The sequence below is a fragment of the Homo sapiens genome, chromosome 6 (assembly GCF_000001405.40).
Source record: "Homo sapiens chromosome 6, GRCh38.p14 Primary Assembly".
Classification (NCBI taxonomy): Eukaryota; Metazoa; Chordata; class Mammalia; order Primates; family Hominidae; genus Homo; species Homo sapiens.
The window spans coordinates 2819788-2938414 of NC_000006.12; the positions used below are offsets into that span (position 1 = coordinate 2819788).

The 118627-nt window shown below is 44.0% G+C and overlaps 2 protein-coding genes, 1 long non-coding RNA gene, 1 other non-coding gene and 1 pseudogene across 14 annotated transcripts, besides 29 other annotated features; 1 reads left to right on the forward strand and 4 right to left on the reverse strand.

The window, feature by feature from the left end:
* Window positions 1–12544: 12544 nt before the first annotated feature.
* SERPINB1 (serpin family B member 1) lies at window positions 12545–22076 on the reverse strand. 7 transcript variants are annotated; one of them, NR_073111.2, is made up of 8 exons: window positions 22025–22076; window positions 20632–20807; window positions 19548–19679; window positions 18762–18899; window positions 18095–18212; window positions 16321–16463; window positions 16069–16236; window positions 12545–14225 (listed from the first exon to the last, which is right to left on the reverse strand). NR_073111.2 is itself a non-coding variant. In XM_011514333.2 (8 exons), the coding sequence occupies exons 3-8, from the start codon at window positions 20797–20799 to the stop codon at window positions 13821–13823; spliced, it is 1140 nt and encodes a 379-aa protein (XP_011512635.1). In that variant the 5' UTR covers window positions 20800–20807; window positions 21429–21688; window positions 22025–22076; the 3' UTR covers window positions 12545–13820. The 7 variants fall into 7 exon arrangements, 5 of the variants coding, with proteins under 5 accessions (XP_011512635.1, XP_047274225.1, NP_109591.1 ...); XM_011514333.2 differs by lacking the exon at window positions 19548–19679 and adding an exon at window positions 21429–21688; XM_047418269.1 differs by lacking the exon at window positions 19548–19679 and adding an exon at window positions 21429–21688 and having other exon boundaries at window positions 20562–20807.
* Window positions 21971–22020: a silencer, noted in NCBI's record as "silent region_16832". NCBI's record gives its function as "represses an Ori minimal core promoter by ATAC-STARR-seq in GM12878 lymphoblastoid cells {active_cell/tissue: GM12878}" and the evidence as "EXISTENCE:reporter gene assay evidence [ECO:0000049][PMID:35858748]".
* Window positions 29048–29342: an enhancer, noted in NCBI's record as "tiled region #12426; K562 Activating DNase matched - State 5:Enh, and HepG2 Activating non-DNase unmatched - State 23:Low". NCBI's record gives its function as "activates a minimal TATA promoter and a strong SV40 promoter by Sharpr-MPRA in K562 cells, with weaker activity in HepG2 cells {active_cell/tissue: K562 | HepG2}" and the evidence as "EXISTENCE:reporter gene assay evidence [ECO:0000049][PMID:27701403]".
* Window positions 29048–29363: a biological region, named in NCBI's record as "Sharpr-MPRA regulatory region 12426".
* Window positions 29121–29363: a silencer, noted in NCBI's record as "fragment chr6:2849142-2849384 (GRCh37/hg19 assembly coordinates)". NCBI's record gives its function as "represses an EF-1alpha promoter that drives an FKBP-Casp9 reporter gene in an ReSE screen in HepG2 liver carcinoma cells {active_cell/tissue: HepG2}" and the evidence as "EXISTENCE:reporter gene assay evidence [ECO:0000049][PMID:32094911]".
* Window positions 32555–32744: an enhancer, noted in NCBI's record as "active region_23873". NCBI's record gives its function as "activates an Ori minimal core promoter by ATAC-STARR-seq in GM12878 lymphoblastoid cells {active_cell/tissue: GM12878}" and the evidence as "EXISTENCE:reporter gene assay evidence [ECO:0000049][PMID:35858748]".
* Window positions 34040–34780: an enhancer, noted in NCBI's record as "nonconserved acetylation island sequence 71". NCBI's record gives its function as "activates a minimal heat-shock promoter by reporter assays in Jurkat T cells {active_cell/tissue: Jurkat}" and the evidence as "EXISTENCE:reporter gene assay evidence [ECO:0000049][PMID:17135569]".
* Window positions 34244–34320, reverse strand: MIR4645 (microRNA 4645). Its single transcript, NR_039788.1, has one exon. It is a non-coding gene; the product is annotated as a microRNA 4645 (primary transcript).
* Window positions 34870–56723, reverse strand: SERPINB9P1 (serpin family B member 9 pseudogene 1; annotated as a pseudogene). Its single transcript, NR_033851.1, has 2 exons — window positions 56506–56723; window positions 34870–35903 (listed from the first exon to the last, which is right to left on the reverse strand). The product of NR_033851.1 is annotated as a serpin family B member 9 pseudogene 1 (transcript).
* Window positions 35357–35416: an enhancer, noted in NCBI's record as "active region_23874". NCBI's record gives its function as "activates an Ori minimal core promoter by ATAC-STARR-seq in GM12878 lymphoblastoid cells {active_cell/tissue: GM12878}" and the evidence as "EXISTENCE:reporter gene assay evidence [ECO:0000049][PMID:35858748]".
* Window positions 35477–35606: an enhancer, noted in NCBI's record as "active region_23875". NCBI's record gives its function as "activates an Ori minimal core promoter by ATAC-STARR-seq in GM12878 lymphoblastoid cells {active_cell/tissue: GM12878}" and the evidence as "EXISTENCE:reporter gene assay evidence [ECO:0000049][PMID:35858748]".
* Window positions 38792–39371: an enhancer, noted in NCBI's record as "active region_23876". NCBI's record gives its function as "activates an Ori minimal core promoter by ATAC-STARR-seq in GM12878 lymphoblastoid cells {active_cell/tissue: GM12878}" and the evidence as "EXISTENCE:reporter gene assay evidence [ECO:0000049][PMID:35858748]".
* Window positions 42918–43247: an enhancer, noted in NCBI's record as "active region_23877". NCBI's record gives its function as "activates an Ori minimal core promoter by ATAC-STARR-seq in GM12878 lymphoblastoid cells {active_cell/tissue: GM12878}" and the evidence as "EXISTENCE:reporter gene assay evidence [ECO:0000049][PMID:35858748]".
* Window positions 46900–47009: an enhancer, noted in NCBI's record as "active region_23878". NCBI's record gives its function as "activates an Ori minimal core promoter by ATAC-STARR-seq in GM12878 lymphoblastoid cells {active_cell/tissue: GM12878}" and the evidence as "EXISTENCE:reporter gene assay evidence [ECO:0000049][PMID:35858748]".
* Window positions 47030–47179: an enhancer, noted in NCBI's record as "active region_23879". NCBI's record gives its function as "activates an Ori minimal core promoter by ATAC-STARR-seq in GM12878 lymphoblastoid cells {active_cell/tissue: GM12878}" and the evidence as "EXISTENCE:reporter gene assay evidence [ECO:0000049][PMID:35858748]".
* Window positions 49931–50505: an enhancer, noted in NCBI's record as "H3K27ac-H3K4me1 hESC enhancer chr6:2869952-2870526 (GRCh37/hg19 assembly coordinates)". NCBI's record gives its function as "activates a minimal SCP1, AML or CMV promoter by ChIP-STARR-seq in naive H9 embryonic stem cells {active_cell/tissue: H9 hESC(naive)}" and the evidence as "EXISTENCE:reporter gene assay evidence [ECO:0000049][PMID:30033119]".
* Window positions 55277–56218: an enhancer, noted in NCBI's record as "H3K27ac-H3K4me1 hESC enhancer chr6:2875298-2876239 (GRCh37/hg19 assembly coordinates)". NCBI's record gives its function as "activates a minimal SCP1, AML or CMV promoter by ChIP-STARR-seq in naive H9 embryonic stem cells {active_cell/tissue: H9 hESC(naive)}" and the evidence as "EXISTENCE:reporter gene assay evidence [ECO:0000049][PMID:30033119]".
* Window positions 55356–55405: a silencer, noted in NCBI's record as "silent region_16833". NCBI's record gives its function as "represses an Ori minimal core promoter by ATAC-STARR-seq in GM12878 lymphoblastoid cells {active_cell/tissue: GM12878}" and the evidence as "EXISTENCE:reporter gene assay evidence [ECO:0000049][PMID:35858748]".
* A 7477-nt stretch (window positions 56724–64200) lies between the features above and the next one.
* Window positions 64201–80889, forward strand: SERPINB9-AS1 (SERPINB9 antisense RNA 1). Its single transcript, NR_110841.1, has 5 exons — window positions 64201–64294; window positions 64924–65053; window positions 79242–79332; window positions 80129–80269; window positions 80696–80889. It is a non-coding gene; the product is annotated as an SERPINB9 antisense RNA 1 (long non-coding RNA).
* On the reverse strand, window positions 67483–83522 carry SERPINB9 (serpin family B member 9). 4 transcript variants are annotated; one of them, NM_004155.6, is made up of 7 exons: window positions 83414–83522; window positions 80657–80834; window positions 76266–76403; window positions 75604–75721; window positions 73624–73766; window positions 72046–72201; window positions 67483–70783 (listed from the first exon to the last, which is right to left on the reverse strand). In NM_004155.6, the coding sequence occupies exons 2-7, from the start codon at window positions 80822–80824 to the stop codon at window positions 70376–70378; spliced, it is 1131 nt and encodes a 376-aa protein (NP_004146.1). In that variant the 5' UTR covers window positions 80825–80834; window positions 83414–83522; the 3' UTR covers window positions 67483–70375. The 4 variants fall into 4 exon arrangements, with proteins under 4 accessions (NP_004146.1, XP_005249241.1, XP_011512980.1 ...); XM_005249184.6 differs by lacking the exon at window positions 83414–83522 and adding an exon at window positions 82433–83383; XM_011514678.3 differs by lacking the exon at window positions 83414–83522 and adding an exon at window positions 78139–78261 and having other exon boundaries at window positions 80657–80750.
* Window positions 67745–67945: a silencer, noted in NCBI's record as "peak5624 fragment used in MPRA reporter construct". NCBI's record gives its function as "represses an SCP1 promoter by STARR-seq MPRAs in K562 erythroleukemia cells {active_cell/tissue: K562}" and the evidence as "EXISTENCE:reporter gene assay evidence [ECO:0000049][PMID:32103011]".
* Window positions 78849–78898: a silencer, noted in NCBI's record as "silent region_16834". NCBI's record gives its function as "represses an Ori minimal core promoter by ATAC-STARR-seq in GM12878 lymphoblastoid cells {active_cell/tissue: GM12878}" and the evidence as "EXISTENCE:reporter gene assay evidence [ECO:0000049][PMID:35858748]".
* Window positions 82986–83487: an enhancer, noted in NCBI's record as "H3K27ac hESC enhancer chr6:2903007-2903508 (GRCh37/hg19 assembly coordinates)". NCBI's record gives its function as "activates a minimal SCP1, AML or CMV promoter by ChIP-STARR-seq in primed H9 embryonic stem cells {active_cell/tissue: H9 hESC(primed)}" and the evidence as "EXISTENCE:reporter gene assay evidence [ECO:0000049][PMID:30033119]".
* Window positions 83198–83247: a silencer, noted in NCBI's record as "silent region_16835". NCBI's record gives its function as "represses an Ori minimal core promoter by ATAC-STARR-seq in GM12878 lymphoblastoid cells {active_cell/tissue: GM12878}" and the evidence as "EXISTENCE:reporter gene assay evidence [ECO:0000049][PMID:35858748]".
* Window positions 83488–83567: a silencer, noted in NCBI's record as "silent region_16836". NCBI's record gives its function as "represses an Ori minimal core promoter by ATAC-STARR-seq in GM12878 lymphoblastoid cells {active_cell/tissue: GM12878}" and the evidence as "EXISTENCE:reporter gene assay evidence [ECO:0000049][PMID:35858748]".
* Window positions 83668–83717: a silencer, noted in NCBI's record as "silent region_16837". NCBI's record gives its function as "represses an Ori minimal core promoter by ATAC-STARR-seq in GM12878 lymphoblastoid cells {active_cell/tissue: GM12878}" and the evidence as "EXISTENCE:reporter gene assay evidence [ECO:0000049][PMID:35858748]".
* Window positions 87976–88809: an enhancer, noted in NCBI's record as "H3K27ac-H3K4me1 hESC enhancer chr6:2907997-2908830 (GRCh37/hg19 assembly coordinates)". NCBI's record gives its function as "activates a minimal SCP1, AML or CMV promoter by ChIP-STARR-seq in primed H9 embryonic stem cells {active_cell/tissue: H9 hESC(primed)}" and the evidence as "EXISTENCE:reporter gene assay evidence [ECO:0000049][PMID:30033119]".
* Window positions 87976–89643: a biological region, named in NCBI's record as "hESC enhancers GRCh37_chr6:2907997-2908830 and GRCh37_chr6:2908831-2909664".
* Window positions 88668–88962: a silencer, noted in NCBI's record as "tiled region #12972; HepG2 Repressive non-DNase unmatched - State 20:ReprD, and K562 Repressive DNase matched - State 8:EnhW". NCBI's record gives its function as "represses a minimal TATA promoter and a strong SV40 promoter by Sharpr-MPRA in HepG2 and K562 cells {active_cell/tissue: HepG2 | K562}" and the evidence as "EXISTENCE:reporter gene assay evidence [ECO:0000049][PMID:27701403]".
* Window positions 88810–89643: an enhancer, noted in NCBI's record as "NANOG-H3K27ac hESC enhancer chr6:2908831-2909664 (GRCh37/hg19 assembly coordinates)". NCBI's record gives its function as "activates a minimal SCP1, AML or CMV promoter by ChIP-STARR-seq in primed H9 embryonic stem cells {active_cell/tissue: H9 hESC(primed)}" and the evidence as "EXISTENCE:reporter gene assay evidence [ECO:0000049][PMID:30033119]".
* Window positions 96595–97137: an enhancer, noted in NCBI's record as "OCT4-NANOG-H3K4me1 hESC enhancer chr6:2916616-2917158 (GRCh37/hg19 assembly coordinates)". NCBI's record gives its function as "activates a minimal SCP1, AML or CMV promoter by ChIP-STARR-seq in naive H9 embryonic stem cells {active_cell/tissue: H9 hESC(naive)}" and the evidence as "EXISTENCE:reporter gene assay evidence [ECO:0000049][PMID:30033119]".
* Window positions 101812–102313: an enhancer, noted in NCBI's record as "OCT4-NANOG hESC enhancer chr6:2921833-2922334 (GRCh37/hg19 assembly coordinates)". NCBI's record gives its function as "activates a minimal SCP1, AML or CMV promoter by ChIP-STARR-seq in naive H9 embryonic stem cells {active_cell/tissue: H9 hESC(naive)}" and the evidence as "EXISTENCE:reporter gene assay evidence [ECO:0000049][PMID:30033119]".
* Window positions 108343–109001: an enhancer, noted in NCBI's record as "OCT4-NANOG-H3K27ac hESC enhancer chr6:2928364-2929022 (GRCh37/hg19 assembly coordinates)". NCBI's record gives its function as "activates a minimal SCP1, AML or CMV promoter by ChIP-STARR-seq in naive H9 embryonic stem cells {active_cell/tissue: H9 hESC(naive)}" and the evidence as "EXISTENCE:reporter gene assay evidence [ECO:0000049][PMID:30033119]".
* Window positions 109002–109661: an enhancer, noted in NCBI's record as "H3K27ac hESC enhancer chr6:2929023-2929682 (GRCh37/hg19 assembly coordinates)". NCBI's record gives its function as "activates a minimal SCP1, AML or CMV promoter by ChIP-STARR-seq in naive H9 embryonic stem cells {active_cell/tissue: H9 hESC(naive)}" and the evidence as "EXISTENCE:reporter gene assay evidence [ECO:0000049][PMID:30033119]".

Genomic DNA, 118627 nt, shown 5'->3' on the forward strand with positions numbered 1-118627 from the left:
GATGTTTATTGCAGCACTATTCATAATAGCAACGATATGGATTCAACCCAGGTGCCCATCAACAGTGGATTAGATAATGAAAATATGGTATACACACACCCCAAACCTAAGTATCATGCAATACATTCATGGAACAAACCTGCAGATGCACCCCTGAATCCAAAATAAAATTATTTTTTAAAGGATGAAAATAGATAAGTAAATACAAATTAAAAAAAGAAAAGAGCACAGGCTTTGGGGCCAGACAGTCTATGTTGAACCCTGGCCCTTTGTGACTGTTGGCAACGTGCCTAACATCGTGTGTCTCAGTGTCACCGTCCGTAAAATGAGGACGCAGGTCATACCCAATTCATCAGATTGTTGAGAGGATTAAATACGCTCCTAGAACTTAGAAAAGTTCCTGTCACTTCAGCACTTTGTAGTATGAGATATTATCTTCCTTTTAGAGTTCAATCTATGTCAATGTCATTGTTGATCATGTCAACGCAAAGCCTCCTCAGGGTGACAGATTGGAATTTGGAAGGGCTGTGCTCAAAACTAAAGCCAAAGGAAACAGGGAGTGGGTAGGTTTGGGGGAACACAGGCACCTTTCATTTTCTTTAGGGTTTTTACTTTCCTCCCATGATCCACTTGATTGCTGGCTTGGTGATTCTTAGCAAAATAAATTAAGCAATTGTTTGGCTTTTATTCACTGGGGTTTTCTATGTCAGTGCTGATTTTGACATATAATAAAAGTAAGCTTTTATTTTTTCTAAAAAGTAACAAGCAAAGAGGCCTTCCTGAGAGTTTGACGGATCATCATGACAAAACTGTGGTTCAACTGTTCAGGAAGAGAATGGTTTCCTGCTTAACTGGTGCTGGATTGCTCATATCTAGAAGGGTTTGTTAACATCCAAGAGAAAACAGCAGGCTAGGGAAAGAAAAACCAAAGATGGCTAGAATTTGCTACAAACTCGTATCCACCTAAAAGCCAAATATAGAACTTTAGTCCTAAAGGATTTACTTTCTTCACAAGGGTAGTTGGTCATTCAAAATAGATTGATCATGGACGCCACACACATGTATACACAAAATATAACTAAGAAAATTAAGACAGTATATAGATAAAATTCCTCTACGCTCTTTAGAAGGGGTCTGTGGCCTCTGAGGTGCTGGAAGAATTGGATTTCTTGATCTGGGTGCTGAATACATGGGTGTGTTGATTTTTTTTTTCATTTGTTTGTAAAGAGTTTTCTAAGTTTTGTGAAGTCAAATAAAGGCATTCCCTTACTAGAAAAATGGATGCTTGCAATGATTAAATAAAACAAACATCATCAAAGAGCAAAGAGGGCCCGGTGCAGTGGCTCACGCCTGTAATGCCAGCACTTTGGGAGGCCAAGGTGGGTGGATCACGAGGTCAGGAGATCGAGAACATCCTGGCTAACACAGTATAATCCCATCTCTACTAAAAATACAAAAAATTAGCCGGACATGGTGGCGTGCGCCTGTAGTCCCAGCTACTTGGGAGGCTGAGGCGGGAGAATCGATTGAACCCATGAGGCAGAGATTGCAGTGAGCCAAGGTCAAGCCACTGCACTCCAGCCTTGATGACGGGGCAAGACTCCATCTCAAAAAAAAAAAAAAAAAAAAAGCAACAAAGAGTGTTGTAGTAATGTGTGGAACCCAGTTCCAGGCTTAACTGACCTCCCCAGGGCAAAGTAAGTCACTTCCCACTTTGTGCTGCAAAATGCAGTGGATGTCCCTGCCTCCAGCTTATGGTATTTGTCTCCCCAGATAGATGGCCACCTTCCAAAGGAACCATCTTTTCTTACTCCTATGTTAATCTTCAGCATCTAGGGCAATGAGAGGTGGACAGAGGACTTACCATCTTGGTCCTGGTAAGGCAGCTTCCTGGAATCACAGGACCACAGGGACAAAGGCATCTGAGGGGTCGTTGACACAACCTTCTGTCCCCGATGGCAGGACACAGTGATCGCTTCTCCTGGCACATGTCTCAGGGATACCATGCCTTTCTTATATATTGTGCAATTATTTTATATGGGTAGTAGACAAAATTTATGAAATCAAATCTTTAAATTTCTACTTTATGGCTAAATTTCTACTTTCTGGATCTTTTGTCTTGTTTGAGAAGTCCTTTCCCCACTCACATATTTAAAATATATTCTCCAGTATCCTGTTCCAGTACTTTTGTGGCTTTATCTTCTAAATTTATCACTTTGATCTATCTGAAATTTGTTCAGGGTACAAAGTAGAGAACTACTTCTTCCCGAAGAACAGCCTCAATACCCACTTAGTCCCATCCTTTCCCCAGATTTGAGGTGGCTCATTAATCACACAATGAACTCTCACAGATTCTCACAGATTTTATTACCCGATGGTTTTTTACTCTATTGGTTTGTCTATTTCTGAGCCAGAGCCACAGTTTTTAACTGTAGGACTAATTCTTTCTCATTTCCCCCTCTTTCAAAAATACTTTTCCTATTTTTACTCATTTACTCTTCCAGAAAAGCCTTAGAATTAGTTTGTCAAATTAGGATTGGAATTACATCAGAACTATGGATTAATTTGGGGAGATTGGTGTCTTTGCCATGTTAAGTCTGTCTTCTAATAATGTGGTGCTGTAGTCATTGTCTTCCGTCTCTTTCGCTAAAGTTTCGTAGTTTTCTTCCTACTCTTGCACCTCTATTAATCTCTAGATTTTTTTTCTGATATGGTAAATGGGATTTTTTCCAATTTCTACTTTACCACTACTGTTATATAGCAAAGCTACTAATTTTTGAATAGTTACCTTGAATCTTGCTATCCTATTGGTCTCCTTTATTCGTTATAGCAGTTTATTAATTGATTCCCTAATTTTCTAGATATTTTCTTTGTCTTTTTCTAATATTTGTACTTTAGTTCTCTTTCTTGACTCATTTCACTGTCTGCTATATCTAGAAAAATTTATTGGTGTTGGTGATAACAGGTAACCTTAACAACAGGTCTTGACTTTAATGGAGATACCTATAATATTTTACCACTAAGCATGATGTTATGGGTTTCCAGCAAAAGTTCCTTATCAAGTTAGGGTGTTAAGTGTTTCCAAATGCTTTTTTACCATTTGTCATATGATTATAATTTTTTTCTCATTATATTGTTTTTCTTCTTACTAGATCGTCTAATGCTGAATTGTATTTGCTTTCACGGCATAGAGCCAACTCAATTATGTCCATTAAAATTATGCAGATAATTAAATTACAGTATATATCTAAATGCTGTGATCTAAATATTTGTGTTCCCCTAAAATTCATGTGGTGAAATCTAACTCCCAAGCTGATGACATTAGAAGGTGGAACCTTCGGGAGGTGATTAGGTCGTAAAGGTAGAGCCCTTATAAATGGAATTAGCACCCTTATAAAAGGAACCCCAGAGAGCTGCCTCCCCGCTTCTTCCACATGAGGACACAGCAAGAAAGGGCCATCTAGGAACCAGTAAGCAGGCCCTTGCCAGACATCAAATCTTCCTGTACCTTGATCTTGGACTTTGTGGCCTCCAGCACTGTAAGCAATAAATTTCTGTTGTTTATGAGCCACCTGGTCTATGGTGATTTGATACAGCCACCGAAACAGACTAAGACACAATGAAATACTATCTGGTGTTAAAAAAGAATGAACTGACACATGTAACAACATGGATAAATCTCAAAAGCATGCCAAGGGAAAGAAGTCAAGCACAAAAAGTGCTTAGTATACGGTTCCATTTCTATAAAATTACGGAACAAAGAAATCTACAGTGACATTTAAAAATGAGTGTACTCCTGGAGTGACAGGGTGTTCTATATGTTGACTTGGGTGCTGCATTCACAAGGATATACACTTATCAAAGTTCATTGAGCTTTATGCTTAAAGTGGGTGATGATATGTAAACTATGACTCAAGGCTGATTAATAAGAAAAAAAATCTATGCTAGTGCCACAATCTTGCAGCCAGAGTTGGGCTATGTACTCTTTAAGCCACTTCAACTTGGCTTTCGTCCCCACCACTCCAAATACATTTTCCTTGCTGAGGTCCCCAGTGACCTCCATGTTGCTAACTCACCTCGCCTGACTTCTCAGTAGAATGTGATACAGTTTATTCCCTGAGCTCTCCCATCTCCTTCCTGGGCCACTTCTCATTGGCCTCCTTGGTCATCCTCATCCTGTTCCTGGCCCTGAATGGTGGATCTGAATGGTGGATATCTCTGGTTCTCTTTTAGGGGCCCTCCCCTCTTCACATCCTACACGTTCTCATCCATGCAATATTTTTTTTTTTTTTTTGAGACAGATACTTGCTCTGCTGCCCAGACTGGAGTGCAGTGGCGCAATCTCGGCTCACTGCAAGCTCCACCTCCCGAGTTCACACCATTCTCCCGCCTCAGCATCCCGAGTAGCTGGGACTACAGGCGCCCGCCACCACGCCCGGCTAATTTTGTTTTTGTATTTTTAGTAGAAACAGGGTTTCACCGTGTTAGCCAGGATGATCTCGATCTCCTGACCTCGTGATCCGCCCGCCTCGGCCTCCCAAAGTGCTGGGATTACAAGTGTGAGCCACCGCGCCCAGCCTCATCCATGCAATCTTATAGCTCTGTGGTGTGGGTAACCAGGTTGGCATCTCTTCCCAGACCTCACTTCTGAGCTGCAGATCCACATACCCAACCACCAACGTGGCATCTCCTTCTGGAAGACCCACGTGTTCACGACTACACTCCCAAGTTCCACCAGAACTGTCAGCCTTCTGGGCTTCTCATCTCAGGGGTAGCATGTGCATTTGCCCAACTGCTAGAAAGCTGAAGGAAAACTTTAATAGAAAATTCACTTTCTTTCACCCTCCACAACTTATCGACTGCAAAATGCTGCTGTCCAGTAGGTCTCACGTCCATCTCTTCATGTCCACCTCCTCTGGCTCCTGGTGGAAGCCACTGTCATGACCCCTGAGTGACCCCACAGCTCCCACTCCTGACTACCTTGCAATTATTCTTCAAGTGGCAGGCGGAGTCAGTGTTTTAATGTGAATTTGTTTATGTCACCATTGGCCATAAGATGCTTCAGCAGCCATGAGGCTTTTTGACATTAAAATACATATTTTTTAATATATATATTTTATATATTATAGGCGGGTGGATCACTTGAGGTCAGGAGTTCGAGACCAACCTGACCAACATGGTGAAATCCCGTCTCTATTAAAAATACAGGCCGGGCGTGGTGGCTCACACCTATAATACCAGCACTTTGGGAGACCGAGGCGGGTGGATCATGAGGTCAGGAGATCGAGACCATCCTGGCTAACATGGTGAAATCCCGTCTCTACTAAAAGTACAAAAAATTAGCTGGGCACAGTGGTAGGTGCCTGCAGTCCCAGCTACTGGGGAGGCTGAGGCAGGAGAATGGCATGAACCCGGTAGGCGGAGCTTGCAGTGAGCAGAGATCGCGCCACTGCACTCTAGCCTGGGCAATAGAGCGAAACTCTGTCTCAAAAATATATATATATATATATACAAAAATTAGCTGGGCGTGGTGGTGGTGCATGCCTGTAATCCCAGCTACTCAGGAGGCAGAGGTAGGAGAATCACTTGAACCCAGGAAGCGGAGGTTGTGGTGAGCCAAGTTTGGGCTATTGCACTCCAGCCTGGGCCACAGAGCGAGACTCCGTCTCAAAAAAAAAAAAAAAACAAAAAAACAAAAATTATCTGGGCGTGGTGGCACATGCCTGTAATCCCAGCTACTCGGGAGCCTGAGGCAGGAGAATTGCTTGAACTCGGGAGGCGGAGGTTGCAGTGAGCCGAGATGGTGCCATTGCACTCCAACCTGGGCAACAGAGAGAGACTCCATCTCAAAAAGAAAATCAGCTTTGTTACACAACACATATAAGATGTCACACTATAAGTTATCCTTGGGCAGAGTGATTTGGGGTTTAATTCATTCACTCCACACCACTCTTCCACAACCTGGGTATTCAGCTGTGGTCACAGCAGCTGCTGACTGGTTTTTCAGATCAGAAGTCTCCCCAGCATTACAATTCTGCCATTTTAAATATATGTAATTAGAACTCTGAAAGTTCAGCTGAAGAAATGCTTTTTTACTTTATAATCTGTAGATGTTTCTGAAGCATCACCTTCTCCAAGGTTGAAATATAACAGATCCTCCCTTAGTCCTGAATTTTTTTTTTTAAGTCAAATGTATCCTTTAGTTTATTTCTTATCCCTAACCAGATGTACAAGCTTTTGTAATGATCTTGGCTCTTGGCAGTGACAATGGAGGGAGACAAGGCTGCTGAATTTGTGCCATGGAAAGATGATAAATCAGCAGGTTCTACTGAAATGTGTCATTTACCTATGTCCAAGCAATTCCCAGTCTACCTGGTGAAGAACAAGTTTATAGAAGATTCCTAAATTATCAAAGTTTCCATTTCCATTGGCAGAGTTTCACAGTGAAAAGTGAAAGGATAACATTAATATTGAAGCACCCAAACCTCTTAGGAGAGCTTAGAATGTATTCAACCCTCTGACAAAATCCTATGGTGAAATTCAGGGACTTCTGCTCATGACGAATCAGGTTGATTTTTGCCCTTCAGAGCAGTGAGACCAAGTCTCCATTCTGCTCTGAGATCATCTATAGAATGAGGATAATAGCACCCTTTTCAGGAGGTTGGTGTTAATAATACTTAACAAAAATACAAATATCAGATTCCAAGTGCCAGGCTGGCCCCGTGTTATTCCTCACTAAATATTAGCGAGTTCTTCCTGCCCTAAGCTGGAAGAAGAGCTATGGTGGGATGAGAATTCTAGGTTACAATATACTGATTATTTTTCAAGTAAGGAAGAATTTAGAATACAAGGACATAGGCCGGGTGCAGTAGCTCACACCTGTAATCCCAGCACTTTGTGAGGCTGAAGTACGTGGATCACTTGAGCCCAGGAGTTTGAGACCAGCCTGGGCAACACAGGATTACAGGCAGGAAAGCCTGTAATCTGGGCACTTTGGAAGGCTGAGGCAGGTGGATCACCTGAGGTCAGGAGTTCGAGACCAGCCTGGCCACTATGGTGAAACCCTGTCTCTACTAAAAACACAAAAATTAGCCAGGTGTGGTGGCAGGCGCCTATAATCCCAGCTGCCCTGGAGTCTGAGGCAGGAGAATTGCTTGAACCCAGGAGATGGAGGTTGCAGTGAGCCGAGATTGCACCACTGCACTCCAGCCTGGGAGACAGAGTGAGACTCCATCTCAAGTAAATAAATAAATAAAATAAAATAATGTAATAAATGAAATAAAAATAAATAAATAAAAGCACCCAGATTTTATAACACTCAACCAGATCGCCCTGCTCTCACACCTTAGAATTGGCCCCCACTTCCTTTCGGTCACCTAAGGCAGTGTTTCTGAAATATTAAAAACTCGGAAGATATTTGGAAGCCAGTTCTCCAAAGTTGTGACTACATAGAGCTCTCTCTGGCTGCCTTCACTACTTTTTTTTTTAATCGGCAGCTTGGGAGATCACAGAGTGAAGTGGGAAAAGCTCTAGAATCGGAATGCTGCCAATGGAAACTCTCAGAGCCTAGCTAGATGTTACAGCTTCTTAGGGTATTGGCCTACGTAAACTACCCCTGAGGCTCACCATTTCACTCCTCAGTGCTATGTTTTGCAGAACTAAAGTTCTTAATTTTCATTTGGTCCAATTTAGCATCAAAAAAGTCCATATGCCTCGGACTAAATGTAACAAAACATGTGTGTGTGTCTTCTTAAGAAATCTCTCTCCACAAGTTCATGAAGATAGATGCTTCTATTATCTCCTGAAAGCTTTATTGTTTTTCGTTCACAGTTAAGTCTACAGTCCATCTGGTATCAATGTTCCTGTAGGTTGTAAGGCAGGAATCAACTTTAAATTTTTTTTATATGGGTTCCTAAATGTCCCAGACAAATTATTGAAAAATTTCCCTATTAATTCTCGACCCCGAAATGCTGCAATTGTCATAAGTATAATGACGATAGGATTTATTATCCAAGTGGATTAAATTTTGAGAGTAAAAGATAAAAGATACAAAAGTACTAATTACATTAGGACCAGAGGTGTAAACAGGCTGTTTGGGGTACACTGGGACGACAGTCCTACTCGTCATGAAGCTGGGTTCATCGTGGGAGGCTATTTCTAGCCTCTCTGTTCTAGTCCGTTTCTGGTCATCCTTGCACCAAAACTGCTTTATCTTATTTTCTGCAGCTTTAGAATAAGTCTTGATTCAATTAAGTCCATCCTCTTGCTAATTCTTCTTCCAGATTGTCTTGGGTGTTTTTGGCTTTTACATATTTATATAACCATTAGAACAACTTGGCCAGGTGCGGTGGCCCACGCCTGTAATCCCAGCACTTTGGGAGGCTGAGGTGGGCGGATCACGAGGTCAGGTGTTCGAGACCAGCCTGACCAACATGGTGAAACCCCATCTCTACTAAAAATACAAAAATTAGCCAGGCGTAGTGGCGTGCACTTGTAATCCCAGCTACTTGGGAGGCTGAGGCAGGAGAATCACTTGAACCCAGGAGGCGGAGGTTGCAGTGAGCAGAGATCATGCCACTGCACTCCAGCCCTGGTGACAGAGCGAGACTCTGTCTCCAAAAAAAAAAAAAAAGAAAAAAAAAAAGAACCACTTGCCATATTTCACCGAAAAGAAGACCAAACCAAACAAAAATAATTATTGCATTTTTTATTGGGATTGCATTGATTCTATAGACCAATTGGCTTTTTTTTTTTTTTTTTTTTTGACAGAGTCTTGCTCTGTCACCCAGGCTAGAGTGGTGCAGTAGTGTGACCATAGCTCACTGCAGCCTGAAACTCCTAGGCTCAAGTGATCCTCCTGCCTCAGCCTCCAAAGGACTGGGGATGGGCACGTGTCACCATGCCTGGCTAATTTTTTTGTTTTTATTTTTAGTAGAGACGAAGTCTTCTGCCCAGGCTGATCTAGATCTCCTGGGCTCAAGTGATCCTCCCCCCTCAGCCTCCCAAAGTGCTGGGGTTACAGGCGTGAACCACCATGCCCAGCCCAATTGACATATTTAAAGTATTGCATCATAACTACGGCATAGCTCTTCATTTTTTCAGATCTCTTTCATTTACTCTCAATAACATTTATAGTTTTCTGTATAGAATCCTGAACAACTTGTTGGATTCATTCCTAGGCACTAAAGTATTTTTTGATGTCCTTATAAATGGTATTAAAAGTTTTTAAACTGCATATGTTACCTAGAAATACAAATTAGCTTTACAAATTAAACTTATAACCAGCAACCTTACTTAACTTACTTAAATTCTAATAATTTAAATTTTCTATAAAAATAATCTGAAATATTGTGAGGTTTGTTCTTTCAAATCATTATATATTTTATTTATTTTTTTCTTGAGTTAGTATATCAGCTAGGATCTTCATTAAATTATTAAGTGGTGATAGCACATCCTTGTCTTGTTCTCAAATTGCAGACCAATTTCTCCTTTAATTTCTTTCTATTTTTGTTGTTTCATTTTGAGGGCATGTTGTTGGATATATACAAGTTTAGAATTGTTATATTTTCCCAGTGAGTTGAAACTTTTTGTTGTTGTTATGAAGTGTCTGTCCTTATCTCTGGAATAGGAATAGGAAATATGTAATTGTAATTGTACTTTATTCTCTTCCCAGACAATGCAAGGACTTTAGAACTTTTAACTCCATTTCCTTCCCCAACTTCTATGTTATCATTTATTTTAATTCTGGATATATATGAGACTCTGTAGACATTATCCCTAATGCCGTTATAGCTACGCTTACTTTTATGGTTAGTATTTGCATGATATATCTTTTTCTATTTTTTTCTTTTCAAATTCTCCCTAGTCTTATGTTTTATATCTATTTCCTCTAACTAGCATATAGTATTTTTTTTAATTCAGCTTGACCATCTTTGTCGTTTAACTGGAACGGGGACATTTATTCAATGTACATTGTATTTAGAGTCTAATATACATACCATCTTGCTAGTTGTCATGCCTACTCTATGTATCACTTTCTCATCTTTCTATTCTTCTTTCAGACTGATGATGGTATTCTTTGTCATTCTTTATCAACCTCTAATGTAATTGTAATTTTACTTTATTCCCTTCCCAGACAATGCAAGGACCTTAGAACTTTTGACTCCATTTCCCTCCCCAACTTCTGCTATCATTTATTTTAATTCTGGATATATTTGAAACTTTGTAGACATCATTTCTGTTTTATATGGTCAATATTCATTTAAACTTATTATATTTACCAATTTTTCTTGCTCTTTTTTTGTTGTTGTTACAACTCTGACATTTCCTGTGCATAAAGAATCTCCTTTACACTTTTTCTCAGGGGAAGTCTGCTGATGGTGAACTTTCTCAGTTTTTGTCTGAAAATATCTTGAAGGATGTTCTTCCTGGGCATACAATAATTCTAGGTTGGCCAGGTATTTAGATTTTGTTTTTTCCAACATATTGAGAGAATCATCCTATGGTTTTCTGGCTTTTATTATTTCTGTTGACATATGTGTTGACATTGTAATCGCTGCCTCTTTAAAGGTACTTTGGCCTTTTCTTCGGTTGCTTTCATTTTATGATTTTTCCCTTAGTCTTTGGATGAGTGCAGTTTAACTAGGATATGTCTGGAGATGGATTTCTTTGTATTTTCCTACTTGGGGTTTGAGTAGCGTTTCCAAACTCTGTGAATTGACATTCTTTATCTGTTTTAGTATAAACATTTGAATGTTAGATTTTAAAATATGATTCTGATGCCAGGTGTGGTGGCTCATGCCTGTAATCCCAGCACTTTGGGTGGCCAAAGTGGGAGGATCACTTGAGGCCAGGATTAGACACCAGCCTGAGCAAGATGGCGAGATCCTGTCACTGGAAAAAATAAATTAAAAATTAGTCAGGTGTGGTGACACACTCCTGTGGTCCCAGCTACTTGGGAGGCTGAAGTGAGAGGATCACTTGAGCCCAGGAGTTCAAGGTTGCAGTGAGCCAGGATTGTGCCACTGCACCCCAGCCCGAGAAACAAAGTGAGATCCTGTCTCTAAAAATTAATAATTAATAATAAGTAAATAAATATAATATGATTCTTCTCTATAATTTCTCTTCTCCCATTAAGCATCTTCTTATTGACTACCTTGAGTCTCTTATTGTCCCTTTTGCATTTTCCATTCTTTTGCCTTTTATCATATTAGTCTTCCTGGGAGAAACTATGAATAATTTCTTTGAACTTTAAAATTCACAAATTCTCTCTTTAGCCATCTAATTTTTTGTTAAATCTTATCTACTGAGTTCATTTATTATTGTATTTTTGAGCGCTGGAATTTCTGTCTTATTTTGATTCAAATATGCAGTGTCTCTTTTAAGTTTCCAATTATCTGCTGAAATGTTAAACCTTGTCTTTAATCATCTTGATCATAGAAAACAGTGCTCTTTTCTAGTTTGTGTGTGACAATTCTAATATTTGGAGCCCCTGTACTGGTGTTTCTATTGTCTATCTTTTGTGCTGGTTTTAGTTTACATTGTCACGGCTCCTCAACTGTCCAATTACCTTTGATTATGTGCCGGATATCATATTATAAAAGCTGATGATAAACATGATTTGAGGTTTACGGGTAATTTTCCCCAAAATATGATTTTTGTTTGCTTCTGCAATGTGCCCCTGGGTAGCAGCAAACCAGGATGAAAATAATCTACTTCTAGGGATTGGAAAGTTCTGGGCTGTCCAATGACTTATAGCAGGGCTGCATTCTGAGCTGACTCTGTCATACTCATAGGGCATAGCTCTTAGGATGCCAAACAAAAGCAGAGGCAGTATCATGGCGCCCCCACTCTTGACAGGCTCAAACTCTGTCTACCACTTCTCATTCCCCTCTTCTGGACTGGCAGATGGCCCTGGGGCAGAAGTGGCCCCAATTTCCAGATTCACTTTTCTGAATTTCCAATTTGTTCTGGATCTTGGCCCAATAATTCTTTATGTTCAGATTAGCCCTCCCTTGCCTTTGGGCTGATGCTCGTTTTATTTGTTTGATTTTTAACTGACTTCAGAGGCCTGAGGTAACTATTTCACCATTACATAAATTAGATGCTCTCCACATAAAATACGCATTGGATTCTAGTCTCTGCCCTGGAACTCACCAATTGTTTTGACCTTCAACAATTTACTTATAGTCTATAGGCCTGTTCCCTCATATATAATTTGAGCGGGCTCACTTGGGCCCCTACAATTCAGTTTCTACACAATTAACATGATTTACTCCAAATCAGAGTGGATTTTAGGATGAGGAACCAAAAGAGAAGACTTACAGAAGGCAGAGTTTTTCCTGAGAGTGAGAAAACCTGGAATATGGTAAGTATTTTAAGAAAGCGGGAGAAAAGAAAGTTTGTTGGCAAAAGAGTTGCTAAAATTTTGTTGTTAACATGTGGAATTCCTCTCTACCAACAATGTTGTAAGGCCAATAATCCCCACTTGCAGTCTTAACTTGTCTAGGGATAGGGGGCAATAAGAAGAGGCCTGAGACCAGTCTAGCTTGCAGAATCCTAGGACGTTTTATTAATTCATGATGCCCACTATCCTTGTGGGAGCAAGAATATGCGGCGTTTCAAGCTCCATTCAAAGAACTACATTTGACAAAGTTTTATATCAGTCCAAGAGCCCCCACCCCATCTCCCCACACAGCCTTGGAAGTCAAGAGCCTTAATCAGAAAACACATGAGAAGGCCAGGCATGGTAGCTCATGCCTGTAATCCCAGCACTTTGGGAGGCTGAGGTGCGCGGATCACCTGAGGTCAGGAGTTCGGGACCAGCCTGGCCAACATGGAAAAACCCCATCTCTACTAAAAATACAAAAATTAGCCAGGCCTAGTGGTGCATGCCTATAATCCCAGCTACTCAGGAGGCTGAAGCAAGAGAATCACTTGAACCCAGGAGGCAGAGGTTGCGGTGAGCTGAGATCGTGCCACTGCACTCCAGCCTGGGTAACAGAGCAAGACTCTGTCTCAAAAAAAAAAAAAAGAAAGAAAGAAAGAAAAAGAAAAAGAGAAAAGAAAACACATGAGAAGGTGGCTAACAGTAAAACCTTTGTTCAGCAGTTTATCTTACTACATGGTTATTTTTGTAGACTCTTGGTATCTTTTATCCTAAGACACCCACTTCTTGATTTCATGCAGCGCCACATGAACTATATATTATACATAAAGAAGAACAAAAAAGGGAATGCAGGTTATAACCATTGGCCCTTTAATTGAAGAGTCTAAAAACTAGAGGTCTGTAACAGAATACTAATCCTGCAGAACAAGGGACAGAAAAGTCAGGCGAGGCAAGCTTGTCTTCGTAACCTGGGCTCTCAATTGGGGTGCTCTCTTACATTTCAATTGAATATCTGTTTTTAAACCTCCCTTCAACAGTCAGGGTGTCTGTCTATTTTGTGGCTTCCAAAATTCTAACTGCAAAATAAATGACCATCTTATCATGTTTTCCCATGGCTATCAGGAGGATATAGCAATTTTATAGATTACTACATGGTCAAGAATCTACGCATCGGATGTATTCTTTTCTTCTTCTTTACTTGATGCATTCAAAAGCAACCACTGGATTTTTTTCAATGTAAAAAAGAAAAATAGATACCCATGCCAAAATTCATGGGTGTAAACAGCCAACAGAGCCAAACTTACAAAGAAAATGAAAGACTTGTTTCTGAACAGTGGTTTTATTGGTAAAGATATAAGACATATTGGCTCTATTAAAAACTCAGGTAATAAAGCACTAAGCTTGATTTTTGTATTGCTACAGTCTCTTTCTTCTAAGGGGAAGAAAATCTCCCCAAGAATAGGATGCTACCTGAGGAATTATGCCGAATAAAGAAAAGGAATGGATGGTCGGCAGTGAAATTTTCTTCGGGCATCAACATGCAGAAAGTTGCGATGCCTGCTGTGGCAGCTGCCGCCTCTGTTCCCTCTTCATTCACTTCCACAAATGACTTGTGGACAATTTTTGATATAAAAATATCTCTGGCTCCTGACATGCCAGACAGATCAGCCTTGCTACTGTTAAAGAGATCCTGCACACCTAGGCGGGCGAGGTCGGAGTTGAGAGTGTAACTCTCTTCCAGTTTGAACCTGGGCAAGCTGACATTAACTTCAATGAAATCGAGATTCTCAGGTTTAGTCCACTCATGCAACTTTTCCAAAGTCAACTGTTCCTCAATCTGCAATTAAAAATGAGGCGAAAGAGGAAGTGATATCAATTTTACATAAGTAAGGCAATAAAGTATTATTGAATCAATGGACCCATAATATCAGTTGCTAGTTAGTTTCCTTCATGTTTTGTGCCAAAACAGATTCCATTTGGAGCATTTTATTTCATTATGGCAATTGGTGAAATAGGGCAGAGGTGGTGTTCCAAGTCATCAAAGGTTCAAGGGATTTGTACATTGGGTCCATCATCCACTCACCCACCCATCCACCCATCCATCCACCCATTTGTCCACTCATCCATCCATCCATCCATCCATCCATCCATCCATCCATCCACCCAGCTACCCAGCAACACAGCCACCCATCCATCCATCCATTTATTCACCTATCTACCCACCCACCCATCCAACCATCTATCCACCTATTCATCATCCATCTACCCATCCACCCATCCATCCATCCATTCACCTATCCACCCACCCACCCATCCAACAATCTATCCACCTATCTATCATCCATCCACCCATTTACTCATCCACCCATCCACCCATCCATCTACCCATTCATCCATCCATCCATTCATCCAGGGTTTACTAAACCCCTACCACAATGGATTACAGTGATAGGTCATGACAGCTGCTATTACTTCCAGGTTGAGTAGTGCTAGAAGAAATTTAAAATATTTCTTCTATTTAGTCTGAATCCCACTGAAGCTGAAGTAATATCTAATAACTTTAGCTCCTAGGTAAAAATTTTAAAGGCAGATTATGCACTGGAGCTAGTTCCTCATCTGAAATGTGATGTGGACATTACTTATATCTACCTTATAGATTGTTGAGAGCATTAAATGAAATGATGTATATAAAGTGCTTGGCCCATAGTGCTACATAAATGTCAGCTATTATCATTACTATTGTTATAGCTATTGGACTGGAATAGAACCATCACTCTACTTCTTCTAATGGTGCTGATAATTCCTTTTAAGAGGCTAGAGATTTTCACTTTACAATCAGAAAAAAAACTAATGCAAAAATACAACCAAAAGAAAGGCCACATTGATTGTTATACAATGTATTAAAAGTCTGTACATGCAAATGATTAACATTAGACCCCCTTCCTGATAGCAAGGATGATGAATAGGTGGATAGGGAGGAGACGGAGAGCACAGAGCAGGCTAGAGTCCCTACATATAATGGAAACCTCATGCAAAGATCATACTAGTAAATAGGCCTAACATGTCACATGAGGCTTTTTCTGTCTTGTACCCATTGAAAATTTAATTCACTATCTATATGAATTGTGATGAGAACAAACAGTGTAATAATAGAATTTTATAGTACGTGATGAAGATATATGCTACACTATTTGGGGCTTTTCAATCTTTTTCCTCAGTAAAACAATCCTCATCTTACTGTAATTTCCTCTAAAGCTAATTCAAGAGCCTTTCCATGAGCTGCCACTAACCAGTATTATATTTAGTATAGATCTTTAATGACCCCATCACAAGTGTCCACTGAAAGTAGCTGGCCATCTTTCTTGAAAAATGAAACGTTAGCCGGGCACAGTGGCTCACAGCTATAGTCCCAGCTACTCAGAAGGCTGAGGCAGGAGGATTGCTGGAAGCCAGGAGGTCAAGACCAGCCTAAACAACATAGTGAGACCTTGTCTCTATAAGTAAATTTAAAAAAAAATTAACTCTGGGCTTTAGTGTAGTAAGTGTTGATGGGCTACATTTACAAAGGAATGACAAACTACTGGAAAATGCACCATCAGTGAACACTTAACAAGCACCTACCTACCATGCGACACACACATGCAAGAGGAACCACAAAGCATGAAGCCCAGGAGCCATACCTTCTTCAGGCCCGTGGACTCGTCCTCAATGTCATCCGGCAGCAGGATGACCATGCTGAGCTCCTCGCCTTGGTAAGGCAGTTCCAGCACACGGCACTTAAGGTCCTCGATGTAGCCATATGCAAATTTTTTCTTCTGATACATCATTTTCACAGTTTTTCTGTCTTTCTGAACAGTTTTAAAAAATCACTGAAATTATTCTCTGCATTCTTTTAGAGCAATGCATGACTCTGTACAGTTACCTCACCTCACCTTATTCAATCTGAATGGTGCATTCGTCGTGGCTTCTTTCATGAATTTATCCTTCCAGTTTCCCTTGAAATAGATGGCATTTACTAGCACAAGTTTGGTCATGTTATCAACCATGCCCGAAGCCAACAGTTCCGGAATTTTTCCTAAAAAAAAATCAAGTTAGCGTAAAAAAAATCCAAATCGGAATTCCAAATTTGAACTGACAATATATTAGCACGGAAATGCAATTCAAATATATAATTTCTACTTAATTTTCATTTAACAAGATATTAACTTAGGAAAGCCCTACTCACTAACATGTCTCTACTTTAAGTATAACAACCTGTGGGGCAGACAGACCAGGATGACACACAAACTTCCCACAAGGACCTGACATTTTAAACAAGTCAAATGTGCCGAAAGACAAAAGACAGGAAAATTCTCCTTTTCTGGACTGTATGATAAACAATGAGCCTTATTTTGTAACAACCATTCTTTTTTAGAAAAAAAAAATTCTTAATGAAGATATCTTTAGTCATCAGTAAATCACTTCTTCAAATCGCTGAGTAGATGCCTACTCTCACAAAAAAAGGTTTAAACAATATCCAAAAGGCAGAACAAGACCAAGCATGGTGGCGCACACCTGCAGTCCCAGTGCTTTGGGAGGTGGAGATGAGAAGATTCCTTGAGCCCAGGAGGTCAAGGCTGCAGTGAGCCACGATCGCACCACTGCACTCAAGCCTGGGCGACAGAGCAAGACTCTGTCTCTTAAAAACAAAAAACAAACAAACAAACAAAAAAACCAGCAGAACATACTCCATGGAAATAAAGGTCACCTTCGTGACCATAAGTATGGCTGGGAACAATTCCCATAATGGAAGACAGGTCTTCTGGAGTGGGTTGACTAATACAGGGCTATGTAAGAAGAGAGATGTAGCAAAGAAATAAATTGCACCCTAAAAGCAAGTCAGTCCCCACCTACCACAACTTTTTTACTGGACAAGATGTTGGCAAAAAATTTACAACCACAGTAGTTTGTGAATATTGATTTCAGGTATTTCCATGAAATTCCAGGACATTTCTTTCCATATGAGTATTAGGTAATTTTTGGCAGGCTGAATTCTCCTCAAAATTTTAATTCCTTTTTTGCTGTATTCAGTGTTGGTTTTAACTTTATTTTTTATTTTTTATTATTTTTATTATTTTTTTTACGACGGAGTCTCGCTCTGTTGCCTAGGCTGGAGTACAGTGGCATGATCTCGGCTCACTGTAACCTTTACCTCCTGTGTTCGAGAGATTCTCCTGCCTCAGCCTCCAGAGTAGCTGGGATTACAGGTGTGTGCTACCACACCTGGCTAAATTTTTTGTATTTTTAGTAGAGACAGGGTTTCATCATGTTGGCCAAGCTGGTCTTGAACTCCTGACCTCAAATGATCCGCCCGCCTTGGGCTCCCAAAGTGCTGGGATTACAGGCATGAGCCACCGCGCCTGCCAATGTTGGTTTTAACTTTGAAATGCAACTTTAAAAGTTTTGGGGAGCTGATGAGAAAAAAGGATTTAGCTGCTTGAGTTAAATCATGTTTAAGTTTCCACTCTGGTGAACTTCGAACATGTGAGAGCTGTCCAGCAACGTGCAGTGCAGACTTCACGCACCGGCAGCGTCCTCTGACTGTAACCACGATGTGCGCCAGGACTGTGGGAGCTGGGGAGGGAATAACTGCAGGTAGGGAAGGCGGACTGAGGAAACGAATGACATGACCAGCGCATAATGATTCCATTCTGCCCAGGCTCTCACCTTCTGTCTGTCCTTTGACCCACTGGTTTATGGTCTTCCTTGCATCTTCAGAGGCATGCTGAAAATCCACACTGGCCAGGTCAGCACCATATGTTTTCTGAGTCGAAACCAAGAACTCCTATTAAAAAAAAGGAAAAGGAAATATATATATAACTCCTACTACATATAGAAATTGTTTTCTAAAATCCCAAAAAGCAACAGAAATTGTCCTAAAAGGCTACAATTCCATGTAACACAAAATTTCTAACTCTTATAGTTTTTCTTATAGTAGTAAAAATCATTTAACATTAAATTTACGATCTTAGCCACTTTTAACTGTGCATTCCAGTAGTGGTAAGCCTAACCCTTATACTGTTGTTGTTATATAGAAATTACCACTCTTTTCTGAACTTTGACTAAGATTTCACAAACACTGATTGTACTCTTGCTTCAGTAAAACCTCCAAGAGCTATCTTTTCACTAAAAAGACTGTAACACAAAATCACCATGTCAATTAAAGTTTGCATTCTGTCGTGTTTGCCTTCCATATTGTTTTTGCCATGTTTGCCTTCTGTATTGTTTTTCTGAAAGTTTACAAATATTAAAACTGACCTCCATGACTTGATTGTGCTGGAAAATATCTGCACTGTCTAGTGGGGTTTTAGAATGTGAAGGGCAAAGTACTTACAGGAAGGAAATTGTAAGTTTTCTCTCCATATAATCTATTAGCAAGTTTCAGAATATAAGACGCTCCACGTTTGTTGATATCAGCATTCAGACTCTGGAATCTTGAATGAACCTCTTCAACCGTGTTGAAATGGAAAGTCTAAAATAAAGAAAATCTTCTTTCTACAACCATTTATTTTGAAACTATAAAGTGATTCCTTGGTGTTTCCTTCTATCACATTAAATTAATGTGTTTTTATTACTAATTATTGATGATCCCAAACCCAATACTTTATTAATTTGTCATTGCAGAACAAACAATAGGAAATCCAAAATTTATGGCTTCGTGAGACAGAATGTTTACAACTTTACACATTGCTTTTACATCACTCTTTGTTACACTTGCAGTTCCACAAATGTGGGTGGTTAAGATACTAAATATTTATATATAAGTCTGCCTTTTCCAAAGAAAATAATAAATGGTATGTTCATATTTATATTCTGTATCAAATATAATTTTACTGAAAGTTCTCAGAAATAAGCAGTAAAAATAGGATTCATCCTCTATTCAGAACCACAAAGATAGTACAGACTGAAGCTTTTAAAATTTTATTACCCTATTAACATCAGTAACTCACTTATTTTAAAATAACTTCCTTAAACTTAACATTCTGGCAAAAGTTTAATTCCCCATGTATCAGTTACAAATCAAGAGGCCCTTTGTGGTTTTATGAGACCTAGGCTGGTTCCTTTATGATTAAGACACAAAGAACAAAATTGCATAGGGTACGAAGTCCACATTACTCACCGAGATATGGAATGTTTGCACTGTGCCTATGCTCCATCTGCTTTAATGGAAATGGGGGAGGAGTCCTTAAAACTATTCTTTGCTGAGGTTTTAAAGTCCCTGGAAAACCTCAAGCTAGGAACTGATATAACCCTGCAAGAAGCAACTAACAATTAGTAACAGAGGTTTTTTTTTTTTAATGGATTTAAAAAAAACATTTAAAATGCTTTCATATCTAAAGTGATGAGTAATAGAAGTTTCGCAGCCCCTTGAACTTGAATCCCAGGCTGCACCTTGCCAAGGAACAGGTGCAGTGTAATTTGCGGCAGGTATGTTAGAAGAGCCTCCACTTTTACCACTCCTTTCTGCTGAGCTTAGAGAGAGAGAGCTAGAGTTCTCTTCTCAGAATTAAAGAGTACCAAGCACAGAAGTCCTCTCCATGTCCATTATGGACAAGAAGGAAGGCTGGGCATGAGAGTGACCTGTCACATCGCCAAGGGCTGGGTCCCGCCCCTGAAGCTGCGGGTCTCCCCCTCACCTCCCCTGCAGGGCGTGCTATGCCACAGCCCACTGAGCCATGCGCAGCACCCTGGGACTACAGAACCACAGGGTCACTTTTTCTCTTTTCCTTGCAAAAAAGCAATGCCACTATCTCCACTATAATGCATTCCCTATGTCTTATTCCTCTCATTATGCTTGAAAGTAGTGTTATATAACAGGCAATATTTATGAGTTGCATATCATCATATGCAAAGCAAAAACTGGAAGATGCTAGCTCAGGAGGATGTAGTATGCCTTTCAGGAAAGCTGTCAGATTCATCCACTGGAACAGAAGCCTCGCCCTGCAGGGATTTTTGTCAGCTTTGCTCACTGCTGTCTCCTCAGCAATACGAAAAACAGTTCCTGGTACGTGGTAGGTACTTAGGAAAAACCTGATGATGAATGGAAGCCTGCATACAAGTGTGACTTTTCTGAAAGTCTGATCTCATAAAAATACAGTTCTGAAAACACAAGGTAAGAGCTCAAAGGCACAACCTTTCCATGCAGACTGTCCATTCGTAGGGAGATGGGAGGAAAGCAGACCCTTTTTTTTGTTTCTGCTGACCTTGGACAGCTGTGCTGCCGTGTTACCTCTGGTCCCCAGAAAAACCATGGCCATAGCAGATGAAATGCTGAAGGGAGAGATGAAGATGTTTCCAGCCGGATTGTTCTCACTCAACGCCAGGAACAGGTCCAAGGCGAAGCGGGTGTTTGCTGAGCTCAGCTGCTCCATGGTGAAAACTGCAACACAGAACAGGGTCCTCATGGTGCCCACTGCCCACGCCAGCAGATTAGGCAGCACTATTTCTCCAGAAGCTTCCTCAATTTCTGCCAACCGCCCTGAGGCATCCTGGATCTTGTACTTTCTCCCCGCTTTTTTATTCCAGCAGGGCAAGAACACTTTCCCAGGCCCACAAATGTGGGACCATTCTGGCCAAGGACTCAGCAGTTATAGGGGATTTTAGGGCACCCAGGGTGCCCTAAAGGGCTCTGACCTTGCAGACAGGTGAGTCTGGGGGTGGGGCGGGGGTAAGGCAGGCCCCAGCTACCCCAGCTTTAGTGGGGTGGGAGGGCCCACCCAGCCCTGGGTCTTCCCAACCTATGTGTGGGAGCGCACGTGCTTCTGAGCCTTTGATTCAAGTCTCTGATTCATTGGGCAATGAATCCATTGCCTACCTTCACCTGAACTAAGAGCCTTCTATCAGAGACTCAGCTACCTACTATGCATTAAAACTCCAGCAAAGGTATCACTGTAATTATTATAATAATATAATTCTTCCTTATTTTTGAGGTTCAAAAGGTATGAGGTCCAGTGCCCACAGTCTCAGAGCCGGTGTAGGATGTGCCAGTTTGGAAACCCACCACAGTCCAGGGTCTGGCCGTGCAGCGTCCCATCCGCCACCCACTAGCCCATCTCGATCTCCACTCTCAGAGCCCTGATTTCCCCCGAGGACAGGCAAAGAAGAACCGTGCTGGCTGCTCGGCATGTAAGCACAAAGCTGATTTCTCCTTGTTGTGAAATCGTCTCTAGAATCGCACGGGGTTCCTCCTCTCTCTCCCTGCAGCTGCAGATAGGAGCCGCGGCCTGGCCCTGGGCTGCCTGGAAACCGTCACAAACAGCTCTGGGAGGAAGGGAATTCAGGGAGAAGGGACAACATTCTGATCTCAGGTTTCAGTCTTGCCTTCCGCCTGCATCTGTCGTCCTCCCTCCCTCCCTCCCTCGCGGGCTGGCCCGGCCTGTACCCAGGCGGGGGCGGGGGATCAGAGGTCGTCTGTCTCCGTCGGGGCGCCCGGAAGGGATGGGGGCGCGAAGCTGGCGGGGAGGGCGAGCGCAGGGAGCTGCGGGTCTGAGGGGCCTGAGCCTGGGGGGTGGGGGGTGCCGGGCTGGAAGCTGAGCGAGGGAGCCTGGCCTCTCCCCGCGCCCGCCCCCGCGCCACCGCTCCGAGGCCCGGCCTTACCCGACAGGCCGCCGAGGCACGCTCCGGGCTCCGAGCTGGGTGCGAGGTCAGGAAGGAGGCACCGAGGGCCGCTGCTCTTATAGCAGGCGGAAGCGTCACCCGGGCCAGCAGCCGCGGGCGGGGCGGCGGCCCTTCCCGGTGACTGCGTAGGAGTCCGAGCTCCCGAGGTCGCCTAAGTGCAAGCAGAAGTGAGCGTGGCTTCCGGGCAGCGCCCTCCTCAGGGGCGCGGCTTCTTTCTCAGTTCAAAGCCTTTCCCCGAATCTCTGGCAAGGACCTGAAAAGCTTTTTCTTACTAAGGTGTGAATGACTGAGACGACATATTGTGACACCTCTTAGAGGGCAAATGACTCCCTTTGAGTCCCATCTATATTGGGAGCTTTCTTTGAGAGAAGGAAGCAAATTTGGGGATCTTGCACAGGGAAAAAGAGGGGCCCCCAGAATCAGATGAAACAGAACCAGTTCCAAACACCTGCTCTCTGTTTCCAAGATGACAGCTTGCTGCTGCGTCCTCAATGGTGGAAAGTGGAAGGGCAAAAGGGGCCAAATCTCATGTGAAGTCTCTCGTATAAGGGGCCAATCCCATTCATGAGGAAGGTGCCCTCATAATCCAGTCACCTCCTAAAGGCACCACCTGTTAGTATTGCATTGAGGATTGTTTCAGCATGAATTTTGCAGGGAACACAGACATTCAAAGCATAGCATTCTGCCCCTGCCCTCCAAATTCATACCCCTCTCACATGCAAAATGCATGCATTGTATCCCAGTGGCCTCCAAAGTTCCAGTATCAACTTTAAAATGTAAGTCCAAAGTCTCACCTAAATATCTTCTAAATTAGAAAGGCATAAGATTCAAAGTACAATTCATCCTAAGTGAAATTCCCCTCCAGCTATGAGCCCGTGAAATCAAATAGGTTACAGGCCTTCAAAATACAGTGATGAGACAGGCATAGGACGTACATTCCCATTCCCAAAGGGAGAAGCAGGCAAGAAGAAAGGAGTATCTGGTCCCAAGTAAGTCCAAACCCAACAAGGCAAACAGCATTAAATCTTGGGGCTTCAGAATAATCTTCTTTGATGCTGTGTCCCCCATTCCGAGCACAGGGGGGTGGAGACTGGGTCCCCTAGTGTCCAGGGGATCCACTCCCATGGATTTGCCAGGTGCAACCCATGCAGCAGCTCTCACAGGTTGAGGTCTAGGCTCTCCCAGGATAGACTTGCATGCTGGTGGCTGGACAGTTCTGGGTTCTCAGGGACAGCCCTGTTCCCACAGCTCCACTAGATATTACTCTATTTGGGGCTCTCTGCAGTGGCCCCAATCCCACTGCTCCACTAAACATTGCCCTAGTGAGGGTTTTCTGCAGCAGCCTCACCTCAGTGACAATTCTCAGACTGGGCCCCCAGGGTCCCCAACACATCCTTCAAAATCTAGGTGGAGGTGGCTGTGTCTCCACAGTTCATGCACTCTGTGCACCTGCAGAGTTAGCATCACGTGGACTCTGCCAAGGCTTACAGGAAGGGTGGCCTGACAAGGGCCTGCATAAGCCACACGTGGGATGGTGGCCAAAGAGTGCTGCACCAGAATGTGGGGGGTGGGGGGGCAGAGACTTGAGGCAGCCCTAGGCAGCAAGCCCCAAGGTTCCATGGTGTCCTGAGTCCTCCCTTAAAACTATTCTGCCCTCAGGGTCCTGGCACTCTGGGACAGGGATGAGAATCCAGAACCAGTAACCTCAGAAATGCCTTTGGGTTCATTCTTCCATTGTCTTGATAAATAGCATCTGGCTTCCTTCTACACATACTCATCTCATTATCAAATGTGAACCTGGCAGCACTCTTGGTGTTCCCTCCCAAACATGCCTTTTCATTCTTTACATGGCCAGGCTGAGAATTTTCCAAAACTTTAAGCTCTGCTTCCCTCTTGATTATAAACTTCGTTTTTAATTCATTCTCTCTGCTCACATTTTACTACAAGCAGTCAAGAGAAGCCATGCTGCACTCTCAACGCTTTGCTCAGAGATTTCTTCCATCAAATATCCTAGTTTATTGCCTTTAAGTTCTGCCATTCAGAAAACACTAGGACATAGACACAATTCAGCCAAGTTCATTGCCACTGTGTAACAAGGATGACCTTTCCTCCAGTTTCCTTTTAAGATCTCATCAAAAGTGTCTTTACCATCTATACTTCTAACCGCATTCTGATCAAGACCAGACCACTTAATTAATCTCTAAGATGATTTAGGCTCTCCCTACAGCTCTCCTTGTCTTCTGAGCCCTCACCCTTAATTTCCCTTAAAGCTCTGTTTATGTCTATACAGGCTTTTTCCAGCATGCATCTCCAAATTCTTCCAGCCTCTACCCATTACTCAGTTTCAAAGCTGTTTCCACATATTTAGGTATTAGTTATAGCAACATCCCATTCTCAGTATCAATTTCTGTCATAGTCCATTTGTGCTGCTATAAATACCTGTGATTGGGCAATTTATTAAAAACAGAAATGTATTGCTCACAGTTCTGGAGGCTGGGAAGTCCAAGAATAAGGCATCCACATATTTGGTGCCTGGTGTGGGCTGCTCTCTGCTTCCAAAATGGCACCTTGTTGCTGCATCCAAGGGGGAAATATACTGTATCTTCACGTGGCGGTGGGAGGGATGGAAAGGGATGAACGCACTCCCTCAAGGGCCCAAATCCCACCCATGACGGTTCTGCCCTCATGACTTAAGCACTTCTTAAGGCTCTACCTCTTAATACTATCACATTGGTGATAAAGTTTCAACATATGAATTTTGGGGAGACACATTCAGCCCATAAAACATCTGTTCTGTCAGGTGAGGACACAGCATTTGTCCCTTCTGCCTTTCCCACCAAATGAGAACACCGCAAGAAAATGCCCTCATCAGACACTGAGTCTGCACCTGCAGATCTCGAACTTCCCAGCCTTGGACTTCCCAGCCTCCAGAACTGTAAGAAATAGGTGTCTAGTGTTTACAAGATGTTTTGATAAAGCAGCAGGAAAAGACTAAGACAGGGGCTCTTCTTGAGAAGCCGGCCTTGTTCTTATCCCTCTTGTCTAGGAGAAATGTGTGGACACGGCCACATTACTGCCCCCGAGTCTTCCTAGCCCATCTCATCCAACAATAATATGGAGAAGTGTCAGTCTCCTAAGCGTTTTTCCTTATTCTCCTCCACCTTGAATTATTCCTGAATTATTCCTCCTGCCTCCAGCTCCTGAAAGTAGAACTTAGACTTTTTCTGGCTCTTCAAACGAGCTGCTACTGATCACCCAGAACTCTCAGAAGCATCTTGAGAATTTTTTTCTTCACTCTTCAAGTCATTTTGAATTAGCTTGTTTTCTTGTTCAGTTTAAGAAACTGCTATTAAGTGAATTGTGACACTTTTAATAAACTTGCAGCATGGTGAAATTAAAAGTCTCACAATAGCGTTTTGTAAATATGTTAAATATAATTCTTGTGGGTAAATTATTTCCATGTTGTGCTCGCTGGGTAATATATTTTATTTTAGGTACTAATATATTTTATTTTATTTTATTATTTTATTTAGGTAAAATAAAATAATATATTTTCTTTTAGGTAATTTATTTTAGGTGATTTATTTTAGGTAATATATTTTATTTTATCCTCAAAAGATAAAATGTATAGTAATCCACTAGCAGTTCAGCAACTGGAAATATTTTAAACTCAAAAAAAGCAATTTTTGTGTGCCATAGCCTGTATTTAGTATAGCAAAGGAGAAATATGAAAATAATTATTACATTTGTTTTTAATAAATAATTTTTTGAGCCTGGGCAACATAGGGAGACCCTATCTCTAAAAAACTTTAAAAATTAGCTGGGTGTGGTGGTACACACCTGTGGTCCCAGCTACTTGGGAGGTTGAGGTGAGAGGATCACTTGAACCCAGGAGTTGCATGAGGCTGCAGTGAGCTATGATCGCGCCACTGCACTCCAACCTGAGTGACAAAGTGAGAACCTGTCTCAAAAATAAAAAACAAAAAACACCAAAAAACTAATTTGTAACTTATAAACACAACTAGAAAAATAACACAAAATCATTTTACAGATAATGTTTTCTTATAATAGTCTGAGAATTTTGGGTGAGACTAATTTCATGACAGTGAATAATTTTGGCCCCTGGACAGTGGTTGCAGATAACAAGACGCTTCCAGGAAAGTCTAAAATCATTTACATTTTCCTATCTTAGGCAGCTTACGTGATTGAAATGAGAGAAACAGATAAAATAATCTCTCAGGGTTTCTTCTTTTTTCTTTTCTTTTCTTTTTTTTTTTCTTTTTGAGACGGAGTCTTTTTGTGTTACCCAGACTGGAGTGCAGTGGCACGATCTTGACTCTGCTCACTGCAACCTCCGCCTCCCAGGTTCAAGCGATTCTCCTGCCTCAGCCTCCTGAGTAGTTAGGACTACAGGTGTGCATCACCATGCCCAGCTAATTTTTTGTATTTTTAGTAGAGACAGGGTTTCACGATGTTGGCCAAGCTGGTCTCGAACTCCTGACCTCAAGCAATCTGCCCGCCTCAGCCTCCCAAAGTGCTGGGATTACAAGCAAGCCACCGCGCCTGGCCAGGGTTTCTTTTAGTCCTTTCATTTTCTGCCAAATAATGGAAGAAACCTAGCATTAAAATTTCAGCTGTGTAACACAGCTTCATCCTCCAGAGGGCAGAATTCCATCATTTATAAAATACAAATCACTGGCTTCCGCTGAGACATAAATGCCAGGACATCACGTAATTTCTCCTTTTCAGTCCAGCTTGGTCCTCCTCACTGGGGTACCTAGAATGTCTATAATTTAATTTTCTCTTGCAAATATCCATGTAAGCAGTCCACTGGGGAGTTCCTCTGACCTCGCATCCTTCTTTCCCCCTCATTTCACCAGCTTCCTTTCAGTGTCTCACCTTAGAAGGCTCATTTTCTTTCAGGTCTTTGTCCCTGATATTGCCTCTTTCTAGATGACTCACCCCTTCTTCTAATTCTGGTCTCGGCTCAATGCCACCTCTTCCCTGAGACCTTCCCTGGCTTCTGTTCTCATCCCGAGTTACTTTCTGTTTGCTTTGTAGCCTCAGTCACCATCAGAAACTGGTTGCCTATCTCCTTCAATAGAACATAACATCAGGAGAATAAGGCTTTGACCCAGTTGTTCACTGCTGCGTCCCCAGTATCTAAAACACCTGGCATATAGTAGTTGTTTAGGAAATTTTGCTGAATAAGTGAATGAAGATTATAGCTCAGAACAAACCAAGCCATGTGGACAGATGATACAACATTGCTCAGTTCAGTTTCTTGATGAATGATAAGGAGAATAAAAAGCTCTCTAAACTGCATGGATAGAATAACTATAATTTGAATGAAAATGGAGCCCCAACAAGAGGAATTCAGGTCCCAGTATAAACAGCAAGATACAGGAAGCAAAGTACATGACAGAAACGATCTGCATGGCATAATCATGGTGCAAAAAAGTTTGCCTGGGAATTCAGAACGAAGAATGAGGCGTTCACCGAAGCCTCCGATTATTACTCTGAGGACAAGATAAACAAGAGTAAGCTTATATTGTAATAAAGGATTGGCCGGGCACGGTGGCCCACGCCTATAATCCCAACACTTTGGGAGGCTGAGGCGGGTGGATCACCTGAGGTCAGGAGTTCGAGACCAGCCTGGCCAACATGGAGAAACCCCGTCTCTACTAAAAATACAAAATTAGCCAGGCGTGGTGGTGTGCACCTGTAATCCCAGCTACTCAGGAGGCTGAGGCTCGAGAGTCGCTTGAACCCGGGAGGCGGAGGTTGCGGTGAGCCAAGATCGCGCCACTGCACTCCAGCCTAGGCAACAAGAATGAAACTCCGTCTCAAAAAAAAAAAAAAAAGGATTGTTAGCTGGCTATAAAAATGACCTAAAATTGCCAGGTGCGGTGGCTCATGCCTGTAATCCCAGCACTTTGGGATGGCGAGGCGGGTGGTTCATCTGAGGTCAGGAGTTCGAGACCAGGCTGGCCAACATGGTAAAACCCTGTCTCTACTAAAAATACAAAAATTACCTGGGCGTGGTGGCATATGCTTGTAATCCCAGCTAGTTGGGAGGCTGAGGCAGGAGAATCGCTGGAACCCGGGAGGTGGAGTTTGTAGAGAGCTGAGACTGCGCCACTGCACTCCAGCCTGGGCAACAGAGTGAGACTCTGTCTCAAAAAAAAAGAAAAAAAGAAATGACCTAAAACTGTGGCTCACTTGGGAGGGAGGTCTCTCAAGGTATGCCACAGGGCTCTGCCTGTGTGTGGTCCTGTCTCACCCTCTCACAAACAACTTTGATGGAAGCATAGAGGGCCACAAAGAAGAAATTTTCGAATAGCACAAGCCTATTGCCGTGGATGACAGAATCAAGATTTGAAAGAACTCCACTAGGTGAAATGTCATCCCAGACCAGTATGAAGAAACGTAATAATGACGATATAGATGCTTTAAATTTAGATTTAAAAAAAATCAATTCTGCCAATGCCAGAAGTGGGAGGCCTATTTTAGTAGCACTTCACATGAAGAAAAATCTGAAATTTTAACTGACCACAAAGTCAATATTCACCAATATGGCGAGGAAGGTTTTAGCACTGGTAGAAGCATAAGCAGCCACATCCAGTAAGGGGGTAGGGGCCATGCCCCACACTCTGGCCTGACCTGTTTAGAGATGGCTTTCAGATGTGGGTGCCACCCATAGTCAGAGGGAGATGAGGGTGATATTCTGTGGCAGAATTTCGGAAGGAGTTGGATTTTCTTCATTCAGAGGATAAGACTCCGAAATGAGAGAAAACCATCAGGTAGATCTGGACAATACAATACGGAAATTGGAAGGAAGCTTTTGTGGCAAGAGGACCTGGGTCTGAATCCCAGTGCAGCCTCTTACTGGGTGGGTCCTTGAGGTGAATTTCTCATATCGTCACAGACCCAGCCGCATCATCTATGATTGGAGATAGAAATGGCAATCTCCTAAGGTTTTTGGGTAGATTAAATGAAATGTCTATAAAGGTTAGGATCAATCGAGATACAGTCCAGAAGGTGGTTAAGAGCATTTGCCTCCCCTGTAGTACACGTGCAGTAACTGGTTGTTGGAGCTCAGGCTGCCTAAGTGTGTTTCAGGTATGGCAACAGGAAGCTGAATGCAAATGAGAGCACGTCCCAGGAGCCACAACCTCTAGCCCCACCCACTAGCGACGCACAGCACAATTCGCGACAGACACTTACCAACCAGTAAGACTGGATGAGAGACAGACCAGAATGCTTGTTCCAACACACCTGGGTGAGGAACACCTAGTCAACCTTCCACAAGTGTAGGTGCCGTCGCATGGAGCACTGTGTCATGGACAGCAGGCTGCTTCTGCATGGCTCTGGGGACTAATGTGGATGTGTCGGAAGCAGTGTGATGTCCAGAACTTTCTCATACACAGACGGGAAGCCCTCCATGGAAACGCGATGCTCGTTTTTGTCACCGAAGCCAACTTGATAATCTACTCAGGGATAGTGAAGAGGAAATTTCTACTTTGGACCAAAGAATGCATGAGTTAACATCAAAGTTCTAAATGTTGTTCTTAATTCTAAATTGTCTATGAATTCAGCAAGTTGGGCTACATTTTTGTAAGGAACCCGCAACAGCCCAGCACTCTGGACAGGTTCAAGGGACAAAGCAGTGGCAGAGGCATCTGCTTTTTAAAACACCTGGGGCCAGGCGCAGTGGCTCACGCCTGTAATCCCAGCACTTTGGGAGGCCGAGGCAGGTGGATCATCTGAGGTCAGCAGTTCGAGACCAGGTTGGCCAACATGGTGAGACCGCCCCCACCCCGTCTCTACTAAAAATACAAAAAGTTAGCCGGACGTGGTGGTGCACGCCTATAATCCCAGCTACTCGGGAGCAGGAGAATCGCTTGAACCCAGGAGGCAGAGGTTGCAGTGAGCTGAGATCATGCCCCTGCACTCCAGCCTGGGCAATAGAGTAAGGCTCTGTCTCAAAAAAATTAATTAATTAATTAATTAAAAAAAAAAATATATATATATGTATATGCACCTGGGAGCCTTGATGTAGGACTCTGTGTAACAGCTGCATTGTAGGGGATGGCTCAGACCTGAGCTCCACACCAGGGTTCTCAGCTCCCACCCCAAGTGTTGACCTGGGGATCTGCCAGGGGACAGCCTTTGGGACCCTTTCCCCGACTCTTCTGACATTTCCTTTACAGGAAAAGCAGAGCAGAATATGTAACTCATTTCATTTCCTTAAGTACTCTCTCCTCAGTATATGTTTTTTAATAGTTTTTAATTTTTATTTTACTTTTTTGAGACCAAGTCTTGCTCTGTTGCCCAGGCTGGAATGCAGTGGCGTGATCTCAGCTCACTGCAACCTCCGTCTCCCAGGTTCTAGCAATTCTCCTGCCTCAGCCTCCCAAGTAGCTGGGATAATTTTTTGTATTTTTTAGTAGAGACAGGGTTTCGCCATGTTGCCCAGGCTGGTCTCGAACTCCGGACCTCAGATGATCCACCCACCTCGGCCTCCCAAAGTGCTGGGATTAGAGGTATGAGCCACCGCGCCCAGCCTGTTTATGATATTATGAATTTCAAGGCTACTTAGAGTTTCAGTAAGTTATAGCTAAAATGTAAAAATTTAAGTCCTCTTTTTTTTTCTTTCTAGAGACAGAGTCTTTTTCTGTCACCCAGGCTGGAATGCAGTGGTGCCATCATAGCTCACTATAGCCTGGACCTCCTGGGCTCAAGTGATCCTTCTGCCTCAGCCTCCTGAGTAGCTGAGACTACAGGTGTACATGCCACTGTGCCTGGTTAATTTTTTTTTTTTTTTTTTTTTTTTGTAGAGACAGTGTCTTGCTATGTTGCCCCAGCTGGTCTCAAATTCCTGTGCTCACGTGATCCTCCCACTTCGGCCTTCCAAAGCACTAGGATTACAGGCATGTGTCAGCCACTGTTTCAGGTCCCTATACTCATTTTAAAAGAGAGAGAGAGAGGGACAAATAAAAGTTAGCCATGTAAGCAGGAATGAACTCAGTGCCCAATCCCTCTCCCCTCTGCAGAGGTCGGGTGGGGCTGAACGTTCTAGCCCTTTAAATATGGACTTGATCTCTCTGGCATGGCCAGCCCCTCTCTTGAAGCTCTCTAAAGGCCCACTTTGAGGCACCTCACTGGCATAAGCTCAGGCATGGTCAGAAGGAGCGCTTTACAAATAAACAGACATCCTTATCACTCAGGAAATTCCAGGAATTTTTGAAGCTCTGTGCCAGGAACCAAGGACTAAGACCAAATATATTTTTATTTTTATTTATTATTTATTTATTTATTTATTTTTTGAGATGGAGTTTCGCTCTTGTTGCCCAGGCTGGAGTGCAATGGTGAGATCTCTGCTCACTGCAACCTCCACCTCCCAGGTTCAAGGGATTCTTGTGCCTCAGCCTCCTGAGTAGCTGAGATTACAGGCACCCACCACCACGTCCGGCTAAGTTGTTGTTTTTTGTTTTTGTTCTTGTTTTTTTGAGAGATGGAGTCTTGATCTGTCACCCAGGCTGGAGTGGAGTGGCGGTATCTCGGCTCACTGCAACCTCCACCTCCCGGGTTTGAGCGATTCTCCTGCCTCAGCTTCCCAAGTAGCTGGGACCACAGACGTTTGCCACCACTCCCAGTTAATTTTTGTATTTTTTTAGTAGAGTTGGGGTTTCACTATATGTTGGCCAGCCTGGTCTCAAACTCCTGACCTCAGGTGATCTGCCCACCTCGGCCTCCCAAAGTGTTGGGATTATAGGCGTGAGCCACCGTGCCTGGCCAATTTTTTGTATTTTTTTGTAGAGACGGGGTTTCACCATGTTGGCCAGGCTGGTCTTGAATTCCTGGCCTCAGGTTATCCGCCTGCCTGAGCCTCCCAAAGTGCTGGATTACAGGCATGACCCACCAAACCCAGCCCAAATATATTTGCATATATATATATTTTAATATCCCACGCCTACACTCTGGGATAACTCAGCTCTTACAGGCAGTAATCATGGGTCAGACCTGCCATTATCCAGTTCAGCCCATTTCATTTGACAGACACCTGGTGAATAGAGACATGCAGGGACTCTTGTCCACATTTGCCCAGTTGGCTGATAGCACAGTGTACAAAGTCTGTCTGCAGCAGGTCATAATTTCACAGCTCTGCCACATGCATGTATATCACTGTACCAAGCGTGTTCACATGGTATGGTGCTGACACATGTTGACGGAATGTGGTACAGACCCTCTGTGTGAAGTGTGTTCACACAGTGCGGTGCTGACCCTCTGTATGAAGCGTGTTCACACGGTGCGGTGCTGACTCTCTGTATGAAGCGTGTTCACCTGGTGCAGGACAGACTCTCTGCATGAAGCATGTTCACACAGTGCGGTGCTGACCCGACCCTCTGTATGAAGCATGTTCACACGGTGCAGTGCTGACTCTCTGTATGACACATGTTCACACAGTGAGGTGCTGACCCTCTGTATGAAGCATGTTCACGTAGTGCAGTGCTGACTCTGTATGAAGTGTGTTCACACAATGAGGTGCTGACCTCATGTATGAAGCATGTTCACACAATGCGGTGCTGACCCTCTGTATGAAGCGTGTTCACACGGTGCGGTGCTGACTCTCTGTATGACACATGTTCACACAATGCGGTGCTGACCTTCTGTATGAAGCGTGTTCACACAGTGCAGTGCTGACCTTCTGTATGACACATGTTCACAGAGTGAGGTGCTGATCTTCTGTATGAAGCATGTTCACATGGTGCAGTACTGACTCTCTGTTTGAAGTGTGTTCACATGGTGCAGTGCTGACCTGTATGAAGGATGTTCACGCGGTGCGGTGCTGACTCTCTGTATAACACATGTTCACGCAGTGAGGTGCTGATCTTCTGTATGAAGCATGTTCACACAGTGCAGTGCTGACTCTCTGTATGAAGTGTGTTCACACGGTGCATTGCTGACCTTCTGTATGAAGTGTGTTCACACAGTGAGGTGCTGATCTTCTGTATGAAGCATGTTCACACGGTGCAGTACTGACTCTCTGTATGAAGTGTGTTCACACGGTGCGGTGCTGACTCTCTGTATGAAGCGTGTTCACACAGTGCGGTGCTGACTCTCTGTATGAAGCATGTTCACACGGTGCGGTGCTGACTCTCTGTATGAAGTGTGTTCACCTGGTGCAGTACAGGCTCTCTGCATGAAGCATGTTCACACAGTGCGGTGCTGACCCTCTGTATGAAGCGTGTTCACACAGTGCATGTGAAACCAGAACCGACAGTCGAACCCAAGCAGAAGTCTTGACCAAGCACTTCCCTCCTGGGAATGCACCATGATATCACCACACCGAAGTCCAGGCTGGCAAATAGGGACATTTAAGTGACATTTAAGCTCGTGGTGGCCCTATGAGGAGTCATTGCTGACTGAGATGGGATTTTAAGGTGTTGCCTGCCTGTGTGTTCTCAGACCCTCTCCTGAAGCCCCACCCCTTCCCCTGATCCTCTCCTGGGACCCCCCTCCCCTATCCCTGACCCTCTCCTGGAGCCCCCCTCCCCCCTCCCTGTCCCTCTCCTGAAGTCCCCTCCCCTGACCCTGTCCTGGGACCCCCTCGCCTTTCCCTGACCCTCACCTGAAGTCCCCTCCCCTTTCCCTGACCCTCTCCTGGAGCCCCCTCCCCTCTCCCTGTCCCTCTCCTGAAGTCCCCTCCCCTGACCCTCACCTGGGACCCCCCTCCCCTTTCCCTGACCCTCTCCTGGGACCCCCTCCCCTTTCCCTGACCCTCTCCTGGAGCCCCCTCCCCTCTCCCTGTCCCTCTCCTGAAGTCCCCTCCCCTGACCCTCTCCTGGGACCCCCTCCCCTTTACCTGACCCTCTCCTGAAATGCCCTGCCTGCACCATTGTCTTATATTTTTCTCATGGTTAGACTGGGGTTATGGTTTTTTCTGGGAAAGGCCACAGAGGTAAAGTGACATCTCATTGTGTCATATTCAGGGTCCATGCCATCAACATGACTCATCAGTGCTGACGCGGTGATGACCTGGGGGACGCAGTGTTTCTCAGGTTCCCCCACTGAGCCTCTGCAACTCCAGTAGTGACAAACCGCTCCACCCCCCGCCATCCATTTTCTTAATTGTTCAATTGCTAGTATCACATTTCATCAAGAGACGCATAGCAGAGTCCAACCAAGACTCCATGATAGAGAAACCAGGCAAGAACTACTGTCTCGTCGCAACTTGAGGAGACAATATTTCTTGCCTGGTTTCCCTATCATGGAAACTGAGTCCCCCACAGTTTCGTTTCCTCAATCGAGCTAATTACTGAGGTTGCTTAGCAGCCTCCGGAGTGAGCACAGCGGAAACTATCATTAGGGAACTTTGAACGTTTCTGTGAAATGCCAACAGGAAATGTTTCGGCATTTTCAAAATATTTAGAAAATTCCCTGTTCAGTTACAAAAGTGAATCTGAATCTTACCCTGCAGAAGTTAAACTGCTCCCTCTTCTGGATAAAATTACCTTTGTAATTTCTTTTTACAACCTACAGCCTATTGTGCTTGGGTTTCCAAATGGTTTAAAGTTCCCTTGTCCCTTACTTTGTGTCAAGGGGGTGTTTGTGCCTTAAAGGGAAGATCCTGTGCCTTAAAGGAAACCAGAACTGATAGTCGAACCCAAGCAGAAGTCTTGACCAAGCACTTCCCTCCTGGGAGTGCACCATGATATCACCACACCGAAGGCCAGGCTGGCAAACAGGGATGTACACGCAGGGGAGACGAGAACTTCTCCCGTGAGAAACAGCACAGTCCAGCCATATGAACCCACAGCTCAGGAAGTATTGCTCACTTTTACTGTTCTCTCTTAGGGAAGGGCATTCTCAAAACGTTTCCGCACAAGCAGACCATCCCTTTTATTTTCCCCGTCTGTCTCCTTTCCTTCTGCTTTCAAAATGTCTCAAGAGTATTTACAAGAGTTGAGCAACACAGGCATCTTTATCTGGGGTCTTTATCCACAGAGCAGAGGACAGGAAGTCATCACTACAGAGACGAAGCGATGTATGGTTTGACCCAGTGGAGGACTTTGTTAAGGTGGAGGTGTGAGTGTGGAGTGTAAACGTGGGACATCCAGGGCAGTGGAGGGTAACCACTGGAGAGGAAGTCTGGGGACAGTTTGGGAGCAGCCAAATATAAAATAAGCATTTCTGTTCTAAATCCAAATGAACATTCTACGCTGCTGTCATCTCCAGTATACCTCAGAGATCCTAAAGTTTCCTGAAGTTGTTTGGAAGTCACGGCCGATGTAAAGTGAAAGCGCACACATATCTGTAAGCTCTGAGCTCAGGATTTCACGTGAGGTCCTTTGTTCGGGAGGCAGGGGGGTTCTCCCTGTTGCTGGCTGAGGTCACTGCATTCATAGTGTGACAGGAGACAGCACAATACAGCAAAGCAGCTGGAGGGATTGCCTTGTAGAGTGGAAGACCTTCCGCAGAACAGAACGCTCTCTGTCCTGTTCTGCTGGAGAATGAAAAGGGATGGGTGGCCTGCGTGAAACCTCTTTATGGGGCTTGTGCGTTCTGACACTGTGACCGCCGAGGCCACAGCTGCCTTTGTTTCTTCCTCTCTGACCTCCATGAAGGGCTAGCGCACAAACTTGGACAGGGACGGCTCTATCTCTTGGGTGATATTCTGGAAAAGTCAGTCTTGACTTAGTCAAAGGCATCGGTAATTCCCCAACAGCTGAGAGCAGACTCCATGCTGCGGTTTTCTTGTAACTTGAATCGAGGAGACTTCCACATCTTTGCTATCCATTGCGCCTGGCTTTGTCCACTCGCTGACTTCTTCATATATAAGCTCATTTTCCACCTGGAAGAAAAGAGGAGAGAGCCTTAGGGCCCCAGCATTGGGTCCGCACCGAGGCCTACACTGCTCCCCCCATTCCCACCTAGGACCATGGCATCCCAGTCCTCTCTCCCTGTGGGAGGCTTTCACAGAGGTTCACATGGGCCCAGGCCACTATGATTTTCTGAGTCTCCTTGTTTAATAAAGAAAATGAAGTGCCAAATATTGTGGTATGTTTTAAAATTTTGTATTTAACAAGTGATCTTTCAAAAATGCAATGCAATCTAATTGCGCTATTCCGAAGTTAAGCATAGGATTTAGAAAACATTCTTATGGCATTTCTTTCATGGAACATGAGCTTAACTTTTATCATTAAAGTAATTTCTGTCCGTCTTTTCAGTGTATCTGTCTCTGTGACTCTAAGTATAGTAAGATTACTAGGAAATAATTTCAACATTTTAACTTTGAGGCCCTATGTGAGGCCCAAGATAAGCCCCACGCACCCCCATTCCCAGCCACAGGCTCTGCTGCCTGGCACCTCAAGGTCTGGACCCTGTACAGGGCTCCCACATGTCGACACAAGCTCCCATGTGTCACCTGTGCCTAGTAGAGAGGTGTATATTGCAACAAAAACTACAAATCAAAACAGGGCTGCAGCTCAAGAATCTTCAAGTTTCCTGTACCCCACCACTGGTTTAAGACAAGGATCAAGTTCATTTCAAGTAACTTATTAGTTACTAGTTAGTAATTGGTGGTAATTTCTTTTTTTTCTTTTTTTTTTAGATGGAGTCTCACCCTGTTGCCCAGGCTGGAGTGCAGTGGCACGATCTTGGCTCACTGCAAGCTCCACCTCCCGAGTTCAAGCCATTCTCCTGCCTCAGCCTCCCCAAGTATCTGGGACTACAGGTGCCTGCCACCATGCCTGGCTAATTTTTGTATTTCTAGTAGAGACAGGGTTTCAGCATGTTGGCCAGGCTGGTCTCGAACTCCTGACCTAAGGTGATCCACCCACCTTGGCCTCCCAAAGTGCTGAGATTACAGGCGTGAGCCACTGTACCCAGCCGATAATTTCATAGATTATCAGCTACCCTGCACATATTCATGTATTGCTTGTCAGTTGACAGGAAAGAGTCTTATCTTATTGGCCAAGAATTTAGCCGGCATCTTTGATCCCATCAGCAGTTTTGCACTTGATATTTGAGGAGTTTCAAAATGCTAGGAGGCTTTGATATTTTCTTTCACCTCAAAACGAAAATGAAACATGGTCCAAAAAGTTTGCGCTAAGACCAAATGGCCAGTGCAATTTGTACAAAGAGTTAACACTGTCCTTTTGGATTTTCAGAAAAAGAGCAAGTAACCTTTATGGAGACTGAAACCATAGCCATTTCCATGGAAGGTTGGGGCAAGAAGCCCTATTTTCAATTTGCTCACACAGAGGCTCTTCATGGGAAGGCCAGACTGCCATGGATGAAACATACAGCGGGGATGTATCCGAACACCGTCTCCTGGCCTGTGAAACAGACCAAGAAGTCCCCTTGGAGTTAGAGGGGCCTCTGTGAGCCCTGAGAGATGCTGCAGCCCAAGGAAGACATGGGAGGAGGCACTAAGCAGTGTCCCAGGAAGTCACATAAAGAAAACATCATTGGCTGCGCTGCTGCAAATCTGTGTCTGGGAGTTTGGGCCAGGGTGAGAGGGTCGCAGGCTCTGGGCGAGGTTTAGGAAGCAGGAAAGAGGAGTGGACCCGCTGGAAGCCAGAGGACAAGGTGGACGGGGTACAAGGAAAGGGGTCCGCCAAGGGCAGCCTGGGAGGACCCTCCTTGATCATGAAAAAAATGAGCAAACGGACACAAATGTCTTTTCAAAAAAGATGCCAAAGGTTGGCCTCAGCAAAGTCCCCTGAAGCATCCCCTTCTTGCTTTCCCTGAGAAGCTAGATTCTGCGTGTGGGGTGGGGCATCCGGACTTGGTGGCTTTCCTTCTGAGCTTTCCCCACCTGAGTCATCTGCAAAGGGCAAGGCTGCAGGCGGGAGAGGCCGGTGTGATGTGACCGCCAGCCACGGTCCCCACACCCCTCTCTGAGGGCTGTCCCCTCCACCTCATGCCATGACAGGAAACTTTATGACCTGTTCACTAAAAAATCACTTAAGGATTGGAAAGCACCTGTCTATAAATAAAGGCAAGGGGGCTGCCATTTTAAAATTGGGGGTGAGACTGGTCGTGTGCTCTCGAGTGGGCGGGGACTTACAGTAACTCAGAGGCAGGGCAGTTCAGGAGCTGTACATGAGCAGAGGCCCGGGTGCTTGGAGGCCGGCCAGCGTTGGTGGGCCTTCCTGAGGACAGGGTATTTGAGACATACAACAACAGACATAAGCAAGGTTATGATAAAGCTGCAAACCGTTTTCCTGTTTTCATGGGGGCGTAAAGCTAAAGCAGCACTGAATTAACTCTCGAAGTGGGAGGAGAGATCACTGTTGAGGCGGGAGAGGGGATATGGAAAAGTCTGCGTTAGGACTCAGCTGTGTCTGCCGCCAAGGCAAGGGTAACTAATAGATAACAGGCCTTAAGAATTGCTATCTTTGCTCCTCTTCCTGTCTCCCCCTCTCCCTCCCCCTCCCCCTTCCACCCTGTTTCTCCCTTCCTCTCACCCCCTCTCTGCTTCCTGTACTTTTTTTTTTTTTTTTTTTGAGCCAGAGGCTTGCTTTGTTTCCCAGCCTGGAGTGCAGTGGCGGGATCTGGGCTCACTGCGACCTCTGCCTCCCGGGTTCAAGCAATTCTCCTGCCTCAGCCTCCCGAGTAGCTGGGATTACAGGCACACGCAACCATGCCTGGCTAATTTTTGTAATGTTAGTAGAGATGGGGTTTCACCATATTGGTCAGGCTGGTCTTGATCTCTTGACCTTGTGATCTGCCCACCCCAGCCTCCCAAAGTGCTGGGATTACAGGCATAAGCCACCATGCCTGGTCTCTTCTTTCTTTCATCTGGCTTCTAGAAAAAGAAAGTTCTGCCTCAAGGCCTGGGAAAAATAGTTTGGTTTCATTTTGTTTTTCTCCAGCTGACAGTGGTTCTCTGAGTGAATGCCCCTTTCTCATGGCCCCACCTCTGTTTGACCCACCCTACCTCTTCCCCACACCCAAACCAGCCTCCTTCTGCTGCCAGATCATCCTCGGAGCCAGAGATCCCCGCTGGTTTGGACAATAAACATTTGTTGTGCACTTTCTATTACAGTGCCAAATATCAGGTTAGGTTCTGGGGAGATGAGAAAGGATTAAGCAGTGTCCCAGCCTCCAAGGAGATCATGTGACTCCACTGATCATAAATGATGGCCCTGGAAAAAGTTCCAACTCCTCTTCAGTATGGCTCCAGCTGAATGGCTCTGTCCCCTGCCCCTTCTCTGTCTGGGCTGGTCCCTCTGGTAACTGTCTTATGGGTCTTCTCCCTCCACACCGTCGCTCATGCAGGCCCTTCAGTGTAGTACAGCCTCACAGATGCTCAGCTCAGCAGCCCTTTGCTTGAGCTTTTGGGTTTAACCTCCATCCTCTTCCTGTTGTCTGTATCTCTGCGTCATCAAACATCTAAATTTAAGTCTCCTATCTGTGTGATCTTAGACAAGTGTCTAGTGTCAAGTGTCTAGTGGACAAAGGTTTCTAAACCTTTGTCCTCCATTCCTCATTTGTGAAAGGAAGGTAATGGCTTCCGCTTTGTCCATGGCTTAGAGTTGTTCTAAAAATCAAATAACATGATAAATAAATTTAAAAAAAAACAAGTAAGATAACAAGGGCTGGTCCAGATGTGGAGGAAGGGAACACCTGCACACTGTTGCTGGGAATTTAAATTAGTACAAGCATTCAGGGAAACAGTATGGAAGTCCCGCAAAAAATTAAAAATAGAATTACCGTATGATCCAGCAATTTCACTACTGGGTATATCTCCAAAGGAAATGAAATCCTTACCTTGAAGTGGTATCTACACTCCCATGTTCATTGGAGCACTATTCACAATGGCCAAGATATGAAAACAAGCCAAGTGTCTGTCCATGAATGAATGGCTACAGAAAGTGTGGTATACATATATCTGGTGGAATATTATCCAATCTTAAAAAAAAATTGTCATTTTCGACATGGATGAACTTAGAAAACATTATGCTAAGTGAAATAAACCAGGCCCAGGCACAGAAAGACAAATACTGAATGATTTCATTGATATCTGGAATCTAAACTAGAACTCATGAAAGCAGAGAGTAGAAAGCGGCTTGCCTGGGGCTGGGGAACACGGGAATGGGGAGACGTTGGTCAAAGTGGGAGGTGACAGCGTGCTGGCAGTTCTCAGAGCCCTCTCTTGCTCTCGGCACCTCCTCTGCCTGGGATCCCACTTTGGTGGCATTTGAGGAGCCCTTCGGCCCCCCCACTGCACTGTGGGAGCCCCTTTCTGGGCTGGCCAAGGCTGGAGCCCACTCCCTCAGCTTGCAGGGAGGTGTGGAGGGAGAGGCACGAGCGGGAACCGGGGCTGCGTGCAGCGCTTGCTGGCCAGCTGGAGTTCCGGGTGGACGTGGGCTTGGCGGGCCGCGCACTCGGAGCAGCCGGCCCTGCTGGCCCCGGGCAATGGGGGACTTAGCACCCGGGCCAGCGGCTGCGGAGGGTGTACTGGGTCCCGCAGCAGTGCCAGCCCACCGGCGCTGCGCTCGATTTCTCGCCGGGCCTTAGCTGCCTTCCCGCGGGGCAGGGCTCGGGACCTGCAGCCCGCCATGCCTGAGCCTCCCACCCACTCCATGGGCTCCTGTACGGCCCGAGCCTCCCCGACAAGCACCACCCCCTGCTCCACAGCGCCCAGTCCCATCGACCACCCAAGGGCTGAGGAATGCGAGCGCACGGTGCGGGACTGGCAGGCAGCTCCACCTGCACCCCCAGTGTGGGGTCCACTGGGTGAAGCCAACTGGGCTCCTGAGTCTGGTGGGGATGTGGAGAGTCTTTATATCTAGCTCAGGGATTGTAAACACACCAATCAGCACCCTGTGTCTAGCTCAAGGTTTGTGAGTGCACCAATCGACACTCTGCATCTAGCTGCTCTGGTGGGGCCTTGGAGAACCTTTATGTCTAGCTCAGGGATTGTAAATACACCAATCAGCACCCTGTGTTTAGCTCAAGGTTTGTGAATGCACCAATCAACACTCTGTATCTAGCTGCTCTGGTGGGGATGTGGAGAACCTTTATGTCTAGCTCAGGGATTGTAAATACACCAGTCGGCACTCTGTATCTAGCTCAAGGTTTGTAAACACACCAATTAGCACCCTGTGTTTAACTCAAGGTTTGTGAATGCACCAATTGACACTCTGTATCTAGCTGCTCTGGTGGGGCCTTGGAGAACCTGTGTGTCCAAACTCTGTATCTAACTAATCTGATGGGGACGTGGAGAACCTTTGTATCTAGCTCAGGGATTGTAAACGCACCAATCAGCGCCCTGACAAAACAGGCCACTAGGCTCTACCAATCAGCAGGATGTGGGTGGGGCCAGATAAGAGAATGAAAGCAGGCTGCCCGAGCCAGCATTGACAACCTGCTCAGATCTCCTTCCAGACTGTGGCAGCTTTTTCTTCTTCTTCTTCTTCTTCTTCTTTCTCTTTTCTTTTCTTTTCTTTTCTTCCCCCTTCTCCTTCTCTTCTTCTCTCTTTCCTCTCCCTTCCTCCCCCTCCCTTCCTCTTTTCTCTCGCTTTGCAATAAATCTTACTGTTGCTCGTTTTGGGTCTACACTGCTTTTGTGAGCTGTAACAGTCACGGTGAAGATCTGCAACTTCACTCCTAAGCACAGTGAAACCATGAGGCCACCAGGAGTGAATTAACAACTCCAGATGCGTTGCCTTAAGAACTGTAACATTCACTACGAAGGTCTGCAGCTTGCCTCCTGAGCCAGCAAGACCGTGAACCCACCAGAAAAAAAAAACTCCAAATACATCTGAACATCAATAAAGGACAGACTCCAGATGTGCCACCTTAAGTGCTATAACACATCATGAGGGTCTGCGGTTTTGTTCTTGAAGTCAGTGAGACCAAAACCCCACCAATTCCCGGTCACAAAAGGGTATAAAGTTTGAATTATGGGTTGAGCATTCTGGCTCACACCTGTAATCTCAGTACTTTGAGTGGCTGAAGTGGAAAGATAAGTTGAACACAGGTGGGGGAGGTAGCAGTGAGCTGAGATCACACCACTGCATTTCAGCCTGCGTGACAGACTACCTCAAAAAGTTTAAGGTACTCAAAGTTAACACATTTTGGAAATCTAAGGTACAGCATGGCTATGAAAGTTCATGAGAATGTATGCTTGAGATGTGCTAAGAGTAGATCCTGAATGTTCTCATCACATACACAAATGATAAGTAAATGTGGAGGATATGTTAATTTGCTTGACTATGGTGATCATTTCACAATGTATCTGTATTTATGGTTTAAATGTTTGTTCCCTCCCAAACTCATGTTGAAATTTAATTACCACTGTAACAGTATTAAGAGGTGAGACCTTTAAGAGGTGATCAGATCATGAGGGCTCTGCCCATATGAATGGATTAATGCATTTATCTGGGGAGTGGATTCCTTATAAAAGGACAATTTGGGCCTTCTTTTGTCTCTCATCCTCTCTTGCCTTCCACCTTCCACCATGGGACGAGGCAGCAAGAAGGCCTTCACCAGATGCCAGACCCTCAATCTTGGATTCCCTGCCTCCAGAACTGTGAGGAAATAAATTTCTGTTCTTTATAAATTACCTAGTCTGTGGTATTCTGTTATAGCAGCACAAAATGGACTAAGACATATATCAAAACATCACATTGTACATTGCAAATGTATACAATTTTTGTTTGTCAACTATACCTCAAGAAAGCTAGAAAAAATCAAATAGTCAAATGGATCTAAAGTGTTTCTAAGTAGCAAAAGTGCTTTACACATCTATTTTGTTACCATGTTCTATGTCATATTGAAGGTGGGCTTGCCTTTCCACCTTTGGAGTGGATCATAAAGTCCTTGAAGAATGGTCTTCCCACAGTATTCAGCACACAGGAGTACCCAAGACATTTGTGTAGAGTTCCTCTGAATTAAAGCTGATGTCAACAACACTTCAGATGTCACCAGAGGGTAGGCAGGGCTGCAGAGTCACCCACCTTCAAGGATGATGCTCCAGTCATACCCAATGTGAAAGGTGTCCCCTGGAGCCATGCAAACAAATGAGGTGGCCCCAAGAACAGGATCCTAACATCTCAGGAAGTCAGTCGGCCTTGCTTGGCCACAACTTGAGTTGCACTTAATTTTTAAACTACCATTAATCCCCCAAAACAGGTGGTGAGAAGGTATTTTATATATGAGTGTAACGGCTTTGTTCTCATTCTAAAAGAAAGCAGATGTTATTCAAATCAGATGACCACAACCAGATGACGGAAAGGGGAAGGCAAAATGTTTTAACTTATTAAAAATATAAACTTGACTCAGAATACTCACATGATTCAGCTAAAGAGAAAATCATCTCTGGTGTTTAGGCACTCATTTGCATTTAAAAACCCAAAAGGAATCATTGTGACGAATTGTTGATATTAATATTTGTATTAACTGTCTAGGGCTGCCATACATAACAAAGTACTTTAGGCTGGGCAGCTTAAACAACAGAAAGGTATTTATTGTCTCATTTCTGAGGGCTGAAAGTCTAAGATCAAGGTGTCAGTAAGGTGGGTTCCTTCTTGGGACTCAGAGGGAGAATATGTTCCAGGCCTCCCTCCTTAACTTGCAGATGGCCCTCCTCTCTCTATAGCTCTTTAGTGTTTTCCCTCTGTATGTGTCCGTGTCCAAATTAACCCTTTTATAAGGACGCCAGTCATATTGGGTGACCTAATGACCTCATTTTGCCTTAATTACCCCTGTAAAAACCCTGTCTCCAAATACAGTCACATTCCAAGATACTGGAGGTTAGGAATTTAACATATGAATTGAGGGGAGTGAAGAACAACCCAATCCAGCCCATGACAGTGTCCTAGTGTTTCAAGACAGTTTCTGCACAGATAGACATGGAGACATCGTTCTATCCTTACCTTGCTGATTTTAAGACTCCCTACCCCACACACAAGTTGCTGCTGTTGTTTATTTAATAAAACTGTGTAGATCACTTTCCTTTGAAACACTGATGCACAGCTGTGGAAGGTGGGGTATCTGGGATTACATGCCGACATCCAACCTCGCTGGACCTATCCGGCCCCAGGCATTGCACCAAGGACTGAGATACACTCGTGGATTTAATCATCCAAACACATCTCCTAGGAGGAAGGCCATACATGATCCCCCCAGGCTGAGGCTTCTTAAGGCTCCCCAAGGGGAGGTGGACTTGACACACTGAATACAGGATCACTCCCAGTTGCCCAAAGAGTTTACAGGGCAGAATTACCTTTTCATCTTTATATCCCCAGGGCCTGGGCCAAAGTCAACATTCCTACATGTTTGTTAAACTAAGCTGAACTGGAAGAAACTGCTCCAAATACCAGTGGATTCTTTGGCCGCCATGCCCTGAGCTATGTAAGGCATATGCCTCCTCCATCATTTAGTAAGAGATAACTAAAGAAATGTTTGGGCTGGGTGCAGTGGCTCACACCTGTAATCCCAACACTTTGGGAGGCCGAGGCGGGTGAATCACTTGAGGACAGGAGTTTGAGACCAGCCTGGCCAACATGGTGAAACCCCGTCTCTACTAAAAATACACAAAAAAATTAACTGGGCGTGGTGGTGCATGACTGTAATCCCAGTTACTCGGGAGGCTGAGGCAGGAGAATTGCTTGATCCCAGAAGCCGGAGGTTGCAGTGAGCCCACTCTGTCTCAAAAAAAAAAAAAAAAAAAAAAAAGAAAAGAAATCATTTGCTGATGACTATTGTTCTAAAGTTTTTTGTTTTTTGTCTCCCAGAATAATTAAAAATTGATTGCTTTTCCTTACCTAATAATTTTCTTATCTACCACATACCAATTTATATGTAGTAGAAATAGTTGTGGAAATAAATTTCTGTCCTTTATAAAGTACAATGCTGTTAACAACAGAAAACATAAAAATTAAAGACCCCACCCTCTGTCGCTTTCACCACCTAAGCAATTGTGTGTGTTGCAGGGACACCGCTGCAGCCTCTGCAAAGGACGGCCCCTCTGGCTTGGCCTGATACAATTTCTGGCAAGATTCTTTAAAGTTTTGGGGGAAAGACCCATCCTTCTTATGCCTTCATAGGAATGAGAATTGTATTCATTGCCACAATCTTTCTTGTTTCTCCATAGTCAACAACTTTTCTGAGAAATGAAAACCCTAAAAATTGTCCTGATGAGAGAGTCAGCTACCAACAATCCCAGAGTGTTGAGAAGAGAGGGCAACAGCAGCAACGGACCAGGCATAACCAAATGGAGACGGGGCAGCCTGTTGTGGGGAGGGTCAGTCGTAAAATAATCGGCCCATTTGTCCATTGTATTCCATGACCAGATTTTAAGCTCCTTGAAGATGGGATTCTGTCGTGATTTTGTGACCCCCCTCCCTTCACCTTGCAACACGTAGGATAGAACTCACTGAGCATTTGTCTCTGAAGAAGAAAGGAATCTTTCTTTCCCTCCCTCCCTTCCACTCGCTCTCCCTCCTTCCTCCCTCCCTCCCCGCTTCCCTTCCCCTCCCCTCCCCTGCACTCCCCTCCTCTCTGCTTCTCTTTCTTTCTCAGGATCTCACTCTGTCACCCAGGATGCAGTGCAGTGGTGTAACCTCAGTTGACTGCAGCCTCGACCTCCTGGGCTCAAGCAAACCTCCTACTTCAGCCTCCTGAGTAGCTGGGATTACAGGCGTGTGCCATCACGCCCGGCTAATTTTATTTATTTTTTGTAGAGACAAGGTCTCACTAGGTTGCCCAGGATGGTCTCAAACTCCTGGCCTCAAGTGATCCTCCCACATTGGCTTCCCAAATTTCTGGGATTACAGGTGTGAGCCACCAGTCCGGGCCAGAAAGGAAACTTTTTATCTGAGGAATATGAACCCCTTTAAGTCATCAGGTCCAGACAGGCATTGAAATGTGACAGTAGTCACATCTCACTCACTGCTTGAGCTATGTATGTATGTAATCTGCCTGCTATGTGGACTCTTGACCCAATGCCACCACCAATAGCTATAAATTAACCTAACGACGGCATATGCTGGACAACATAACTTATACCCTATAGTTCAACTATAGCCAATCACTAATCAATGTTATTTCTGTAAACCAATGAGAATTCTTAACCAACAATGTTGGTAATTGCCTCCTCTCCTGATTCATCCTTTGTTCTCTGGGCACTTCCCAAGACAACTTGGAAGTGTTTCCCAAGCAGCTGTTCTCAACCCTGACCCAAATAAACTCTCATATTAATTTTGCCTCAGCTTCTTCCTGTCAGTCGACAACTCCTAACTAGCTATTTTCATCCCTTTTCAAGCTTCCTAAGAGGTTACTTTCATTTAGGTTCGTGATATAATAAAAAATATATCTGGTGTTTATCCCCAGTTCCCGGCACAGAGCTCCTAAAACCCTTGGAATTTCCTGAGTAATGCGAGTGTGTTTTGCTATTCAAAATGAGCCGCTTTAGCTACACCTGAGCTTATGCTGATGAGGCGGCTCTTGGTGATCCCCTGGGGAGGGAAGAAGGGCTGGGAATTGAGTTCAGCCACCAATGGCCAGTGAATTAATCAATAACACCTATGTAATGGAACCTCCATAAAAATCAAAAAGACCAGGTTGAGGGAGCATGTGGGTTAATGAACAGACAGGTGCTGAGAGGGTGGAGTGTCTAGAGAGGGAATGGAAGCTCTCTGCACGCACCCCCGACCCCCCTTAACTTGCTCTCTGCATCTCTTCCACTGGTTGTTTCTGCCTTTATAATAAACTGGTGATAATAATAAAGTGCTTTCTTGAGTTCTGTGAGTCATTCTAGTAAATTATTAAGCCTGAGGGAGGTTATGGGAATCCCCAAATTTGTACTTGGCCGGGCAGCAGTGTGAAGAGCCTGGGCACCCCATTTGTGACAGGTGTCTGAAGAGGGGGTAGTCTTGGGGGCTGAGCCCTCTAACTGGACGTTAAGTACTGTCAGAATTGAATTGAATTGTTGGACACCCAGTTGGTGTCAAAGAACTGATTGGTGTGAGGAAAAAAACCTCTTAAAGGTCTTTACTCCCACTTACTGGTAGTGTTGCTAAGTTCATAATGCCTTTTTCTTATCACTCATGGCTTCATTAGGCTTGACTTACTGGTCTTACTTGCCTAGATTGGTCTTGAACTCCTGGGCTCAAGCCATCTTCCTGCCTTGGCCTCCCAAAGTGCTGGGATTGCGGGTGTAAGCTACCATGCCCAGCCTCAGTGTTTTTAATACACACAATAAAACTTATTACCTTAAAAATTAAACTTCTCATGTTAGTCTAAAACAAGTTCCAAATGAGTTAATGCAAAAACACAAAATTATAAAAGCTCTAAGGAAAAAGACAAGTGAATATTTATATAATCTGAGTGTCAAGAAGACTTTCTATGCAAGACTCTGGAGGAAGAAAACAAAAAAAATACTAAAGTGGACTATTTAAATAAAAAAAGTTCTTTACTTAAAATATTAATAACACTAATATGTAAATTAAAAGCACGGGAATTATCTTGCGATATGTATATAACATTAAGAAAAATCTATTGGTAGAGAGTGCTTAAAAACTGCAAGACAAAAAAATGAATATCCCAAGGACAAAAGTAGGCAAATAAAAATAGGCTAATTCTAAAAGAAGTATGGGTGACTAATAAATGAAAATTTAAATAATGACGTGCAATTTTCCTCCCATCAAATTATCAAAGTGATATCTGTAATGGTAAAAATATAAATAGCTGGAATGTCTGTTTTTACATGATTGAATAATACATTATGGTTAAGTTACCTAATGGATCACAAGGTAGCCATTATAAATGATGCCAGAGAGATGTATTGACATTTAACAAAGCCCAGGCGATTTTCTGTTGCATGAAATATGCATAGGCACGAGAGCTCTGATTTAGCAGCTAAAAACATGAAGATCCAGAAATACTTTATTTCATGCATCTTTTCTTCTCCCAACCCTATTCTGGCTGAAATCGACTAAAATGAATACCACTGGCAACCTTGTTCGTGGGATATTGTACAAGAATGAGCTCTTAAATCAATGTGTCAGAAAATGAAGGAGACACAATGCTGAGGTGGTGTTCTGGATTAAAAGAATTTTAAGCAACATCACAATGAAATTTGATGCATAACCCTTGAATGGATTCTTGCTCAAATAAACAAGCTATAAAAGTATCTCCAAGACCGCTGGAAAATTTGAATATGGATTCAGTATGACAAACTAATTGTTCATTTTAATAAGTATGAGGTATTACGGTTACATAGGAAAATGCCCTTTTAAAAAATAAAAAATGCACATTTAGGGGTATATAAAAACGTATTTAGGGGTAAAAAGTAATGTATATAATTCACTGATTTTTTAAAATGTCCAATCCAATATTAAGTTCATCTGCCAAATGTTTCATTTTAAATGTTTCAGAATTTTTTTTTTTGAGATGGAGTCTCGCTCTGTCGCCCAGGCTGCAATGCAGTTGCGCAACCTCGGCTTACTGCAAGCTCCGCGTCCTGGGTTCACGCCATTCTCCTACCTCAGCCTCCCAGTAATTTTTAAGTTTCTATTTTTCTGTTGAGGTTTTCTATCTGTTCACTCGCTATGCCATCTACTCCTTAAATCCTTTAACATATTTCTAAGAGTTGCATTGCAGTCTTTGTTAATTTTAACATTTGTCTCACTTTCGTGTGTTTTTATTGACTTTTTCCTGGTTATGGGTCATACTTACACTACGTAGGTTTAATAACTTTTTAAAATATGCTAGACATTTCAGCATGTAGTTGAGAGTCCAGAGATCTCAGGCCTCAGGACTAGGGCTAGTATAGCCCTAGAAGATTATTCTAAACTATTATCTAATAAAAACCAAGCTTCCACAAGATCCAAACCAACCCACCAGTTGTTTCGTATACATTGTCCAGTTTACGGTTAATAACAATGGGAGGATAACTCTTGATACTTGTTACTCCACCTCGGCTGGAATTAGAAGTAACAAGTTAGGCTCTCAGCTTTGTTACCACCCGTGACATGAGGGGTTGGGCTAGGTAAGTGCATGCATCAGAATCACTCACCCGGAAATGCCCATTCTCAAAATTCCTGAAGTCTCAGATGGGGCTTGAAAATTCAGAGGTCTCACGAATCCTAACAATTCTAATATTGCCCATACAGAAAACCACTTAGAGCCAGATTTGATTCAACCCCAGAAGGTAACTAAAACCACCTGAGAAAGTTTTAAACACCAATGCTTAGGCTCCGATCTAAAATAATTAAGCTTCAGTGGAAAGTAATGTCTGAAATTTGTGGATTCTTGATCACACCTAAATTAAGCAAAAAAAGCCACAAAAACCTCACAGTGAGCGTTACAGTTCTTAAGAAAGACATAAAGACACCCAGAGCTTATTCCTTTTGACATTCAGATAGGCACAATTTTTTCTGCTAGCTAGTTCATGGCCTCATCAGCTTCAAGAGTTAACCCACAAACTTTCATGTGAAGTATTACAGCTCCTAAAAACACAGAGCCCAAGAATCAAAAAACAAAACGCACCACAGTTTAGCCTGAAGAACGTAAAAAAAAAAAATCAAAAACCCCAACACAGAAAACAAACTCAGCAGTTTGTGCTACTAGGTCAGGCAGCCTGCTTTTATTCCCTTATCTGGCCCCACCCACCTCCTGCTAATGGTCCATTTTACAGAGAGCTGATTGGTCCATTTTACAGAGAGCTGATAGGTCCATTTTACAGAAAGCTGATTAGTCCGTTTTGACAGGGTGCTGACTGGCGCATTTACAACCCTGAGCTAGACACAGTGCTGATTGGTGCATTTACAATCCTTTAGCTAGACATAAAAGTTCTCCAAGTCCTCACTCGATTAACTAGATACAGAGCACTGATTGGTGTGTTTACAAACCTTGAGCTAGACACGGAGTGTTGATTGGTCTGTTTACAAACCTTGAGCTAGACACAGAGTGCTGATTGGTGTATTTACAATCCTTTAGCTAGACATAAAGGTTCTGCAAGTCCCCACTAGATTAGCTAGACACAGAGCACAGATTGGTGCGTTTACAAAGCTTGAGCTAGACACAGGCTGCTGATTGGTGTGTTTACAAACTTTGAGCTAGACACAGAGTGCTGACTGGTATATTTATAATCCTTTAGCTAGACATAAAAGTTCTCCAAGTACCCACTGGACTCAGGAGCCTAGGTGGTTTTGTTTAGTGGATTCCGCTGCTTTGGCTGAGCTGCCTGCCAGTCCGGCACCAGGCACCTGCACTTCTCAGCCCTTGGGCAGTGGATGCTACCAGGCGCCGCGGAGCAGTGGGCGGCGCCCAGCAGGGAGGCTTGGGCGCATGCGGGAGCCCACCACCGGGGTCGGGGGGCTGGGGCATAGCGGGCTGCAGGTCCTGAGCCCTGCCCTGTGGGGAGGCCCAACGAGAATTCTAGCGCGGCGCGCTCGGACCAGCAGTGCTGGGGGGGCCAGCAGTGCTGGGGGACCCAGCACGCCCTCCGCAGCTGCTGGCCCGGGTACGAAGCCCCTTACTGGTCGCTCTAAGTGCAGGGCCTGCTGAGCCCGCCCACGCCTGCGCCCACCTGGAACTCATGCTGGCCTGTGAGTGTGGCGCGCAGTCCCGGTTCCCACCTGCGCCTCTCCCTCTACACCTCTCCTCTCCCTCCACACTTCCCGGTAAGAGGGAGCCGGCTCTGGCCTGGCCACCTCAGAGAGTGGCTCACACAGTGCAGCGGCGGGCTGAAGGGTTCCTCAAGCGCGGTCAGAGTGGATGCCGTGTCCTGAGGAGGTGCCCAGAGCGAGCGAGGGCTGCTAGCACGTTGTCACCTCTCAGTGGGATTTTTGTTTGTTTTTTAATACAAGAGCAGTCTTTAAAATTGTCCCATTCATGCTCACTACTGTATCTGGGAGGCCAAAGAGAACTGACCTCATGTGTATACATAATTTTCTTTTTATTGATTTAATTATATTGACTATTAAAACTACATGCAAGACAAAAATGCAAACACTGCAATGAGTACACTGAAAAAAGAGAAAATATCAAGGTCTAAAAAGAATTAATAGCTCCCCCAGCGATTTTTTTAATGTAGCTAAAGTTGAGAACCCCTGGATTGGGTAGTCTCTAGTATCCATTCAGCTCTGACTTCCTACAATTCCATGACACACAGGATGGAATTTGCAAAGGGAAAGGAGGGACAGGGAAGTTGCTCATCTGGGGGAGGGAAAGCAAGTTGATGGGACAAGGAAGGTTTGTCAAGTAGAATCCCCAGTTCCAAAAGACAGGACACAGGAGCATCCCAGCAGAGATGGCATCCAAGAGAGGACTCTCAAAACTGCATCATTTTCAAATTAGGCAGAAGGTCCTCAGAGTCCTGAAGTTGTCACCTACAGTGTATGATTGCCCATAGTTAGAATTATTTCTCAGGTCAGGCACACTTTCTCCATCTACAATATGAGTTTCCAGTGTAAAAGTTGGATTCATTACCTTGAACGTACTCTTATGCAATCACGGAAATTTTTTGAGCTAGAAAATTCTCCAGAGATACAGCCAACATTTTCTTGCTACTAGACAAATATATTTTATATATATTTGTTTATATATATATAACAGTTTATAAAGCACTTTCACATGCATATTTTGCTGGATTACAAACACCTCATGTGTGATAGGCCAAGCTGATATTTTCTCTCTTTTATAAGGCTCTGAGAAGTTACGTGGCTTAGGAAAGATTCCACAGTGAATCAGAGGCAGTACGTGGACTTTAAAGCTCATAGGGCTGGGCGCGGTGGCTCACGTCTATAATCCCAACACTTTGGGAGGCCAAGGCAGGTGGATCACAAGGTTGGGAGTTCGAGACCAGCCTGGCCAACATGGTGAAACCCCATCTCTACGACAAATACAAAAATTAGCCAGGCATGCTGGCGCGTGCCTTTAATCCCAGCTACTTGGGAGGCTGAGGCGGGGGAATTGCTTGAACCCAGGAGGTGGGGGTTGCAGTGAGCTGAGATCACGCCACCGCAATCCAGCCTGTGCGACAGAGCAAGACTCCATCTTGGGAAAAAAAATAATAATAAAGCAAAAAATAAAAAAAGCTCATCAACTCACTCGAAGCCTACTGCCTTCCCACAAGGCAATGAAACCTTTGAGTTTATATAAAAAAAATGAGCCATGTAAGAAATTATCACAGGTGTGCAAAGTCCTAACACATTTTTCACTTCCTTTCCTATTCCAGCAGCACTGGCATAGTCGCTCCATAACCTGTGGAAGAAAATATCTAATCTGTATCAGTCAGGAGAAGCTGGATACTCTGTGGTAACAAAAAATCCCCCAAGTCTCAGTGGTTGCAGATAACAAGGTGTCATTTGTGCTTCAGGCTACAAGTCCATCATGAATAAGCAGGGACACTTGGGGACCCAAGCAAGTAGAGTAGCTATCACCTCGTATGTTGCTGATGTCATGCCAGAGGGACAAAAAGAATTCTAGAGGACCTCAAACTTTCCATTAAATACTTCAGTGTGTGTCACTTCTACACACAACTTGTTGGCCAGAACTGGTCACAAAGCCCCAAAAGGGAGCCAAAAAGAACCATCCTACTGTATTAGTCCATTCTTACGCTGCTAATAAAGACATACCTGTTCTCATGCTGGGTAATTTATAAAGAAAAGAGATTTAATTGACTCACAGTTTCATATGACTGGGGAAGCCTCAGGAAACTTACAATAATGACCGAAGGGGAAGCAAACACATTCTTCTTCACATGGCAGCAGGAAGAGAATGAGAGAAGTGCAGAGCAAAAAGGGGAAAAGCCCCTCACAAAACCATCACATCTCATGAGAACTTACAATCATGAGAACCGCATGGGGAACCACACTATGATTCAATCACCTCCCAGGAGGTCCCTCCCCTAACACGTGGGAATTAAAGTTTGGATTACAATTCAAGATGAGATTTGGGTGGGGACATGGACCCAGACCAATGTGGACCCAGATCACATGGACCCAGATCACTTACCATGTGCTGGAAGGGAGGAAATCCAGAAATTTCTGGCAAACAACTCTAATGGCTACAAACAATTCCTCCTCCTTATGCAGTGGAGGTCTCCTTGCTTGGGCCATTTGGGCAGCCACATTTCCTTCCACTCCCAGGAAGAGCATGGCCAGAGCAGAGGAGACACTTGGGACAGACAAAAGCACATTGCATGAAGGGTTTTCTTCGTATGGCTCCTTTAAAAGATGATGGCTGGAGCCATTTGCTTCAGAGAGGGCGCTCATGGTGGAGGGTCTGGCAACAGAGCACGGGGAGGAGTGTTTGACAGTTTGTCATCCTCCAGGAGAACAAGCAGCTCCTCAGATGGAGCCAGCAGAATGTTGGAGGGGTTGGGGGAGGAGGAGTAGCTCTTGGCTGTTGTACAGCCCAGGGAATTCGGGGGAGGAAGGGGTGACTGAGAAGCAGACTCCTCTCTTCTTCACTCACAGGCAGGGCAGAGGGACCACTAGACAAGGTTGGGTGACAGGGAGGCAGGAGGCTATGCTTGCCAGGGGGACAGCAATGCAACTGACAGCTTCCAGAGGCCATCTGATGTCAGGGAGGAAAAGTGAGGTCAGTTAGAGCCAAAATCGCTGCTCCTTTTTCTCCCCACTCACTTGCAGCCATGCTTCTCCCCGCCCTGCCCAGCACTCAGCACCTTCCCTTACGCTGCCTCCGCTGTCCAAAGACACCTCATCACATGCTCCAGAACCATCGCCTCTGCCCCAAACACCTGCATTAACTAACGCATTAATTAACTACTTTTTTCTTCGTCCTCCTACTTCTTTTCTTCACCACCTTCCCGGAAAATTTCATAATCCACTCTCTGTAGCATTAACTGTGCATTAAGAAGACAGCAATCTGATTCAACTAATTTTCAATAATCACAAACTAGGCCAGGCGCAGTGGCTCATGCCTATAATCCCAGCACTTTGGGAGGCCAAGGTGAGCGGATCGCTTAAGCTCGGGAGTCTGAGACCAGCCTGGGCAATGTGATAAACCCTGTCTCCACCAAAAATACAAAAATCTAGCCAGGCATGGTGGTGCGTGCCTGAAGTGCCAGCTACTCGGGAGGCTGAGGTGGGAGGATCGCCTGAGCCTGGGAGGCAGAGGCTGTAGTGAGCCAAGATTGTGCCACTGCACTCCACCTGGTGTGACAGAGTAAGACCCGTCTCAATTTTTAAAAATTAAAAGAAAAGAAAAGAAAAAAATAAAAAATAATAATAACAAACCTAACATTTATGTTGAGCCCTTACTATGGTCCGTGTACTGTTGCCTAAGTACAGTATGTCACAACCCTAATTCTAAATACAACCCTTTGGGGTATCCTCCCAGATGAGGAAATCAGGTGTGGGGAGCTGTAGTCATTTAACTAAGAAGGTTTAATTTGTAAGTGGCAGAATGAGGGCCAAACACAAGCCCTCTGGCTACAGAACTCACACACCTAACTGCTATGCCACCTCTCAGCCATGCTGATGTCAGGTAGACGTTAGGTAGCATGACAACTATCATCAAAACACTCCCAGGGGATCTTGATTTCTGGAATTCCAGGCCACTCGGTGGGGACATTCTAGAGCAGAGGTGTGCTCATGCCCTGGCAGAGCATTCTCAGACCAGGGTCTCTGGCAAACCCCAGCGGGCCTCTTTCCATGCCCAGGCCCTTCTTCTCTTTGCCTTAGGTAAGCCCAGAATTTCTCCTCATCCTTGTCTGTCCAGGACCTGTGTTCCTCCCAGCCCTGGCCTCCATCCTGGTCCTCCTGGATGGCTTTGATGAGCTGATGCCTGGCTGAGGGCTCCGCTTCCCCAGGCTTTGGCCAGAGAGACACAGGCTCTCCCCTGGGGACCCAACTCTGGGCTGTCATCTTCAGCTTGTGTCTTGGGATGCTCCAACTCAGGAAAGGGTGCCTCCTAGGAGATGGGAGGGGGTCACAGAGGGGAGCCCTAGAGTAAAAGTATCCTGGGCACTGGCCAGTTAGAAGAAACGTTGGTGATAACACGGCCAGTGAGGCCATACTGGTGCATATTTGTGAAAGGCTGGCCCATCAGTCAGTCTTCCCCCAAGGTGACATATCTTCAGTATCAAAGTCACTGCTCATGCCAGGACATCACATCGTGGCTCTCATGGCCTCCCCATCCCAGCCCTCCCAGCTTCTACTCGGGGGTTCTCTCTGGCGACTGGGCTCAATAAACAGGAATCGAGCCACGCCCCTAAGACAATGGACACCGATGAGCCGTCCCCGCTGGTTCACCTGTATTTACACACCCAGTTTCACATCCAGTTAGACACTCTGTATCGTTATTGTCTAATCTTAGGCACACACTGTATTCCTAGACCCATTGGTCTTTCCCTGCCCTCCCCCAAAGGCAAAATGCATTTAGGGTCCCAGAGATCCCTGGGGAGACACGCAGCGGAGGTGACCTAAACCCAAAGCAATGGTCTACGGAGGTGACCTAAACCCAAAGCAATGGTCTGGCCCCCTCTCCCTCCTAAGCCTTCCAGCTAAGGGTTCTGCTCTTCCGGGGTCAGGGCAGGCCCCGGGCCGGTGCGCTAATCCGGCTAGGAGGCTTCGGGCGAGGCAGGCTGGAGACGCCAGGGCAGCCCCAGGGCAGCGGCTCCTGTCCCCAAGTCCTCGGGCCCTCCTCCAGCCTCCCTTCGGCGCAGGACCCTGGGGGAGCTCGTCCCCACCGCCAAGCCGCTCGCCCTTCCCCGTTCGCCGCCCGGAGGTTCGGGAAGGAGACACACCCGGGCCAGGCGCGGTTGCTCGCGCCTGCAATACCAGCACTTTGGGAGGCGGAGGCGGGCGGATCACCTGAGGTCGGGAGTGCGACCAGCCTGGCCAACATGGCGAAACCGTGTCTCTCCCAAAAATACAAAAATTAGCTGGGCGTGGTGGCACGAGTCTGCAATCCCAGCTACTCCGGAGGCTGAGGCAGGAGAATCGCTTGAACCCGGGAGAGGCTGCAGTGAGCCGAGATCCCGCCATTGCACTCCGGCCTGGGCGACTAGAGCGGCTCAAATAAATAAATAAATAAATAGAAGTCACCCCTGTCCGAACCTGGCTGAACTCCAGGCGTTCCCCACCCGCAATGCTGCGGGGTGCTGCCCCAGGATGCACCCCTCCTAGGAGACGTCCCGCTTCGGAGATCCCAGCTACCCGCTCCCTCCCCCAGGCCGCCTCCCCAGAAGCCTCCGAGCAGTTGGGGCGCATTCGTGTTTGAAAAACACAAGAGGAAGCGCCTGCAGCGCTCGGTTTCCCCCGCGGGGCAGCGCGGGCGCGGGGTGCGCGTGGGCGGGCGGCCGGGGTGGGCAGGGGACCGTGGGCGGCGGGCGCCGCAGGGGGCCCCCCACCCCCCCATCCCCCCCTTACCCCCCCAACTCGCTCTGAGCCCGGGGGGTGCCGGCCTAGGCTACAGGTGGGGAGGACTCCCGGTGGCCTGGTGGAAAAGCTGCCCTCTCTCACCCAGGCACGCCACGGACACCAGCACCGCAAGGGCTCTTTTGTGAAAAATGTCTCCGCCAGCACGCTCTCAAAAGCTTCTCTCTGAATCCGCTCATCTGAGGAGTCCAGAGGATCTGGGCCATTCTTTTCCAGTCTGCACAAGGGGAGGGAGGTCAGCTGCACCCTCCCTGTGAAGGACGCCGCCCCCTTTCCTTCCCGCAGCCCTCGCCAGAACTCTCTCGGGCTGCCTGGCAAGCGACAGCTGTACAGTGAGCCTCGAGTGACCTTCAGAGGCCAGGCGCCCACAGCATCCAACCTGACACACTGCTGACCAATGAACTTGGTTCTGCCCCAGTCAGAGCACCAGAGTTCAATGTTTTATTGACAGAACCACTAGAAGCTGCCTTTTCCCAGCCTTTACAAAACTCAGGACTCGGCCTCTCAGCATATTTCTCAATGAACAGCTGACTGTGCCCTGGAATGTCAGGTCAATCGCCTTGGCTTTGTTCTTTCTGTTATGACACATCCATTGTATGGGTGTTTGTGGCGAAACTGAAACAGAAAGATTCTCACTTTAACATCCTGTTGTGAGGATTTCAGGATCATGGCACACGGGAGGTAGGACTAGATTGCCACTCTGACCAGAGCAGCATGCAGAGGCTCCCACTGTGAATTTTAGCTCCAGATCCACTGCAAGAACAAACCCGCAATCCTGAGAGGGCCCACAGACCCTCCGAAGGAAGCAGACTGCTCCTGCAGGACCCGGGAGACACCCCAAATACTGAGTGCCCCAACTGTGGAAGTGGGAAAGGGAGACCCTCCTCTCCCCAACACACACTCCCACTGGAGAAGCTGAAGGTCTGTTTGCGGAGAAGTTTCCGACTTTACCTGGAGCAGAGTCAAGTTGGAGAGCCCAGCGAAAAACAGGGGGAGAGGAAGCAGCAGTAAGGCCCTGGGAGCTTGCTGGGTCCCCTAGCAGCCCATTCCTGTCTGGCACCACAGGGATCCTTTGGGAGGGTGGCCTGAGGAGCAGGGGGTAAAACTCCACAGGGAGAAGGAATTCTGTAGCTGAACTTTGTAACAATTTGAACCCCGCGAGAAGCCTCCTGGCCAGAACTCAGGAGGGGGCTCGAATCCAGCGTGCAGACTCCACAGGCGTGGGAAGAACTAAAGCTCTTTTCTTTCTCAGCTAGGAGGTGGAAAGCCTGCGACAAGTTTTCAAAACCATCTTGCTCTTCACCTGGAAACAGATGCAGGGCTATTGTGGAGGGCACAGTGGGAGTGAGACCAGCCCTTCAGTTTGCATGGGAGCTGGGTGAGGCCTGTGAGTGCCAGCTTTCCCGCACTTCCCTGACCCCTGCATGACTCAGCAGAGGGAACCATAATCCTACTATTTACGCAATTCCAGTGACCTGGGAATCTCACCCCCATTCCCCACAGCAGCCACAGCAAGACCTGCCCCAGGAGAGTCTGAGCTCAGACACGACTAACCCCGCCCCCACCTGCTGGTCCTTCCCTACCCACCCTGTTAGTGGAAGACACAGGACATATAATCTTGGGAGTTCTAGGGCCCTGCCCACCACTGGTCCCTTTCCACACTACTACAGCTGATGCTTTCTAGAAATCACTACCTCCTGGTAGGAGGCCAACCAGCACAAAAATAGAGCATTAAACCCCAAAGTTAAGGACCCTCATGGAGTCCATTGCACCCTCTGCCACCTCCACCAGAACATGTGCTGGTATCCACAGCTGAAAAACCCATAGATTAACATCACATAGATTAACCCATAGATTAACTCATAGATTAACCCATAGGTTAACATCACAGGAATCTGTACAGACAACCCCAGTACCAGCCCGGAGCCAGTTAGACTCGCTGGGTGGCTAGACCCAGAAGAGAGACAACAATCACTGTAGTTCAGCTCACAAGAAGCCACATCCACAGGAAAAGCTGGAGAGTACTACATCAAAGGAACACCCCATGGGACAAAAAAATATAAACAATAGCTGTCAGCCCTAGACTTTCCTTCTGACAGAGCCTACCCAAATGAGAAGGAACCAGAAAACCAACCCTGGCAATATGACAAAACAAAGCTCATCAAGACCCCGTGCCCCCCCAGAATCACACTAGTTCACCACCAATGCATCCAAACCAAGAAGAAATACCTGATTTACCTGAAAAAGAATTGAGGAGGTCAGTTATTAAGTTAAATCAGGGAGGGACCAGAGAAAGGCAAAGCCCAATGCAAGGAAATCCAAATACTGAAGGAAATAGATAGCTTAAAGAAAAAACAATAAAAAAATTCAGGAAACTTTGGACACACTTTTAGAAATGCGAAATGCTCTGGAAAGTCTCACCAATAGAACTGAACAAGTAGAGGAAAGAAATTCAGAGCTCAAAGACAAGGTCTTCAAGTTAACCCAATCCAACAAAGACAAAGAAAAAACAATAAGAAAATATGAACAAAGCCTCCAAGAAGTCTGGGATTATGTTAAATGACCAAACCTAAGAATAATCTGTATTCCTGAGGAAAAAGACAATTATAAAAGCTTGGAAAACATATTCAGGGGAATAATCAAGGAAAACTTCCCCAGCCTTTTGAGAGACCTAGACATGCAAATACAAGAAGCACAAAGAACACCTGGGAAATTCACTGCAAAAAGATCATTGCCTAGGCACATTTTCATTAGATTATGCAAAATTAAGACGAAGGAAAGAATCTTAAGAGCTATGAGACAGAAGCACCAGGTAACCTATAAAGGCAACCTATCAGATTAACGCAGATTTCTCAGCAGAAACCCTACAAGCTAGAAAGGATTGGGGACCTATCTTCAGCCTCCTCAAACAAAACAATGATCAGCCAAGAATTTTGAATCCATCGAAACTAAGCATTATATATGAAGGAAAGAGACAGTCATTTTCAGACAAACAAATCCTGGGAGAATTTGCCATTACCAAGCCACCGCTACAAGAACTGCTAAAAGGAGCTCTAAATCTTGAAACAAATCCTGGAAACACATCAGAACAGAACCTCTTTAAAGCATAAATCACAGAGGACCTATAAAACAAACATACAAGTTAAAAAGCAAAAACACCAAAATGAAAAAAAAAAAATTACAGAGGCAACAAAGCGCGTGATGAATGCAATGGTACGTCACATTTCAGTACTATCATTGAATGTAAATGGCCTAAATGCTCCACTTAAAATATACAGAACTGCAGAACAGATAAGAACTCACCAACCAACTATCTGCTGCCTTCAGGAGACTCACCTAACACGTAAGGACTCACTTAAAGGAGGCAGAAATAGGCATTTCATGCAAATGGACACCAAAAGTGAGCAGGGGTAGCAATTCTTATATCAGACAAAACAAACTTTAAAGCAACAGTGGTTAAAACAGACAAAGAGGGATGGTATATAATGGTAAAAGTCCCTGTCTAACAGGAAAATATCACAATCCTAAACATGTATGCATCTAACACTGGAGCTCCAAAATTTATAAAACAATTTTATAAAATTTATAAAACAATAGACCTAAGAAATGAGATAGACCGCAACACAATAATAGTGAGGGCTTCAATACTTCACTGACAGCACTAGACAGGTCATCAAGACAGAAAACCAACAAAAAAAAACAATGGATTTAAACTATACCTTGGAACAAATGGACTTAACAGATATATATGGAACATTTCATCCAACAACCGCAGAATACACGTTCTATTCAACAGCGCGTGGAACTTTCTCCCAGATAGACCATATGATAGGCAATAAAATAAACCTCAATAAATTTAAGAAAGTTGAAATTATATCAAGCACTCTCTCACACCACAGTGGAATAAAACTGGAAATCGACTCCAAAAGGAACCTTCAAAACCATGCAAATACATGGAAATTAAATAACCTGCTCCTGAATGAATATTGGGTCAAAAACAAAATCAAGATGGAAATTAAAAAATTCTTCAAACTGAACGACAATAATGACACAACCTTTCAAAACCTCTAGGATACAGCTAAGGTGGTGCTAAGACCATAGCCCTAAACGCCCACATCAAAAAGCCTGAAAGAGCACAAATAAATGATCTAAGGTCACACCTCAAGGAACTAGAGAAACAAGAACAAACCAAACCCAAACACCAGCAAAAGAAAGGAAATAACCAAGATTAGAGCAGAACTAAATGAAATTGAAACAAAAAATAAAATACAAAAGATAAATGAAACAAACAGCTGGTTCTTTGGAAAGATAAATAAAATTGATAGGCCATTAGCAAGATTAACCAAGAAAAGAAGATAGAAAATCCAAATACCCTCACTATGAAATGAAACAGGAGACATTACAACTGGCACAACTGAAATTCAAAGGATCATTCAAGGCTATTACAAACACATTTACGCACATAAACTAGAAAACCTAGCAGAGATGGATAAATTCCTGGAAAAAATATAACCGTCCTAGCTTAAATCAGGAAGAATTAGATACCCTGAACAGACCAATAACAAGCAGCAAGATTGAAATGGTAATTTTAAAATTACCGACAAATAAAGTCCAGGACCAGAGAGATTCACAGCAGAATTCTACCAGACATTCAAAGAAGAATTGGTACCAATCCTTTTGACACTATTGCACAAAATAGAAAGAAGGAACCCTCCCTAATTCATTCTACAAAGCCAACATCACCCTAATAGCAAAACCAGGAAAGGACACAACCAAAAAAGAAAACTACAGACTGATATCCCTGATGAACATAGAGCTAAAATCCTTAACAAAATACCAGCTAACTGAATACAACAACATATCAAAAAGATAATCCACCATGATCAAGTGGGTTTCATATCAGGGATGCAGGGATGGTTTAACATACACAAGTCAATAAATGTGATACATCACATAAACATAACTAAAAACAAAGTTCACATGATCATCTCAATAGATGCAGAAAAAGCATTTGACAAAATCCAGCATCGCTTTATGATTAAAACCCTCAGCAAAATCGGCATACAAAGGACATACCTTAATGTAACAAAAGCCATCTATGACAAACCCACAGCCAACATAATACTGAATGGGGAAAAGTTGAAAGCATTCCCTCTGAGAATGGGAACAAGACAAGGATGCCCACTCTTAGTACTCCTCCTCAACATAGTACTGGCAGTCCTAGCCAGAGCAATCAGACAAAAGAAAGAAATCAAGGACATCCAAATCGGTAAAGAGGAAGTTAAACTCACTGTTTGCTGATGAAATGATTGTTTACCTTCAAAACCCTAAGGACTCCTCCAGAAAGCTCCTAGAACTGATAAAATAATTTAGCAGTGTTTCTAGATATGAGATTAATGTACACAAATCAGTAGCTCTTCTATACACCAACAGCGACCAAGCAGAGAATCAAATCAAATCAAAAAGAGGAAGTGAAACTGTCACTGTTTGTTGACAATATGATCATTTACCTTGAAAACCCGAAGGACTCCTCCAGAAAGCTCCTAGAACTGGTAAAATAATTCAGCAATATTTCCGGATATGTGATTAATGTATACAAGTCAGTAGCTCTTCTATACACCAACAGCAACCAAGCAGAGAATCAAATAAAAAATTCAACCCCTTTTACAATAGTTGCAAAAAAACACAAACAAACAAACAAAAACCTTAGGACTATACCTAACAAAGGAGTTGAAAGACCTCTCTACAAGGAAAACTAAAAAAAACTGCTGAAAGAAATCATAGATGACACAAACAAATAGAAACACATCCCATGCTCATAGATGGGTAGAATCAATATTGTGAAAATGACCATACTGCCAAAAGCAATCTACAAATTCAATGCAATCCCCATCAAAATACCACCATCATTCTTCACAGAGTTAGAAAAAACAATTCTAAAATTCATATGGAACCAAAAAAGAGCCCACATAGCCAAAGCAAGACTAAGCAAAAAGAACAAATCTGGAGGCATCACATTACCTGATTTCAAACTATACTATAAGGCTGTAGTCAACAAAACAGCATGGTACTGGTATAAAAATAGGCACATAGACCAATGGACAGAATAGAGAACCCAGAAATAAACTCAAATACTTACAGCCAACTGATATTCGACAAAGCAAACAAAAACATAAAGTGGGGGAAAGGACACCCTTTTCAACAAATGGTGCTGGGATAATTGGCTAGCCACATGTAGGAGAATGAAATTGGATCCTCATCTCTCACCTTATACAAAAATCAACTCAAGATGGATTAAGGACTTAAACCTAAGACCTGAAACTATAAAAATTCTAGAAGATGATATTGGAAAAATCCTTCAACACATTGGCTTAGGCAAGGATTTCATGACCAAGAACCCAGAAGCAAATGCAATAAAAACAAACATAAATAGCTGGGACCTAATTAAACTAAAGAGCTTTTGCACAGCAAAAGGAACAGTCAACAGAGTAAACAGACAACACACAGAGTGGGAGAAAATCTTCACAATCCATACATCTGACAAGGGACTAATATCCAGAATCTAGAAGAAACTCAAACAAATTAGCAAGAAAAAAAGAAACAGTCCCATCAAAAATTGGGCTGGCATGAATAGACATTTCTCAAGGCCAATCGCAGTGGCTCATGCCTGTAATCCCAGCACTTTGGGAGGGCAAGGCAGGCAGATCATGAGGTCAGGAGTCCGAGACCAGCCTGACCAACATGGTGAAACCCCGTCTCTATTAAAAATACAAAAATTAGCCGTGTGTGGTGGCATGTGCTTGTAATCCCAGCTACTCAGGAGGCTGAGGCAGGAGAATCGCTTGAACCTGGGAGGCGGATGTTGCAATGAGTGGAGATCGCGCCACTGCACTCCAATCTGGGTGACAGAGCAAAACTCCATCTCAAAAAAAAAAAAAAAAAAAAGAAAGAAAAAATGTTCAAGATCACTAATGATCAGGAAAATGCAAATCAAAACCACAATGTGATACCACCTTATTCCTGCAAGAATGGCCATAATCAAAAAATCAAAAAGACATTAGATGTTGGCATGGATGCGGTGATCAGGGAACACTGCAGTGATCAGCGAACACTTCTACACTGCTGATGGGAATGTAAACTAGTACATCCGCTATGGAAAACAGTGTGGAGATTCCTTAAATAACTTAAGGTAGAACTACCATTTGATCCAGCAATCCCACTACTGGGTAATGGGATTCCCTCTACTCAGAGGAAAAGAACTCATTATTCAAAAAAGATACTTGTACATGCATGTTTATAGTAGCACAATTCACAATTGCAAAAATCCTGGAACCAACCCAAATGCCCATCAGTCAATGAATGGGTAAAGAAACTGTGAGATATATATATATATATACATCAGCTCTGCATACTGGACACCTCATTTTTTATTTTTTATTTTATGTGAGCAAGAAATAGATTTCCATTGTGTTACACTATTGAGACTGCAGGTTTATGTTGTAGCAGCTAGGATTACCTAGATTTACTTTTAGGAAAGACTTCTCTGCAAGGAATGTGGAGAATGGGTTGGAGGAGGCAAGAAGAGGAAGGAAGACAAGTGAGAATACATGTGTTGGAATCAACTGAGTGATTGCTATAGGCAACCTGTAGGCAGTATCAAAAGGTGCTATTTAAATTTGCATGACAGAGTGACGGGGGAAGAAGGTGTCTCATTGTCCAGCTTGGGTAACAGCACGGATTGTCTTGCCTTTCAGTTTAATGCAACTGATAATTCATAAGGAGCAGAAGACACTGAGTGAGGTGTCCAGTATGCAGAGCTGATGAAGTGAACTTGATCCCTGCTCTGGTGAATCCAAGAAGGTGTGTTGGGAAGGTGGGTAATAATCTTGGCTTTGGATACATTGAGGTAGAGATACTTGTGTGTCCAAATGGAAGGATAGGATGAGCAAGTAGAGATTTGGGTCTGGAGCTCAGGAGAGAGATCTGAGCTCTGGGCTGGCAGTCAGGTCATTGATGAGGGCCAGACCAATTTGGGAGAAAGTGGATGAAAGAAGACTCAGGCCAGCCCCGCAAGGGATAGCAATATTTAAAGCATGGGCCAGGGAAAGGGCAGGACAATGAGACTAAGCAAGAGAGGCCAGGAAGCTAGAAGGAAGATCAGGACCCAAAGCAAAAAGTGTTTCTTAAGGAAGAAGTCTCCAAAAGGGTAGAATATTGCCAAAAAGTCAGGTTTCTATTGAACTTAGGAACAAGGAGGGTGTTGGTGACCATTTATTTCGTGTAATGGTGGAGCACAAACCAGATTGGAGTTGGCTGAGGAAGGAATAAACAGTCACAAAACCTGGAAGCTAAAAGATTCATAAATTTGACTACATAAAAACTCTAATTTCACATGGTGAAAATACTGTAAACAAGATAAAATACAAATAACAATCTAGGGATATATTTATGATTCATTTCATAGACAAAAGGCTAATCTCTTTCTTACCATTTTTTTTTAAGAGATGGGGGCCTCACTGCATTGCCCAGGCTGAAGGGCATTGGCTATTAACAAGCACAATCATAGCACACTACAGCCTCCTGGGCTCAAGCAGTTCTTCCGCCCCAGCCTCCCAAGCAGCTGGGACTACAGGTACGTGCCACTGTGCTCGGCTTAATTCCTTGAGTATAAAAAATGCTTCTACTCATCCATGCATACTAGGCCTACACTCCTGAAGAAAAATATGGGTGAAGTATATGAAGCCAATTCACAGAACAGGAAATAAAAACAGCTCTTAAACATAAGAAAAGGCAGAAATAGACTTTATTCATGAAAAGGGGAAGTCAATGTTCAAATGCCATTCTCATTAAAAACTTTTATAAAAACCAAGGATAAACAGATATTTTCAAAAACCATTTATATGGATTTTATTTCAATTTCAATACCATGTCACTTAATATTAGATATATGGTTGTATAATGGAGTTCTTCTTTCTTTAGATTATGTGCAGGCTACAGAATTAGATTTTCCTTGTTAAAATTTTAAATATTACAGAAATATAGAAGGCAAAAAATGGAAGGTTTTTTCCCACATCTCCTTCCCCAAACCTATCTCAGAGACAACCTCTGTTAGCAATGAAAAGTGTCACCTTTTAAACCTCTCCCCATAGATTTGTATACATAAATTTACATACACAGGGTTTCGTTCACATAAATGAGATCATATTATACACATTGCATTGCCAGTTACATTTTTCACTTAATTTGTTTTCATAGTGTTTTACAAGAAGTGCATTTGAACCTATTGTGATATTTTAAAATTCTGCATAGTAGTTCATACTATAAATTAAATTCTTCTCCTATTGAAGGCAAAATTAAAATTGAATTAATTACACTTCATTTTCTTTGTTTTTTCCCTCCCTCCCTCTCTACCTTCTTTCCTTCCTTCCTTTTTCTTTCCTTTTTTGCTATTCAACAATGCTAACTGTACACTTAGAAATGCTTAAGATGGTAAATTTTGTTTTTCTTTACCACGATTTTTTAAATTACCCTGCAAAAATGCCTTTGAAAATACTACAGGGAAAACCTTAGCATATCTAAGCATGTATGCAAATACTTATGTAGATCAGACATCTAAAAGTGAGATGCTGGCCCAAAAAGAATGTCCATTTAAAATGAAAAGGCTGCCCACTTCCTTCCAAAAACCCTTAATCCACATTCCCACACACAAGGTAAGGATGCCTGTTTTCTCGTATGCTCACCAATACTGGATATTATCAACCTCTAAATTAAAACAGAGAGCGGAACAAGAATTTCTGTCATGATTGTGCCCTCTGTGTCTTGGTTCATTTGTGTTGCTATAAAAAAAAAAACCACATACATGAGGCTGGGTAATTCACAAAGAGAAGAGGTTTATTTGACTCACAGTTCTGCGGGCTGTACAAAAGGCATGGCACCAGCATCTGCTTCTGGTGAGGACTCAGGCTGCTTCCACTGATGGCAAAAGGTGAAGGTGAACTGCCATGTGCAGAGATCACAAGGCAATAGATCAAAAGCAAGAGACAGAGGGCAGGTGTCAGGCTCTTTTTAACAACCAGTTCTCAGGGGAACAAATAAAGCCAGAACTCACTCATTACCTCGAGGATGGCACCAAGCCATTCATGCCCCCATGATCCAAATACTTCCCATTAGACCCCACCTCCAACATTGGGGATCATGTTTCAACATGAAATGTGGGGGAACAAATATCTAAACCACAGAAAGTTGTCTCCTGCCTGGGTAATGCAAAAAAGACAAAGACAAAACAATAAACAAAAAACAGACACTAGGGGTGTGTCAGTTAGAAGGATGTCCTCTTTCTTATTTGCATATACCGTTACGTACATAGTAAAGATCGTTTGCCTATTGCATAATCATATAGCAGAAACTCCAAGATGATTTACTGAAAATTCTTAAATTACCAAAAGGCTATACCAAATTGGTCATGCACAAGATAAATGTATAAGCTTCAATGGTTTACTTATATGCCATCCATAATCAGGTCAGGGGAAATGCTCTTGTTTAAAATTGTTACTAAAATTTAGAAATAGCCATAACAAGAAAAAAAAGATATGTAGGACTTATATTGAAAAAAACTCAAAAAAAAAGTTTTAATAAAAGTAGTATAGAAAAGGGCTTGAATAAATGGAGACTCTTCTCATTTTCCTTAATGAGATGACTAAACATTGTAAATACATCAATTTACTCAAGTAATTTATATGCTTAATGTCATGCTAATCCTTCCTCCCAAAAAATTGAAAGTTAAAAAAATTACTTTGGGTATTAAAAAATTATTCTAAAGTTCACCAGAAGAATAAAGATGGAAAAATAGATTTACAATATCCAGAAATTGGCTAATAAATAAAATTATGCTTTCTCCTGAATGTCAATAATACAAAATCAAATTCCATGTGAATTAGTTAAATCATTACAAAAATAAAAGTTTAGAGAAAAAACTATTTTATTTTACTACTTTATGAATGGAAAAGTACTTCTAAGAATGGAAGTGGTGTCGGAAATCACAAAGGGAAAATCTAGATTTGATTATAGAGGAAAACAAAACACTGTTTATTAATGAAACATCATAACAAAATTTAAAAGGCAATACAAGAATGAGAGAAAATATAAAACAGAGGGATAATATCTTTAATAGGCAAAGACATATGTAAAAACGAAGCAGAAAAGTAGGTGTATGAATGACAATTCATAGATGAGGAAATTCAAGAGCCAATAAATGCATAGAACACTTTCACCACTAATAAAAGAAATGCAATAAGTATCTGCATATGATACATAATGTTGCAGATGTTTGTAATTTACATAAAAGATACTGAACTAGGGCTGGGCTCAGTGGCTTATGCCTGTAATCCTAGCACTTTGGGAGGCTGAGGTAGGCGGATCGCTTGAGGCCAGGAGTTCAAGACCAACACGGCCAATGTGGCGAAACCCCGTCTCTACTGAAAAATACAAAATTAGCTGGGTGTGATGGTGGGTGCTTGTAGTCTCAGCTACTTGGGAGGCTGAAGCAAGAGAATTGCTTGAATCCAGGAGGAGGAGGTTGCAGTGAGCCCAGATCATGCCACTACACTCCAGCCTGGGTGACAGAGTGAGGCACTGTCTCAAAAAAAAAAAAAAAAAAAAAAAAGATACTGAACTAGGCACTTGACATCCAAGATGTCCACTTGGCCCTTTTCTAAGTGTACTTCACTTTGTTTTCATTCCTCCTCTAAAGCTTTTTAACAAACTGTCACTCGTGTTCTAAAAACAAACAAATGTCTTTCATCTCATTTTTTACTCAGCATTATCTATCAAAGGGACTGGATGTCCCATCTAGTTTGTACTTTAGTTTCTAGCTCATTACATAGGAAATGCAAATAAAAAACACAATGAGATACCACTTCACACCCACTAAGATGGCCATAACTTATTTTTTTTAAAAAAAGGAAAAGGAAAATAATAAGTGTTGGTGAGGAAGTGGACAGAAATTGGAATTCTCATACATTGCTGGTGGGAATGTGGAATGGTTCAACTGCTGTGGAAAACAGTTTGTCTGTTCCTCAAAAAGCTAAACATAGAATTAACATATGACCCAGCAGTTCCACTCCTAGATATATACCCAAGAGAATGCAAAATAGGCATTCAAACAAATACAGGTACACAAACATTCATAGCAGCACTATTCCCAATAGCCAAAAGTCAGAAACAACCCAAAGTCCATCAATGAATGAGTGGATAAATAAATTGTGCTATAAACACATAATACAATTTTATTTGGCCATAAAAATGAAGTGTTGATACATGCTACTATGTAAATAAATCTCAAAAACTTGTACTAAGTGAAAGAAGCCAGACACAAAAGGTCTCATACAATTCAATTTATATAAAATAGCAAGAATAGATAAATCCATAGAGACAGAAAGCAGATTGGTGGTTGCTGGGGGCTGGAGGAAGGAAGGAATGGAGAGTATCTGCTTAATGGGATGGGGTTTCCTTTTAGAGGAGAACATTTTTTTTGGAACTTTAAATAAAGGTGGTGGTTATGCAACATTGTTAACAATACTAAGTGGCACTGAACTTCTCACTTTAAAATAGTTAATTTTATGTTATGTGAAGTTTACCTCAATAAAAAAATTCTTAAAAAAAAAAACTCAGTGATATCCAACCATTAAAAAATATAAGTTACATAGCTCGTATATAATCAACTTACTTATTACTGCACTATGAGGGGCACCCAGATATGTAAGACAGAGTCCCAACCTTTGGTTGTTGGAGGACTATCTAAGGATACAGAGATTAATAAAAATAAAAGAACTACCACGAAAGAAGTGCCCTCCAAGTACAAAGAGAGTTCAAATATGTACATCTGGTTGCGGAGAAAGGAAAAACTTCTCAAAGAAGAATTTGAAGTGAGCTTTAAGGGTTGAATGGAATTTTTACTGTTAGAGGTAGAGAAATACAATATCATAAAGAAAGATGTGATCCCTACAAGAGGATTACGTGGTAAGTTGAAAGACATTAAACAGTCCAACCTGGTCATTGTCAAAACTATATACGTTGGGCACAGAACTGAAGACCAGGTGTCAAAGGAGGATGGCTCTGTCCCCTTTGTGTCCCCAGTGCCTAAAGCAGTGTTTGGTGCATGCTTGGTGATTGGTAAATGTCAAAGAAAAAGATAAAAGATAAAATATAGCCGGGCGCGGTGGCTCAAGCCTGTAATCCCAGCACTTTGGGAGGCCGAGGCGGGTGGATCACGAGGTCAGGAGATCGACACCATCCTGGCTAACACGGTGAAACCCCGTCTCTACTAAAAATACAAAAAATTAGCCGGGCGTGGTGGCGGGCGCCTGTAGTCCCAGCTACTCGGGAGGCTGAGGCAGGAGAATGGCGTGAACCCGGGAGGCGGAGCTTGCAGTGAGCCGAGATCGAGCCACTGCACTCCAGCCTGGGCGACAGAGAGCCAGACTGCGTCTCAGAAAAAAAAAAAAAAAAAAGATAAAATATAAATGTACATTTTACAACCTTTTTTATAAGGCTAAGCACCAGGAAATCTATAAAATAGTAGCAATATCTAGCACCATTTATTACCACTGAGGCAGCGGGTTAAGGAATGTATTCGCAGTGTCAGGAAAGCACAGGGTCGCCAGAGTGAATTGCATGTGGAATTCTAGAAGAACTTTGCTTGCCATCCTATGGGATTTGGACTGCAATTTTAATACAACAGGGAATCATTATGGTCTATTTTCTCAAGATTCTGATTAAGTAGCATAAGCGAGTGTGGAGCATCATGAATTCATGCTGGCAAATCATGAGGGCAGACAGGTAAAGAATCTGCCCTCATCTTTGCACTTGGCTTTCTAGGCCCATCCTCTTGGAGCTGTAGTGGGGATCTGGGGACACAGGAAGAGGGAAATGGCCGAGTGCACGGTAAGTGCACCCTTTATGGCGATGAGAACCTGCCACAGAACAGAATGCTGTTGGCTCTGTTGTGCCTGATGAAGAAAAGGAAAGGGTGGTCAGCACAGAACCTGGGGCCAGATTCCATGCAGCACTCTGCAACTACAAAGCAGCTCGACGCTGCCGCTGCCTCGGTGCCTTCTTCATTCACCTCCACAAAACTCTTGTGCACGAACTTGGACAGACACAGGTCTCTCTCCGCTGACATTGCCGACAAGTCAGCCTTGCCCTGTTGGAAGGCATCAACAATTCCCAAATGCCGAAGCACAGATTCCATGTCATAATCCTCTTGTAGTTTAAATTTTGGAAGGAGAACTTCAACCTCAGTACTCTTCATACAGTCTGGCTTGGTCCAGGCTGTGAGTTTCTCAAAAGTGAGACTTTTTTCCACCTGAAAGACCAGAATTAGACTTTAAGATTCCGACTTCAGTGCACATGTACAAGCGCACAGGCACTCACAGTTCCCTTCCTCCCCTTGCACGTAGGTGTTGTTTGTTCACATAGGATCAGTGGCCCCTTCATCTGCCAGAAGCTTGTGAGCACTCTTACTTGTCCTATGTCCCATGTGCCACTTCCTTGACAAGGGGGAGAGACACCAAGCAGTCAGAGGCAGGAAGGCTGTGGCTGTCCTCTCCTTATCCAACAACTCCAGAGACATCTTGTATTGTGACAAGTGTCAATGCCCAGGCGACTGTGTTTTTTTTTCAAACATAGTCTTTTTAAAGACAACAAACCATTGCTAGTAAAGAAAAGGATTGGAAACGAAAGGGCTCTCAGTGTGAGCCACTCCAACAGGATTATCTGTCCCAGGTGAGATTCTGCATAGTTTCCGGAGCAGAGAGGTTACCAGAGGATTATCTGCCCCAGAGAGATTCTGCATAGTTTCCGGAGCATAGTTTCAGGAAGGTGGGCAGAGGGAGAGCCAATGGCTGCTGCGCACACAGACCTCTTAAGTCATGGGGTCCCACTGCCTGCCATTTGCCATGGTTGACTCTCTCACCCTGGAGATCCATGCTGAAAGGAAGCCGAGTGCCTGGATGTGCCCTCAGAGGCTGCCTCTGGTCCCACCCTCTGAGAACTGGACTTCACACCTCCCTGGATGCCCCCTCCCAGCCTTGTTAGGTCAAAGTTAAGACTTCCTCATTCTCTATTTCAGGTTCCTAGACTTTAAAAGCATAATGCTAAGAATGATGATTGTAATAATGGATCACATTTGTAGAGCATTTACTAGTTGCCAGGCAATGTGGTAAGCTTGTTACCTGAATTACCCACATTTTATCCTCATCATAACTCTAGGAGGCAATAACCCCGAGCAGTCATTTATGCTTTTAGAGTTAAAAGTCTGCCATTCATCAAACTAGCAGGATTTTTATAAGCTTCCTCCTACCTGATTTATTTTAAAAGGCATTTTAACCGCCGCCCACTCCTTCTAGCGATGAAAAAACAGAGGACTGAGATGTGTAGTTTGGCAGATCACGCAGACAATATTGGGAAAAGTCAGCCTTGAACAAAAGTTCGATCCCAACGCCAAGTGCCTGCACAGTGTGCGTCTGCCGCATCGCCAACTCAGAAGGTGAATATGAGAGGTGGAAGTGGCACTCGAGTTCTGCCCGCAAAGGTGTCCCTGGGTTCTTCCCGCAGCCCGGGTCTTACCGTGCTGAGCTCCACGCCGTCGTCAGGCAGCAGCACCAGCAGGCTCAGCTCCTTCCTGGCGTAGGGCAGCTCCAGCAGCTGCGCGCGCACCTCGCCCACGTGGGCGAGCTTAAACGTGGCCTCCTGATACATCATCTGCACTGGCCTTTGCTCCTCCTGGGGGAAGGATTATTGAAAGACGCAATTAAAACTTTCAAAAGAGCTGCAGTTGCCTCCAAGAGTGTTTTCAGCACCTGTGATGGAAACCGCCACATTCATGCCCCAGTTAACACTAAAAAAAAAAAAAAAAAAAAAAAAAAAAAAAGTCAACCAGTTCCTTCCTATCTTCATTGCAAGCAGACACAGTACCACCCTGGGAAAGGTTTTCTTCTGCAAAATAAAATGTGATACCCTACATTTTCCAGAGGAGAAAGATGTTTCTCATTTAAATTGTGCTCAGCAAATAGATCTAAGAAAGCAATATAATCAAATGAAATTAAATACAAATTTGTTTTGATTTAATTAGAAAAAAATGTGTATTGTTTTTCCTATTTATCCAACCCAACATATGAGAAAAAAAATCATAAAGTGGGATGAAACTTATAGTTCCACAACAGCATGACAGGGAGTATAAATGGATACACTCTCTCAGAAAGAGTAACGACCTACATATGTAGTAATGTATTTTAACCCAATCTTTTCAATTCTGATACTCTAATGAAATAACTTTTTTAAAATACAGAAGAGGCATAAGCACATAGAAGCTCAGCAAAGTATTACATTTATTAACGTAATACTTTAAAAAATTGATACAGATCATTTATTATAAAAATTAAAATAGTTCTAAAACCAGGGTTAGAATTCTCCTCCTCCCACCCTTTGCAACTAGAGAACTAATTTTTTTAAGTTAAAGTACACCTTACAAAAAATGCAGGAGGGTTACCTGCTTTTGTTTTTTAATTACATTAAAATAGTATCTTTTTAGGGGCTGGAAGATTTGGCAAATTATTCTAATGCCTGCCTTAATTAAGTTTTACTTCAATGTCAAAACTAAGGTCTTTGTCATGAAGTTTTAATATTAAAAAGCTGTAAATACTGAATTAATGATAATTAGTTAACAATTCAAATCAAAACTTACTTTAATTTTAAAAATAACTAATTAAAGACACATGTTTTCACCTTCTCTCCCTCTACCCTGCCCTATACTGCCTCTCACTCCCACATATCACACTACCTTAACACTTTTTTTTTTTTTTTTTTGCTTTCTAGCCAAGTAAATTGGGCTTATAGGAAGATCTTTAGTTTCCAAAACTAGGTGGCAGCAATGGTTTATGAGAAATTATCAAAGGCAGTTAAGAGCAGTGATAAAACACTACATATATATATATATATTATATATACGTATATATAATATATATATGCAGCAAATATCTTTTACTCCTTCCGTTTTTTTCTACTGAGTTAAGAAATTCATTCAGAAATACTTTAAGTTTCAAATTCCTTTTGGCTTACGCTTATGTCACTTACACTTTTACAAAGTTAAATCTTTCCATTCAACTTCTTCATCAAACTAGCAGGATTTTAAAAAGCTTCCCCCACCTGGTTTATTTTAAAGGGCATTTCCCTTGTGTATGTTTCGTCAAACGGTTCATTCCACTTTCCTTTGAAGTAGATGGCATTGACAAGAACCAGCCTGGTTTCTGCATCAATTGAGCTACCCGGCAACAACTCTTCAATTTTACCTTTCAAGAAAAGTAGAGACTACATTCAGTTGCTTTTTATAAGAACCTGATGCATTGGATGATCCTGGATCATTAGTTGAGAAGCAAACTTCTGTTTTCAACTTTGCTGAGTTTGGGTTGTTATGTAGAGAAATAAAAACAGCACATATGAGTGGTATTCATGATTACTGACACCTTGAGAACATCCACCAAGTTGAGGATGGTGAAAGATACCTAAGTCACTCGAGGAAAGCAGGTTGGTACAAAGTAGAAAAATTACACCAGGTTGGAGAACAAGACCAGCAGGAAATGTGATAGGCTGAAGGGGTGTTTGTCTCACATGGTTAATTGGAGTGTTTGATCCAACCCTTCATGATCACACCCAGTTCTAACATTCTGTGACTATACATGGACATGTCAGAAGCAACCAGAATGGACGGCTCAAAGCGGGAAGAGCTGACATTGGGCACATGGGGAGTTTCCAGAAGCTTTTGGAGGAGATATTCCTGCTGAATCCCCTCAACAAAGCACTAGGCATCCCTGGAAAAGAGGATGTGGGCAAACAAAGATCACCCCTTCTTTCCCTGGAGATCAAGTGGTACTGTTTCAATGAACTGAGGGCATCCCTGCTAACCCACTGCCTGAAGAGAGCATCCGTGGTAAATACTCCAAGCAGGAATGCGGGAAACAACTGCTGAGACTTTAAGCGAAGAACGTCTCCCATTCTTTACCGTCTCATTTATTCACAGAAATGGAAATGTTCCTGGTGGTACTAAGCATAATTGGCGCAGAGGAGTCTGAATGGTTCATCAGACCATCATTGGTCTTGGAGGCCTAGACTGGAACACGTCACTTTCTGAAATGTAGATGAATAAGGTTCAACCCCAAATGGAGGGTATTTTCAGTCTGTGGAACTGATCAGCCCTGAGAGAGGGTCGGCAGTTAACCAATCAAATGTAGGCTTATCAAGTCAAACTAAAGGAGCTTAAGTGGAAGACATGAAAAGTCAGGAGTGACCTTAGCAGGTAAAGGTAATGGTGATGGAGGTCCCCCAGAACCTAGGAAGAGGCAGCCCAAGTGTATACCTCAGGCAAGATCTGTCCACCAATCTCCTTCTCGCAGAGACAATGGAGTCACCTGACATGTGAATGTTACAGGCCAGGGAGAGTATATTTTAATGCAAGTTATTAAACTGGAAACCTGGCCTGAGATTCTTTTGACATTTGTTTTTTTGTTTGTTTTTTGTTTTTGAGACAGGCTGGAGTTCAGTGGCATGATCTCAGCTCACTACAACTTCTGCCTCCCAGGTTCAAGTGATTCTCATGTCTCAGCCTCCCAAGCAGCTGGGATTACAGGCATGGGCCACCACACCTGGCTAATTTTTGTATTTTTAGTAGAGATGTTGGGCGGGGGGGGGTCCCACCATGTTGGTCAGGCTGGTCTCGAACTCCTGACCTCAAGTGATATGTCCACTTCGGCCTTCTAAATTGCTGGGATTACAGGCGAGAGCCACCGTGGCTGGCCCTCTTTTGACATTTGTATCAGCTACTCTGGTCCTGGGAGAATAGACAAAAGTAAATCTCTGTTGCTGAAAACCTGAATGTCTGATCAGAACCTTTATGAGTCCATCAAGGTTCAGTATGCCAGGAGGCCCTGCCAGTCAACACTACTCTGACCATCTGAAACACCCGTGAAATTAGAGGGGGCGGAGTGGAGAGGTGGAGGTGGGTGAGGAGAGGGAGGAGGGATAGGAGGGAGAGGAGGAGGAGAGAGGATATAAGAGGCGGGAAGGAGGAATAGGAAGAGCCGCAGGAGGAGGACGGGTTGGGAGGAAGGTGCAATAACTTGTCATTCTGACCTTCGGTCTTTTTTGAGACCCAGGTGTTGATGTGTTTCCTGGACTCTTCTGCAGCTCTGATAAAGGAAAGCTCCTTCAGCTCAGCATGGTAGAATTGAAGACAGGATTCCTTAAACGTCTTTGGAGAGAAAAATGTTCAGTGAGGCTGCATTGCTAAATACAAATGTCAGCAAACTTCCAAAAATTCTAAATATGTTATCTTTTTTTAATAAAAAGAATATACATAACTCTTTAAAAGTGATCATATGAAGATATGTTAAAATATCAGAGTTTGTGAATAGGTATGTATTGAACCCTGAATAACCAGAAATGAACTTGAGAATTTTACCTTTCAATTTTACCTTTCAAGAAAAGTAGAGACTACTTTTGCAATACTAATGCAAGGTATAATTATAGAATTGCAGTCTTTAAAAAAAAAAAGAAGTTTAGGCTGGGCGTGGTGGCTCACATCTGTAATCCCAACAGGCAGGAGGATCACTTGAGACCAGGAGTTTAAGACCAGCCTGGGCAACGTAGTGAGACCCCATCTTAGAAAAAAAAATAGTGCAATTTTTTTAAATTGGTTAACATAAATTTCTCAATTTCTCTAGGGTCTTTCTCCCAGACTCTATATCACCAGGTATGTTGAATGCAACTTTTATTGTTCTATTGATTCAACTTACTGAGAGGAACTGACAAGTTTTCTCTCCAAAGAGCCTGTTGGCCGTTCTCAGCAGGTACTGTGTGCCAGCCTTGTTCACTTCAGTGAGAAGCGACTGGAAAGCCCGATGAATGTCTTCCTCTGTGTTTAAAGACAGTGCCTGTTGTGAAAGATAATTTTAAAAGTTATCAAGATAGCTCTTTGATGGCTGGGGAGAGGAGAGAGAGGGGACAGAAAACAGGCGAGTAAAAGATGTAGCCATTCTGCCTGAATGGATCTCGCTTGTTTAAAGATCAGTAACACACAAAAAATGACAAGGGTGAGAAAAGCTCAGAAAAGAGGTTGTGATAAAATCTTGCATCAAAAGGAAAATATAAATGTACCCTAAGTGGTGGGAAAATTACCTCTAAAATTTATAGTGAAAAAAAAAGATGCAGTTAAAAAGTTAAAAGCAGAAAAAATGCATGGAAAAATAGACGGAAATACAATCATCAGAATCCTCAAAAGGAAACAAGGATATTACATGAGCAATGTGATTAATAAGACAATAACACAGTTATTAAAATTGTACCCTATAGGGACTACATGTGTGTATATTAAATATTTCAAAATATATCACACATATTGGGCCATAAGAAAAGTCTCAACATCCCAATACATTCTGAAATACAGAATTATATAGATCATATTCTCTAACTTCAATGTAGTAACAAAAAATCAGCATTATAAATAAAATGCCAACAAAATGAAAATCACCTACAAAATATTACTGAAAACACTTTTCTAAATAATTAACTCTTCAAAGTAAAAATTAAAATACTTTTCTAGGCCAGGCACAGTGGCTCATGCCTATAATCCCAGCACTTTTGGAGGCCAAGGCAGGAGGATTGTTTGAGCCCAAGAGTTTGAGGCTAGCCTGGGCAACATTGCAAGATCCCATCTCCACTTAGCTGGGCATGATGGTGTGTGCCTGTGGTCCCAGCTACTTGGAAGGCTGAGATGGGAGGATTGCTGGAGCCCAGGACTTTGAGGCTGCAGTGAGCTATGATCAAGCTGCTGCACTCCAGCCTAGGAGACAGAGCAAGACCATGTCAAAAAAAAAAAAAAAACACAAAAAATCCTCTTCTAAACAAATATTTAAAATATTCTTCTAGGCTGGGCACAGTGGCTCATGCCTGTAATCCCAGCACTTTGGGGGGCCGAGGCGGGCAGATCACTTGAGGTCAGGAGTTCAAGACCAGCCTGGCCAAGATGGCGAAATCCTGTCTCTACTAAAAATACGAAAATTAGCCGGGTGTGGTGATGCTTGCTGGTAATCCCAGCTACTTGGGAGGCTGAGGCAGGAGAATCACTTGAACCCAGGAGGCGGAAGTTGCAGTGAGCCAAGGTCATACCACTGCACTCCAGCCTGGGCAACAGAGCAAGACTCCTTCTCAAAAAACAAACAAACAAACAAATTCTTCTAAATAAGTATATGACATATGATTTAGAAAATAATCAAAATATGGGTGATATATATTAGACCAAAGAGTTTGGCCAAAGATAAGTTAAAACATAGCATTGTTTTCAATATTACCAAGAAAGTAATAAAATGCTAAAACTTTAAAATCATTATGTTAGAAAAGATACAGAAAAACTCCCAAGGAATTTTGGGACAAACACAAAATGATCAATGAATCCAAGAGCTGGTTCTTTAAAAGAAAACACACATACATACAAAACAGACAGCCACCCACCACATGTAAGAAAAAGCACCCCAAAGTAAAGTTATATGTGAAAAAGAGGTTACAGCAATATAAACAAAGGGAATGTTAAAACAAAAACTCTATATAATTATTTTCAGTAAAGTACAGATTATAAGTTACCAAATGCCAGTCAAAAATATGAATACTAGCCAGGCATGGTGACATGTGCCTGTAATCCCAGCTACTCGGGAGGCTGAGGCAGGAGAATCACGTGAACTTGAACTCGGGAGTTGGAGGTCGTAGTGAGCTGAGATAGCACCACTGCACTCCAGCCTGGGTGACAGAGCAGAGACTCTATCTCAAAAAACAAAACAAAACAAACAAAACAAACAAAAAACAGAATCTATCAGTCACAATGAATGAACAAAAAAAAAATAAGAGGGAGAGAGAGAATTACTTCTAAAAAGGCTTAGATGATCTTTTGAGGGATTTTTTTTTCTAATATTCAAGCAATTTCTATTTCTCATGCAATACACACTGTTCTATAACATAGAAAAAAGAGGAAGCTACTAAATTTACTTTAGACAGCTCATAGACTGTTGATGAGAAACCCTGTCAAATAGAACAGAACCAAAAGCTAAGACCAATTTCACCTGAGGCTGTGACACCACTATTACTATTCATAGCCAACACATGTTGAGCACTTGCTTTACATGGACTGTCTCACCGAATCCTCACATTAGCTGAAAAATCATTTATAAAAGTAAAGATACCATATAATCACCAAAGTACAAAATGTCAAGTGAAAATCAGGAAATAGGGCCGGGCGCAGTGGCTCACGCCTGTAATCCCAGCACTTTGGGAGGCCAAGGCGGGTGGATCACGAGGTCAGGTGATCGAGACCATCCTGACTAACACAGTGAAACCCTGTCTCTACTAAAAATAAAAATTAGCTGGGCGTGGGGGCGGGCACCTGTAGTCCCAGCTACTCGGGAGGCTGAGGTGGAAGAATGGTGTGAACTCGGGGGGTGGAGCTTGCAGTAAGCTGAGATCGCACCACTGCACTCCAGCCTGGGCGACAGAGCAAGACTCTGTCTCGAAAAAAAAAAAAAGAAATAGGACTGGAGGAAGATGCTTTACATTATCAAGGGTGGTTGTCTCTGTTTGATGGATTCATAGGGATTTTTTCCTCCCTTCTACTTTTATTTTTTAAAAATTTTTATAGTGGACTTTTACCAGTTATATAATGAAGGAAAAATAAATAATTCTTTAAAATATTTCTGCTGCCATTAACGCTTCCCTGCATGTTACAGGTAGCAACGTGTACTCAGTATGTTTGGTGTCTCACAAGCATCCAGTTGAACACTGGAGCCATGGAGAGAGCTCAGTCTCACACCTAAGAAGGTACCCAGACAATTTTGGTGCTCTCAAAAAAGCTTTCTATAAGGGTTTATCAGTGAGCCTAAAACATAGAAAAAGATCATACAGATTTCAGCATAAGGAACTTCAGAATCAAAATGGAGTCACTAATATTAAAAAAACAAAACCAAAAACCTTTGACAAACAGACAGGGAAGGCCATGAAGAGAGGGTTCTCACGCTTGAATGCCTGATAACACAACTATCACAAAGGACTCTAAAAACCTACGCTCTTGCACAAAGGCCATCACAGCCTTACACAACAAAATACTTGTGCAAGGACATCTACCCAGGAACTCCCCATCCAACCTCACACTGACATCACCTTCGTTATTGATCTTTTTGCCAAAAATAATTATTTCAAAGGAATTATGTAATCCTCTTTACTTTTTCCTTTAAAAATCTTAGTGTTATTTCACCTCCCTGAATGTGCACATAGCTTGCCATGGCATGCGTATTTTCATTGCAATGCCCTATTTCCAAATATATATATCTTTTAGAGAGCCTCTCTGTGCTTATTATTAAGGCTGGTAGCCTTTACACATAAACCCTCCCTTCTTCACACAATGAGCTGGGAAATTATTAAAATGAGTAATTCACTATTGAAAAGCGTCATCAAAGAAAAAGACAGTCATATTGAACAAAGGACAACTCCCATGATGAAGGCGTGTCCAGCGGCCTGCACTCAGGGATGGCGCTTTTCGGTTTCATCTCACGTGTATGTCTCCTCTCCTTTCCACAAAGGTCTGGGGACAAGCACTGATCTTGAATCATTTCCACAGGTTCTCTGAATGTTGGTGAGACTGAGCTGAGCAGTACCTGCACAGTGTGCAGCTGTAATGAAGCACTTGCCCTGGAATCCTTCTTGCAAATTTCTGTTGATGCCCTCCCTGAGCTGTTGGTACAGAAACAACTTGAAACAGGTATTAACCTTCCTTACCAATGAAAGTTTAGTTACAAAGTCTCTTGCTCCAAAAAAGAGGTAGTTCTTTGCAACTTATGTTTCAAATAATTTCAGTGTCATTTTCTAAAGAAAGATTCTGCGCTAGGACAAGACAGCTTGGATGGTCTTTTCCAAGGGATTAACCGAGGAAAGTTTCCCCCAAATAAATCTCGGTGGAGCAGAGTTCCTGCCTCCCTGCCCTGCCCCACTTCTTCCCCAGTGGACCCCGCCTCCCTGAAACGGCCAGTGCACACTCGGGCCCCAGTCCTGCCCTCCTTTCTCAGTGGCTCTGGAGTGTGAGTGTGAAGCTGGTGACAGAACACGCAGCCCAGGCCAGTCCCTGCTCCTGGCGGACGGGCAAGCTTACCTGGGCCATCTGGGTTGCGGTGTTTCCCTTTGCCCCTAGGAGAACCATGGCCAGGGCAGAGGAGATGCTCACAGGAGAACAGAACACGTTGTGCGAAGGGTTATCTTGACACAGTATCTTTAAAAGGCGTATGGCAAAAGTACCACTTGCATTAGAAAGAGTTTCCATGATGCAGGGCCTGGAAGGGAAGAATAAAGAGAAATGCAGTTTCCACACTCCCTGAATGTTACTGACCTACTTACTACAGGGCAATTTTGGAATCGTACTTTTTGTTTTCTTCTTAAAGTTCGTAAGTATTTTAAATTGGAGAAAAATTTATTTTCTGTTAGTCTCCGGCCAAAAATTAAGTGCAAATGTTAAGGTAATTAGCTAAGTGTGGTGATGGCAGCAGCTCAAACCAGCAATAGCAACAGAACTGGCTCGCCTGCAGAGCTCGCTCTCTCACACACACACACACACACACACACAGAGCTGGAAGCAGTGAACTCCAATTCTTTCCGTAAGGACCAGATCGTCCCATCTGAGGAGGAGAATGGGGTCAGGGAGGAGGAGGAAAATGCTGTTCTTATTCTTGCATGCATTTACAAAGAGTCCTTGTGAGATTTTCAACTGGGCACCAGCCTGTGGCCTCCCTGACATTCAGCTGATACACAAAAGACACTGAGATGCTGAATCTGACCCAGAGACAGACAGCTGTGAGGCAAGGAGCTGTCATCCATAGAGGCAAGTGAGTGCGTCCTGGACAGCCGGGGTGGAGCCAGGCTGCTCCCAGTCAGCCAGCCTGCCCCAGGCCCACGCGGCCTGACATCCCAGTAACTCCATTCAGAGCTCCTGCCCATCACCAGCTTCTGCACATCATGTGACCCTTGAACACAGAGTGGGACTTGGACAATTGTGTGGTTTTGCTTCGTTTTGTTTTGTTTTTAATGTGCTTCCTAACTCAGAAACATCTATTTGGGAGCTTTACTCATTACTCCCAGCAAAAGCCATGAGTGTAGATTGTGCGTGAGAGGAAGGATCTGATCCCTGCAGAACGCCAGAATGGAAAGGCAAGAAACAGCCCAAGGTGAGGAGTAAAACAGGCGAGAACAAGGAGGTGGTGCCTGTGAAGCCACTGGAGACCAAAGTGTGAATGTGAGGGGGTGGGTCTCTTGGCCACAGGCCTGAAACCAAATGAACCCCCACCCCCAGGCTGCAGTTCCCAGTGCACTTGGAAATGAGACCCTGACTCCTCCAGGTGAGCCTGGGAGACCTCCCTGACTCCTTTCCATCTCCCCCTCCTCCCCCACACCCATCCCCAAGGCCTGCCCTCTACGCCCACATTTCTTCCCACTTCGGATTCTGTGCCTGGTCTAATGCCCAGGCCCCCTCCCGAGCCTCTGGTCTCCCTAGAGCCACTCCCCACTGTCGGGACACCTCATCTGTGCTCCCCAAAACGCCACGCAAAGCGCTGGAGAGCCTTGGACAATGAACACAACCCACTCCCCCAGCCACCCCCACGCCACAGCCACACGGCACCTCAGAAAGCGGTGTCTTAATCCTCTTGTCCTTCCTCCTAAATCTCCCAGGGGCCCTTAGGCCCCTCAAAGGTGGCCGCTCAAAGCCACCTTGTTAAAACGGTGTCTTACCCACCTGCCCCCTCCCTTGATCCAGACTCACTGAGGTCACAGCCTCCACCTCTGGCCATCCTGAACCCCTCCCAAAGTCAACTCTTCACAAACACTGTTGGTCCCCCTTAGAAGGCCCCATGTCCATCACGGCATTAATTCCACTCACCCTCAAACACCGCGGCCCGGAGGCTCTGATTCCCACCCTGGAGGAGGTTCTCTTGACCCCGCCGGCGCGACCCTCCCCAGCACGACCCTTCCTCCCGAAGGTGATTCCTCATCTTGCTGGTGGTCCCCACAGACCGCAGGCTCTGCAGGCGAGCGCTGAGCCTGGCTCTGCAGATTCTCAGGACCCCATTCGTTTAGCTGAATTATTGAAAGAATTAAGATGGATAAGAGTGCTCAGATTTGAAACTCCGAGACTGGTGGCTTTATTTTTTTGTTGTTGTTGGTGGTGGTTTTTTTGTGTTTTTCTTTTTTTTGTTTTGAGACGAAGTCTCACTCTGTCTGCCAGGCTGGAGTGCAGTGGCGCAATCCCAGCTCACTGCAACCTCTGCCTCCCGAGTTGAAGTGATTTTCCTGCCTCAGCACATAGCTGACATTATTACAGGCGTGGGCCACCATGCCCGGCTAATTTCTGTATTTTTAGTAGAGACCGGTTTTCACCACGTTTGCCAGACTGGTCTCGAACTCCTGATCTCCAAGGATCCGACCGCCTTGGCCTCCCAAAGTGCTGGGATTACAGGCGTGAGCCACTGCGCCCGGCCGAGACTGGTGACTGTAAAGGACAGTGAAGAAGCAGGACAGACGTCATCCTGCGGATCCCAGAGCAGAGAAGAGCAGTGAGAACACAGGGCCGGCAGGTGGGGAGGAGGCTGCAGGGGAGGGCTTCGGCCAGGGAAGGGCAGCGAGGAGACATCCGGGAGGGAGGCGTCCGCGGTGGCTGTGGGCCGCCAAGGCGGAGACCGGCTGCCGCTCCCAGGCACCCCCCAGAGACCGTTGCTGACCCCACCGAGAAGGCACCGCCTCCCCGGGGCTCTTGGCTGAGCGACCTCTCCTGTCCTCCGGTCCCATCACTCGGTGGCAGCCGGTGGACCTGAAGCTCGCCACTCCCGTCCCCTACCCCAGCCGTGCGCGGGGACGCCCTCACCTGCCACCTAGTCCAGCGCTGCCGCCGTCTCCGTGCCGCGCTCCGAGCCTGGACGCCGACCCCCGAGGCGCAGGACCCGGCCCTGCTGCTGCGCTCGCCGCGGACTCCCGCTAGGGCCTCTGCAGGCACCGCTTTTATACCGCAGGGTCGGGCGCCTCCCACGCTTTCTGCGTTTAGGCGGAGCCTGGCGGGACCAGCGGGGGCGCCGCGCGTGGTGGCCGAGGTCAGAGCTGGGAGCAGGGTCAGGTCAGGGTCCCCCCAGTCCGCCCCGCCCGGGGCGATGTCCGCCAATGCTCCCGCCAGCCTGAGGCCGGCCAGGTTCCCAAGGCGCGCGCTCGGCCTCACCCACCCCCGGCGCCAGGGCCTCTTCAGGACCGGGTTCAGAACCTGACAGCCCAGAGAAGTAGGTTGGGAGCCTGCGGCGTCCAGGGCCTCCGCGCGAAGAAACAAGGCGTCTGCGGGAAAGGAGACGGAGCCTGGAACCCTGGGCTTTTGTACTTAAGGAAGCGAAGGTCGGGTGACAGCCAAGCTCCGTGTTCCAGTGGGAAGGTCCCATGGGTCTGTGTTCCACGCCTCTTGTCATGAATATGGGGGATTCACTTAGAACCAAAGCATTTGTTCCAGGTCCCACCACTAACTAGTACTAGTCCTGGGCCCAGAACCAGGCGTCCTCACTCCTAGTACCCAAGCCCTTCTCTAGCCACAGGTGTTTGGGCTGCGGTGTGGTGTAAGCAGCCCCATTTTCCCGCAAAGTGATGGGAAGAGACACTGAGTCACACGGGCTCAGGACACTCCTTGTGTCCTCTATCAGGGGGTCCAGAGGCAGGGACTCGGGGGAGTTGATGCAGCAGTTCGTGATGTCATCAGATATCCCCCCACCCCCTTCCATCTCAGGCTGGACTCAATTGGAAGCATTTCATGTTGGCACGGTGACGTCCAGAGGAAGGGAACAGACAAATGGCTCTCTCTGGAGCACGGAGCGTCGCCCAGAAGCCGTGCCCTCCTGTTTCAAATTGACCAGAATTAGAGCTTTCTCCTGAGGGCCTGAATTAGGGAGAAGCAAGGCAGGTGCCTAAGGCACAAAATTTCAGGAGGGCCACACGCATAGGTGCCAACCCTGCATTTGCGCGGCCCTGAGAATCAGAGCCTCCTTCAATTTGACACCCTAGGTGCCTAGCTTGTTTTTAAAAATAAAACCTTTATTAAAAGACAATTCACGGACCATAATATGCATCCTTTTAAAGCATACAATTCAATAGTTCTTGGTATATTGACAAAGCTGTCCAACTCTCACCACTATCTAACTCCAGAAGGTTTTCATCACCCTAAAAGGAACTGTGATACCCATTAGCAATTATTCTCCATTTCCTCCTTCCCACAACCCCTGGCTTCTGGGAGAGGCTCCGACCTCCAGATTTCTTTTCTGGCCCTGCGGATTGACCGACTGTGAAGATTTCATGCAAATTGAATCATACAATATGTGGTCTTTCCTGACTGCCTTCTTTCACTTAGCATAATGTTTTCAAGGGTCATTCTTGATGGTTCCAGGTAGCATTTGTTAGTACTTTATTTCTTTTTATAACTGAATAATACTTATAAAAATATTATAAAATCAAAAGGGAAATTAGAATGTATTTTGAAATTAATAAAAAATGAAAATAAAAACATCAAAATTTGTAGGATGTTATTAAGTCAGCTTTGGGGAAATTTTGCAGCATGAAATGCCTATATTAGGAGAGGAGAAAGGCTTCAAATCAATGACCTCAGTTTCTACCTTCAAAAACTAGAAAAAGTATAAATACATTGAACACATAATCAGTAGAAAAGAAGAAATAATAAAGATTAGAGAATAAATCAATGATATAGAAAACTTTATAATGATAGAGACAATTGATTAAACAAAAAGCTGTTATTTATTTATCCACTTATTTATTTTTTTGAGGTGGAGTCTTGCTCTATCGCCTAGGCTGGAGAACAATGGCGTGATCTTGGCTCACTGCAACCTCCACCTCCCAATTCCAGCGATTCTCCTGCCTCAGCCTCCCAAGTAGCTGGGACTATAGGCATGCATCACCATACCCAGCTAATTTTTGTATTTTTAGTAGAGATGGGGTTTCACCATGTTGGCCAGGCTGGTCACGAACTCCTGACATCAGGTGATCCTCCCGCCTCAGCCTCCCAAAGTGCTGGGATTACAGGCGTGAACCACTGTGCCTGGCCATACCCATGAATTTTAAGGCAACAAATGGGGGCATCGTTGTCAGTGCCATTGCAAGAAAGTGTCTGAGTAAACGTGGACCATGATGGCATAGTGCAAACATGTTAGCTGCCTCTGTGCTCCGAGGCCTAGAGGAAACGTCCTTTCAATCCAAATCATGTGACCAGCGATGGAAAATGGGTTTAGGAAAGGATAAAAACACAGAACTATGAAAACAAGGTTATTTTAGCTTTTCCTTTCCTTTCTCCTCTTTCCCCCACTAAAAATTGTATGGGGGGGTGGGGCATGAAATCTGTTCAGAAATAGCTAAGAATCAAGAGATTTTGCAATTACCTATATTTTTCATTTAAAATCTCTTCTACTTTATTACTTTAAGAAAGTCACAACATATCACAAAAATATTTCTTTATCTGATTGCTCATCATGGTTTTCCCAGATAGAAAATACACAGGGCCCCAGAGGAAGCATTTTTCCAGGATTTTCCAACACTGTCCGGAGGAAGGGAGTCTTTGATCCTCACACCAGGTCCAAGGATTTTTCAAAAATCACTACTTCATGATCAGACAAGCCCAAGAGAAATGACAGAATCATGTTGCTGGCCTGAAAACCTGGCAAACGTGTAAGCAGACCTCCGTCACTGAGGACCCACCCAGCAGTAACTTCCTTCCTAGCTCCAAGTTCACTGCAAATAAAGTCCCTCACCACCAATGACCCAGCCGTTGTGCGTCTCTAGACTCTTCTGCATCTTTAGCAAAGGCCACATTTTCCAGCTCTACCTGTGGGCATTTGACACACTTCCTTAAAGTCCTGCAAAGAGCAAAATATGGAGCGTGGCCCTATTCATTCTGCAAAGGTTTCCACAACTTTGAAAACATTTCCCTGCCCCCAACATGTTCCTATCATGCTTGTGACACAGTCAGGTTCCATTCTAAGACTCATGCATTCAGTTAACAAAAAATAATTCGCTTCCTGCCATGGGCTTGGCTTGGCACTTGCTGGGAACTTGGTACCAAGTTGAAGACACAATATCTGGCCCAAGAGGGCAGCAGTCTGAGGGAGAGACGGCGAGCACACTGAGGTACTTCCAAGGTGCCCTGAACACCCCTAGAATGGCCCAGCCCAACACTTAAGCTCCACAGGGACTTTCCACTAAATCTTCTGTCTCCCACACCGGACTGCGAGCCTCAGGACAGCCTAACCCTCCTTTACTAATTTTTATATTAGCACACTGTACATTTGGCCACCGGTACCTCAGGTTCCACATCCACAGATTCAACCAACTGCAGATGGAAAAATTTTTTAAAAAATCAAAAAATAATACAAAATTTAAAACAATACAGTATAACGGCTATTTGTACAGCATTTACATTGTATTAGGTATTATACATAATCTAGAGATGATTTCAAGCGTATGGGAGGATGTTACACAGGTTACATTTGCATAGGTTATATGCAAACACTACGCCATGTTATATTAGGGACTTGAGGATCCGCAGAGCTCAATGTTCGCTAGGATCCTGGAATCAATCAGATACCAAGAGACAACTGTATTTGCTGAAGCGTATTTGTTGAATGATTGAAAGGCTTCATACTGGGATTAGATGATCAAGAAATAGAGATCTGCAAGTGGGCAAACAGGGAAACGGCATTTCAGATCTGCATCATCCAGGTGGCTTGAGAGAACAGGGACCAAGGAAGGTCCCTGAAGATGGACTTGGAAGGGTCTGGAGGTTGTGTGTGTGTGTGTGTGCGCGCTCGAGTATGTGTGTCGAGGTTGTGTGTGTGTGTGTGTGTGTGTGCTCGAGTACGTGTGTCGAGGTTGTGTGTGTGTGTGCTCGAGTACGTGTGTCAAGGTTGTGTGTGCTCGAGTACGTGTGTCAAGGTTGTGTGTGTGCTCGAGTACGTGTGTCGAGGTTGTGTGTGTGTGCTCGAGTATGTGTGTCCAGGTTGTGTGTGTGTGTGTGCTCGAGTATGTGTGTCAAAGTTGTGTGTGTGTGTGCGCGCGCTCAAGTATGTGTGTCCAGGTTGTGTGTGTGTGTGCGCTCGAGTATGTGTGTCGAGGTTGTGTGTGTGTGTGTGTGTGCTCGAGTATGTGTGTCCAGGTTGTGTGTGTGTGCTCGAGTACGTGTGTCGAGGTTGTGTGTGTGCTCGAGTACGTGTGTCGATGTTGTGTGTGCTCGAGTACGTGTGTTGAGGTTGTGTGTGTGTGTGCTCGAGTACGTGTGTCGAGGTTGTGTGTGTGCGCTTGAGTACGTGTGTCGAGGTTGTGTGTGTGCTCGAGTACGTGTGTCGAGGTTGTGTGTGTGTGCTCGAGTACGTGTGTCGAGGTTGTGTGTGTGTGCTCGAGTACGTGTGTCGAGGTTGTGTGTGTGCTCGAGTACGTGTGTCGAGGTGTGTGCTCGAGTACGTGTGTCGAGGTTGTGTGTGTGTGTGCTCGAGTACGTGTCGAGGTTGTGTGTGTGTGCTCGAGTACGTGTGTCGAGGTTGTGTGTGTGTGCTCGAGTACGTGTGTCGAGGTGTGTGTGTGCTCAAGTACGTGTCGAGGTTGTGTGTGTGTGCTCGAGTACGTGTGTCGAGGTGTGTGTGTGTGCTCGAGTACGTGTGTCAAGGTTGTGTGTGTGTGTGCTCGAGTACGTGTGTCGAGGTTGTGTGTGTGTGTGCGCTCGAGTACGTGTGTCGAGGTTGTGTGTGTGTGTGTGTGTGTGCTCGAGTACGTATGTCGGGAGGGGGATAAGAAGAACACAGCAGCAGGAGATGAGCCTTGAAACGTATGTTGAGGTCAAATCGAAAAGGCCTGTATGCAAACCTTTGAAGCCCAGAGCTGACTCCCTTCCATGATCACCTGGTTTCAGCTATAATGGGCTTGGCACTAGCCTCCCATCCTCTGCCCATCTTCTTGTTCTCAAATAATCTTGGTTCTACAGAAGAGGATGTAGAGAGGAGAAGGGGCTAGGCAACGAGAAAGGTGGCAGGTGGCCCCCTGTGTCCCCAGTATTCTCCAATTATAATAGTCAAAGATCAGGCCAATGTTCAAAAATGATTCCTGGGATCGCTGGTGCTTATCCACCCAAAGGGCCCAGAATCTGCCCCAGTGGGATATAAGCCGAGAGCAGGCAACCTCCACAGGAGAGTCCCCGGCAGCAGTGATGACTGGGATGTATTTGAATCTTACAGAAGAACCCTTGGAATCCAGCCAGTCAGCAGCTCACTGATCTCAGATAACATCATCCTGCATGCTACCTGGTGTGGTGAAAAGCAAGAGAGATCAGATTGTTACTGTGTCTGTGTAGAAAGAAGTAGACATAGGAGACTCCATTCTGTGCTGTACTAAGAAAAATTCTTCTGCCTTGAGATGTTGTTGATCTATGACCTTACCCCCAACCCCGTGCTCTCTGAAACATGTGCTGTGTCAGACTCAGGGTTAAATGGATTAAGGGCTGTGCAGGATGTGCTTTGTTAAACAGATGCTTGAAGGCAGCATGCTCCTTAAGAGTCATCACCACTCCCTCATCTCAAGTATCCAGGGACACAAACACTGCGGAAGGCCGCAGGGACCTCTGCCTAGGAAAGCCAGGTATTATCCAAGGTTTCTCCCCATGGGATAGTCTGAAATATGGCTTCATGGGAAGGGAAAGACCTGACCGTCCCCCAGCCCGACACCCGTAAAGGGTCTGTGCTGAGGAGGATTAGTAAAAGAGGAAGGAATGCCTCTTGCAGTTGAGACAAGAGGAAAGCATCTGTCTCCTGCCCGTCCCTGGGCAATGGAATGTCTCGGTATAAAACCCGATTGTACGTTCCGTCTACTGAGATAGGGAAAAACTACCTTAGGGCTGGAGGTGGGACATGCGGGCAGCAATACTGCTTTGTAAAGCATTGAGATGTTTATGTGGATGCGTATCTAAAGCACAGCACTTGATTCTTTACCTTGTCTATGATGCAAAGACCTTTGTTCACGTGTTTGTCTGCTGACCCTCTCCCCACTATTGTCTTGTGACCCTGACACATCCTCCTCTCTCAGAAACACCCAGGAATGATCAATAAATACAAAGGGAACTCAGAAGCCGGCGGGATCCTCCATATGCTGAATGCTGGTCCCCTGGGTGCCCTTATTTCTTTCTCTATACTTTGTCTCCGTGTCTTTTTCTTTTCCAAGTCTCTCGTTCCACCTAACGAGAAACACCCACAGGTGTGGAGGGGCGACCCACCCCTTCAACCTGGTAGAATTTGTTTGAGCCTCATGTATTGCATTATGGAAGGGTTTTTCTGGACTGTGAGTACACGTTTAAGTAAATAAAAGCTACTCACATTTAAAGCCTCAGTTTAATGAACAGATTTTTTATTTACAAAAACTATTCTGTCAGTAATGGGGGTTTATGAGACAGAGGGAGGTTTCAGGCTGTGCTTGGAGAGAGTGCTTAAAAGGCAGTTAAGATGGTAGTGTAGAAGCTAAAGGGGGATTGTGAAGCCAGGCAGTAGCAGGGATGACTCAGAAAGGGGGCGAATGTAAGAGGCCTTGAGAGGAAACCAGTCCAGCACCCAGAGGTGAGATGGGGGAGGAGGCCCTGATGGCTGAGCCTTGTGCTGCATGCTGGAAGACGGGGTTTAAGGAGGAGACGCAGATTTGGGCGCAGGAGAATGGACATATTGAAATTGACATCAGAAGAGGGTTATCAAAAAATAAACAAGGGAGATGTAATTTAGAAGCAATATTAAAGATTAAAATTAGACCAGGCCCAGTGGCTCACACCTGTAATCCTAACACTTTGGGAGGCCAAGGCAGGTGGATCACTTGAGGTCAGGAGTTCAAGACCAGCCTGGCCAATATGGTGAAACCCCATGTCTACTAAAAATACAAAAATTAGCCAGGCGTGGTGGCATGCGCCTGTAATCCCAGCTACTCAGGAGGCTGAGGCAGGAGAATGGCTTGAACCCAGGAAATGGAGGTTGCAGTGAGCCAAGATCGCACCACTGCACTCCAGCCTGGGCAACAGACTGAGATTCTGTCTCAAAAAAAAAATAATAAATAAAAATTATAATTACACAAGTGCAATTCTAAGTACATGTGATGGCAGCAGAATTGTGTGTATTCTCTACTCTTCTGTAGTTCCTCTTTTATTTTCCTTTTCATTGATTCTGAGTACTACTTACTAAAACGTGTTTTTTTCTCCAAAGTCTGTCAGCGATTCTAAGATATATTCACTTCAATGGGAAGTGACTGGAAGTCTTGGTGAACGTCGTTATCTTTGTTTAAACAAAGTGCCTGGTAATATTAAACAGCAATGCCAACTTCGAACATTGCCCTCTTACTTCCCCTAAAGAGGGACCTCCAAATGAATCTCTACACAAAAAATTAGGTAGGGTCCTATAACGAAATGCTTTAATTGTCTAGCGCAGGGTTTCTCAACTGACGTATTGCTGATGTGTGAAGCCAGATCATTCTTTGCACTGGGTGCTGTCCTGTGCAGTGCAGGACATTCAGCAGCATCCCTGGCCTCCACCCCCTCCATGCCAGGCACACCTACCCCTCAATGATGATAACCAAAAATGTCTCCAGACATTGCCAAATGTCCTCCAGGCCGGGGCACAGTTGCCCCCTAGGTGAGAACCATGGGTCTGGCAGATTTATTCATGCTAGGAAGCCTTGATAACAGGAGGAAAACAGAACAGAAAAAAAAAAAAAATGAGTCTTCAGGTTTAAATCTAACCTGGCCCCAGGGAACACAAGAAAGAGCAGACATAAAACTGAAAATGTTTCACCAGTAATTTTACAGAAGTTCTCCAGGTAACACTGTGATTTAAATGTCAAGCCACAGTGAAAATTAAGGTTGTTCCTCTATCACCGGCCCTTCCACCAGAAGCTGGAAGAAACAGCTGCAGGGGGATCTTCAGCTGAGGTCTGTGGATGCAGTTCGAGAGGTCAGCCAGACACCACTAATGTGACTTGCACAACATTGCACAGGTGGTAACACGCCGAGACACTTCCCCAGATCATCAAAGAAACCTGAGACTCAGAAAGGTTAAGGACTGCTTCCCTAAAGCAGTGCCCACTACCTCATTTGTACATATGGTTCCCATCATCCATTTTGGGGCAGTCAGAATATATTTGCCCTCTAAGCTCCAGAAGATATACATTCTCATTTGTGTTTTTTTCTTTTTTCACGTATTCATTATCATCCACTAAAAATAACCCATTTTATGGAAGGTTCATTTACAGCTGCAATTCTATTTTAAACACATTTAGCAAAAGTTTAAAACAAAAAATTGAAATTGTCTTTTTGTGGAATAGAATTGTAGCTTTACCTTATCAAAGATGCAATTTTGCTGTGATTTATGGATGCTTTTGTCTAGAGAAAATAACTTCATCACTTGATTTCTCCCACAAACACTACAGGAGATTCCCCATCCTGCACAGTTCACCTTTCTATCCATTTCTGCCATGTGCTATCATGAGGTCCTTCCTGCCACCTACAGGCCACCCCAGCTTTTACCGGCTGATGTGAAGGTATGAAAAGGCCCCTCTGTGGAAGCACAGGAGAAAAACATGCCATCATTCTCCCCATGTGATAGGTACATTTCCACCTGTCCCTATGAGCACCATGGCCATGGCAGAGGAGATGCTCAGGGGCAAGAAAAACATATTTCATGAGTTGCTCTCATCACCCTCCTCCTTAATAAACTGCTGGCAAAAGTGCCATCTGGGCAGGGCGCAGTGGCTCACGTCTGTAATCCCAGCACTTTGGGAGGCTGAGGCGGGTGGATCACTTGAGGTCAGGAGTTCGAGACCAGCCTGGCCAACATGGTGAAATCCTGTCTCTACTAAAAATACAAAAAATTAGCCAGGCGTGGTGGCACACACCTGTAATCCCAGCTACTCAGGACGCTAAGGCAGGAGAATCACTTGAATCCAGGAGGTGCAGGTTGCAGTGAGCCGAGATTGCACCACTGCACTCCAGCCTGGGTGAAAGAGTGAGACTGTCTCCAAAAAAAAAAAAAAAAAAAAAAAAAAAGTGCCATCTGCACCTGAATTCATCCACCAGGGAAGGTCTGGATCAGAAGCACATCAACCAAGCCCTCTATGGCCACCTAGTCGTCAGTCCCCAGTCAGTGAACACTGGGGTGTAGCCAGCAGAATAATGCCCCTTGCCAAAGATGTCTTACCTCCTAATCCCCAAAACCAGTGACTGTCTTACATGGCAAAAGAGATTTTGCCGATGTGGTCCCTCTAGTTAAGAATCTTGAGATGGGAGACGTGCTGGTTATCTGGTATTATGTTCATTTTAAATGTTATTGTAATCAGGTTCTTCTGGCCTGTGTGCTCAGATCAAAGCCAGGTTTCCCAATGACCCGGTAGCCAATTTGCAATGCTTAAATATGGTTTATTGCCAGAGACTCACACATACCCAATCAATCGAGCAAACATTCACAATACAATTATTTTTTTCATTGTTTCTTTTCCTGTGAGTGATGGGAATGACATGATACAATTACTAAAGGCAGTAATGAGCGGAATGGCAAACCCAGGCTGTGGCTGAGGAGGCCAGCACAGCAGACACTCCTCTCACACAGAGCCTCTGGGCAGCCCGTCTCACCGGGAGGAGGCACTTTTTTTTTTCTATTATAAGTTTTAGGGTACATGTGCACAACATGCAGGTTAGTTACATATGTATACATGTGCCATGTTGGTGTGCTGCACCCAGTAACTCGTCATTTAACATTAAGTATATCTCCTAATGCTATCCCTCCCCCCTCCCCCCACCCCACAACAGTCCCCAGAGTGTGATGTCTCCTACAGGCAGGAATTCTCAAGGTGCCTCTGACAGTGTCAGTTCCTTGCTGGTTTTATGGTTTTCCCCAGGTGTGTCCGTCATCATCATCTCAGCCACCTTTTGGCTCCATTTTCTATCGGTTCCTTTTGGGTCTCAAGTGGTACATGCCACAGCAAATGTAATCTCATCTCTTATACATATGTTTATCGCCTTAAAGAAAAACAACTTTACTATGAGCTCAGGCTCAGTCTAGTACACATACGCTTACCACTTTAAGGAGTAAACAACTTCACTGTGGGCTTCATGCCACTTGAAAACCAAAAAGTATCTGAGGCAAGTCTGGATCAATTTAGAGGTTTATTTTGCCAAGGTTAAGGGCATGCCGATGACACGGCCTCAGGAGGTCCTGAGAACAGGTGCCCAAGGTCAGGACACAGCTTGGTTTTATACATTTTAGGGAGACATGAGACATCAATCAATACGTGTAAGATGTACTTTGGTTTGGAAAGGCAGGACAACTGGAAGCAGGGGCTTCCAGGTCATAGGCAAACCCAGAGGTTTTCTGAATCAATAGAAAGGAATGTCTGGATGATGATAAGGGGTTGTGGACACCAAGCTTTTATCATGCAGGTGAAGCCTCCAGGTAGCAGGTGTGAGACATAATAAACCGTAAATGTTTCTTATCAGACTTAAAGAGTCTGCTCTATCAGTAATTCCAAAACGGAAGACTGCATAATGAGGCATGTCCGGCTCCCCTTCCCATCATGGCCTGAACTAGTTTGCAAGTTAGCTTTGGGCCTTTACCGAGAGGACGGGTCCATATAGAGGACTGAGGGCTTAGAATTTTATTTTTGGTTTACACACATAACACAAGCCACTCCATTTTTAGACATTAGGATCACAAATCATTCTTATAGATCATCTGGGTGGGCTCAGTGTGATCACAGGTCCTCATGAGAGAGGGAGGAGGGCCACAGCCAGAGGAGACGTGAGGACAGAGGCAGAGGTCAGGGTGATGCGGAGCCACAAGCCATGGAACACAGGCGGCCTCTAGGAGCTGGAAAAGGCCAGGAAGCAGATTCTCCCCGGAGCCTTGGGAGGAATCAACCCAGCTGACCCGTTTTGGAGTTCTGACTTCAGAGCTGTACGGTGTAAAGCTCGGTTGTTTTCAGCCATTTGAGGTTTGAGGTAATTTGTGATGGCAGCAATAGGAAACGAATACACTGGCTTAGTCACAGAGTAGCCAATATGGGGCCTCAGCAACAGGACTGCTGCAGGGCTCACAGGCACCCTCAGAGACCAGCTGGCTGTACCCGCCCCTAGTGCAAACAGGCACCGCCCTAAGTTCTTTATGTGCCTCTCAGCTAACCCTCACTATCACACACCGAGGCCCTGCAGTAAGTACCCACCAAGATGAGGAGACTGAGTTTGTTCCCGATCTCCTAGGTGGTTGGTGTCAATGAAGTCAGGGTTGGAAACTGTGATTTGATTCCACAGCCTGCATCCTTGATCATTCCATAAAATCCCGATTGCTGCTAGCTCCTTCCCAATTTGGTGTCACTAATATAATTTGTAACCACTGTTCTGTGAATAAAGAATGTAATTCTCTGTAAATAAAAACTACATTTTTTTTTTTTTTTTTTGAGACAGCCTCACTCTGTCACCCAGGCTGGAGTGCAGTGGCGCAATCTCAGCTCACTGCAACCTCTGCCTCCCGGGCTCAAGTGATTCTCCTGCCTCAGCCTCCCAAGTAGCTGTGATTACAGGCATGCACCACCAGGCCCGGCTAATTTTTGTATCTTTAGTAGAGATGGGGTTTCAACATCTTGTTCGGGCTGGTTTTGGACTCCTGACCTCAGGTGATCCACCTGCCTCGGCCTCCCAAAGTGCTGGGATTACAGGTGTGAGCCACCGTGCCGGGCCAAAGCTACATTTCTAAAAAATAAAACTAAAAACTACATTTCTGTCACCATGTCATGTGAAACAGCTGGACAGATCTCACCAAATCTGAAGGGTCCATTTGAGATGTAAAATAAGGGCTATGTTGAAGAGACAGTTACTTTAAATCTGGGAGAGTCCACAGAGAGGTACCACTTCCCCCGGAGTTGCTGAAACTAGGCTAGGGAGCTGTCCAGGGCAGCCTTGGCATAGACATCAAATATGAAGCCCAAATCCCACGTGGAAACTTGAGTTGGAGGTGTTGATTTGGGGCCAGTCGACACATCACTTGGGGCAGGTCCAGGAGGTATGCTTCCATGTGAGAGTGGCTGGATCACCCATGTGCACCCTGGAAGGTAGAAGGAAAAGATGTGCCTGAGAGAAACTTTATTACTAAATCAAAAGTTACTACAGGTTACTATCAGTTATTATAATTTTAGCAAATTTTTATAAGTCCAACATTAATTATTTCTTTTTTTCCTAGACAAAGGCTTGCTCTGTCACCTAGACTGGACTGCAGTGGCACGATCTCGGCTCACTGCAACCTCTGCCTTCCAAGTTCAAGCAATTCTCCTGCCTCAGCCTCCCGAGTAGCTGGGACCACAGACCTGCACCACCACACCCAGCTAATTTTTGTATTTTTGGTAGAGGTGGGGTTTCGCCATGATGCCCAGGCTGGTCTCGAACTCCTGACCTCAAGTGATCCACCTGCCTTGACCTCCCAAAGTGCTAGGATTACAGGCGTGAGCCACCACACCTGGCCTAATTATATCTTTCTATTAAGCCTTACCTAATAATAGTAGAGTAGGATTCTCTTTGGCTGGGTCACTATTCAATAAAATATTAAAGTTCATCCATGTGCCTCTGTTTCCCAAAGTCTCTTTGCTGTTACTATTGAGGACATTTTAGGAAATGAAGAGACAAATCATCCACAATCCAATAACCCTGCAAGCTATTTTTCTATATTATGTTATCCTCTCTTTTATCATATGCATGTATATTTTGCTCACATTTTTTAAAGCCACATAAGAAATGTATGTTTCCATTTGGAAAATTAGAAAATATGCAAAGCAAGAATTACAGAAAACTCTATGCAGAGATAAGGATCATCATGCATGTGCTGACTTTTATAAACAGGGTATCATCCCCTGATCTTGCTTCTTCCACATCACCAGTGGACTGCAGTGCCTCACCCTGCAGTTGTGAGGCTATACTCCCTTAAGCCTTAGCAGGGGTCTTCTGAGTCTCTCAGGGGCACGATGGGAAGGAAAAGGAGCTGAGTGGATGAGGCGGGAGATGGGAGACAATTATTTCAAAGAGTGCACCTCCACTGTCAGATGTTTTGTTTTAGCTTTCTGCTAAAATATTTTTTAAAAGGGAGTGCCTCACACTTAAAAAAGGCGTGAAGGCCATTTTTACATACAGAACAACAAACAGGCCAATCAGTGCAAATTCTTTTACATTTCAATGAGTGAAAATGTCAGCCAAGAAAATGCCATCTAGTGATATTTGCACAACAGTACCCTACACATAATAGGTCATGATTCTAGAACAAAATGTGAAAGTTCATCCATTGTCCTCAAATAATCAAGCCTCTGGGGAGCCTTCCAGGGCAGCAGCTGCTAGAAGGTTGGTGTCTGTAGTGTCTCCAGCACAGCAGGGTCTGGTCTGTGTCCAGGCTGCTTCTGCCATGCTCAATCTCACCTTACTCTTGAAGGAAATAAAAGGCTAGGAAGCCAGAAGAAATACTCACACTGAGGGCACTGGCCCACCAGGGATGGCATTAGCAAAAGAGACTCAATGAGGATGAGAAAACAGAGATGACAGAGACCCAAATAACATTTGAATTGGACTCTACCTGCAAGTGGAGCTTTACCATCCAGGTGAGGCAGTCATAAACCTAGGCTGGAGTGTGTGTGTGTGTATAATCATCCTGTCGGAACAGGCAAAGGAATGAACTGGAGTACCCATCAATGTTGACTCTCCATTAAACTGCTCTTAATTCCTTACAATCACGTACTTCTGGCCTCTCCTGTCTTCCCTCTTCCTCCCTCTCACTTCCTCACCTCTTTCCTTTCCAGCCTGTAGGTACTGGTCATTATCTACCCCATAGCAATGACACACACACATGCACACACTCACACACAAGTGTGCCTTGGGGGTGTGTCCCAGCTCACACTGATGGTTAGGCTGACGCTGGAAGGAGACAACAGGGCGACTCTCTTCTCCGCCCCCTCAGGTTCTTCTTGGTACTCCACTCCCATTTGCACATTAAAGATTGTAAGAGAGTTGGAACTTTGGACATGGATGGACCTCTCCCAGTAAATCTAGAAGGCATTCATTCCAACAGCATACAAAACAATACTGGTGGGTGCCCACGCCACAACACTATGGCACCATAAATATACTGCTATAGGAAAAGTTTGATTTCCAGCCATTGAACTTGACATTGAAATTCCAGCCTGGGTGCAGTAGGGTGAGCCTGTAGTCCCAGCTACTCTGGAGACTGAGGCAGGAAGAGCACTTGAGTCCAGGAGTTCAAATCCAGTCTGAGCAGTATAATGAGACCCCCTTCTCTAAAAAACAAATAAATACATACATTGGCATCAAACTAGTTTCCTTTTTACACATAAAAAAGCAAGGTGGCTGCACTCCTCTCTCCCCACACACGCTCCTGCTGATGAGTTTATTCCAAGAGCACCGATGCAGACCTTCCCTTCCATTTTTGTGGGGAAAGAAAATGATCTGGAACTCACGCCAGAGGGGAGGGCACATACAGGAATTTGCTGTTGCGGGTCAGCCACATGTTCACCCATAGCAGGAAGAGCCAGCTTTGGGGGAGCCAGGGTCTGCTGTTTCCTGTCAGAGGGGCAGTGGCGAGACCCTCGGGAAGCCCCAAACTTCCCAGGAACCCTCTTGGCAGGGCAGCCGGTTTCAGGCATCTGAACTCTATCTGCCGTCTGGAGAGTCATGAGTGCTTTTAAACAAATGTAGGATGCAATTACTTTGGAGTTTTAGGGAAACCATATGGATGGCCGTCTGATGTGGAAAAGCTAGGGCGCCTGTCGGCAGTCCACGGCCATAGAACTGCAGCTGCCAGGATGCAGCTGGAGAATTAGGACATGAGCTGCTGCCATGACTAGCACAGGTCAGGGGGCGGGCAGAGGTGAGAACTGCTCTGAGAGGCTCCAGCAACATTTATACCCAAGGAAGCCCAGTGGGAGTGGGGGTGTTCCACTGGAGGCACGTGGGACATCCCAACCGCCCCTGTAAGCAAAGACAGCCCAGGATATTCAAATATAAATATAGGTAGTGTCACAGGAGTTGAAACCAGAGCAACTCCATCTTGAACAGGGGATGGGTAAAATGAGGCTGGGACCTACAGGGCTGCATTCCCAGGAATTTAGGCCTTCTCAGAAGGCCAGCACAAGATACATGCCACCAAGACCCGCTGATAAAACAGGATGCAGGGCCCAGGGCAGTGGGTCACACCTGTAATCCCCAAACTTTGGGAGACCAAGGCAGGTAGATCGCTTGAGCCCAGGAGTTTGAGACCAGCCTGAACAACATAGCAAAAGCCCGTCACAACAACAACAAAAATTTAAAAATTAGCCAGGCATGGTGGCACACGCCTGTAGTCCCAGCTACTCAAGAGGCCAAGGTGGGAGGATCACTTGAGCCCAGAAGGTCGAAGCTGCAGTGAGCCACGATTGTGCCACTGCACTCTAGCCTGGTGCTAGAGCGCACTCTAGTCTCAAAAAAATAAATAAAAACAGGATGCAATAAAGAAGCCGGCCAAAACCCACCGAATCCAAGACGGTGACAACATGACTTCTGGTCCTCTTCACTGCTCATCATACGCTAATTATAATGCCTTAGTATGCTAAAAGACACTCCCGCCAGTGCCATGGCATGCCAGTGCCACAGCAGGAAGTTACCCATGTCTGGAAGTTACCCTATGTGGTCTAAAAGGAAGAGGAACCCTCAGTTCTAGGAAATCCCTGCCCCCTTCCCAGGAAACTTATGAATAATCCACCCCTTGTTTAGTGTATGATCAAGAAATAACCATAAAAATAGCCAACCAGCAACCGCTGGGGCTGCTCTGCCTGTGGAGTAGCCATTCTTTATGCCTTTACTGTCTTAATAAACTTGCTTTCACTTTACTCTATGGACTCACCCTGAGTTCTTTCTTGTGCAAGACCCAAGAACCTTCTCTTAGAGTTTGTCTCAGGACCCCTTTCCAAGAACAGTAGGGCGTTGGCATGAGTGGCACTTCTAGAGACAGACCTTGGATGCCATCTGCATCCCTGTGCCAGGAAGTTCTATGGAAGTGGAGGAAATTAGTTGGAGGTTATAGTGGAGACCCATGAGAAGAAATCCACCCAATTCAGGGGAATGTCCAACATTTGAAGTTGACTGGGTACCTGAGAGAGTGTGGGAGCCCGAGAGGGAAGGTTGAGGGAGGGCAGGAAAGCCCCTGGCAAAGTGAGATGTGGAGGGAGGGGCCCACTGGCCGCCACAAGGGCAGCAGGGAAGAGGCGTGTTTCCAGCTGAGGGGAGCTGCCAGTGAAGAAGGAAGATGGGAGGTGTTTTGCTTTTTTAAAAAAGCAGTAGCAACATGTCAACGAAAAGAGTCAACTTCTGTAAAATATTTGAAGAGATTTATTCTGAGCCAAATATGAGTGACCATGGCCCGTGGCACAGCCCTCAGGAGATCCTGAGAACACGTGCCCAAGGTGGTTGGGACACAGCTTGGTTTTATACATTTTAGGAAGACATGAGACATCAATCAATACATGTAAAATGTACATTGGTTTGGTCCGGAAAGGAGGGACAAGTCAAAGTGGGGGCTTCCAGGTCATAAGCAGAGCCAAAGATTTTCCAAATCAATAGAAAGGAATGTCTGGGTTAAGATAAGGGGTTGTGGAGACCAAGGTTTCAGCATGCAGGTGAAGCCTCCAGGTAGCAGGCTTCAGGGAAAATAGATTGTAAATGTTTTTTTAATCAGATTTAAAGTAAAGTAAGTGTTTCCTTTTTTTTTTTTTTTTTTGAGACAGAGTTTCACTCCGTTGCCCAGGCTGGAGTGCAGTGGTACGATCTTGTCACTGCAACCTGCGCCTCCCGAGTTCAAGCGATTCTCCTGCCTCAGCCTTCCAATTAGCTGGGATTACAGGCACCATGCCCCCAGCTAATTTTTGGATTTTTTTTTTTTTTTAGTAGAGATGGGGTTTCACCATGTTGGCCAGGCTGGGTCTTGAGCTCCTGACCTCGAATGATCCACCCACCTTGGCCTTCCAAAGTGCTGGGATTACAGGTGCGAGCCACCGCGCCCGGCCAAGTAAATGTTTCTTATCAGATTTAAAGCATCTGTTCTATCAGTAATTCCAAAAGAAAGGAGGGTATAATGAGGCACGTCCCGCTCCCCCAAACCATCCTGGCGCAAACTAGTCTTTCAGGTAAACTTTGGAATGTCCTTGGCAAGAGGGGACGTCCATTCAGATGGTTGGGAAGCTTAGAATTTTACTTTTGGTTTACAAACGTGAGACGGTTGCTGTAGATGCGGGCGGCGAGCATGTCAGGACTTCCCCTCCTCCTATCCGGTGACTCCTTGGACCACATCAACCCAGAGCAACAAGACCCATTGCCCCTGCTACCTGGGGCCCGCATGGCATGTCTGAGCAATGACCCCATCCTCGCTGCCCGCTGCCCAGCTGGCGGACCCTGCCAGGTTCTTACTGCGATGGCCACTCCCCAACCACCACACCCGCAGCACCTCCACGCTAGTGGCTCCTCCCCACCCAAGGCTCCTCCCTGCCCACAGCTCCTCTCAACCTGTAGCTCCTCCCCTCCAGCAGTTCCTCCCTGTGACCCCCGCGCCTGCAGCTCTCCCTCCACTCCCCTGTGCCTGCCTCAGGCCTCAGTCCGCTTCCTTTCCCTAAGCTCACTTGGAGTCCTGGCTCACCCATGGTGCCCACACTTCCAAGACTCCAGCACTTGGGAGGTTCCTGCCACCAGCATCACCATCACTACTGCTACTGAAACACCAGGGGTTGAGTCTAGGTCCTGCTGTTTGCTGCACAGAAAGCCCGTGACTGAGACAAGCATTGCCAAGAAAGAAAGCTTTAATTGGGTGCTGCAGCCAAGGAGATGGGAGATCCACCTCAAAACCATCTCCTGGACTGACTAAAATTATAGAGCAGGGAAAAATGGACTATGTATGGAAAACAGGAACTCGGGAGGGATAAAGAAGCAATCATGATGAACCAGAGGTTTGGCGTCGCATTGTCTGCATACAGCAATCTGGTCAGTTTCAGTCCTTTGATACCTTCTGAGAGGCCTAGGGGTCCTTTCTTAAGGAAGGAATTCAGATAAAACAAATATAAGTTTCAAGATTTGTGATCAGAGAGTCAATTTCCATGTTTATACAAAAAAAAAAAAAAACTGTCTGTAGGACTCTTGGGTCGGTTTCAGTCCCACTTTTCTATTGATCAATTCCTCAATCCTGGGGAATCTGGCTGTCAGTCTTTCCGGCTGCTTCATGCTGAGAAGGGGCATTGTGGGCAGCTCCATACCAGGGGTGACCACGTGGCCACCCAGAAGTCAAAGGTTAACTTAATATAGAGTTTTCTTCTGAAACACAATCTTTCTCTCTCCAGGCCTCACTTCCACCAAAGACAAGTAACAGCAGGACCAACCTACATGCAAAAGAAACTTTAGTCCCCTACAGGTAGCCTGATGACCCACACAAAGCGCAGCAAGAATCCTTGTCCACATAGGCTCTCCTAGATTGGACTGGCTGGAACCTCTCACAGTGCCATTTCAGTCAAAGCCCTGGGAAAACAGCCAGTTCCTCCACTGTGTCCCAGTATACAAGAAAACAGATTCCTATTGAAGTTATGCAAACAAACACATTGCCATGAATTAAGAATATTCATAAATGAATTACAAATTCTGGAGAAAGTAGGCAGAGAACAAAATATGCCTTAATTTCAGTTTACAAAAGTATAATCTACTCAATTGTTAAAGGCTATAAATAGCTCAAAAGGAAAAACGTTCTCCAGACTCTGAAGAATCAGCAATGTTTCAAACAAACAAAAAAGGCCATGAAAAATTATTTCAGTCCTCCGTCAGTTCAATCCATGCAATCAACTCCTGCTCTACTTCATATTGGGTTAGTAATCTTTATGCACATCAGCCTTTCAACTAGTACCCTGGAAATATCCTCTCTAATCCAATGGCACAATCTTCAAAGTTAACAGAAACCTGACTTCAAGAGTTCTTTTCATGAACTTCTCCAAAGAAGAAAACCCTGGACTATAGCTGATTAGAAGTCACTTTTTGAGAAGGATCAAAGCAAAACAATAATTGTGAATGACAAAAGTCTTAGGACAGCTGTAAAGATACAGTTGTCAATGACAGTGGGTTACATCTATGGCATACAACAATTTAACATAATAATCATAATTACTACTGACAATATATACTAAGACATATCTGAATTTGAGGAATCTTATACAATCCTGGAACAAATATTAACGACATATCTATATAAATATAACCCAAAGGAAGCTAAACACCACCTCAGATTTGACAGTGCTTTCTGAATAATTCTAACATAACAAATAAGCCTAAATTGTCTCTCTTGGGCTTCAGAGAATTTAATATTCAAAAAAGTTAGTTTGAGGTCAAAAAGACTGAATTTAGAACTTGAAATTTTGCTCTTAGAAAGTTTGCCAAATATCAGTGTTAAGATACTTGATTATCACAAAATAGAACCACAGGTCACTATAAAATAGTCATTTATTTAGCCAAAATGATAAAACAAAAACATTTACCTTTTGATAGAGAGGAGATTCAGCTTCCCAAACAATAAAACCTAATAAACACAGCATGAGGCCAACGAAATCTGTCTCTCCCCCTCCATTTTTTCGCTTTAGTTTACAAAAAAGGTATACAAAAATCTTTTATCTCTTACTAATATTACACAAATATTTTGTTCAAAAGAGAAAATCAGAATTTTACCTTTGTATGGTGTATTATTAATGTTAAAGCTAATTTTGATAAAACCTTACAAACAAATCTAATTTTAATCATAAGGTAAGATTACCATATACTTTTTATAACCGTTTATGATTTTCTGTTAAAGAACAGATCAATGCTTCAAGAAACCCTGTTATTCAGACATATGGGCCTAGACGCTAGCCTTGCACCAGTGCACTTTTGATATTAATGTTTAATTTACAGAACTAATGTTATCCCTCAAAATTGGCCCTTACAATCCCATAGGCCCACCTCTTCTGCAATAGTCCCTGGGCCTAGAGGGTTGAATAGTTTTAATTTCTGGCCCTGTGTCTCACAAAAGCAGTTCATTTTGATTGTCACCTTCTCCCAGATCTGAGGGTCTGAAGATGAGCCTTTGACAGGTATCAGTGCTCAAAATTTAGCAGGGGTTGGTGTCTTTTTCAGACCCAGGAGTCAAAGACCTGTAACTTAACAGCAGGAGGATTAGTTAAAGGGATATTATTTAGACTATGGAAAGTTCTATCATTCTAACATGTCACAAGTTAAAATATTGTGATTTGGCATTCAGTAGTTGCTGCCTGCACACTCCAAACCACTGTATTAAAGTATTTAGGTTACTCGTTGCGAGTATCTAGTTGCTAGCGTTCTGGTGACAGAACTGTGACCCAAAGCATCCAAAAGTGATGGGGCCTGTACCAAACATATCAAAACAAAACAACTAGCTTTTCTCTCCATCATTAAAAAATGGTAAATGCAAATATCGGTTTTAGAAATTCAATGAGGATAAATAAGCTCCTTTCACTTAAATAGTATACAACAGAGCAAAGACGAGGTAAGAACAAGCACACAGTAATTTCTTTTCAGCTATGTTTAAAGAACATCATCCCATATTTCCAAGATTAGTTCCTAGATACAGTACTGAGAACGAATTAAGTAACTTTCACCACTAAAATCTTCAAACCAGCGCAACACTTGTACATATTTTTTTCATGTACACATATGAAAGCCCATCAGTGATAAACGGCTTGAGATCAAAAATCACTAGAAAGTCTCACATTCTTTATTACTACTTAATCCAAGTGAATGTCAACACAACAAAATAATGGCCAACACAACTACATTTTAATAATGGTCAACACAACTAAATTAGCTTCAGAATAATCCTAAGCAATACAATTTCATTAAGGATACAGCCAATCTTTCCTGAACATTAAAATGTTGTACTCATATCACCGTGTTTCCTCACTACCTAAAGGAAAGATCTGAAACCAACTGAAATTATTGACTGAATTGAATTACCTTGGAAATAAACACCATTTAAACATTTTCATTCTCACCCACTTCTTCAAGTAACAAAATAAATAATGTGCTATTTCTGCTCAGAACTTCCAAAAATTAGTCTTTTATTTTTTTCCTAGGTGCCTTAAAGGTCTTGTAGCTCTCCCCATCATCAAGCAAAACCAACCAAAATTTAAATGGCTGATGTCCTTTATCAATTTTTGGATGCCTGACAAAGGGGCTTAAGAATTTTAGATAAATAAAACAAATGATGAATTGCTGGAAATGCATAGGAAACAAAATGACTATTTATAGAACAAAATAAAAGACTTCCACGGGAAACTTAAAAACATCAATGGTTTTATATATGCATATATATGTAAAACCCAAAGGAGAACAAACAGCAAATAAATGAAAATTAGAAGCAGAAGGAAATAAACAGGAAACCAACCCCAATTGTTCTCCTACTCAGTTTACCTTAGAGGCTAAAGTGTTAACCAGCATCTTAAAGAAACACATAATAGATATTTTGTTCCTGATATACAATTCAATGTATTTAAGTCTATCAATAACATGATATATTTTGTGCAATTAAGACATTCACTTTGGGTATATGACCAGTAATTACTTTGGTGCTAGTACTATCTATGCAGAATTGCAAATATAGTGTGAAGCAGTGCAAATGTGTGTGTGAAATTTCGCTCCATGGTAATCTGGCTTCATACTTAACTACATTTAAAAAGAATTGCCAAACTGGCAATGTATTTCTTTATAATATTTCTTATTCTACCTTTATCAAGACTAAGAGCTTTAACTATGAACAATGTCAATTAGCCAAATGTCTTCAATTTTCTATCAGGTTTTAAAGAATATTTTATTATCTAAACTTTCTCAACTTGCTATTTTTTTTTTTTGGTATGTGCATGAAGACAGACACAGAGAAACAGAAAAAATTACATATGATTTACACAGACCATCTATCACATGCTTGGATTTTCTGTTTTGTCCTAAATTTTCTCTCTGTTTTTTAATAATTAGTCATTTTACTTTAGGAAAAAAAATCACCATACAATATCCTTTCTCACACAAAATTATTTTTCTTTATAACCTTCCTTAACAAAAATACATCTTCACATACATAACTTTCTTCCCATCTCTCTTCCCTACTTACTGGTTCCTTACTACGCTTTTCATAAATAACCTTTTCAAGTCCATAATTTGAATTAACCTTTAGATAAGTTCTAAATCTGACAAAATTATTCTTTATCTCACAAGAACACATCTTCTTTGGCACATTTTATATACAGAATTATATATTAACTATAATTCCTATCCTCAGTAACCTTAAATTTTAGTGAAAACCTAGGAAGCAAGAAGTCCTGAGCTGCCTATCAGACATTAGCATTTTATAGATGAGAACCATTTGACAATTTGAAGGGGGCCACCAGCACCCGCCTCTGAGTTCCCTCAGTATTTACTGATCATTATTTTTACTATCTTAGCCAGCGGAGTGTAGCAGGGCAACACGTGGGGAGAAGGTCAGCAGGGAAACATGTGAGCAAAGGAATCTGTATCATGAATAAGTTCAAGGAAAGGTACTGTGCCTGGATGTGCACGTAGGCCAGATTTATCTTTCACTTTACATAAACATCTCAGTGTAGCAAAGAGTAACAGAGCAGCATTGTTGCCAGCTTATCTTGCCTCTAGCCACAGGGTGGTTTTCTCCTATCTCAGAATCGAACGAATGGGAATGGTCGGCTTTACACTGAGACATTCCAATCCCAGGGAGGAGCAGGAGACAGAAGCCTTCCTCTTATCTCAACTGCAAAGAGGCCTCCCTCTTTCACTACTCCTCCTCAGCACAGACCCTTTACCGGTGTGGGCCTGGGGCATGGTAAGGTCTTTCCTTTCCAACAAGGCCATATCTCAGGCTGTCTCAGTGGGGGGAAAGCCAGGCTTTCTTGGGCAGTGGTCCCTGCAGCTTTCTGCAGTGCGTTGTGTCCCCGGTTAATCGAGAATGGAGAATGGCGATGACTTTTACCAAGCATACTGCCTGCAAACATATTGCTCACAAGGCACATCCCACAGAACCCTAAATCCATTAAATTTTGATTCAATATAGCACATGTTTCTGTGAGCACAGGGTTGGGGCTAAAGTTACAGGTTAACAGCATCTCAAAGCAGAAACAATTTTTCTTAGTACCGATCAAGATGGAGTTTCTTATGCCTTCCTTTTCTACATAGACACAGTAACAATCTGATCTCTCTTTCTTTTCCCCACAACAATTTTAGAAACATGTTTCCCCATATCATAACCTCTTCTTAATTGGAAATGTCCCAGACATCCAATGAACATCAAAAATAATTTTAGGATTTTAAATTACAAAAAAAGATCACTTACATTTATCCTATATACATGTACTCAGTTATTTCATTTTAAACAGTTTACCTAGATTACTTCTGAAAACTGAGATATTAGACACAGCTAGTCATCATTTAAAGTTAGTAATTTCCTTGCAAATAATTGTTTTAATAGCCAGTGAACATCAGGTGCTCACACAAGTAAGAACCTTAAAGTTAAATATTTGGATATTTTTGCCAATAACTCAGAAGATTTAGCTAACAACATTAAATTAGTCTTATTTATCAAAAAAGGCACACAAACCAAGATCATTTCATTTTGGCTGGGTTTATGGTTTTATAACCCTCTATATCAAACTGTTACACCTCAAAACATCTAGCAGAGACAAACATAAAACCCAGGCAGAAATGTATGCTGACAATTCTGAAGACATTTTAAAGCCAGCTTGTTTAGTAAAGATTTTTTTTAAGTCACATCAACTTGAAAAAATACTTTGGATTTACTTATGAGAGCTCTTTCATTTATAAGCCAATTTGGTAGATACAACATATAACATAATAAATGTACATACATAAACACATCTAGACATATATATATATACACACATATAAACAAAAATCCAATAGCTTTTACCTCAGAACTCTAGTCATGAGATAGCAAAATAAACTCACTGGTTTCCATGGCTAAACTTTTTTTCCTGGATAGGTGTTGTGGGAAGTCAGGGACCCCAAACGGAGGGACCAGCTGAAGCCATGACAGAAGAATGTGGATTGTGAAGATTTTATGGACATTTATTAGTTCCCCAAATTAATACTTTTATAATTTCTTATGCCTGTCTTTATTGCAATCTCTAAACATAAATTGTAAAGATTTCATGGACACTTATCACTTCCCCAATCAATACCCTTGTGATTTCCTATGCCTGTCTTTAATTTAATCTCTTAATCCTGTCAGTTGAGGAGGATGTATATTGTCTCAGGATCCTGTAATAATTGCGTTAACTACACAAATTGTACAGCATGTGTGTTTGAGCAATATGAAATGTGGGCATCCTGAAAAAAGAACAGGATAACAGCAATTGTTCAGGGAATAAGAGAGATAACCTTAAACTCTGACCACTGGTGAGCCGGGCAGAACAGAGCCATATTTCTCTTCTTTCAAAAGCAAATGGGAGAAATATCACTGAATTCTTTTTCTCAGCATGGAACGTCCCTGAGAAAGAGAATGCGCACCTAGAGGTAGGTCTCTGAGCTGGCCCCCCGCCGGGGCGTACCTGTCTCTTATGGTTGAGACTGCAGGGGTGAAATAAACTGCAGTCTCCCATAGCGTTCCCAGGCTTATTAGGAAGAGGAAATTCCCGCCTAATAAATTTTGGTCAGACCGGTTGATCTCAAAACCCTGTCTCCTGATAAGATGTTACCCATGACAATGGTGCCCGAAACTTCATTAGCAATTTTAATTTCGCCTCGGAGCTGTGGTCCTGTGATCTCGCCCTGTCTCCACTTGCCTTGTGATATTCTATTACCGTGTTAAGTACTTGATGTCTGTCACCCACACCTATTCGCACACTCCCTCCCCTTTTGAAAATCCCTAATAAAAACTTGCTGGTTTTTGTGGCTTGTGGGGCATCACGGATCCTACCAACGTGTGATGTCTCCCCCGGACGCCCAGCTTTAAAATTTCTCTCTTTTGTACTCTGTCCTTTTATTTCTCAAGCTGGTCGACGCTTAGGAAAATAGAAAAGAACCTGTGTGATTTTCGGGGCAGGTCCCCCGAAAGATAGGTAATCCAATGAAGGCTTTGAACCAAAATTTTGAGTAAAGCAATTTTCATGGCAGTTTGATTTTTAAATGCCAAAACCTCCTCAGACTTCAAAGAACAGTGGGGGCAAACAGCCCCACAGAAGAACATCACCTGAAACCTGCTAACCAGGCCTAACCCTGCTTAGAACAGCAACGTAAATGCCTGGATACAGGGACCTCCATCCCACTTTCTCAATCAACAGCAAATTCCAGATTCCAAAGAATATTGGGGCTAAACAGTATTACAAAAGAATATCAGTTTATCAGATTCAGGTTTCCCATGACTGTATCGACACACACCAAACAATCCCCAAAACACAATCCAACTGATGCAGCAACAAACAAGCCCCAAGTGTCCAAACTGAAGCAGCTGGACCAGCTGGTGCTTCCTGTCTCCATTGGTTGGGCTTGATCAATATGCAAACAAAAATTCCTTTGGAATTTCTCACTTGAGAGGAGCCAATCCCGCTGTCTGGTGCCCACAAAAGACATTCACTTGGCTGGGCGCGGTGGCTCACGCCTGTAATCCCAGCACTTTGGGAGGCCGAGGCAAGTGGATCACTTGAGGTCAGGAGTTCAAGACCAGCCTGGCCAACAAGACAAAACCCTGTCTCTACTGAAAATACACCACCAGAGCTGGTGCGCACCTGTAGTCCCAGCTGCTTGGGAGGCTGAGGCAGGAGAATTGCTTGAACCTGGGAGGCGGAGGTTGCAGTGATCCGAGATCGCACCACTGTACTCCAGCCTGGGCGACAGAGCAAGACTCCATTAAAAAAAAATAAATTAATTAAAAAAAGACAGTCAATTTCCCGGACACATACACAACACACAATTACACACAAACCCACAAGAGTGTGTGGCCCAGGCTGGACTGCAGTGGTGCGATCATAGTGTTACTAGAAAAAGAGGTCCTGATCCAGACCCCAGGAGAGGGTTCTTGGATCTCATGCAGGAAGAAATTCAAGGCAAGTCTCAGGGTGCAGTGAGAAGACATTGTTTATTGAAAGCTACTCAGATACAGAGTACAGTGTCCTCAGAAAGCAAGAGGAGGAACTCATCTTTAAGTTTTTCTTATGTAGCAGGTCTTGTTTATGTAAAAGCTAAGCTAAGCCACATCTATGTGTGGGTAGGCTGAAGGCATGACAAAATTTATTATTCTGTTGATTTAAAGAAAACTATCCTTGTGTTTTGTTTTTTTGTTTGTTTTTAGTTTTAGTGTGTATGTACGTAAAAGCATAAATACAAGTATCTTGAAAGCAGCCAGGCATGGTGGCTCATGCCTGTAATCCCAGCACTTTGGGAGACCAAGGCAGGCAGATCACAAGGTCAGGAGTTCAAAACCAGCCTGGCCAAGATGGTGAAACCCCGTCTCTACTAAAAAATACAAAAATTAGCCGGGCGTGGTGATGCGCGCCTGTAGTCTCAGCTACTAGGGAGGCTGAGGCAGGAGAATCGCTGAAACCCAGGAGGCAGAGGTTGTAGTGAGCTGAGATCACACCACTTGCACCCCAGCCTGGGCGACAGAGCAAGACTGAGTCTCAAACAATAATTATCTTGAAAGCATATATTGCTATGGGCATTGGGACATCTTGACTTTCTGTTGCTGTAGGACTGTGTCCCTGCAGGTGTCTTTAAGCTGTTTCCTTAAGTGTAAATATCTTATGACCATGGGTGGTGACTGGAAAAGAATGTGCCTCATTAGTCTCAAGATGAAGCTGAACTTAAAATGGCGTTATTCTGGCTCTCCTGGGCTCCCGCTTCCCTAACAATAGCTCGCTTCGGGCTCAAACTCCTGGACTCAAGCAATCCTCCCACCTCAGCCTCCCAAAGCACTGGGATTATATGGGTTGATTTAAATAAAATAAAAACATTGATAAAAGCTTACTAAGCCTTGATGTTTGATTGTCAATCTATGTCTAATTATAATATTTAAGATTTTATATATTTATATTTTTAATTATTTGAAACCAACCAAACCTCTTCTTTTTGGAAGAGTTTTTTGTTTGTTTTTGTTTTTGTTTTGAGATGGAGTCTCGCTCTGTTGCCCAGGCTGGAGTGCAATGGCACGATCTCAGCTCACTGCAACGTCCGCCTCCCAGGTTCAAGCAATTCTCCTGCCTCAGCCTCTCAAGTAGCTGGGATTACAGGCACATGCTGCCACGCTGGGCTAATTTTTTGTATTTTAGTAGAGACGGGGTTTCTCTGTGTTGCCCAGGCTGGTCTCGAACTCCTCAGCTCAGGCAATCTGCCCCCCTCAGACTCCCAAAGTGCTGGGATTACAGGCCTGAGCCACCATGCCCAGCCCTTGGAAGAGTTTTTTAAAGGTTATAAAATTACATTTCCAAGTGTTAAAAATAAGTATATGAGTTTTAACATCATTTTGTAGCAATAACATCATTTAACAAGGGAAAGAAAAACTTTCAAATAGATGTTTTAAAATGATCATTCCACCCTCTTTCAATAAGATGCATCTTTACCTACAAAGGCAATCCATTACAGTTTTTCAAAAATATTTGCTAGGTATTCCACTAATCGCCACTTTTCACAGAACAGGTCATTACATTTGGAATTCTTGCTATTCCAAAAGAAAAAAAAATGTAAATATCAAATTAACCAACCCTCTTTTCAAAGATCATTAGCAAATGAAAGCAGGCCACTGAAGAGAAATGTTGGAGAATGCTTGCTGACCCAGGAATGTGTGGAACCCGGTGGACCTCAATTCGAAAAGCGTCATATTAATTAGTTTGTCGGATTTTTCTGTTTGAAGGAGCTTGTGAGAGAAACATGTGTTTCGGACATGATCCCACCTGGAAGCTGCCATTAGCGTCTCCTTAGTGCCTTGTCGAATGAGAAACCCTATTAATTCCAGGGGTATTACCTGGAAGTATTAAATGACAAGGAGTTGGGTGGCAGTTAGGGAGGCCTGTTTGTCTTCTAAATGTATCCATTCCTTGTTGGGGTGCTCTGACTGCATGCAATGCAGACAGGAAAATTAAATAGGAAATATTAATCCTCATCTCCTCTTGGAATATGGCATGTCAGCAGGATGACCATACAGCATGGCTTGTCTGGGACAGTCCCAGTTATACCTGTTGCCTTGGTGTCCTGCCTGGGTCAGCATTTGTCACAGGCTTTTCATTTTCAATGAAGTGTTGTTAGTAACAGCTACAGGAGGGGGGTTGGCAGGTCTTTACTTTGTACTGTGAGCTCCCACTACACTTACACCTGTCAGGGTCCACTCAGGAGACAAAGCCACATCAGCTATGTGAACAGAGGAGAATATAAAGGATTGTTAGGAAAAGGGGCACAGACGCAGCATGTGAAAAAGGGGCAGCTGTTACCCACAGGCCCAGTGAGAATGGATGAGGAAAGACTAAAGTGTTAGGAGACCTTTACCGCACCCCCACCCCACACACACTTCGGGCTGAAACTCAGATCTTTTTGAAGAGGATGCAGCTGTCACAGAAACATGCAGCTGCTGCTGGCAGAGTGCATGGGTCAGAGTGGGCCACCAGGAGCTGTCTGCCATTGCCAGAGGGTGTGGCAGGCCAGAGCCGTCCGCAGAAGCAAAAGGCCAGGTAGGGACACAGCTGCCTGAGGTTGCAGCTGTTGCGACTGCAGAAATGGCTGTTGCATGGAGAAAACATGAGAATGAGGCTAGAGATGGTCTGTGTGGGCTGCTGGACCCTGCACTGAGTGGTTACAGGAGAACCAGAACTGGGAACGACAGGTGTCTTTCTACCGGGCTTTCCTGGCAGTGTCTCACTGGCACCCTCTAGTGACGAAGCGTAGCATTGTGCCATCTAGGGAAGTGACAGCAACTCCAGGGTTACATGAGAGGAGGCTCTAGAGCCAAGAGACAATCAATTGCTAAGTGACTCAGCAGGTGCAGGATGCTCACTTTAATCTTGGTTAAATCTGACAGGCAACTTGTGAGTCTGATCCTTTCCAGAAGTCTCCCCCTTCAAGGACAGGACATAAGGAACTCACTCACTGATAAAACAACTTAATCCTTGTTCACAAGCAGCTAGGGACAGCTACGTCCTTCTGGACTCTAGTACTGTGGAGATAATTATTTGGGACTGCTTTCCCCTGACAGCCACTGGGTTGTAATGTGGCTCGTGCTGTGGCTTTTGAGAAGCCATCATTTGGCAGTCAGTTGGAAACGTGGAAAAGTATAGTTTAGGTACACAGTTTAAACTATAATTTAGGCATATTTAAATAGAGGCTATATAAAAATAGAGGCATATTTAAATAGAGGAAATAGAGGCTATAAATTATTATAGATATAAGCCCAAACTCTCTTGCTACAGTGGTTTTGTTATTCATTATATAGGAAAATCTACAGCCATTTATTTTATTGTTTGACTATACTTTTTTACTTAATTTTATTATTTTGAGACAGAGTCTCACTGTGTCACTCAGGCTGGAATGCAGTCGCACCATCTCGGCTCACCACAACCTCCGCCTCTCAGGTTCAAGCGATTCTCCTGCCTCAGCTTCCTGAGCACTGGGATTACAGGCGCCCGCCAGCGTAACTGGCTAATTTTTTGTATTTTTAGTAGAGACACAGTTTCGCCATGTTGGCCAGGCTGGTCTCGAGCTCCTGACCTCAGGTGATCCACCTACCTCGGCCTCCCAAAGTGCTGGAATTACAGGCAAGAGCCACCGCACCCAGCCTGTTTGGCTATACTTTAATTTTGCAATAAATCCTTTTAGCAAACAGTGAGCTCAAAAATTAAGTACTGAATTTTCATATCACAAGAGGTGGAATGTTTAGTGTGCACAAAATGTTGCTGCTTACCACTCACCAGTGGCACCATAGTGCTATCTCTGACCATGTAAAAACTATAAGATGCTAATCTATAAGGAAATACTAGCACCTCCTTCAAAAGTTAGAACTTATTTTAAGAAAATTCTGGCCGGGCACGGTGGCTCACCCCTGTAATCCCAGCACCTTGGGAGGCCGAGGCAGGTGGATCACAAGGTCAGGGTTTGAGACCAGCGTGGCCAATATGGTGAAACTCTGTCTCTACTAAAAATACAAAAATTAGCCAGGTGTGGTGGCAGGTGCCTATAGTCTCAGCTACTCTGGAGGCTGAGGCAGGAGAATCGCCTGAACCTGGGAGGCGGAGGTTGCAGTGAGCCAAGATAAACGTCACTGAACTCCAGCCTGGGCGACAGAGTGAGACTCAGTCTCCAAAAAAAAAAAAAAAAAAAGAAAGAAAGAAAGAAAGAAAATTCTGTCCAAAGATAATAATCTATCAAGTGCATTGCAGAGGATATATTTATATATTAGTTTGTAAAGCAGGCTGTTCATTTGATCAAATGACTGCTATTTGAAGTTAATTTCTGTCATTTTCAAAAAGTAAAGCAATACATGGAAGCATTGGCTGCATTAGCAGAAGAAAAACTTTCATTTTGTTCAAGTAAGTTTCATCAGATGTTTCAAATTAAAAAGCAGTGTAAGGTTTTCATCTAATTCATGGATAGAATTAAAAATAAGCTTTTAGAAGTTCCCTTTCCCACAGGGAAAATATATAATATGTTGTGAATAAATGCTGTTAAAAATGTAGTTAAGCCTGGGCAACAGAGTGAGACTCCATCTCAAAAAAAAATTAGTTAAAATGTGCATCAGGGAAGGTTTTCATACAAATCAAATTTGATGAGTCACAACCTTGGAGTTGGTTAAGATGAACACACATTTTGAATTTTATTAATCAAGCCGCAATATTCTTCTGTTCAAAATAGCATCTTGTAGTTATCAAAATGTATGAATTTTCTTTATATAGTTCCTACAGAATATTTGTGATGAAGCTGCTGATGAATACAAATATGATATGATATTGATGATGTATTGATGGCAGTGCCTGCTTTTCATCTTTGCTGCCCATGAGCAATTGAAATGTAGTTGTGTGTGCTCTTTTGGAGAACGATTTTAAATCAGCCGAAATGCTCTGTAATGTTACTAACCTTCTTTGAACTGAGTCCTCTAAATTTCAGGTGCATTTTGTTCAAAATCAGTTAGAAATAGTCAAAATATTCAGAGTGAAGCACCCAAAAATGTAATTTTGGAGGCTTTTAGCTACTTGAAATCATAGAAAACAAAGTTTGCAAACAGGAAGATATTCAAAGTTCTACAAAACCAAAGGAGAAACTAATTAAACAGCATCAGCTTAATAGTGAATAGGACTTAACTTTCTCAAATTCTGTAATTGAATTTTGGCGTATCTTGACTTGGAGGAAGAAACTTTAGATGGACTTCCTATTTTTAATTGGATAAATTTACAGGCTATATTAGAATGCAGTGAAACTGGGATGTCCAAAAAGTTTGCTGCACAAAAATTTGGTGAAAACTTCAAAAGGATTATTTAAGTCAGTCATTTGATAAGCTTTGTCTGATAAAAGTATTTGGAAAAGAAACACATTGTATGCAGGCAAAAAGATTGTAACTGTGGAAATATTCAGACTGAAATACTTGTGCATTTTAATATGAGAAAAATTAGAATTGAGACAGTTCTTCATTTGTTAGAATTTGCTCTGAGCTTACCACGTCTCTCAGCTCCTGAAGAGTGTTTTCTCCATAAAAATTCCTTAGTCTAACAGCAGGAACAGCTACATAATTTGCAGGGCCCATTGCAAAATGAAAATGCAGGATCCTCTGTTCGAAAACTACAAATAATTTCAAACTGATGACAGTAAAACATCCATCCAAGTGTGTATCCCTGTGAATGTGGAGCCCTGCATGCTGCATAGGTCACACAGGACCTATGGTCAACAGACAAGAGTCAATTGACCATGATAGTAATTTTACATTTATTGACAATAAAGTGCAATTTATAAAAATTTTCTTAATAAGATCCTATTGAAAAATACCTTATTGAGGAAAAATACCAGTGATGTTTGATAAGAGGTAGATTCAGTTAAGAAATGAATTACAGTGTATGAATGTGCACCAAGAATAATGTCTTAGTGAGCTTAGGCTCCCATACAAAATACCATAGACCAGGCAGCTCAAACAACAGAAATGTATTTGCTCACAGTTCTGGAGGCCCCAAAGTCGAAGATCAGGATGCCAGTGAGAGGTGACAGCATGCTGGCAGCCCTCGCTTGCTCTCCCTGCCTCCTTGGCCTCGGCGCCCATTCTGGCTACGCTTGAGGAGCCCTTCTCTGGGCTGGCTGAGGCCGGAGCCAGCTCCCTCGGCTTGCGGGGAGGTGTGGAGGGAGAGGCACGGGTGGGAACCGGGGCTGCGCACAGCGCTTGCGGGCCAGCTAGAGTTCCGGGTGGGCGTGGGGTTGGCGGGCCCGCACTCGGAGCCGCCGGCCGGCCCTACCTGCCCCAGGTAGTGAGGGGCTTAGCACCCAGGCCAACAGCTGCGGAGGGTGTGCTGGGTTCCCCAGCACTGCTGGCCCACCGGCGCTGTGCTCGATTTCTCACCGGGCCTTAGCTACCTTCTTGCGGGGTAGGGCTTGGGACCTGCAGCCCACCATGCCTAAGTCTCCCCCGCGTTACCGCCGCCGCCGTGGGCTCCCGCGCAGCCTGAGCCTCCCCAACGAGCACCGCCCCCTGCTCCAGGGCACCCGGTCCCATCAACCGCCCAAGGACTGAGAAGTGCGGGCGCACGGCATGGGATGGGCAGGTAGCTCCACCCACGGCCCCAGTGCGAGATCCACTAGGTGAAGCCAGCTGGGCTGCTGAGTCTATTAGGGACTTGGAAAATCTTTATGTCTAGCTAAGGGATTGTGAATACACCAATCGGCACTCTGTATCTAGCTCAAGTTTTGTAAATGCACCAATCAGCACTCTGTGTCTAGCTGATCTGGTGGAGACTTGGAGAATCTTTCTGTCTAGCTAAGGGATTGTAAATACACCAATCGGCACTCTGTATTCTAGTTAATCTGGGGGGACTTGGAGAATCTTTATGTCTAGCTAAGGGATTGTGAATACACCAATCAGCACTCTTAATCTAACTCGAGGTTTGTAAATGCACCAATCAGCACTCTGTGTCTAGCTGATCTGGTGGGGACTTGGAGAACCTTCATGTCTAGCTAAGGGATTGTGAATACACCAATCGGCACTCTGTATCTAGCTCAAGGTTTGGAAATGCACCGATCAGTACCCTGTGTCTAGCTCAAGATTTGTAAATGCACCAATCAGTGCTCTGTGTCTAGCTAATCTAGTGGGTACTTGGAAAACTTTTGTGTCTAGCTCAGGGATTGTAAACGCACCAATCAGCACCCTGGCAAAACGGACCAATCAGCTCTCTGTAAAACAGACCAGTCAGCTTTCTGTAAAATGGACCAATCAGCAAGATGTGGGTGGGGCCAGATAAGGGAATAAAAGCAGGCTGTCGGAGTTAGCCGTGGTATGTTTGCTGAGATCTGCTTCAATGTAGTGAAAATGGTTATTCTTCTTGCTTTTTTTTTTTTTTTTCTCTTTTTTTCAGTAAATGTGCTGTTTTTCGGTTTTGTTTCCTGTATGAGCTGTAACATTCTTTGTAAAGCTCTGTGGTTTTGTTTTTGAAGGTATGAAAATAGAACCAACCCATTTGTAGAGTTAAACAACTATCAGGAGCGTATGGCGTTATGTAGTTTATGACACTCACTGAATGTTTTAGAGCTTTACTCTTGAGCCGATGAGATCGCTAAGCCCACCATGAAAGAAGTAAAGGGAGGACATACCGCTTTAAAGAACTTGTAACACCACACGGGTCTGTGGCTTCATTCCCGAAGTCAGTAAGACCAATGAACCCACCAGCACAGTGTTTTTGGTGATGGTTGTTTTTAGCAACCTTAACTGTAAAAATTTCTCGTTTAAAATCATGAATTACGTGTTAAGGTTTCAACGTATGAATTTGTGGAGGGGGCTGGGCACAATTCACTGCATAGCAAATAACTGTACTTTGAGAATAACGTATATTTAAAGTTTAAATTGTGAATTTTAAAAATTCAATTTGATCTTTTCCAAACATTTTTAAAGAACGATTTGACAGTCTTAGGTCCTCTAATAAAAATCACTTGCAGTGAATTTTTAAAAAATGGACAAGTAATAGTTGTGTAGACTTTTGCAATGTTATGTTTTGATACATGCTTACATGGTAGTGAAACTGGGCAAGTTCCCTTGTTCCTCTCGGGATGTGTGATGGGGCTGATGGCTCACTTTAGTGCCCTGCTGCTCCAACTTTTAGGAGAGAATACAGACAGGTAGGCTGTGGGGCTCCAACCCTTTTGCAGTGTCTAGGGCTGAATGTTTACAACTCCTGAAGCTCCACTGGGCATGTGTTAGAGTGCTTTTTTAGTTTAGCTATCCATAGGTGGCTTGTGTTAACCAGTTCAATCAGACCCCTACCTTATCGCAAGGACAGAGGGCTTTCTGTATCCTGGGGTTCCTGCCTTGGTGTACCAGAAGAATCGGATCACATGTGGGCTTGGAGAATGAGTGCAAGGTAAGTCTGGCAACCTGGGCTCTCCTTCAACTGCCCCCGTCAAACTGCGTTGTTCTGCCGGTGGATGGCCTGCCTGCATGCCGGTGCCTGCTGGTGCATCCCATTCCTCTCAACTTCCAGCCGCTCGTGTGTTCCTCCACTGATGTACTCCTCTCGATATGCAGCCACCTGTGTGTCTGCCTGCTAGCGTCTCAGGGTTTTACAGGCACAGGGTAGGGGCGTGGCAGGCCAGGGTGGTCTTGAGAAGTGCAACATTGGGGCAGGAAAACAAAAATGCCTGTCCTCAACTAGGTCCGTGGGCACAGGCCCAGGGTTGGAGCCCTAGCCAGGGACCACGCCCTTCCCCCCCCCGCCATGTTATTTAAAGAGAGCACACCCTTCC

What these genes read in the sequence shown, in the direction of transcription:
- SERPINB1 (NM_030666.4), bottom strand. Translation starts at nt 20,799, where the DNA reads ATGGAGCAGCTGAGCTCAGCAAACACCCGCTTCGCCTTGGACCTGTTC. An exon ending in CGGCAGCACAGCTGTCCAAG is followed by an intron (nt 18,900 to 20,631) that starts GTCAGCAGAAAC and finishes TCTTTATTTTAG; the next exon opens with ACTTTCCATTTCAACACGGT. An exon ending in CACCATTCAGATTGAATAAG is followed by an intron (nt 16,237 to 16,320) that starts GTGAGGTGAGGT and finishes AAAACTGTTCAG; the next exon opens with AAAGACAGAAAAACTGTGAA.
- SERPINB9 (NM_004155.6), bottom strand. Translation starts at nt 80,824, where the DNA reads ATGGAAACTCTTTCTAATGCAAGTGGTACTTTTGCCATACGCCTTTTA. An exon ending in GGTCTCAAAAAAGACCGAAG is followed by an intron (nt 73,767 to 75,603) that starts GTCAGAATGACA and finishes TTTTCTTGAAAG; the next exon opens with GTAAAATTGAAGAGTTGTTG. An exon ending in ACGGCGTGGAGCTCAGCACG is followed by an intron (nt 70,784 to 72,045) that starts GTAAGACCCGGG and finishes CTGGTCTTTCAG; the next exon opens with GTGGAAAAAAGTCTCACTTT.